Genomic DNA, 144,179 nt, shown 5'->3' on the forward strand with positions numbered 1-144,179 from the left:
CTGACTTCTATGCAATGGGACATATCCCCAACATCATAGATGCAATTGATGGTACACATATTGCCTTTGTTCCCCCCTCCCCCCCGGAGAAATGAACAGGTGCCCAGAAATCGAAAGAGCTTTCACTCCATGAATGTGCAGATAGTGTGCCTTTGCGAACCAGTACATCTCCCATGTGAATGCAAAGTATCCTGGGTCTGTGCATGATGCCTTTATCCTGAGGAATAGCAGCATCCCATATGTGATGCTCAACTCCAGAGGCACAGGATGTGGCTAATAGGTGAGCCCTGGTCCCCACCCAGTAGGTGTTGGTAAATGGGTGTGGGGTTGGCCCTAAGGGTGAGTGTGTGGCTAACAGGTATCCCTCGATATTTGCAGGTGACTCTGGTTGCCCCAACCTATATGGCTACTGACCCCAGTGTGGAATGCTAGGACAGAGGAATGTTACAATGAGGCACATGGGCGTACAAAAATAATTATTGAGTGCACCATTGGCCTCCTGAAGGCCAGGTTCAGGTGCCTCCATCTGACAGGTGGATCCCTGTGCTACTCACCAAAGAAGGTGTGCCAGATCATCGTGGCACGTTGCATGTTGCAGAACCTTGCCTATAGACGCCAGGTGCCTTTTCTGCAGGAGGATGGGGCTGGAGATGGGCGTGTGGCAGCTGTGCAGCCTGTGGACAGTGACAAAGAGGAGGCAGAGGATGAGGATGTGGACAACAGAACAACTATCATACAACAGTACTTCGAGTGACACACAGGTAAGACACTGTAACTTCACCTTCCATTGCAGGTTTGTGTATTGATTTTTCTCTGGCAGGCTGCTGTTCCCACTACTATGGCCACTTACTTGTCTATTCACAGATCTTTTTGCCCTACTCTGGCTCCAGGTGTATTGACTGCAGCACATTACAGGTCATACCTATGTACAGTCCAATTGCAATGTCTACAGATTGTTAAACAAATACATCCTTAAATCATTTGACAAACTCCATACTTTTATTTTTTAAGAGGGTATTTATTACAGTGCTGAGAAGTAAATGGGGATGTGCAATGGGCTGGGGTGATAATGGAAGAAAGTCCAGGATAGAGTTCAATCTATTTGTATCACAGGTGCATTGTCCAATGGGGCAGAGGAAGGGGAGCAATGGCAGTTCAAGGTGGACAGGGTAACAGAGTGGGACACAAGGGTGACAATCAGTAGAGTCTTATTTCCTAGCGGGGGTCTTGGCAATGTTCTCTGGCTTCTGCCGGGATTGCAGGGACTGTTTGTGGGGTGGTTCACCTTCTGCAGGGGGTGGGATGCTGGTGGCCTGTTGTTCCTGTGGTGGGGCCTCATGTCCACTAGCGTTGGCAGAGGTGGAGGGCTGTTCATCGGTGTGGCTAGTGTCAGGGGCCCGTTCGTGTGCCACTGCCTCCCTCATGGTGTTGGCCATGTCTGCCAGAACCCCTGCAATGGTGACCAGGGTGGTGTGGATGTCCCTCAGATCCTCACTGATCCCAAGCTATTGTCCCTCCGGCAACCGCTGGGTCTCCTGCAACTTGGCCAGTATCTGGCCCAACGTCTTCTGGGAATGGTGGTATGCTCCGAAGATGTTGGTGAGTGCCTCATGGAGAGTTGGTCCTCTGAGCCTGTCCTTCTCCTGTTGCACAGCAGTCCTCCCAGCTTCCCGGTTGTCCTGTGCCTCCGTCCCCTGAAGCGTGTGCCCACTGCCACTGACCCCAGGTTCCTGATTGTACTGTGTTTGTGGGGTGTCCTGGGGTCCCTGTAGTGGTGGACAAACTATTGATTGACGTGTCCTGGGGACAGAGGTATGGGCCCACTGGGTGGGTGCTGTGCTGGTGTTTCCTGAGGGGGGAGACTCTGTGGTGGTATGGGACTGTGGCTCGGTAACTGGCTGTCTGGAGATCCCTGATGGGCCAGGTTGGTCATCCTGGTTGTTATTGCCATGGCAGATTCACCTTAGTGAGAGTTGTTATTTGGTGGGCTAGGCGATTGTCTCTAGTGTGCATGCAGTGGTGATGGTTGTCCATGCAGGTCTGTGATGGGTGTCCATGCATTGGTAGGGCATGCAGGGTTTGGCATTGGGATGAGTGGGTTGTGATGGTGGGGTGTATGTGAGGTGGTGGAGTTATGGTGGTGAGGGTGGGGGTGGCATGCAGGTGGGGGGTGAAAGCAGTAAAGATTTGACTTACCAGAGTCCAGTCCTCCTGCTACTCCTGCCAGGCCCTCAGGATGCAGTATTATCAAGTCTTGCTCCTCCCATGTTGTTAGTTGTAGGGGGAAGAGGTAGGGGTCCACTGCCAGTCCTCTGTACAGCTATCTGGTGTCTTGCAACCACGGAACACACCTTCCCCCATAGGTCGTTCCACCTCTTCCTGATGTCATCCCTTGTTTTTGGGTGCTGTCCCACGGCGTTGACCCTGTCCACGATCTCCACCATAGCTCCATCCTCCTAGCAATGGATGTCTGCTGCACCTGTGATCCGAATAGCTGTGGCTCCACCTGGATGATTTCCTCCACCATGACCCTTAGCTCCTCCTCAGAGAACCTGGGGTGTCGTTGTGATGCCATTGGTGTAGTGTGAGTTGTGTGTGTGTGGGGTGATGTTTTGGGGTGCATGCTGTGAGGTGCGTGGATGGTGTATGGATGATGGTGTTCTGTGGCTCTGGTTCTGTGGGTGCTCTTGGTGTCCCTCTCTCTCAGTTGTAGATTTTTTCAGAGTCGTTAAGGGTTGTGGGTAGTGTGTGTGTGCGTTTTGTATTGGTGTGGGTGTGTGGGTATGTAGTGTGTATGTTTGTCAGGTGTGTGTAGTTTGAATTGTCCAATGTGGTGTTGTTTGTATATGTGTGTATATTTTGAGCGCAGCGGTATGCACTGCCAATGGTTTACCGGCATTGAATGTCCACCGCGGTGATTCATGGGTCATTATGCTGTGGGCGTAGTTCTGTGGGAGTGACGGTGTGTGTTTTGGTACCGCCATTTTATCACTGACCTTTGGGCTCGCAGACTGGTGTGTGTGTCTGTATAGTGACGTATTTCTATGTGTGGGTCATAATATGGGTAGCGGTATACTGCTGCAGTCACGGTATGTTGGCGGCAGTCAGCATGGCGGTAAGCGGGACTTACCGCCAATGCCATGATGAGGGCCTCAGTCTCCTCTCAGGCCATTCTATGGGATGCCTTCAAGGCCTATGATCAGAGGAATCTGTATCACCAAGCATTCTGGGGCCCTTAGGGACATTCTTTGGAGCACTACATGGGTTGAGGCTCCATTGACCAGGCTCAATCAAGAGGCTGGATCATAAAAAAATGGGCCACGCCTTTGAGAGCCCATCACCCTTATGGAAGAATTTTGAGAACTAGCAGAGCGCAAAGTGCACTTCCTCTGTAAATATGCCAGGACACCCTGGTATGGCAATGGCGATCGACCAGGTGGCACACTGGCTCGGTTGCTCTGTCCATCTTGCGCCGCCTCATACAGATCTGAACTGCAAAAGTCAGATGGGACTAATGCTTGTACTAGTGGGGCGGTACGGTCTGAGCTCCTTCAGTACAATGAGCAGCTATACTCCTCGCAAGGGAGCAACTGCCCCTCCACAATGGCGCATTACCTCTAGGAGGTTGCCATGGTTTGGCTCAGTGACGGACAACAACAGTGCCTCAATGAGCCCTTTACTAGTGACAAGATCATGCTAGCAATTAACTCATTAGATGGGTCCAAAGCACCTGGGTCTGACGGTTTCACCGGGTCTTATATACTGGCCCCCCATCTTTTAGACATGTACATGGAGGCCTTTGACTGCGGTGAGCTACCCGCCACATTATGAGAAGAAATAATTACATTGCTACCAAAACCAGACCAGGCCTCCCTTTTATGTGGGTCATACCAACTGCTGTCATTACTCAGCTTTCTTAATAAAATTCTGGCCAAACCATTGGTAACCATTTATCCTCACTAATGGATCAAATTATCTCGCCTGCACAGCCAGGTTTTGTTCCACATCACTGAACCTCCATAAGGATATGCACAATTTTTGCGACCCTGCATAAAATAGCTCTCACTGTTCCCGTTGTGGTGGCCCTACTGGATGCAGAGAAGGCCTTCGACTTGCTACGGTGGCCTTTTCTAGAAGCAGCACTCCTCAAACTTGGTATACCATGTGGCTTCACCTCCCTTATCATACTTCTATATTCCCATCCCACCGCGTGAATAAGAGTCAATGGCTCCCTCACAGCCGACATCCTCATCTCTAGAGACCCCCAACAGGGATGCTGTAGGAGGCTGGCCTGATTTGTAGTGGGTACATTGGGTACTTACACCTTACACCAGGTCCAGTTATCCCTTATTAGTGAAATGATTAGTGTTCTAGCAGCTTAGGCTGATAGAGGTAGCTATAGCAGAGCAGCTTAGGCTGGACTAGGAGACATGCAAAACTCCTGCAATACCACTTATAGTTAGTTACACAGTACTTATACACAAGTAAAGACAATACTCAGTGTTACCAAAAATAAAGGTAATTTATTTGGGTGACACAAGGCCAAAAATATCTGAGAGGCAATACTCCTTCTGGAGGTAAGTATTATACACAATATATACACTAGACACCAAAATAAGGTAAGTAATTTGACATAGATAGTGCAAACCATGGGAAATGCTATAGATTGCAATGGGAGAAAATAGGTCCAGGGGCAACACAAACCATATACTAAGAAAGTGGAATGTGAATCACGAATTCCCCCCTAGACAAGTGTAGTGTGTAGAGAATCACTGGGAGAGTAAGAATACGGCAAAAGTTAAGTAAAATACCCAACCCCAGAGCCCAGGAAAGTAGGAGTAAAGTACTGCAAGTTTCCTTAGGAGACACTAAAAGTCATGATTAGAGTTATTGCAAGAACCAAGCAAGACTGCAAACAATGAATAGTGGATTCCTGCACCTGAAGAACTGCAAAGGAAGGAGACCAAGTCTAGAAGTCGGAAGACGTTCCAAGAAGGACAGGAGCCCCTGCCAACCCAGAAGAGGGTGCAAAAGAAGATACCCCGGTTGGACAAAGACTGCATAAATGCACCCAAGGAAGATGTCAGTGGGTTCTTGCATGATGCAATGGATGTCCCACGAAGAGATGTTGGATGCAGGTGAGTATTGGCACTGGATTCGTCCAAAAAGCCTTGGTTCCTGCAAAGTCGCGTTTTGCATCAAAGTGGCACTGTCTGGACCCAGGAGGAACCTGGGGGCCTCAACTCTGTATGAGGAGGAAGAGGGGGCTCTCAGCACTTCAGAGAGCCCTTAGTTGATCAGACAGCACCCACAGGAGTCCCAGGACATGGGGACAAAGGAGGTGCAAAATGAGGTTGGTGCAGCACTACAAAGGAAGGTCCCACATTGCCGGAGGGCAACTCAGTGAGATGAGCATCGCGGGATAAAGTGCTGGGGACCTGGGCCAGGCTATGCAAGAAGGAATTATGCAAATAGTGCACAGAGACCTCAGGAGGTGAGAAAGACGTGATGCACAGGGGTACTGTCGTACTCGGGGAAGGCAAGCTCTTACCTCTTCCAAATTGGGACAGCAGGACCTTAGGATAGTCTGTGTCGAAGGGGTCCACCACCAGTGTTCCAAGGATCATGCTCGTCGCCAGGAGAGGAGTCCGAGAGAACCAGTTGTCGACTTAGAAGGTGCCTGCAAGAGCAGGAAAGTGACTCCATCACTCCACTGGAGATTTCTTCGGTCCTTCTGGTGGAGTGTGAAGACAGGGAGTCCCCAGAACGTGCACACTGTGGAAACTGTTGCAGTTGCTGGCTGGAGCTGAAGTTGCAGAGGAAACGTAGCCCTAGATACTTTGTTGCTGTTACAGTGGTTCCTGGAGCAGTCTGCGGTCGATCTGAGGTCAGAGGATGAAGTAGTAGTTGCAGAGGATTCTTGCTGGAAGCTTGCAAGTAGAATCTGAAGAGAAACCCACAGGAGAGACGCTAGATAGCCCTGAGAGGGGGATTGGCTACATTAGCAGGTATGGACCTATCAGGAGGGGTCTCTGATGTCACCTACTGGTACTGGCCACTCAGAGGCCTCCAGAGTGTCCCCACACCTTGGAAAACAAGATGGCTGAAGTCTGGGACACACTGGAGGAGCTCTGGGCACCACCCTGGGGTGGTGATAGACAGGGGAGTGGTCAATCCCCTTTCCTTTGTCCAGTTTCACGGCAGAGCAGGGCCTGGGGGTCCCTGAACCGGGGTAGACTGGCTTATGCAAGGAGGACACCATCTGTGCCCTTCAAAGCATTTCCAGAGGCTGGGGCAGGCTACCCCTCCCCAGCCTGTAACACCTACTTCCAAAAGGAATGGTGTAACACCCTCCTCTCAAAGGAAATGCTTTGTTCTGCCTTCCTGGGACTGAGCTGCTCAGACTCCAGGAGGACAGAACCCTGTCTGTGAGGTGGCAGCAGCTGTAGCTGCAGTGCAAACCACAGAGAGCTGGTTTGGCTGTACTGGGGGTCCATGGTGGAGCCCCCAGCATGCATGGAATTGGCTCCCCAAATACCAGATTTGGAATGAGGGGACAATTCCATGATTTTAGACACCTTACATGGCCGTATTCAGGGTTACCATTGTGAAGCTACATACAGGTATTGACCTATATGTAGTGCACACGTGTAATGGCGTCCCCGCACTCACAAAGTCTGGGGAATTGGCCCAGGACTGTGTGGGGGCACCTTTGCTAGTGCAAGGGTGCCCTCACACTTAGTACCTTTGCACCTAGCCTTCAGTAAATGAATGTTAGACATATAGCTGACTTATAAGTGAAAATGGCTGTGAAATAGTGTGTGCACAATTTCATGCAGGCTGCAGTGGCAGTCCTGTGAAAGGGTTTGTCTGAGCTCCTTATGGGTGGCAAAATAAATTCTGCAGCTCATAAGGATCTCCTGGAACCCCAATGCCCTGGTTACCTAGGCACCATATACTAGGGACTTATAAGGGGGGTCCAGTGTGCCAATTGAAATTGGTAAATTAAGTCACTAGCCTATTGAGGCAAATTTAAAAGCAGAGCGAGCATAAGCACTGAGGTTCTGGTTAGCAGAGCCTCAGTGACACAGTTAAGCACTACTGGCAACACACACATTAGGCCACAAACTATGAGCACTGGGGTCCTGGCTAGCAGGATCCTAGGGAGACAGGCAAACACACTGACACACACTAACAAACAGGCCAAAAGTGGGGCTAACCATGCTAGAAAGAGGCTACTTTCTCACAGATGCCCCCTGTCACTGTTACTCTTTATTATCACAATGGACCCCCTCATCTGACACATGCAGAAGAAGCACATACATAGGTACTTGCACTTCCGTACTGGCCCGCTGTTAATCTCCCTCTATGCAGATGATATTCTGCTGCTTCCACTGCACCCAGCTGAAAATTTGGCACCCATCCTGCGAGAGATGATCCGTTTTGGCACCTTTTCTGGGCTGCAAATAAACTGGTATAAATCAGAACTGTTCCCGCCCGTCCATTGTAAGTTCCCCCTGTCCTGGCAGGAAGACAACGTTAAATACCTCAACATTTTTGTTCACCACGACAGGGAGCAGGTCATTAGACTCAACTACAGGCCTGCCATTGATAAACTGAATACCCAGATTGACCACTGGATGTAGCTTACCCTCTCCATGGCTGGCCGCATCGCCGTCATCAAAATAGTTGTCCTGCCCTGATTCCTGTGTCTATTTGTAAACATCCCAATCCCTCTTACGAGTTCCCTTTTCATAACTCTCAGGGTCTCACTGCTTCACAGTGTCAATATGCACACCACGGTACCACCCAGACGCCCGATTCCCATATGCCATTCCTGACAAGGAATTAGCTAATCCCACTCTTCTGCGCACACTGCTCCCATTGGGACACCCGATGGACCAGATGGACTTACAAACATTATCCACAACTAGTTGGACCTTGCACAAATAGGCGTATTACCTGACCTGTAATCTGCTATACTCCCCAACGATGCCATTGGCCCACAACCCATGGCTACGATCACTCAAGCGGTACTAGTCAAGCTCACGCTTTCTACATTTGCTGTGCACACATTTAGGAGTCTCTTCCCCAATGGCCATGTGTTTTCCCGTACGAATTATGAGATTTTCACATCTGCCACATACATAGATAATTTCACATTACCTTGCATACAAAACATGCTGTGCTCACCTATGCCCTCGTATCCATTGGCTCTGAATGAATTCCTCCCACCTACATTAACCATCACAGATGCCACAAAGAGCAGGCTAGTATCCAAATTATATTGTACAAGTCTGGACCTGCTCCTGGTCTCAGACCAGAGAATATGGGAGGGCCTGAGATAGAGACTTGGGACATGTAATATCAGACAAGGTATGGTACACTTGTTGCTGTCAAATGCGGTCAGTCTCCCTTAACCATCGGCACAAACAAATACTTTATACATTTTTATGTAGAGCCTACCGGCCGCACTGGCTAGGTAGACCCAACATGCCCCTCTATTTACCCCAAGTGTGGGGCAATCACTGCAGATTTTGCACACGACTTGGACCTGTGCCACCTTTATCGCATACTGGGGAGACATATTTGAGAGGCTGGCCCTGATGCTGGACAATCCCCTCACATCCGATCCCCTGATGGCATTGATGGGATACATCGAGGCCATACCTAAACCCACAAAAGGCGATTTGCAGCTATTGTGCTACTGTTAGCCAAACAAGAGTTGGCGGTGAGATGGGGCTCAAAATCATAACCCACAACTACGACCTGGCTGAAAAGCCTCATATATTGTGACACCACAATGGCAACCCCTGAGAGACTACATCTTGATGCTGAATGAATCAAAACTTGCTTAATCTCCTTAATGTTTGCTGGACTCTGGGCAATGTACTTAACAAATTGATCTCAGTATAATCGTTATATTCATTTCCACCTCATGGGCCTCGTACGATGTATACAATGTGAAATTGCATGAATGTTATTTTCAGACTCTTGCTGCCCCTGTACCAAGGGAAAATATTGATGTCTGTGTGTGGGCACAAAGTTTAATAAACCAATAAAAAGAAAATAAATAAAATTCATTCATAATGTGTTAACCTGCTATTTGTCAAATGTTGGGTCAGTAACAGCTCAACTGAGAGGGACACAAACACCGTAAGGGGATGACCCATCATAATATTCTCACACTTCTTGGTGGTGACACCTATGGTCACCACTGTTTTAAAGGCAGCCTGGCAGCGCTGCTGCTACAGGGTCAAAGATGGCAGAAACATAGGTCACAGGCCTCTGAACTGCCATGCATTTGAGTAAGCCCTGAGAATGCACAGCCCTCCTTCTCACTGCAAAAGAGAGCAAATGACTCGTTATAATCAGGCATCCCATTGCTCGGATCTGACAGAGACTTTATCTCAGCTCTAAGAATGCAACCAAGCAATCATTACCCCAGGGTACCACATCCTTGTGTGTCAGCATTTGTAAACGCTTGGCCTTTAGGGAAAAGTTAGGTATCCAAAGGTGACAGTAGCCCACCATTCCCAAACACATTCTACCTTCTCTCTGGGTAGTTGGCAGATTCATTTTCAGGGTAGTTGAAATGCTTTCTTGTAACACCTTTCGAAATGTGGTGTCCAAGGTACTGGACCCTTTTTTGTCAGCACTTCAATTTAATCAGGGACATTTTATGCCATTCTCAGCTAAGTGGTTCAAGAGGGCAATGGTGTCTTGATTACAAGCTTCCTCTGTATTCGATGCCACCAGTAGATGTTAATGTACTGGACTAGAACTGAGTTGCAGGTCATGACTAGGGACACAAGATTCTTTTTGAGGATTTTTAAAGATTGAGTGACTCTCGGTGTACCCCGGTGGGACTTGGCACCGTGCCAAAACAAAGTTCTGGATCCGGAAGGCAAAGAGGAAGTGACTGTCCTCATGCAAAGGTATGGAAAAGAATGCCTGGCACAAATCAGTAACAGTGAACCACTCAACCGCACATAGAATTTGGAATAATATCACAGCTGGATTCGGTACCAAAGGAAACATGGAATGACAATGATGTTTATTTTTCTCAAATCTTCGACAACGCAGTACTTTCCACTAGACTTCTGCAATCCCATAATGGGTGAGTTACATGGACGTCCCATTATTGCCTTCAAAATGCCTTGCAGACTCATGGATTCAATCACTGGAGTGATCACTGCAGTTGTTTCAGAAGTCAAATTGTAGTGTGCGGTTCATGGATACTTAACATTAGATTTCACTTTAATGCAGATTAGCTCAACCCCTATGATGAGACCTATTACTTTTAATCAAAAGACCCAGACTTCAGGTTTCACTGTATCGTGGTAACTTATCAATTGTTATCATGGTGAACAGTGCAACAGAAGGACAATCTCTTGTCATTTAAAAGGCGATGTCCTCATCATGAGTCTGCGGCCTAATACCTCTTGGGGTACAATAGATGGTACACTTCAGTTTGCACTAGAGGTCTCTTCCCAAAAGACTCACTGGACTAGAATCACATAGCACAAATTGGTGATTCTCTTCAAAGGGCTCTATCTTAACAGGTACTTCTTCTGTCACTGAGTTGTCATTTGTTTATTTGAAACTCCTACAACTTGGATTATTTTTCCCAAAAGGGTTAGGTTTGGAACCTCTACTGTTCCAACAGTAGAGCAGATAGTACCAGTATCACCCAGGAAAGATATGGGGTGGCCATTTGATTCACCATCCACGAATAGACCACTCTGGTCTACCTCTAAGACTGCGCCAAGCACACAGTCGTCCTCCCCTTTCAAGCAGAGTCATAAGGAAGGGTCAGAGCCACAGTTCTCAAATGCTTCAAACATAGGCAATTGTTGAAACACACTATGATTTTGTGAAAAATCATGGTTCAGATTTGGGACCCAATTCAAATTAATTCTGGGACCATGTCTACTTTGCTGTGGCAACGGAGATTGTGGAACCTGCATCACCGGAACTCAGGGCACATACAAATATTGTGTTCTCTATCTCTGTCTATTGTGTGACTGTATGGCTTTATTATTCTGGGGTTCCGTAAGCCCTGAATTTTGATGATTAAGACGACATTCCCACTTCCAAGGCCCCAACTTATTGCAATAATGACAATGATTTGCCTTTTTCAAAGTTGCTACATCAATTCCAGTACTCTGATCATTTGGAACAGCACATCCTCTGCCTTGCTGTGGGAACCAATTTCTACCTTGCATTAGAGGCACTCCCTGTTTTTGCACCCCTTGCACAGAACCAACATTACCTACAAACAGTTGACTTTGACTTACTCTCTCTGTTGCTTTCATCTTTGCCACTATCAACGTCTGCTTCATTTCCATTTCATCCCTGCAATATTTTGCATACCTAAAAATCTCATAGACTGACATATTCTGCCGAAAAATCAAGTGCTGCTAAATCATAAAGCTAATCTCAGGCCTGAACCACAACACAAATCTGAAGAAAAAAAATCCCATGTCTTTAGTTTCGAGAGTCTCCAACCCCTTGCTGTTTAAACAACTGCAACAATCTCTCATAAAAAGCATGCACTGAATCTTTGGGCTCTTGTGTTGTCCTTTCAATTTTGAGTCAATCCATATCCTTTGCTGTTTTCTCACTTGTTGATACTTTTTCATCACCAAAGGTGAAGGGGCAGTTTTTATTGGACTTCTGTCAGGTTCTCTCTCTGGCCACTCTACAGCCACTTTACACTCTGGCCACAAATCGCTCAGTACCACAGTGTCAAAGAACATGTTCAGATCTACCCCCAAACCTTGTGAGGACTTCACAAACCGTTCAACTTCTGCTACACCTTTCAGCCTTAGAGTGGTCTTCCCCCAAACCTTTTGTCTGCTGGCCTCGTCTTTTTGCTGAATCTTTTTGTTGACCTTAGGACTCTGAGAACATTCCCACTACTGACCAGTGCTAAAGTGCATGTGTCTCTACCCTCAACATTACAACACTGGTGTATCCACAGATGGCATATTTAATTTACTTGTATGTCCCTTGTAACGTGGTATAACATATACCCAGGGCCTGTACACGAAATGCCATTAGTGGGTCTGCAGCATTGCTTGTGCAACCCACACAAGTAGCCCTTTAAAACATGTCTTAGGCCTGCCACTGCAGAGCCTATGTGTGCAGTCATACTGCCACTTTGACTTGCCATTTAAACCAATTCCCAAGCATTAAACTCCCCTTTTATTACCCGTAAGTCACCCCTAATGTATTCCCTAGGTAGCCCATAGGTCAGGGTGCTGTTCTGGTAAAAGGTAGGGCATGTTCTGTTAATTCCTGCCTGTCCTAGTAATGAAAAACACCTAAATTATTTCTTTCACTAGTGTGAGGCCTACTCCTCTCATAGGTTAACATTGGGAATTCCTTATTATACTTTTAAGCTGTGATTCCTGGTTGATGAGGAGTAGCTATGTCATGTTTCATATCATTAGAATTGTAATCATAAATCCTCTTCACTGGTAAAGTCAGATTTAACATTATAATTTTAGAAATGCTAAAGTGGACAGTTCTCTGCTATTACTCATCTGTGTGCCTGCAGCATGTCTCCAATATATGTCTAGGATGGGTGACAACTACACTTTGTACATTCCCTACAGACAGCCACAAACACAGTAAGATTAGGTGTGTCTGAGCACTCATCTGCATTCTGACAGCTCTTCCTGAGCATGAAAGTTAGGAGGGCTGACAACTCTATAGGCATGGCCTGTCCCCACACAAAGGGCTGATTACCTCCTACTGGTAGTCTGGAGCCAGGGCTAGGAAGAAAGGATGTCTGTGCACTTCAAAGACCCTTCTTTGAAGTCAACCCCACCTCAAAAGCACAACTGGGTATAAGTACTGGGTCTCTGACCCCACCAAAACAGACACTTCTGGATCTACAACTGGACTCTGTCAGTAGTACTGTTGTGCTGCATCAGGACTGTTACTCTGTTGGACTGCTGACCTGGAAGGAATGATTTTCTGCAATGCTGCCCTGCTGCTCTCTGACCCTGCTGAGGAGAGCTGGACTCTACCTTGCAACTGAAATGATCTCCAAGGGGCTGTAGACTTGCCTCCTGTTGCTTGAGCCTCAGTGATATCAAAGTCTCAACCCCTGCTCCTGAACCTGGTTCACTGGAAGTGGACTCAGATACTTAACCAGAGAAATCAACCATCTTCTGTCTGCTTGGAGCATAACTGGCGCATCGACCCTGTTGCAGGTGTAGAACAGGTGCATTGTCCTCGGCACCATGGCATTGCCTTGAGAGCCCCGAAGCTCAGAACCATGCATTGCTGTTGCAGCAGCACAGAGGGATCAGCGCATACCCTGGACTGCAGAGAAACATGGAGCGTCGGACTTCGGAACCAATACATTGCAGCTTGGCGCTTTGTCCTGTGAGCTGATGCATCACGACCACTGCATGTAGAAAAATGATACATCACCTGGATTTAGGGCCCAGCATCGACGCATCGTTCATTGGCTCCCCACTTCTCACATTTGCGACCAGGATCAAGGTACTTTGTTCACTGGGCCTGCATGGCTTTTATTTCCGGCCTGCGCTCCTTTGTTGTTGGCGTGAACTGTTAGCATTGACGCAGTCCAGCACAACTAGATAAGCCCGCATTAGCGCTTACTGCTTTTAAGAGTTAGAACTCTTTTTATTCTTTAACAGTTCAAAGCTCGACTTCTGCTTTTTGGATTTGGTCTTTTTAGCCTTGATTTATTTATACAATTTTGCCTATTTTTCTAACCCGGTGTGGAGTCTTTTGTGGTGTTTTCATTGAGTTGCTGCGTGTTATGTTGCACAAATACTTTACACATTGCCTCTTTAAATAAGCCTGACTGCTCTATGCCAAGCAAACAGAGGGTGAGCACAGATTATCTTTTAGTGTGTATTGGACTTACTCGACTATGATTGTTGTTCCTGGTTGTACAGGGTGCATTCGCTGACAGCCAGAAACCCCAATTTCTTGTTTATACCATTCCACAAGTTTTTTCCCTCAATCTGGAGAAGTTGTTAGTGAACGACGCAAGATCACTCCTAGGTACATAAAAATAACATTCACCTGGCACTTCCCTCAGTAGAAAAGCAGAGGTGCCCTCTCCATCCTTTGAGGCCAGAGGTGGCTCCCCCTTCGGTTTCTTATGTTCTTTCTTTTACTTCCATCTACTTTCCCATTTGTCCAACTCACTCAATTTTGTAATACTCCTAATCAACTCTTTAATTTGCATTATCATTCCTGCTCTTCTCAACTGCAAATATCATTCAAAACAAGACATACCCTATACCTACTCTGCAATGACTTTGCTTGACATAGATCTGACTCATAAGTTTGAGCCAATTTATCATGAGCTTGTCCTGCACGTTTACTGACATCTTTACACATGAATGTAAGTTTGGTCTCTTTGTAGGTGTCTAGTCAGGAAAGATCAAGATTCCCTAATATCATCTTAACTACTTCTAACTTTAATTTGACCACATCCACTGATTCTTTCCTCATTGGGGTCTGAATTATTTCTCTGCTTGATCCCAAATCTTATCCTTCTCTCGGGGACCCATTATAAACTCTAATCAAATCATCTAGTGCTTGAGGATCAATTTCAATTTGTTCATTAGGGATACTGGGCATGACTCTTTCCCCAGGTTGACTGGTTTTAGCACCTGGAGGCGGGAGCAAGCTAGACATATTATTGTTCTGCAGTTTTGGAGTGGGTTCTCCTACAGGAACTAATCCTGTGTGATTTAGAGTTGATCTTGGGGAGGCAACATCTGTGTTGATACTGCAGGAGTTCCTCCTGTAGGTACTGTCAAAGTATGTGTAGCAACTCCTGATGACTCAGGTCTGTATACTGGAACTCCAGGACCAATAGTGACAGGAATAGTAATCGCACCTGTGGCATTCTGAACTGTAGGGTTAGCAGAAGTATTAATCCCTGAACTACATCCCATCAATGTCGGACTCACATTCACTCCTGTATTTAGCAGTGCAGAAGGCACAGAGAAATTTTCTTTGGAAACCACACAACTCATTCCTCCAAGTTGGATTTCATTGCATGGGGGTGGAAGCGCTGATAGCAAAGCATCCAATATGTCATCATTAGAATCACTGTCGCTATCTTTGTCTATGTTCTCTGAATCCTTTGCCTTCTCCTCTTTCAAATTCTTTGACTTTCCTTTCTCCTTTTCCGTCACCTCGCTAGTCAGTGCTGGGTACATCTAGCTTCCTGTATCATGTCAGTCTTCCACCTTTTCTTTTCTGCATCTCATCTAGCATCTGCACAAGTACACATTGCCTTTTGGACCATTCCCTGAAATTTCTGTCTCTGCCTGGCCTGGGCTGCACGCTCCCAAGTGTTAAGTGCTTCATACTGTGCAGATTTAGGTTGTGGTTTCAACTTCTACAATACTCTTCTCAAATTTTCAATAATGCTCAAATTAAATGCTCCATAGTGTGGAAACCTCAATGCACCTTCCTTCTCTGTCATATAATGCCATTGGTTTAGCCAAATACATGTGTGAAGACCCAGATTTATTGCCAAATAATGACCTGGCATATCTTTGGCTGGTGGCTCACCCCCTACCACAACAGGTATTTCCACTTCTCCCCTCTGTAAATCTCATAAAGGTTTAAAACATTTGATTTTTCAGCAATATTTTTCAGCAATTACGATTTGCAATCCATTTAAAATTAAATGAGCTCTTCACCCTGCGGTTCTCGTCCAACATCAACAGCCAATAGCTGCACAACACTCTATAATGTACACAGTCAACACCAGCGCTGCATACTGCGATGCCAACCCTACTTCTCGCAGTGGCTCCCATACCTCACAATTTCCAGGAATGCACTTGTCTCAATACTAAACACTCACAACAAAGCGCAAAGCAAACTTAGCAAATAACTTTGTCTGCCCCACTAAAGAAATTAAAGTAATCAGTCACACAAGAAATGATTCACTTTGACTCATACTTGTATGATAACCTCGACCTGTGGAGAATCACCCAGATTGGCATAGTTTCTCCCTGTGCACTAGGAATTCACAATGCCAACCACACTTTACTCTCACGCAAAGATAATGTCCCTATTTCAATTGTGGCATCAATGTCATCTCAGGACAATCGCTGCCAGTCTTAGCAGACAATTACAATATCGTGTCTTCTAACGTTTTTAAATTATCCTGGGATCTTAGGCCACGTCAGACCCGATAACAGCTTCCACTTCGCTGCATCAAGTGTCACACTCACACATCACACTCATTAAACTTGACCACATCCTATCACATAATCTCCGCAAACACTGCAAGCTAGGCATGACTACTTACAACACACAAACCTAGTAAAGCCCACTTCTCACTGTTACAACTCTCCCCTGGACTGCTTGAACTCTGTTAATCCTCCGATTCAAACCAAGGGCTTTGAGGCTAGGACTGAGTTATGGCAAATCTAGAATGGAGAACTCTATCTCCCTTCTTCAGTAACTAACCATCATACAACACTGCCATCCAAAGTGGCCCATACAGAAGTGGTTGGTAGTCTCCATCCGATGAATCTTTGAGTGTCCTGGGACGCAAGGAAGTTAATAACGAATCTACAATTTTCAGTCATGAAGCCAATTTGACCACAAAAAAAGGACCAGTAATCGAATTGAAATTTAGTAAATGTATTACAAATTAGTAATCACTCCAATATGTGAGCATATCGAAGTCAAATTATAAAGGTACAGAAGCAGAACCAGCAAGCTGAAATACTGGATTAGGTTCAGTCTCCTAAGCATAAGGCATATAGAAACTACAGTCATAGTAATACAGAAACTCAGAAGTAGGAATTGAAAAGACATTTTGGTTTCTCCTCCTCAGCAAGAACAGAATTAAAGACATCTAGGTAGTCTGTTGGCACGCCGGTCCTTGGGTCTGTCCTGGTGCACATAGGACTTGCCAAATCTCAGTCGAAATTTTTCTCTCACTCACTTAACATATACACCGACTTGTTGACCACACCCGATCAACCTACTAAACCTGACAGATTTCAACATATAACCAAGTGTCTCATACACTTTTCAATATACTCTGGAGTCTTAGCCCACGCAGGGTCCGTACATCAACAACCATGTGAAAACTTTTTGAGCACAAAGCGCCACACACATATGAAGTTCGATGACTTCCCTAATCCCATACTGCGGAGTACGCACACTCCTACTAAAACCTCATCTGGAGTACGCAGGCTCCCTAAATTCTCCCATACATCACAATTCACCTACGATTTGCAGAAGCTGAGCAAGCGCAACCTATCTCTCTCACTCTATTACTGGAACACCGAGAACATACCCAACACTACTAGCAGGATCCAGGATCTGGGAAAGTCATTTCTGGGCTTAAGGGAACATCATTCTCTCTACAAATGCCATTTTGAAAAACAAAAACCAAATTTCAATAACACTGAATTCTCAATGGAGCAATCTTTAAACTATTACCATAACTAGGAACACCTGTCCATCAGTCCCCTAGCACAACTATCAATACCTGTCACTCTGTATCGAACACCTATAGCAAGCCCCTATAGAAACTAACCATCCTCTGCTACCATAACTGTTGGTGCGCCGGTCCTTGGCAAGTAAACTTGCAAGGGGGTGCGTATAGGTTGATGAACCTTTTGATTCGTATAGAGTGTTCTTACCATAATTTCGATGCAGAATCAGAACTCAATACACAATAGTCAATAACCATTAGTCAATTCAACAATCAATGGAGTCAATAATTTTCACACGCCATGACTTTTCAGCCATGAATAACCACACCTTTAGTTATAAGTTTAGTAAGTTTATTCCCTATTCATTAACAATACTAAGTCATGAACTTTTAATCATCAAATCTTAATCAAAGTAATTCTAAAAATACTTTTAAATCAGCAAGTCTCAGAAAACATGACCTAATCAAAGCTTAAATCAAAAGACATTCTAAGGCATCAACACAAGACCTTAATAAAGCCCAATTCAAGAAAACAATGACATCCATAAAGTTCAGCAATGTAGTCTGTCAACCCTTTGTCACTGTAATTTTGTCATGTAAGTAACCTCAACTGACTCCAATTAGCATCAGCATGTGGGGCTTCGTGCAAAACAATTTAGAACACAAATTTGGAAAACATCTCCCTAAGGAAAGTACTATTTCAGCGCAGTTGGTACCTAGAACGAAAAAGCATGAAAATGCAATTCAGTCATTGTCATATCTACCTATCCTTGGTATGGGTCAGCAAGCAGAATCAGTCTTCGTCTTCAGGTCATCAGTCGATCAGCAACGCATCAGGCTCTCAGTCAGAGAGTATGAGCCCAATGACAGACTTTCAAATCGCTTCTTCTCAATATCACAGTTCATAACGGGGTATAATCTGAAATCCTTTCCCTCTGTCACGTTGCTATATCAAAGTTCCCCAAACCATACCCCAATTTCCAATTGGTCAATTAATCTTACGTTATTACTCTACCCAATAAAGTCCCTTTACCAAATCTACGAATTCTAATATTTCACAGTTCACATGTCATTGATCGGTCAGCTTTACGATGTTCTCACCATCTGGCTCGTCAGTTATCGAAATTGTTGCATCTTCGTCTCCAGTCAGTGTCTTCATTGTTCGCGTCCTGGGAAAGTACATCTCATGCACGTCACACATTATTAGTTACATTGCTAGAGACATTATCTCCTGTCCGTCGGTTCTCACAGAAAAACTTCTTATGAGCATTTTATTAAAACAATGAGCATTTCACAGCGAATTCACTCTGTCAGCATTTTTCATTAGATGATAGGAAATACAGCTTCTGCATGAGGCCTGGCAAACTAGGCCAAGACACTCGCTAAGGTAAGGCCGACAATTAATAAGCATGAGCATAATTCAGAACCCTTAATATGACATATTACTATAATAATCTAATATATTTTCAAGATTTCATATAGATTAATCATTAATTAGTATATTTTGTGAACACTGATGGCCAATCTCCGAGGTCACAATTTCAAACGTGCACATTATTTTTCTACGTTATTCAATTTTCTACATGTCATTATTCAAAATACATTAACATTCATTAAAACTGTCTAATTAAGGCATCTGCGTTAGCACGTCTAAGTTAATAGGATAGGATCTAAAGGGTTTGGGGGTAGAACTAGGTAGGTGTCAGCATCACAAAAACTCCAGTAGAAGTCTTTAGAAATAAAGAATCCAAAGATACCATGAAGCTATACGCTGCAAGGGCAAAGGGGCCTGAGAGATATGTACCTCTCCAAATGTAACGGAAGCTACCACACATCTAACAAAGTGAACGCTAAAACAAAGTGAAAAGTTCCAGGCGCACCTGTATCTTCTGAACATGTCATCAGAAACCCAATTATTTCCCTTTCTCAGGGAGCGCACTAGCAACATGGAGTGATTCTCCCATACCACTGAATGCTAACGACCAGGTTAGCCTTGAGTTTCAAACAGACACTGAATAGGAGACTTTTTCTGTTGTTAAATCATCCAGTTGGGTGCCAAGATCTCCTTTCTCATGCCTTTCTATCTCTAGTACACAATACTCCTTTCATTGGCAAGAAATCAAGAATGTGCACCTGCAAAGGCACACATTAAAATTAAGGCCTACTTGTGCAAATTTAATAGATCACTTTCAATGTGTACTTTTAAACACTTGATTAAAACTGCAACCGTAATATCAGAATAAATGCAAAACATGGACAATGAATTCATGATTATATATGCAATGCACATTTCAATAAATGCAGCATTTCAAATTACAAGCGTAAATGTAAATGAGAACTACAGATTTGCATGTTATAGCTAAACATTAGCACTCACACGTATAAATATAGTTTCTACAGTGAATGATCATTTAAAAATACGGTTTGATTCTTCATTTTATATTAATAAGGTTAAGGCACACACAATATATGATTTTGATTACACTGTTGTGTTACTTCTGTAACGTGTAGGGCTACAGTCAAAATTAAACTACTACATAAGCAATTCTGAAAACGACAGGCCAATTAGTCTGAAAGACAACTTCAGAACATGTTTTGCCACTAAGTGTTGGGCAAATTGCAAGGTTGGACTACTAAAGCCAATATAATATATCTGTTACAAGTAGGTTTCCAACCTAGAACTAGCACTGTAGATCAGATATTCAGGTTTTCGCTAATCTGCTGGAAAAGCCTCCAGCTATCAAAAGACCACCTGTGCGTGGCATTTGTAGATCTTAAAACAGCTTTCGATTTCGTCCCGAGAATCCAGTTGTGGTATACTCTAGGACAGGTGGGAATGAGCCCTGACCTGTTAAAATTATTGTAAAACTACATAAGGCAGATTATGCACAAGTGAGGTGGGAATCAGGAGGAGAGGTAACTGACCGCATAAAAATTGAAAGTGGAGTTGATCAGGGTTACATATTGTATATTCTTTTCATTAATGATGAGATATTTTTCTTCAGTGATAGTATCCACGATTCTCCTACACTCAATGGAAATTTGGTACCAGCCCTTTTTGCTGAAGACTTCCTTCTAATTTCCCGAACCCCTTTGGGATACAAAAGACAATTCATGGAATACTGTGATAAAAAGGGTTTAGACGTGAATACTCTGAAACAAAATATATGACCTTCAACCCTCATAAATCGTTCAGAGGCACTTTTAGCATGAAGGCATCTACATGAAGGCAGAAGGTGGATAGCTTTGGATAGCTTGATACGTCTCTGTCCTGGTTCTGGCATTTATGCAAAAATAGTATAATATTGCTACATGGCACCACCGCCGTTTTAAAAAGGTAAAAAAAAATTACCCCTAGATGGGTCTCGCTGGCCATTGAGATACATCAAGACGAAGTCCAGAGAGCAACCCTGTCTGAAGCTGAAATCTGGGGACTCATAAAAAGGAGGGAGTTAGCCGCTAAAGAAAATAAATTCTTCAGGTCACTGTTTAGTTTACCCCAAAATACACCCTTAGTCCAATTATTTTATGACATAGGGCTTAAATGTATAAGCAACGTAATAGCCCTAAGAACACTCCTATTTTGGATCAGATTGTGGACAACTCTTGAACTTGAATCATACAAAAGAGCTTTAATTGAAATTTCAAGCATGAAAAATGTCTACTTCATCACATGATTTTTGCATCTCTTCTGACAATTAGGCATGCCCTCAAGATGGAGCGGCCACTCAACTATAACTTGTGGATTAAGGACAGCTGTAAAGGTGGCATTTTGGATCTATAGAAATGATCAATAGTATAGAAATAGTGACCTGATAGTCTCACTGCACCATTTCTATCGAGAATGGGGCCATTTTGGATTTTCAGGCAGGGTTCAGACCTGTGGTCAGTACAATAGATCAGTGTAGACGGGTCTCCGCGACCGCGTCCTCTCTCCCTCGCAGCCGGCACCATTCCACCAGCTCCCTCGATACATTTCCACGTTTCCATAGCAACAGGGGAACGCTGCGCCACGTCACAAGCAACAACTTCCTGGTCCAAGAAGTACAAGAGACGAAGGACTACACCCAAGAGACGTTGAACGCCACAGAGAAGGAGAAACCCTGTGGCACTGTAGAGACGGAGATGGCGGTACGGAACGTGGACAAATCCTCCAGCGGAGCTGACAAGACTGCAGCTATTCCCGATTGCAGAAAGGAGACGAAGACGCGAGACGCCCGCCACGACCCCGGAGGGTCGTGGCTCTCGAAGGTACGGTCCCTCTTAGGGACGAGGGGATCACAGGGAGACACGGGCACCGGGGAAGGGAACAGGGGAGGCGGGAGAGGGGAAGGAGAGGTGCACTGAACCACTAGGGAGGAAAGAAACGGAACGGGCACCAGTGACAGACCCCAACACAGTGGGATATCCTCACAGACCAACCCTGCTTGCTCCCTTCCCACCTTGAAATAGAAAGAGTAACACCCAGATCATCCAGAAAGACTTACCTCCATTTTTTCTGTTGTTTTATGGTTTCCCGGAACGCCCGAGTGGTCCAACAACCAGACACCCTCTCAGAAAAACCTAAAGAAGGAGACAAGAAAAGAAAAGGAAGAGAATATTAACAAAGACAAGACCTGAATCAAATAAATCCACAAAGAACGTACTGAAGATTGGACATTCTCTACGAAATTTAAAAGATAATAAAAGTATACGTTAATTCCCACGAATTATACTTACCAGACTCAGTCTTTCTGTTCTCGTGTACCGCCACAGCCTACCACATTGGTGTCAGAAGTGGGATCTAAGATCTTGGAGGCTAGCTGGCGGTATACATCATGAGTGAAACCCCGACCCTTGAGGACATGATTAAACAGCTAGCGGAAGGCCAACGCCATTTACAATTAGTGTGGGAGGCACATCAAAGAGAGGCCAAGGAAGTCAGGGAAGCCCTTCAATCCGCCTTAAAAAGTCAAGCTACAATCTTGGCCAATAACCAGCTTGTACATGAAACTTCGCTGCAAAAATTAACGGACACCATAGCAGCCAGTAAAGTCCATCCCAACGTCCCTAGCTCAGTCTTACAAAAATTCCAGGAAGGCGAGGACCCGGACTCCTTTTTTACAAACTTTGAACGGGTAGCCTCCTCCGCTCAGTGGCCGGAGGACCGGTGGGGACAGTACATTGCGCCCTTACTCACCGGGTTTCTGCAAACGGCCTACCAAGCTGCCAATCCTGACGGCACCACCCCCTATAAGGACATAAAAAGGAGTACCCTGGAACGAGTGGGTCATGATACGGAATATTACCGAATGAAGTTCCGGAAGGTAAAGTGGGGTCCGAACTGGGATCCTCGCACTTTCTACTTCCGGGTGAAGGACTTAGCCTTGAAGTGGTTGGGACCTATAGGGAGAACCAGAGAAGACGTGATAAAAAACATTATTCTGGAACAATACTTGGACTCCTTACCTCCTAGCACCAAGAATTGGATAAGACAACACCCAAAGGTAGACACTGAGGTCGCTGTAGATCTGGCCTGTGCTTACCATCGATCTACAGATGTCAAACTACTACAACCGAGAACTGTCCTAAAGACCACAACACCTCTGCCAAAACCAATCCCAAGATACACTCCGGAAGAATCTCGGTCCCCTAAACTGGCGGAAAATCACCCTATGCAATTACCACAATGTTTTAGTTGTGGAGAGTGGGGCCAAATTGCAAGGGTATGTCCCAGGAAATCAGATGGGGTTGAACCCATGGAAATCGGGGTTACTCGTCGTCGAGTCCTATGTACAGGAAAAGGAAATTCGAAGTTTAAACATGTTATCAAGATAAACGGGCATCCCATCTCTGCTTTAATCGACTCGGGTTGTAGTCAGTCCGTAATCCGGAAAGATTTAATAGACCTTAGTGACCTGGCCACCAACCAATGGGTCTCTATTTGTTGTTTACATGGTGATAAGGGAAAATACCCACTAGCATTGGTTAAGGTGGAATGGGGACAATATCAAGATATTGTCCCGGTAGGGGTTATGGATCGATTGATAGAGGACTGTATTATAGGAACTGACTATGTCTGGTTCTATAATCTCTTAGACCAAACCCAAATCCAAAAAGCGATTCCAGAATGGTGGACAGAAGCACCATTTTCCAATTGTATTATAGAATGCCCTCCCAGTCGCAGAAAACTCACCCGAAATGAGAAAAGACAGGAGAAATTACGATTTCAGGAAACCAGAGAAGAGACAGGAGACAATAAGGTAGTGGCGGAAATTAGTAACGCACCCGTGACCTTCCGAACCAGCCAGAGAGAAGACCCTACCCTAGCTCACGCCTGGAACACGGCCAAAACAGAGGCCACGAATGAGGTGGGTCCTTATTTTCTAATTCAGAAAAATCTCCTCTATAGAATAACCACGACTACAACAGGAGAAACTAAACAACAGCTAGTTGTTCCCGAACCATATCGAACCCAAGTACTGTTCTTAGCCCATAATCAACCAGGAGGGGGCCACTACGGCAGAGAAAAAACAGAAGAATATCTCATGCGGAGATTCTATTGGCCAGGGGTCTATGCCCATATCAGGAGATATTGCTCGCAATGTCCTAGATGCCAACTTACTGAGCCAGGAGTACCCAGGAAAGCCCCCTTATTCCCTTTGCCCATTATTAAGGTTCCGTTTAGCCAGGTGGTTATGGATTTGGTCGGCCCTCTGCTTCCCTCATCCAAAGGACACACCTATATTCTGGTCATAGTGGACTACGCTACAAGATACCCGAAGCGATCCCTTTATCCAGTATGACTACGAAAACGGTGGCCCAAGCTATGATAACTTTTTTTCTCGGACAGGTTTTCCACAAGAGATCCTTACTGACCAAGGTACCCCTTTCATGTCAAACCTTATGAAGCAGATCTGTCGATTATTAGGGATTGCACAAATAAAGACCTTGTTATACCACCCCCAAACGGACGGTTTGGTGGAACGCTATAACCGCACCATAAAGACATTATTAAGAAAATCAGTAGACGACACAGGTCGGGATTGGGATCAGAAGTTGCCCTTGGTCCTTTATGCCATACGGACGCACGAACAGTCCTCTACCGGTCACAGTCCGTTTGAATTAGTATTTGGGAGACAACCCCGTTGTCTCCTGGATATGGCAGCAGAAACATGGGAGGAGGAAGAGGAAGAGGGGAAACCCTTGCTCGATTATGTTCATCAATTAAAAACCCAGTTACAAAACTTATGGGAAGATGTTCATAAACATCTGGAGACAGCACAAACTAATCAAAAAACCTATCATGATAAAGGAAGTAAATTACGCTCTTTTTTCCCGAACAAACAAGTCCTCATAATGAGGCCAACATCTGAGCATAAGTTATTAGCCAAATGGCAGGGACCATATAGAGTCATTAAAGCAGTAACTCCTGTCACCTACCTCATAGAATTAAATGCACACCCGAAAAGAACCCAGATCTACCATATAAATTTACTAAAACAATGGAAACCAGTAGAAGAGGCAGACAATCAATCAGCCAGTGGGTAATTTATCTCGCCATCCAAAGAGCTAGACGTAGAACTGTGTCCCTTAGTGGAACCAAACCCAGAAGGAAACCCCTGTATAAACATGTCTCTAACTGAAACTGAGAAAAAACACCCGAAGGCCGGATTATCCGCCTTCGACCTTATCGTATACCCGAAGCCCGGAAACATGTGATTGAGGAAGAAATAAAGAAAATGCTAACCCTGGGGGTAATTGAACCCTCTAGTAGTCCATGGAATTCCCCCGTAGTGCTTGTCCCGAAACCCGACGGGTCTATTCGATTTTGCATCGATTTTCGCAAACTTAATGATATATCACTGTTCGATACGTATCCCATTCCCCGAGTCGATGATATCTTAGAGAGATTAGGGAAAGCAAAATACTTGTCAACCCTTGATCTGACGAAGGGGTATTGGCAAATTCCCCTCGCTCCAGAAGCAAAGGAAAAAACAGCGTTTTCAATGCCGTCCAGCCTCTATCAGTTCACGGTTTTACCCTTCGGTCTTCACGGAGCCCCTGCTACCTTTCAGCGCCTGATGGACCGATTGCTAAAACCATTTCAAGACTTTACAGCAGCCTATCTAGACGACATTGTCATTTATAGCGACACTTGGCACAATCACTTACTACATCTTAACAAGGTCTTTACTGCTCTGGCGGAAGTGGGGCTAACGGCCAATCCCAAGAAATGCGTATTAGGAAATACAGAAATTTCTTACCTAGGCTATGTGATAGGTAATGGCATCCTTCAACCGCAAAAAAACTAAATTGAGGCCATAATGCAAGCTACTAAACCAAAAACCAAAAGGGACTTATGATCTTTCTTAGGGTTGGTGGGGTATTATCGGAGGTTTATCCCCAGATATTCAACCATCGCTTCCCCTCATACGGATCTGCTGGCCAAACACCGTCCCACGACATTAGCACCATTTTCAGAGACTCAGAATAGTAGCTTTGAACAATTAAAAAAATCCCTGACCACTGATCCGATATTAAAATGTCCTGATTTTTCCAGACCTTTCCACCTTTATACTGAGCTTCTAGCATCGGTCTTGGCGCCATCCTCACCCAACCCGATGATGAAGATTTTGACCACCCAGTTGTCTATATAAGTAGGAAACTCCTTCCAAGGGAATGCCACTACCCTACTATTGAAAAAGAGTGTTTAGCCATTAAATGGGCAGTTGAATCTCTGCAATACTACCTTTTGGGCAGGTCATTTATTCTGTACACTGATCATGCCCCTCTTACTTGGCTCGCCTCTCACAAGGACTCCAATTCTAGAGTGTTACGCTGGTTCCTAGAACTGCAGCCTTTTACTTTCCAGATCCGCCACATACCTGGTTCGCAGCAGGGTCCCGCCGACTACCTGTCTCGATTCCCTCCTTCTTCCTCCTCGGTCCTCGATCAGTCCCGATCATGGGAAGGGGAGTGTAGACGGGTCTCCGCGACCGCGTCCTCTCTCCCTTGCAGCCGGCACCATTCCACCAGCTCCCTCGATACATTTCCGCGTTTCCATAGCAACAGGGTAACTCTGCGCCACGTCACAAGCAACAACTTCCTGGTCCAAGAAGTACAAGAGACGAAGGACTACACCCGAGAGACGTCGAACGCCACGGAGAAGGAGAAACCCTGTGGATCTGTAGAGACGGAGACGGCGGTACGGAACGTGGACAAATCCTCCAGCGGAGCTGACAAGACTGCAGCTATTCCCGATTGCAGAGAGGAGACGAAGACGCGAGACGCCCACCACGACCCCGGAGAGTCGTGGCTCTCGGAGGTACGGTCCCTCTTAGGGACGAGGGGATCACAGGGAGACATGGGCACCGGGGAAGGGAACAGGGGAGGCGGGAGAGGGGAAGGAGAGGTGCACTGAACCACTAGGGAGGAAAGAAACGGAACGGGCACCAGTGACAGACCCCAACACAGTGGGATATCCTCACAGACCAACCCTGCTTGCTCCCTTCCCACCTTGAAATAGAAAGAGTAACACCCAGATCATCCAGAAAGACTTACCTCCATTTTTTCTGTTGTTTTATGGTTTCCCGGAACGCCCGAGTGGTCCAACAACCAGACACCCTCTCAGAAAAACCTAAAGAAGGAGACAAGAAAAGAAAAGGAAGAGAATATTAACAAAGACAAGACCCGAATCAAATAAATCCACAAAGAACGTACTGAACATTGGACATTCTCTACAAAATTTAAAAGATAATAAAAGTATACGTTAATTCCCACGAATTATACTTACCAGACTCAGTCTTTCTGTTCACGTGTACCGCCACAGCCTACCACAATCAGGTTCTGAGGTTCCTAGCAATCAAATGGAAGACGGTGGATGTTGGAGGTGGGAACCTATATGTGTTTTTTTGTCGATCTGAGAGCGGCTTTTGAGCTGGTACCCAGGAATAAACTCTGGTTGACATTAACGAACATGGGTGTCCCCAAAGGTCTCCTAAATCTTATAGTCCGACTTCACGAAAGTACTTTTGCCCAAATCAGGTGTGGTAAAGATGGTGAATTAACTGATCCAGTTGCTATTGAAAGAGGAGTTAGGCAAGGCTGTGTCCTAGCACCTACCCTCTTTCTTTTATACATAAATAACTGCATCAAATATCTAACTAACTGCAATAACGATTCACCTAAACTGGCAGGTAAGAAAATCCCAGGTCTGCTCTATGCGGACAACACCATCCTACTAGCCAAAACACCTAAGGGATTGCAAAATCTGGCTGACCAATTCTGTTTGTATTGCAGAGACTTTGACCTATAAGTTAACTTTAGGAAAACTAAGTTTATGATATATAGCCCACGGAAAATAAAAACAAAAGTGACTATCTCAATGAACTCCACTCCTTTGGAAAGGGTTGCTGAGTACGATTACTTGGGGATTAGACTAATGGATTCGGGTAGCTGGGATGCAGCTATCAGAAAAGGGGGTCTCACTATATGCCAAAGAGGGGGGCTTAGGATGCAAAGCAAGAACTGGAGTTAGTCCACCTTTGAATCTTATTTTTGAAATATACAAAGTCCAAATCAGAGGTGCTGCATTGTACGGGACAGAGCTATGGGGTTTCGAAAGGCAGCTGGATGCCCCACAAATTAAAGAGAATCATTTCATTAGACATATAACTAGGTTGGGGAAGGGCACACCGATGATCCCCCTCAGACTTGATCTTGGAACAAACAGCATTAAAGATATATAAATATAAAGCAGTTTTTTTTTTTCAAGTGTTTCCCTTTTTCCTTAAAGGAAAACGAGCTGCACTTAAAAAAAACAAACTAAACCTTTAGTTTCGGATTTTTTCAGGGCAGGTAGTGGTCCCTTGGACCACTGCCTACTCTGAAAAAATATTGGTGGGTCCACTCACAAAGGGGAAGGGGTAACTACTTGGGTGGTTATGAATTTTATAAGGCTAAACACATAGATCACTGACAGCAATACAGCAATTCTTCCACATGCATGTACTCTCCTCGAGATTCTTGCTGGGTGACTAATCACATAATAATTCTCTAATTAAAAATTCTTAGTCAAGTCTCTTTCAAGCAACTAATTTCAATCTTAAATTAATCTAAGAACAACTTTTTGAATTGAACCGAAACAAATCTCTAAATTAATGTTGAAAATTTTGTGCAATAAAGGGACCTGAAATTTTTGCTTCCCAGCAGCAATGATGTCCTGAGAAGATCATGGTGCTTTGGAAGGTATAATCGGACCATCCAACCGAGAGCTGAGACTACAAGCTGTCTGACCATGGTGAGGATGAAATATGAGAGGGCCTGCAAATTTCTTTCAGATTCTAAACTTCTTAAAGTATCACTTTTGTACTGCCTCCTTTATTTACAGCCTTTTTGCCTTAATATTTTGATCGTTCCATCTGGACTTCTGGAAGATAGGATAGCATGGAATCACTGCATGAGAATCTTTCACTGTCCACCCTTAGATTAACGATAAAATCTTCTTCACATAATAACTTTCTTAGTGAGAAGGTGCATTCAGAGGCTTCTTCTTAAATCTTCTTCCCTTTGTGCACTGTATTTTAAGAATCTTTTTATCAGAACTAAGCAAGCCACAAAAAGAGATCGACCACATAACATCATACACTGACAAGGAATTATGAAGTGTACTTCTTCAAACATTATTCATGTTCCCATGTTCCCATCTCCCCACCTCTTAACACATTTTGAGAGTTAGAATCTTTTAAAAGTTCTGCCCCGGCATCAGTTAGGGGGAGTGGAGTAGAGAGACCCCCTCTGACTTTGTTTAATTTGCCTCATATTTTAGTCCACTTACGGGGACAACCCCGGCTTCCGTATATAACCCTTCCTGCCAACCTGCACCAGTTAATTTCCCTTTTCCAATCCTCCAAGTGAGGAGCATGAGCCACACTACACAGTTGTGCAATGTTGTGTTTAGCTACGCAAGCCCCACAGTCATCCAGATCCGGTCCATACGGCTTAGGTTGATATCCCTCCAGATATTTAATAAACACCATTTAGCTGAGGCTTCTATTGTACTCCCACACAGGTTCTTCATGCAAGTGAGTACTGACTCCCAAAAGGATTGGTTCACTGGGCAGCTCTAGATAGTGTTAAAAAAGTTCCTCCCTTGGCAACAATGTCTACGGCAGCCTGCATCTTTCTGCCTGATCATTTTCAACCCTCGTGGTGCATGCAAAATAAGACAAGTGAAGAACTTTGAGCTGTACTAAGCAGAAGCTAGCCTTTATTGCAATCTCTCTCAGAGAAGGAAGGGCTTCAGACTATTTGTAGTCTTCCAAACCCCTCCAAATCACGCTCCCATTGGTTCCACAAGTCTTGAAGTGTGTCTGGGGAGTGGTTAGTCAGTTTTTGGTAAGTGAGGGAGATTGTCCCACAGGGCATATGATCATCAAGCAATCTGTCTTACAGGGGAGGGAACTTGAGGTGATCCATCCCCCCAGGAAGCACCGCTCGAAGTGCATGTAGTAACTACAGATACCTAAAGGCCTCAGTGTGAGCCAGTTGAAAATCCCATTGCAAGTCAATGAAAGGGATAACATCTCCTTGATAGATGTGTCCTCCCCTTAGAGAGACCATTGGGGTCCCACTTATCGAACACCAGTTGTGTACCCAGAGTTCCCAGTTTACCTGACTCCCATAAAAAGGTGGCCCGGATTATCTTGTTTTGCCACCCAAGCGCATGAAGCTCAGTGTGCCAAAGTCCTATTTTTTTTAAGAGTGGTGTGTATGGGTTTCGCATATATGGCCCTGAGATATCCTCCTGTTTGCATGATCTGCTACTCCATACAATATGCTGGTTCATGTGTGGGGAGGTGAACCTAAAGATTAATGACCGTGAAATGTGCTGGCCAATAGTATTTTTATAAATTCGGCAGGGCGATTCCCCCATTGTACCACGCTCTTGTCAATTTGTTGAGTGCTAATCCTGCTGGATCCCTATCCCATGGCAGTGTTCTTATTTAATTCTCTATTGCTCTAAAGTAGGTTGCAGGGACTGGGTAAGGTGTGTTATGTAGGGCGTAGGGGAAGCTAGGTAAAGCCATAATTTTAATAATTGCTGCTCTGCCAAGTAAGGACAGCTGTTAAGACTTCCAGTGTTGGACATCACTTATGATGACGCTTCAATGGTGGTAGGAGTTTTCTAACATAGAACAGATCTGGGGTGACACAGATCCTGTGATACCGGAACCCACTGGTGACGATCTGTGCTACACAGCCTCGGGCCATCGAAATGCCTGTCCACTCAGGACCTAGGTTAGTGATTTTACTCAACTGATAGTGTATCGAGAATAGTGTCTGAATTCAATGAGTATCTGCAAAACTCTGTCGAGTGAGAGGACATAGTCTTCCGTATAAAGCAGAATATCATCTGCATAAAGAGATAATGTGTCCTCCCAGTGTTCGGTCTATGCAGATCACAGGTTAATGGGTCTGCCCTGATCCAAGCAGCTACGGGTTCCAATTTGAGGGCAAAGATGAGAGGTGAGAATGGGCATCTTTGCCTGATGCCACACTGGAGTCTGAATACCTGGGAAACTCCCCCCATTAACAGTAACCTGCGCTAGGGGCTCAGTATAAAGGAGTTGTAACCATAATAGGTATTTAAGGCCGAAGCTGAGCCTGGACAATATTTCAAAAAGATACAGCCATTCAGTCATGTTGAATGCCATTTGGATGTCTACGGAGAGGACCAGAGCATTCTCCTGGAATTTGCCAGTACGGCTCAATACCCCCATTGAGATGTCTAAGTTGAGAGCAGTGTTACATCCTGGCATGAAACCGGATTGATCAGGGTGAACAAGCGTGGAAATGAGCCTAATTAGTCGGGAGGCCGAACATAGCTGGGCTTAATATGTCGCAAAGGCATCTGTGACTCCCTTTCTATCTCTTGCGTGTGTACCATCATCAGTCTGGATATCTAGTACCCAACGGTCTTCCTGCTCTCGTTTATCGAGCCATGCTAAGAGTTTCCCAGCTTTGCCACCAACCTCAAAAGGCAGTGTTGTGTTGCTCTGTTCCAGGACCTTGTGGCAATTCTTCTGGAAACTTTAAAGTGCCAGGGGTTAAGTTTGATGTTACAGCTTTCGTGCCTGCTGCCTAAGCTATAGACGGCCCGCAGTGGGAAGTGGTCAGTGATACCCCTTGCTAAATGACGGACCTCTTGAAATCGGGGGAGCTGATGCTCTAGGGTGAGGATATAATCAAAGCATGGGAGACCACCATGGGCTCCTGAATGGAAAGTATATTGCTTTGTGATGGCATTAAGGGCTCGCCATGTATCAAAATGGCCAAGGGCTGAGAGAAAGTCAGCTAGTGGGCAGCAGGGAGATGTCATCTGCCTCGAGGGCCAGTGGTACGTTGCATCAAATAATCCCATATTGAAGTTCCAACCCATCAGAAGCTCTACCACTGGCAGCTCAAGTAGGAGAGCACTCAAAGCCAGGAGCGTGGTGTCGTACAAGCAAAGTAGGACATAGGAGGAAATTATGTTGATGGTTGCACCCTCCCACACCCCTGAAAGGGCTACATATCTACCATATTTATCAGACCAGGTACATAGGGCGGTAAAAGGAAGCATCTATTTCACTAGCACTCCAACTCCTCTCAAGCCAGTAATATAGCCCGTGTGGGCAACCATCTAGTACCCCCTTCTGTCCAGTGCCTGACAGGTACTTCCCATCAAGTGTGCCTCCTGAAGGAGGATCAGTTAAGGGGAGGGACGATTTATGTATTGTAGAATACTCCTCTTTTAAGAAAGATGGATATGGGTGTCACCTAACTTGTCAGCCATACTAATATGTAGGTCATACATGACCTCCCCCCACCGGGTGCCGGGGGCCAAGCCAGAAACCCATTTTGGGCGACGTGGACCCGTGTCAGTGTGCATGTGCTGTAAAGTGCTTGAAAGAGATCAAACAATAGAAAAAAAAACAATGTTGCCCCCAACTAAAACCTCCCTTTCTCCTCCCTGAGTAGCAGATTTGGAACTGCCTGCCTCCCAACAATGCAGAGTGCCTGTCACCTCAAACCAGCATTTAACTTATAGGTGACTGTGGCAACCACCAAAAGGACCTCCCCCCGCAAATTTAAAAGGACATCTGTTACCAAAATCTTTTTTGCAAACATGAGCAGTTCACCAGTACCGCCATGTGTCACCTTCACAGTTATAGAGGAAGGACTATAGCTCACTACCAACGTTCGTAACTGATGAAATGGTTTACTGAATCCTCAGTTTCATTGCTCCCCTTCAAACCAGTCTTTGTAAGACTCTTGCTCAGTCATTTGATGTTCTTCCTCTGGTGCGGGTTGGCTGATCCAAACTGGTGAACTTACGTGTCCTTTTTTCATCGCTGTAGTTGAGGTAGATCCCGGGCTTTCTTCCCACCAACCTGTCTCCAGCCTTCCAGCCATTGTCAAGCTGCGTCAGGAGTCTCAAAGTGCCAAGGGGCATATTTATACTCCGTCTGCGCCGATTGTGCGTCAAATTTTTTGACGCACAATCAGCGCAAACGTTGCCCCGTATTTAAACTTTGACGCCCGAGCCCGCGGACGACAAAATTCTGCTGTGTGCGTCATTTTTTGGATGCGGCAACCCACCTTGCGTTAATTATATGCAAGGTAGGCGTTCCCGTCCAAAAAATGGCTTAAACGGTTGTGCGTCATATTTATGCTTTCGGGAAAAAATTACGCACGGCCGGGAGGCGGAGCCAGAAAATTATGCACAGCCCGATGTGCGTCAAAAATTAACGCCTGGGTCAGGGCAGGTGTTAAAATGGGGGAAACACACCTGTATTTAATCAGAACACACAGAACAAACAGCAGAGCAGCAGAGCAGCAGAGCAGCAACAGGAAGCCATGGAGGTGTTTCTAATCCAGCGTGCACGCAGACGCAGAGCCCAGCAGCAACAACAGCAGCTACAACAACACCAGCAGGGACCCCAAATGCAGCGCAGAAGGCAGGAGAGGATATTCCGCCCAAGAACAACCCTTCAGGGCCTCAGGGAACACGACATCATACAGAGGTACCGGTTGAACTGGCAGGCCATTCAGCTGCTGCGAAACATTGAACAGCAGTTGGCCCCCACTTTGGTGACACCCCGCACCATCCCAACAGAAACAAAGCTGCTTGCCGTACTTCACATGCTGGCAAGTGGCTCTTTCCAAACAACTGGTGCCCTGGTTGGCGGAATATCGCAACCATCATTCTCCGCCTTTTTGCCCAAAGTACTGGATGCCATCATTCGACTGACACCCCGCCACATCTGCTTCCCTAACACACTGCAGAAGCAGCAGGAAACAAAACAGGGGTTCTACGCAATCAGTGGCTTCCCACACGTCCTTGGTGCAATCGACTGCACACATGTACGCCTTGTGCCACCTGCTGCAACTGAACACCTCTACCGTAACAGGAAGAACACACATTCCATCAACGTGCAGGCCACAGTCGATCACCAGGGATTGATCACCAACATCGTGGCTAAATATCCTGGGAGTGTACATGACTCATACATCTTCAGTCACTGCACCATCAATGAACACTTCCAGGGTGGACGGTATGGCAATGGACTACTTGTTGTTAAGTACAAAAACCTACTTATATACACACTGCACAGCAACCCTCTAGGACAAACAACACATACACCACACCAGCAACATGTGAACAGGAACACACTGAGGTCGTGACATCACTAGCCATGTTTCTTAAGTCACCATTGAAGCTGTCACACATTGGAAATTACTGTACAGCCTAATGTGAAGACGTCAATGAGTGTGGTTGCCTAAATGTCACCTTGCAAATTGTAAGTGTCCCAATGACCTTTACATGAATACATTGCATAAGTGTCAAGGTATGGGATGTCCAGGGTACTTTGATATGAACGTGTTAACAACACTTTCAATTTTAACTCTGCATGGAACTATTATCTCACCCCCAGTGAAGACACACGGACACCTGTATCACAAGTCACAATGCTAGGGAGGGCACACTGTACTGCAAATCCCAAAACATACTGCTGACAAACGGTTAGCAGACAAACACTTGTTCAGCCAAAGAAACAACACAATGCAGATGGTACAGCCTACAAGCATAGGATGTCACATTAGTACACAAAAGAGTCACAGACAACACAAGACAACTACTGCCATTAAAGGTCTTTTCAATAGTGCCAGCTACATCAACATGATCCCATTCATTTTCTCTTGCAGCTGATAAGGGGTATGGCATCCAGCCATGGATTATGACACCATTTGGCAACCCAAGTACTGCAGCAGAGCGTGCATTCAACGAGGCCATAGGAGGACACGCAGCATTGTCGAGAGGACCTTCGGCATCCTCAAGTCAAGGTTCCGCTGCCTCGACATCACTGGTGGTAGCCTCCTATATTCTCCCGAGATGGTCTGTAGGATCATCCTCACATGTGCAATATTGCACAACATTTGTATCAGAAGAAACATTCCCCTCCTGGAATCAGAGCCACACATGCCTGAAGAGGAGGAAGAGGAGGATGATGGCCTGCAACAGGAGGGGGAACTACAGAACACAGCTGCTGGTATACGCAGGCGGCAACAGATTGTAAATAATTTCGTCTGAATATGATCACCTTCACCACTGTAGTTAACTAATTTAAATAAACACCTATTCTAATCACCATATCATGGTCTGGCTATTCCTTTTTGCACACCTTCATCTCTACTTATCAGAATAAGGGTGTTGCCTCATGGAGCATTGCTGAGATACTGAGTAGGACACGGAACATCCCAGAGCTAATGTGATGCCTAACATACAATGGTCACATACACACACACTCTTAATGACATATATCATGTACATATCTCCTTTGAAGGCCAATAGCAGAGGACCACAACTATTTCACACATACATGTTGAAAGCAAGGTCCAACGCAGCATATGGCACACAACTAAGACACCATCACTCAATAAGGGGAAAACAAGCCTCATACATGAGGCAGTCTATGGGCTTTGGCATCACTAACAGGAATGTCTGACAAGACCCTTGACAGCAGTTAGTCCAACTGCATCCAATATTTGCAAGGAATATCTGTGACTAGAGTTCCATAGAAGCAGAACATAGACAGCACAAGTGCCACACATATGACATGCATTGCGCACATGACATTCCATGCACATGTCAGCCCATTTCCTAACTCCTGACACACCCATACACCTGCTCACAACCCACCTTGCGGAAGAGGTCCCTGGAATACTAAGATGTGTACCCTGATAATACCTCCTCTACACACACAGACCAACATTAGCAAACCAGTGTGCTACACCCTTTCCTAAGGTATGCCATTGTCATAGAACATCTGACTGCATGGACGTCAGGTCAATTTATACACTGTCTTCTAGTTTCAAAGCCCTGTTAGCACATGTAGATTGCTTCCCCTTGTAAAAATGTCTGTTGGCCCTTAGAATGCAAGTCTCACCTACAGGACTGGTGAGAAACAGATGCAGCTCACACCTGTGATCACCTCCATGCACACCATCCATTTAAAAAAGCACTGCCCCTGATGATGCCTGGAACAGCATAGGAGTTGCCATTATGTCAAATACACCGTCAACCATTGATACTAATGAAGCCGTGTAACACAGCCCTTAGGTTCATTTGTCACCTTCAAAAACACAGGACGTACACAGTTTGACATGTCAACTGTCTAGTTTGTCCTCCAAACAGTCTCAGTCAGACCACTGATTATGTAACTTGTCCAGTAGCTGGCTCCTGAATCACCTTGCATTCTGTCAGCCTGACTGGCAACTGTCTGTGCGTCACACTAAAGTATCCCTGTGTCTACATATGTACCACACGTGCATAAGAAAACCTCCCATTCATCAGGGGGCATTGGGCATGGGCTTCTTCCATGCATACCCAAATACATTGTATAGCATCATCTGCCTTTTAACTGTACCATTTGAGTTACATCCTCTTGGAAATGCAAAATTCATGGCCCATCCCTTTTTCTGGGTTGCATGTATGCATGAATGACAATGTGTGACAGTGTCCGAGGGTCATAGGCAGGGATTGGGTACGGGGCTTTCAGCACAACCAGCAACCTCTGATAATGTACATGAATAATACACAAATGTCAGAACCATGACAGTTCACACACAGAATCACAGTGCGCACAACATAGTGATGGGCTGTGTGTGGTGAATAGCTGCGAGAATAAACAGCACAGAGGCTATGATGTTCCCAGATGCAGTGGGAAGTGCAGAGGCCAACCTGTGTACAAATGTTGTAATGACACCTGCCGGAACGTGACAATTGAGACATTATCTCACTCAGCACACCAAGGTTGCCCTGTTGACTGTCTCATTACACGTCTTTAGTGACAGGGTGGGACCATCCACCTGTTGGTTCACATGTCCACATCTACTTTACTCACATTGATCAACAAAGGATACTCAGTAGTTACAGGAATAGCTGCCACTGACTCATGATGAGTCCTGGTCCAAACTGTGACAAATTACACCCCAAACAATCTACAGGATCCTCAATGGACCACACACATGAACAAGACACCTATGTGCAATTGATCACTGGAAATATGTGGACACGTGCTGTCTTGTATGCTGGTCCACCACAGCCACTTGATAGTTGGGGCTTACTTCTATGGCCTCAACTGTGGTGTCATCATACATATGAGATTGACCCTTGTCTGTCTGTGCAAACAACATGGTACCCACTTCCTTAATGCATGTGTATGACTCACTGTGGGATTCATCAACTAGTGCCTAGGAAGCTCTTACCAATACTCTAGGACATAGGATGTAGAAAATGTGGACCATTTACATGAACAAGCGTCTGCCATCCATCCGGTGCATGCTATGTCACATGTGGTGTCTACGTGACCCTAAAACTTGGAAGTATACTTTACGGGTGTTGTTACATGTATGACTAACACATGCCCTTGCTCATTCCAAATTTGACTTGCATCTTAGGATTGGACACATGGTCGTCACATTCATACAACCATATGTACAATAATGCTTCATGTGATATACACACACACTTGGTCAACCAACACATTAGTTGTCAAAGCACACACTTTGAGCCAAAGCCATTTAGGTATTGTACATATGTGCGTCACATTGCTATCCTCTCCTTATGACAAACATGCACAATTTGTGCCACACATATATGTAGGCCACACTTATGACCATCTATGACGTCAGCCAACTGTAAACATACTGTGAAGGGTGTAGTGGATGATGTTCCGCTGCAGTATGATGTCACACATGTGAACATACACCATCAGCACCATACTGTCTTCAATTAGCCAATCTCTGATGTGTTCCAAATGTAAAATAACCAAAAAACAAGTAAGAATGCCCCAAACCAGTTAATGCACTGTAATTTTGACGTCCCTAGCGGTGTGCGTCATTTTTTGTTTACCAAAACTGTATTTGCGTCATTTTTTTTGACGCACAGGAGTGAAATTTAGCCCGCATCCAGATATTTGTACAGTCCATGTATCATTATGAGGATGCGGGTTAATATTCACGTCTGTGCGTCAAAAAAAATGACGCAAATACAGTTTTGTGCAACAAAAAATGACGCATAACGTGAAAAAGGCGGGACTTTTCATACAGGAAGTGATGTAATAGGATATCCTGTTTACAGATCATGTACAGTGGGTGTACTTTCACTTTCACTTTGCAGTCTATGATCCTTCTAGACTGTGTGGCTCTGTAGAGAGTGTTGTCCAGAGATTTTGTGCTGTATTTGTCCTGTGTGCTATCTGTAAATTCCTTTTGTGAAATAAATATTGTTTGTGTATACTGTAGTACTGTGTTTTGTCTACATTTTTCCATTTATCTTGTGTATTTCTTGTTTGTGGGAGTCTGTTGTGGGTAGTGTTAGTTTGGGGATAGTTGGGCTCTTTTAGTGTTTAGCTTTACTTTTTTTCTGTCTTTTTACCCCTACTTTCACCCATTTCACCTTTCTATTTCTTTTACCCCCATTCCTTATCTTCACCTATAAGTATGTCTGGTAGGCCACGTCTTGGCAGGATGGGGGAAGAGGAGTTGGGGGGCTTCATTTGGCTGGTGACACATTTCTTGCCGCTCATGATCCAGGCAGGGTCATACAGGGGTACCCGACAGAGGCGCGCAGAATCCAGTGGGGAAAGGTGCTGCATCACCTACAGCGTGTATATGCCAGCCAGAGGAGTGACCACCAGCTGAAGCACCGGTGGGCTGACCTCATCACCAGGGAGCAGGATCTCTTGGACCACCTGGGAATCATGATTGGTGGCACTGTTGGTGAGTACAACAATTGTTAATGTGCACGATTAAATGCTCTGTAGTGACATCAGGGGATTAGTGCAATGTCTGCCAGCTAACTTGATGACTGTGTGTAATGCTGGGGAAATATAAGGGGATCATTGATGCACAATGGCAAGGATCACAATTGCTAGCTGTCAGGTAGCATGTGCTCAGCAAACTTACAGGTAACTTTACCATGAAGGAAATTGGTGCGGCCTTTTTGTCAGCACAGCTAACAAAATAGGAGCAAATCATGTCTATATAGGGTATTTTTGACAGAGAAGTGCAGATGTACCAACATTTAGGCCAACTATGTTGACCCAATTGCTAGACTGACTTTATAATCACTACATGATGCTGAAAATGAGTGCTGCCTTCACGTCAATTGATAATAGCAAAGTGGCTCAAACATTGGTCTCATGTTAGTCTGGTGAGTGTGGAAGGAAAGCGTTCACAGAAGTACTATGAATGTGTGGGATTAATTGGTTTCTTGATCTTTTTGGATACATGTCAGTTCATGATTTGAAAACATTGTGAAAAGGTGCAAGGTGCCCTCAGCTAACATCTTAAGATGTTTGTTGGAATTAGTTGAGCCACAATCCAAATATGGATGGCAGTCCAAGTGTATGCACATGGCTTCACATCTCCATGGTTGGTGCAAATCACCATAGCTGGGCCACATCAATTGACTATACTGTAAAAACAGGATGGCTTACAGGAGTCCCTGCTCCTCCCTCTGTACATTGGGCCTATGTGCAATAAATGTGTCATGGCCACAAGGCATGTTTGACTGGTAATGCAGTCCTCAAGTAACCAGGCGTTGGATGTTTCTCTTGGATGCACATGATGAGACAATTACACTCCATATTTTTTAGTGCTCACCAATTATTGGGCAAGTTTGCAAACACATGATAGTTAGGGCCAATGTATGTGTGCAGAAATGTGTGTAACTGCCACAGGGGACCCATGCTATGTACAAGTTGGCCGTGAAATATCAGATGCAGTACCATCATGTCTGAATGGCTGCCATGTCCTTATTCAGCCTACACATTGTAAATGATTATGAAATTGTTGCACTGTGCACAGATTTTGAGCACATTTCTTCCTTCCATACCTTATAGGTGGACCGGCACCCTACACTGTGGGAGAGGTGGCGACATTTGAGGACCCCGACCACTCCAGTAAGTGTTGATATGTCTGTTATGTGTTGTGTTTGCGGGTTATGGACTCGTGTGAGTTGGACGCATAGCAAGGTGTGATGCGTTGGGCAAGTTTTTCACTTGTTCCATGAGTGGCAATGCAGTTCTCACATGTTTTGAGTTTGCCAATGCGTATGCAATGGTATCATGTAGAGATTGTAGGACATCCCTGTAGGCCCCACTGTGAGTACAGGGGATAGTCATGTGTCTGACACTTGTATCCCCAAGAGTCGCAATAGAAGTCAGCCCCTATTTAGTCATCCTGTCAGACCCACATTCTCTAAGATTGGTGGAGCTAATAGTTTCCCAATAGACATCTGCTTCACTATTTACCTACGTAAGTTTGAAACAGTAGGTAGAACCTCCTAGCAGCATGTACTTCCACATGTAGTGCATCAAGTCTGTGGAACCTGAATGTAATGGCCTAGGTGTGCATGCAATTCATGATCATGGGTGTTCTAGCAACTCTGTGTCTGATGTAAGTCAGGCCTCACTGGAAGTATATGTTGTGTACTAAGTTCTGCATTTCCTGACATGTCTGACCCTATGAGTGCTCTAGGGTTTGCTGACTCCAGATTGTAGATAGACCTTACCTGTGGTGTGTCTGTAGAGACAAACATGTGTGGAGTTGCCTATACACTCCTCAGTGTACATGTTGTTGGCAAATTATAGTTGTTCATCCACCGTCCCCCCTCAAACACGGCCATGGGTTTGTGAATGGGGTACCTAGTATTGATGCTACCAGTATGTTACACATACCTGTGAATAAGTGACGGTTTGGTTGCATACTAGTATACACACTCAGGTTTGGCACTTGGTACCATACTGGAAAGTCCAGTTACAACTTGCAGACCATGTGGCTTTAGTTTTGCTTTCTGTAAACTGACATTTGTAGCCCAGCTCTTGGTGGAGGATATGCAGCATGATTCTTAGATGTTAACTGTCAGAACTCAGATTGTAAGTCAAAGCCAGTTGTTACCCATCTTGTGGGTTATGGATGTGCTTTGTGTGATGTTACCTTTGTTGTCTGGCCTGCTATATACTTCCTCAGGGACATTCAATGCTCTGTATCGTGATATGAGCTGTTACAAGTACAGTAGATGTAATGTCTGATTAACTTGCTGTGCCGTTTCACACAATGCAGTTACTAATGTTGCATATCTGCATTTGTCTTCACAGCAGCTAACATGACTCCAGACCAAGTCCGTGAATTTCAGCGTCGGGCCATGCGATACCAGCACATCCTGCTGGTGGAGTCGGGGTTCCGGAGGATGGCCTGGCGATATCACCATGAACGTGCCTCTGGGGCATGGCGAGCCTTCCCACAGGGTGGGCCTACTTTGCCCACCACAGAAACAACCACCAATCAGAACCAGGTGGCCCTACCCACAGCTGCCACTGTTGATCCAACATCTGCTGGACTTCCTGGCCCCAGCATTGCCACCGGTGAAGGACAGCCCACACAGACCTCCTCCACTGGTACCCAGACTGCCACTGCTCCAGCTGTTGACCCTGCAGCCTTCAATAGACTTGAACATAAGATGGACAAAGTGCTGCGCAAGGTGAGCCACCTGAGCCGGGACGTGCAGCACATTAAATGGCGGGTCAAGGATATAAAGAGACCCTCCGGAGGGCCAACCTTTAGACAGTTGATTTGATGGACATGATACCCTCCCTTCCCTCCTCTTTCCTTGTTCTTATAGTTAGTGGGTTGCAAAGTGTCTACCCTTTGTTGCAACCACCAATCACAGTTAATATGGTTCCCAATGTGTTTCTGTTGATAAGTGTGTTTTCAAAGTCACTAACAGTGCTTCCAGACTTGATATTGGGGAAACAGTTTTAGGTCTGACTGCAGTGTGATGATCATGCACACCCTTATAAGATGAGTTCTCATTGGCAATCTTGTATTCTTGTCTTCATGACCCTCATACATCATTTGTGACACAGTTCAACATGATTACCTATTTGTATGTTAACTCAGACACCTTCATTTGTGCAGTTTTTTTTGTATTTACTTAGATTAGTGTGGCATGTTTATTGTGTTATTTTTGCATGTTGACAACATTTAGCGGGCACTATTTGAGGACTTACTTATCCCCTGAGGAAGCATTCTTCTGTCCTACACAGCATGGTGGTGTATGGTTTCTCACTTCATCAGATATGTCCCTCAAGATGGGCAGAGTATGATGCAATCATGGTCACTGTGCAGATTTCTCTAACTACATAATATCTGGACAGTTGTATTGACAAGCTACGTAATTTGACAGTAGGCACATTTCAGTGATCTACTGCACAGTTGATATGTCACATTACCCAGAGACAGATTTGTTGTGTAAGTGCTATTTATTGAAAAGTGATGTAGTGCTATATGTGCATTGTCCATGATTGTGAGTCCATTATAGTGATATCTTCCATTGTGATCCAACACAAGGGTTTACCAAAATGATTTTTTCAAGCTGGAGTTGCTGTTTCAGACAGTGCAGAGGGACAGACTTAGCCAATGAATAGAAGAGAGACAATCACTGGGCTGGGTGACAAGATATACAGTGGTTAGCAGAACAGTGCTTGAGTACAGTTGTAAGACTGTCATGTTTCAAAACGCAGGACTTTGGTAATAATTGGCCATGTGGCAGGGACTAGTGCTTCCGGGTACTTTTCCTTGTGAATGTGATCTGTTCCATGTCTTCTTCTTTTGATGTGTGTTGCCTGCTTTGTCCTTGTTGTTGTTGGTTGTGAAGGGGCAACACACACCTCAGTGTTAGAAGACGTGGAGTCAGACATCCCGGTCGCTGCTCCCTGTGAAGGTCTTAAGGGCAGTACTGCTGCAAGGAGGGCCTGCTGGTTCTTGAGAATAGCAGCCACATCACGATGGTAGGCAGCCAGGTCGGCCCTGAGGGGTTCAATGTTGCATTCGTGCACGCGTTGACAGGATTGCTGTTGTAGGTGTTGGGTCAACTGTATTACAGCTGTGCTGATTTCCTTCTGGGTTTTCTGCAGTTCCTGCAAGATAGATGTTAGGGCTTGCATAGATGCTGCCTGATCTGCAGATGACAACATGCACGAACGCACCCCCTCAAGGCTGGCTGCCATAGTTTGCATCCCCACCTGCACCTCCTTGGCCAGCTCCCGCTGTACTCCAACTACAGTTCTCTCAAAGCTGGTGCCAGTGTCGTCTGAGTCCTCAGCTGTATTGGAGCTGGCAGGTCTTACAATTGGGGTGGTGGGTGGTTCCTCTGCGATGGCTGCTTGTTCTGTGCTCCTCCTTGTGACAGAAGGGGGGATCTGGAGGGTTTCTCCTGGGGAATGTTTATAGGCTCGTGATCCATGTCATCAGGGAAATCTGGGACAGGCATATCGGCAGGAGATCCATCTTCCTCTGCAATGAAACAGGGTACAATTAGTGTGTCTGTATTGTGGCAATTTTGATGTGACATGCCTGCCTTTTGATGAATTCACTTTGTGATCTTGTTTTGTGTTAATATCTGCAGTCCTTCAGATGGGCATTGTTTCAGGCCTATGGGCCACCTGTGTATCACATGTATGTTATTGAGTTATTAGACTTGTCAGCCTCATCGCCTCAGGTGTTAATTTTAGCCAAATAGAGGATTGCCACCTTCTTTTCCTACTCGACCCTCCGTGTACATCCATTCTCATGGTGAGACCTTTCACTGGTTGTGGGTGTTCAGATGGCCCTGGCAGCACACTTAACAATCTGGACCTGCCCCAATCCCTGATCGTTCACATCGACTTAAATGTAACTGACATGTTGCATATCCTATGCATGGCAAGGTTATGATCCGATATGGATGTTGACATTGTTAATGGGTCCTGCTGATGTTGGGTAATGTGTGTTACATTGGATTGCCCTGATAGTTGTATCAGTGTCTTATTTCCTCCTCTGACTGTGCAGGTGTATTTCAGTGACCAGTTACATGTGTCCCCTCCTCTATGCTGTGGTCTGAGCAGTATGACATTTGGGATGTTGCCTTGTTACACAGGCACAGGATGGACCCTGACATATGCAGCATGCGTATGTCCTTAGTGCTGTGTAGCTCCTATTGTTGTTGAAATTGGCTTCTGTATGCAACAACTATGGGCATTGACATTTGAAAGTACTGGAGCCTTTGCCTTTTTTCAGGGGATTGTTGAAGTTGTCATCCTCAGCCGCCTAATTTAGGTGTGTATGATCCATGGGGAGGTTACTGCCATTGGCTACTTGAGCTGCACACAGAGCGGAAGTGGTAGTGGCAACTGCTGTCGCAGTTACATTCCAGTTGTCGGTATGGCTAGAGGTTGTTAAGAGGGCCCTAGTTAATGTGGGGGTTATGTTGGCTGACGTGTGCCAGGATGTCAGTTTGACGTTGTGGCCTTCCCTCCTGGTGTGGATTTCCCTTTGCTCCATCGTTGGCATGACAGCATGCCCCCATGGGACTGTTGTTGGTGTAGTGTAATGGTGTGCCCCAGCTTCTGTCTGTGCAGGCCATGCCCCAATGCCATGCCCCTTTACCCATGCCACTCCATGTATTAGATGACTTCCATGCATTTAGTGGTCGGTATCCCCCCCCGCTTGCAGTTAACATTTGTGCATTTTAATTCCCCATGCGACTTACCCTGCATGCGTGTTGTCTCCTGGTAGTCTGCGCTGTCCTGTCCTTGAATCCCTGTGACGATCTCCTCAGGGATGACGGCTGCGACCATCTCCTCCATGTGGTCCAGGGCATCCTGGTGTGCTGGACTCCCCCCTCCAGTCTGCAGTGCTGCCTTCCTGTTCCTGGCCATCTTTTCCTTGGTCCTGCGTTTGCAGTCATGCCAGCGTTTCTTGCACTCGATGACTGTTCTGCGTACTTCAGCCACACTGTTAATCTTTTTGACAATTTGTTGCCATATAGCCTCTCTCCTACTGATTGGCAACTTTGATGTGACGAACAGTTGGTGCCGTTGTTCCATCACCTCTTTAACCGGAATTTCCTGCTCCTCTGCACCAAAGCGACACTTTCTTTTCTTCTTAAAAGTGTCCTGGTTCTTGTGTGGGTCCTCATGGCTGGTTCCTGGTCTGCTGTCATCTTCCTGGGGTCTGTAGTGGCGTCTGGGATCAATTTTGGCTCTCCTCTGGTGAAATGGCTGTGTTTTTTGACGCTATTGCGTCAAAAAAAACGGCGCATGTCCGGTTTGCGGTGTCGTAAATCGACCCACAGTCATTTCCGCCGCGTTAACGTCGTTTTCCTTTACGACTTGACGCCGCGGTGTGCGTCAAAAATAATGACTCCCACCTGTTGTTTGCGCTGCCGTGCGTCAAAGTATAAATATGTTGCCCGCACGGCACACCAAAATGGCGTTAGCCGGAGGTAATATTTTTGACGCAAAACTGCGCCGGCGCAGTTTTGCATCAAAAAGTATAAATATGGGCCCAAGTCTTCCCATTCACAATCACTCTCAATTGTGCAGGAAACATCATGGAATATTTAATGTCTTGTTCTTTCTGGGCCCTTTTAACTTCATGGAAGCAGTGACACCGTCTTTCAACTCTGAGCGAAAAATCCAGGAAGAAGGTGATAGTGGTATTGTCAAGTTTAACCGGTGAGGCACTTTGTGCGATTTGGAGGATAACATCCAGGAGAATTAAAAATGTGTTCTATGATTGTGCGAGGTGATGCCCCTGGTTTTGGGGAGGCAGTGGTGCCCGGGAATGGTGAGCCCACTCAAAAGAAAAATAGTTTGAGAGGCCCTTAGGTTGCAGGTGGTTAAGTATGGGGTCTTCGACAAAAAGAGCTACAGCAAGCCCTTCCAATCTCTTAGGCACTCCTATTATGCAAATATTATTTCTTCATGAGTGGCCCTCGAAGCCTTCAAACTTCACCCCGAAAATGCTGATTGTGGTGCGCAGCACCTGAACTTGCTTCTTTAGGATCTCTGTTTCAGCCTGGAGAGTGGTGAGTGTGTCTTCCACCTCCTACATGCGAGTCTCCAAATTGCAGAGGTCTGCTTTTACTAATGTGACCTCTGTCAAGACAGAGTCTATTTTAGCATCTAGTGTGCAACAGATGACCTAGAAGGTGGCCTTGATGTCTTTAATGGTGAGAGCCTCGCTGTCAGGAGGTGATGGGTCCACCGGGCTTTGTGGCTCCATCACCACCACTGCCTGCTCTTTGGGCAGGGTGTATTGTGTAGTCTTTATGGGGTACCGGCTCACACTGAAAATAGTATATAATAAGTCCAATAAGTCAAATAGTGGTAGAAACATGCCTCATCAGAATGTTGGTTTATTCTCCAGAGAAGTACGGGTGAGTATGACAACATTCTCAGACGGCAGCAGCCAACACATGTTTCATCCCTTGGACTTTATCAACGGTAAAGCTTGTAATGATGTGTGAAAGGGGAAGGAAACTGGACAACAGTTAGCATAATGGTCAAAACGTTGCTTTAGTGTTAGGAAAGGTCCTTCCCAATTACTGTGTTCCATAGCTAAGTAGTTAGAAATAATGCCAAAACCTCATGGGTAAAAGGTGGTCGTGTAAAGAGACTAACTGTGTATGCATAGAATATGCTAAATAAGGCATTACAGGTCATATGTACAAACACATTTTCCCATGGACACAGAATGGGTAAAAACCTTTGCTACATCTGGCCCTAAATCCACTGTGTCTCAGTCCATTTAGCAGAGGTGCAGATGACCATGTGACAAGTATTCTGGTTTTCTAGGCCAGATATTCTCCTCAACCTTGGTGACTGGGCGATTTGTACCATGCATGCACCTGCATTACTAGGTTCTTGGACATATGGGTCCTTTTGTGGTAATACCCATCCCCATGACAGTTAGCTACTTTTAAGTGTGCAGGCTTATCAGCAGTGTCACCATTCTGTCTTGATGTGTGTTTGTCTGACTTTGTTTAGAGCCCCCCCCTTGCCTCTAGTCATTGCTGCCTCATAGAGCAGCCGCTATGTCTCGCAACAGAAAACAGACAGGAGGAGAAGGGGGATCGCTGCCGTATTCACGACTGCCAGCCAGGGAGGTGTGAGCTAGGTCAGTGGGTCCCCCTGCTGCCTGTCGGTCTTTCCTACGCCGGCCAAACTCCTTGAATGTTGTTACCAGGTTGCTGTAGGTCGAGAGTTGCATGGTGTAAAAATCAGTGTGTTGGCACCAGATACTCACCAGGATATGTTGTGGTGCAAATAAAGTGGTTGCGGTGTAGGCTGCTGCATTCAGGATGGGCAGGAGGGGGGGGCACCCACTCAACCATATTGTTGCTCCCTTCACATTTATGGGATCACGCCTGGGAAGAAGAGCTGGAACTTCCAACCATCATCTCTCTCTGTGGGGTCCCCTTGGTGTTAGCAGATCACTACGGGCGAGGAGGGCCCTGTGAGGTAGCTCTCAAACACCGCACAGTGTTACCTCTATTGGAAGGCAGTTTCTGCTGCCGCCGGCGTGATCAAAGATAGCAGTCTGCTCCCCAGCACCGGATGGGGAACACTGGCTGCACAACCTCCTCAGGCCCCCTCGCTGCAGCTCCACCATCATCGAAGCAGGTTGATTATCCCCCTGGAGCAACCTTCAGTGGCACCACAATGCACAGCTCCCTGCAGGACCCAGGTCGAGGGCCATTTGCTGTGAGCGCTATTCAGCATAAAGCGGGAGGAGGGCACTCCAACGCCACAGCAAGGCTGTTTTAGGTGCCACGTGCGCTCCACCTGCAGCTCCTGGCCCTTCCAGGCAGCAGAGATGGTAGCTGGGGAATTGTACTAGTTGTGCAGGTCTCCTCCGATGGCCTCACAGTCCCTAACCTCGCCAGACGACAGCTCCTCACCTCCCCCACTGTCTGTGTTAGGAGTGAGTACTTCCTCCTTCCAGGGTAGGTCCTCTAATCATGGGCACCTCGGGTTGCAGAGTATTGCGGTGTGCTTGAGAGCTGTGAGCAGCCGATGTCGAAGGTGCAGCTGAGGCTGCAGTTCACTACTAATCACCAGGCCTCACCTCGTGGTGGGGTAAGATACATCATGCAGGGAAAAGAAAGGGTGATTTGGTATCCCTTGACTAGAAGCCCTTCTTTTTTGGGCTTTATTGACATCGTGAGTGGATAATGTGGTGGAAGTCAGAGGAAAAGGCTGGTGGATTCCAGGAGCCGCATTAGGAAGCAACCACCCTGCTCAGTGGTTGGCCACGCCCCTCCTTTAGGAAATTTTTGATCTACCATCAGGTGACCTGCTTGAGCTGCAATATTATGCAGTAGTCTTTTTCCTATGGGGCCCTTAGGTATTTCGGCCAGAGGAACAGGGTCTACTTCCTTCCATGAAGATGAGAACTGCCATGCTCATATGATAGAACCAATTGTTCTGAGCTGTTTTTACACCGCCTACTGGACTACGCAAACTGTTTGTGTAATGTAGTCTAGATTAAGAGTAGATGTTCCAGCAGCGATAATAAAGATGATAGAATCCTTTGTATTGTCTGGAGAGCCCCTGAATAAACATAATCACCTGGTATGTTTTAAGAACTTTCCAGTGGCAAATTTGGAATAACAGAGATTTGGGTAAATTGAAGATTTTTCACTGAGTATGCTTTTGTATAAATGATTATTTCCTTTCTGTAACCTTTTGAGCAAACACAGTCCCTGGGGAAAAACACATTTCAACACATTGGAGGGTGAACTCCAATGGACCAAGCTATCCAGCTCCAGAGTCGGGTTATGAAGGGTATTCCTTGAAAGAGGTTAATATCTCTACACCTCTTATTTCGCCTAGTGTCTCTACCAGATCCTCTTCCTTCACTGTGAGGTGTGACTCATTCATGTGAGCATCACTGGATAGAGAGAGTGGACGCGTGGGTTCCAATGACATCTTTTGCTGTTCAGATTTTGGGAAGAATGTAGAAATGCCAATAGACCTTAGAGACTTCCAATATGGAGCAACCTTATTCTAGATCATTTAACTTTCAATAGGTTTACTGTTCTCTGAATTATCTTCCCAGACCTTAGTTTCCTGAGTAATTTTGGTAAAGACTCTCTCTTTGGGCCCAATTCACAAAGGTGCTCACGGGTGGAAAAGTTACAAGCGCTGCATCTCCACACTATGGGTGGAAACTCTGCGTTGTAGTTCTCAGAGTGGAGATTCTGCCCCGAGTGTGGAAACTCCACACTCGTAACTACTAAACCTAAGTACCTTTGTGAATCGAGCCCTTAGTGTTCAGTTAAATGTGTGTAGTAAGCATCGTCTAGCCAGACTCAGTGAAAATGTCTTCAAACAGTGCTGTGCACTTGAGATATTTGGGATGCAAACTAAGATCTTACTAGTTAATGATAATCAACTGTGGTATTAAGATAAGCCTAACAGTGCTGATAGGACAGTCCATACTTCACAAGTTCCCTGAATATGCTTGGAAAGAGAAGTATAAGAGCAGCCAAATCATTTCTGTCCTTGCAGAAAAACAGTCTACCCCTAGCAGAAATGTAAGCAGATGACAGATTACCTTAGAAGAGTACTCACTTCAAGTCACAGGAATCGTTTGTGGAGATAACCACCTTTAAACATCTTTGTGTGATATCTTTAAGAATGGTGACAGCTCGACTCAACTCCTGGGAGACGTGAGCCACAAGCTGCACCAACTCCGCCTTCCCTCACCGCACCTCTTTCAGCAAACAGCTAGCCCCTACAACCAGCCTCCATGACGCCACCTCTGCAGATCGGATTGCCCAGGAGCCTGGGTTCCCCAAGTGTTCAACAGTTGTTCACCAACACTAATTTGAACAACCGTAGATCGTGTAGAGGCTCACCTGTCTTTGTGATGCGGGAGAATGAGTACTAGGAGCCGCAAGCCTGAAGGCAAAGAAACGGAAGCATGGAGGACAGAATTAGTCGGCAGGAGGGAAGAGAACATGCATGACTCCACCATTACAGCACATAGTGTATTGTGATGCTGCCACAAGGAGACTGAGCCTCCAGTTATTACAGGCACTCATTTCTGGGGACCAGGACTTGTTTTTTCATCCGCAGGCCTTGACCCAGAAAAAATAATGAAAAAGCTGAAAATAGGAAAAGCAAGTAAACAGTATCAAATGGAGAAACTAGGTATCAAATACTTGCAGGAGTGGGATAAAGGGACAACAAGTTTAGGTTGTTGGAAGAAAAAGGCATGAAATGGAATATCAATCAATCAATCAGGAATTGGTAAAGCGCACTACTCACCATGAGGGTCTCAAGGCGCTGAGGGAGGGGGGCAGAAGAGTGGGGGGAAGTGCTGCTACTGCTCAAACAGTCAGGTCTTGAGAAGTTCCTGAAGGTAAAGAGGTCTTTGGTCAGGTGCGAGAGTGATCTACCGCCAGTTGTAGTTCTGCGGACGCGTGAGACGGTTGCAAGGGCGAGGTCGGCGGAGCGGAGATGCCGGGTTTGGATGTAGAAGGAGAGCCGTCTGTTGAGGTATTCTGGTCCGGTGTTGTGCAGTCTTTTGTGAGCGTGGGTGAGGAGTTTGAAGGTGATTCTCTTGTTGACTGGTAACCAGTGCAGGTTTCTCAGGTGGTCTGTGATGTGGCAGTGGCAGGGCTGTCCAGGATGGGGCGCGCGGAGGCGTTCTGGATGCGTTGCAGCCTCTTCTGGACTTTGGCCGTGGTCCCTGCATAGAGGGCATTGCCATAGCCCAGTTTGCTGCGTACGAGGGCTTGGGTGACTGTTGTTCTGGTTTCAGTGGGTATCCATTTGTAGATGTTTCGGAGCATGTGGAGGGTTTTGAAGCAGGAGGAGGAGATGTCGTAGACTTGCTGGGTCATGGATAATGAGGCGTCCACGATGAATCCTAGGTTGCATGCATGGTCGGTGGGAGTCGGACTAGCTCCGAGAGTGGCAGGCCATCAGGAGTCATCCCATGCGGAGGGGGTGGAGCCGAAGATGAGGACTTCCATCTTGTCGGACTTGGCAGTCTGGTATTCTGCTGCTCCAGTATTCCCCAGTAGCAGGCTGTTAAGAAAAACGTTGCACCATGCACTTATTTATACAGTGGTCTGCAGCTTGCACTCATTGAGTCTCTTGTGGGTGTTTTACTCTCACATGCTTTCCTTCACTATGCCTTTCCATTTTGTCAAGGTTGCTGCTGATCATCTTTCACTGGTACTCTAAGTAAGTAACCTTCATTTGTCTGTAGTCAGCCTCTTTTGACCCCTGGCTTGGCCTTTGTGACTGTTGTATCGGCAAGAAAACAGAAAGTCCAGATAAAGGCAGTCATTCTGACCGCGGCAGTCGGCGGTCGCCGCCCACCAAGCGGTTCCCGGCGAAAGACCGCGGTGGCCATTCCGGCTTTCCCGCTGGGCCGGCGGGCGACCGCCAGAAGACCGCCGGCCGGCCCAGCGGGAAAGCCCCTTCAACAATGAAGCCGGCTCGGAATGGAGCCAGCGGAGTTGAAGGGGTGCGATGGGTGCAGTGGCACCCGTCGCGATTTTCACTGTCTGCACAGCAGACAGTGAAAATCTTTGTGGGGCCCTGTTAGGGGGCCCCTGCACTGCCCATGCCAGTGGCATGGGCAGTGCAGGGGCCCCCAGGGGCCCCACGGCACCTGTTCCCGCCATCCTGGTTCTGGCGGTGGACACCGCCAGAAACAGGCTGGCGGGAAGGGGGTCGGAATCCCCATGGCGGTGCTGCAAGCAGCGCCGCCATGGCGGGTTCCCTGGGCCAGCGGGAAACCGTCGGGAAACCGCCGGCTCCCCTTTTCCGACCGCGGCTTTACCGCCACGGTCAGAATCGCCCAGGAAGCACTGGCAGCCTGTTGGCGGTGCTTCCGCCGCACTCCGCCATGGCGGTCATGGACCGCCAAGGTCAGAATGACCCCCTTATTCCGGAAAAGATCCAAGGGGAAAACGAACTTGCGACTGAGGCCTCCGATCAGCTCTACGTCCACAGAATAACTGACACTGTGGAACGAGGAGACAATCGAATGTCTCTAGAGGAATTCTACATTACATCATAGACTTGTTCTATTTGGAACAGCTAGAAATACACTATAATTAACATAAGAATACTACAGTGACCCCTGGCCGCAGAAGAGGCAAAATCAGTGCCAGCAATACAGGGCCTACTCTTCCTAGTCCGCTATTTGGACTCCACTTTCTTTGTTTTGTCAATTTTTTTATTACATTAATAGTGGATACTATTTATTATGATACGAGTCACTATTAGAGTAATAAAAAATGGAGTACAGTTAACTTGAATTTGGCGCTTCCTGGCAGCTGAGGTGAGTAAAAACTGTTTTAAATGTATGTTGTGTGCCTGCTTGCGGATGAGAATGTGTTTATTTGAGAGAGGGAGAGTGTGTATGTTTGAATGCATGTGTAACTGTAAGTGAATGAGTGAAAGTGTACGTCAAATAGTGTGTGATATCACTTCCGCTACCTCTGGCATTTTGGTGAATTGACGTGAACCGCTCTGCTTGCTTTCAAATATAATAACGCTTTCTTACGCTATCCAAGTTTAAGTTGGTGTAGTAAAGGAAGCAGAAATTGTGTTGGTACAGGTTTGTATAATGTGCAAAACAGCATAAAATGACAAGTAGGGTGCTGCGACAAATTATCAAACGAACAAACTAGAAAACCGAGTGCCTTGGAGCGGGAAAGCCACAAGAAAGTGCTTAAGTGAAACCTTGTTAGATCAAACCTGAATTGTCTGGTATCAAAAGCCATTAAGTATGGTTCTGGCCATTGTGTGATTATCGGAGGCTGAAAGGAGTAGACTTATGCTTTTGTAAATCCCTAGATTTACGCTGCTTTTCACAGTAGTTAAGATAAATCGATTTTAACTGCCTTTAAAGATAGTCCATCTAAGTTATCAGGTTTTTTAAAAACATTGAGGAAAACCAAGCCTTGGAAACGTCTGATTCACATGATGAAGACAAGTGATTTTAGCACTGTTTTCCAGGGCCATACAATCTTCTATCATTAATCAAGAAAAAGATCTTCATGAGTTCATCATATCTTAAACCATAGCGATGGCGGTGCCAGTCTAACAATATCCTCGAAAGATATCATTCTAGTTTCTACATAGCTATTGCGGGTCTGACAGCAACCTGAGTATAAAGTTACTTTCATGCGTCTGAAGTGAAGCAGAGTTAATACAGCCCCACATGCTGGTGCCGTAAAGCTCAACTGGCATGCACTTACTGCAATATATATGGATTATTTCTTTCAAGGGTTTATGCCAGAGATGTGAAGAAAACAGGAACATAGCTTTAATAGCCATTTGAGGTTGCATACCCCTCATCTTGATTAAATGGCCCCAGTTAAGCCAGGAGTCAAAGAGAATTCCAAGATAGCTGAAAAAACGACCTTATACACAGGGTTTCCTCCTACTCCGTGCCGTATCGATTATCTGTGTTTTGGACTGCTAATCATAATATAAGATTTAGTTAAGTTCATTTGTAGGCCCAAATCAAGCATAAAGGAGGTAAATGCACCCAAAAGGAGTTGCAGCCCATTTGATATGAGAACTGCATCATCCTCAGACATACAAGTTGCTGTCAGACATTTTCAAGTTTGTGGCAAATCAATCCCTCGGGTAGACAGATGATTTTCCAAAGTATTGATTTACAAAAAAAATAAAAAGGGGCTAAAGTACATCCCACTCGAACCACACCAATAGAATCAATTAAAGGGAAGCATTCACCATTTGATCCGTATCACACTTTCCCAAAGTACAAGTATGGAGACGCCTAAGTAGAACTAAATCAGACTCAACCCCCATATTTTCCAAAGTGGCCCAGAGTTTGGTCCGATTGACAATGTCAAAAGCACAGGAGTGGTCCATACACACCAAATGTGTGGCACCTCTTCTGACATATTTCCCTAGCATAAGAGTTTGGTTTAGACTCTCCTTTACCATTCTGATACCTTGACGGAAGTCATATTGAATTTCAGATAGAAAACTCTTTCCAATGCTCAGGTGTCTAATTTGACTAAGAGTACCCTGCTCAAAACTTTTGAAGTCAAGTCCAATAAAGAAATCGATATATAACTGGCTGCATTTAATCCCTTTTCCTAAAAATCGCCACAATAATAGCTTCCTTCCAGGACTCAATCAAATGGTCAGCCACAGCAGTACATAAACATTGTTAATAATAGGTTCCCAAAAATGTAACTTAAATATGTCTATTGGAACGCCATCTTCCTCCCAGAACATTCCCTGAAGGACTGCCTAACTTCTTTAATATTGATCGGTTGGCGTAATACGAAACCACCTCTTTGAAATTATGTTGCAGTTTTAAATAGCGCAAACTCAACCAGAAGGTATGTAGCACTTTACAGGAGCAACAGTTACATTACACAAAGACGCAGTCATGTTATTTTTTTGAGGGCACAAGGAGATTAAGCAATTTGCCCAGAACCACTGGAAGTTGAGCAGACGCAGAACCTCAAACCTGGTTCCCCAGCTCCACGGTCAACATCTCTGGTCATTATGCCATATCCTGTCCCATATGCAAGTCTATTGCCTCAAGGGACTCAGTAGTGTCAGAGACAGTAGCATCATCAAAGATATTGGAAAAGTGTTGTACTCACATGTCTCCTGAGATAGAAGAACAAATCTGGGGATCAGTATGTAAAGTAGAAAAAGAAGGGTGATATACTGCTTCTCAAAAACCCCTTACCGTCTTTAGACTTACTGGACAACTGCGTTTAATTGCATCTCTTTTTTCATTCCCCTAGGGCATATGCTCTGGCCAGTCTGATGTCCTTCCTGTTCCTCGGGTGAGATTTTAAGGCTGCCATTTATTGCTTATGTGCAACTGTACATGCTGAATTAAATCACCCACAGACCTTGCTTGTATATTTATTATTTACTAAATGCGTTTGGAAATATTGGAGCAATATTCCATAAAACACTTAGGAACTGAGCTTGGGTCTTCGCCCACAGTTAATAAATCACTAAAATGCCTCTATTATTTATAATCAATTCCCTCATAAATGGAATTGGATCAACTCTCTCCTACTTACGTCTAAGACCCTTATTATGGAAATAACTTATTGGCCGAGAATCCTGAGTATCAGATGCAAGACCCAAATATAGGTCACAGGTCAATGAAAGGGGATTACTATCACTGGCACAATAAGCAATGACTTTAACATATTCATGCAGTGGGAGAAATTCCCTTAATCTTAGTATTAAATGAATCGTACTGCATGGGGCATATCAATTTCCCTTAAAGTGAGAAGTTGTGGCAGAGAGACAAGGTCAGTGACTCAAACAAAACCAAGATTATACTTATAAAACAGTTTGTGTAATGCCTTCTTATGTGGAGAGTGTCTAAAGTGCTTTTGGTCTCCCCCCTTAAAATCTCTAAAACCTCATACCGGGTGACCACTGTATTTGCATGCAGGAATGTTAAAATCACAAGCCTAAATAATTAAATTGTGTCAAACAGTATTCAGAAAAAATAAGAAAGAGCCTCTTGCAAGGTGTCCACAAACTCTGTGGACTTAGAATCAAAGATGTTATTGTAAAACTTAATAATCAAAATACCAAAGCTTCTTTCAAATATAAGTAGTAACATTTGAAAACAAAAAGTGCTGAAACAGAGTGTCATCTTGATTCTGGAGAGGGGCAATGAGACAAAAACTGACAAATTCCACTTTGCCCTACCTGATGTTGAAGGGCTGGCTGAAAAACTAAAACAACTATACCTATCAATAATGCATTTTTGTGTCAACCAAATTTCCTTAAAACAAAACAAAATTGGAAACAAAAGACAACCAGTCCACATTTTAAAATTTTGAGTGATGTTCCATCCATCCCAATTTTGGGCAAAGTTCCATGTTAGCAGGTGGAGTCCCACATAAAGAGGCTCTTTCGGACAACTCTGATGGTGCCTGTGTGTGAAGAAAACTTGTAAAGCACGGTCTATAAAAGTAGCTCAAAATACTTCTTTGAAGAGCAGAGCAGCAAGTTAGACTTACCACAATAAGATTTAAAATTGTCTTTCAATTTATAGCCAGACAGTCCCCTCCAGAGTTGTTTGGCGCAGCTTCAATCCAGTCAACCATTCCGACTGCATGTATTGCAATTATAACGTCCCCATTGCATCTGGCAGTCCCCCTCAGCCAAAGTGTGGCCTTATATTTTAAATCCAACCAATCTTCACTTTTATCCAGAGCCAGCATTGGCATATGCTGAAAAATAACATAAGGTGTCCAAGCCAGAGGGAGTTGGAGACAAATTGCTAGCTTCTTTTCACTGGTACTATGTAAATCGGCTACCCCAGGGAATTGATGCTGGAGCATGTAAAGCCACTGATCTTGCTGATGACATGTTTTTTTATAGGGGCAGTGGGGTGAGAGGGGCGGCTACCAGCAAATTCCAGAAATGCATATTTCTTGCAAAGGGCCACTGCATGATGTGGGCTGATACAACTGTGAAGGGCAAAGGTTGCAAAGTCTGATTTGTCTGAGCTCAGGGAGTTAATTTGTACTCCACACTGCCCTCCATGGCAGTACAAAAGCTTAACAATAAGTTCTAGGCAACACAGTCTGTAGGACTTGTATAGTAGCCTGTAATGACAAGGTTGAAGTAGCTCTGAAGGGGTTGAATGAATTAAAGCGGGGCTGGGTGAGTGTAAGACAGTCTGTTCCATTGTCTACATAGATCTTGTTTTCAGCGCTTTCAACGAGGGGGAAGGAGGCGGCAACTCTCTTTCCAGGGCAGGAGCCCTTTAAATCAGCGGCAGCGCTCCCGCCTCGCGGGACGCCCTTTCAACGAGGGGGAAGGAGGCGGCAACTCTCTTTCCAGGGCAGGAGCCCTTTAAATCAACGGCAGCGCCCGGGCAAAGCCCGTCCTGCGCCCGTCCTGCGACCGGAGGAGGCCGGGCTGGGCCACACCATTTTTATCCTGACTTTTGAGGTCGGTGAACAGTGGACGAATATATTTTAGTTACCCGAACACCCTACCAACATAGGTGAGCAGTACTTTAGGCCCTCCTGTTGTCTTAGCCTTTTTAACAAAGCCTCAGTGGAGCGAAATTAGGTTGGGAACAGGGGAGGAAAAGTACCTGCAGATAAAGACTGTCAATCTTTGGGGTTGGACTAAAGCGTTGGATCAAAGCAAGATGGGCAGACGGAAGGGGGGGATGCTTCTGGAAAAGGCCGGCAATAATAAGACTCTAGACGGTTTCCTCTAAAAAGCGGTAGGGGCATTAGAAAAAGAAATTGAATTGGTGGAGCGCCGTCTAACTGCCCCCCCCATTGACAGAGGCTCCACCGAAAACTTTTCCACAACTTCTTCACCCACCCGCTTCTCGGCCTGCCTTGGTAATTCCACCTCCAACCACCCAAATGTCTGCGGAAGAGCCCCTGGAAAATGCTACACAGCCCCCAGAACCTACACAGCCTCTTCCAGATAGACCTGCACCCACCCCAGAGCACAGCTCAAAGGGCAAAAGAAAACGAGGGGAGGCAAACTTAAAGAATAAACAGGCCCGTGTTTTGAACTCCCCCAATCATGCCGTGCCTACTCGGACCAAGAACAGTATCCCTGCCCAAGCTACTAACAAAGGCAGTTCGGATATAGCCTTTATAATAGATTTCATAAAAGACGAGCTCTCTAAAATGCTATACCCTATAACAACTCGCCTATTAGCCATTGAGGAGAAACTTGACGGTCTCATCAAATCCAACCAGATGACCATCTCTTCCGCACTAGATTCACAATATGCCCACCAAAATCTTCCCCCGAGTCCCCCAGTCAACAGTGCCAGTAGCCTTCCCTTATCATCGAGCATGGTCCATAACCCTCGACCAATTTGTCCTGACTCTCTGTATCAACCCGTGAAGACTTCATCAGTTAGACTGGCCAATGCCCCTATAACCAAGTACTCTAAGACTGATCCCCTCTTCCCAAGGGGGATTGACGAAATTGTTTCTTCTAATAATATGGGTACAAAATTGCACAAAGATACCCCAGATCAGACCCACCCTCTAGCAGATCGGGTGCACAGGGACCAAGGAACTAATATGAGAACTTTACACCTACCACCGGAAGCTTGCCCTTATGTGCTTGTTATCACGAATGTTCCTAAGCTCAAGTCCAACATTTCCGAATCATTTACAGAACTGAAAAATAAGGTCATTCACTGGCTACACAGACACGCTAGATTTGCTTTTCATATGATAACCTCAATATTAATGGTGAGGAGGGTGGGTTGGGTGGGTTGGGTGGGTCCACTTAAGAATCCCGGCACAGGGGACTGTATCGTTATCAAGTTTGATGCACCTTCCCTTGTCCAACAGCTTACCTTGAATGTGTACCAACCTAACCCTCTAGGGGGAGAAATGTCTCTATGTAGGCTCCAGGCTTTCTACCCTCACAAAGTTGTACCAGCTACCAAGGGGGTGTTAATACCACTCAGAGGTCCCACTATTTTGCATATGCAGCCTGACCCCCAGTTGAGATGCAGCCACCATTCGCTTTCTGAAATTGATTGACTAAAAGCTAGCACTGTATACAGTTCACTTCAGCCACAAGGTCCTAAAATCTGGGATAAGAAGCACCCTATAGTTGGAAATACTGAAACATATGAAATAGGGCTAGGTAATCCTGAGGCCGACCAGACCCCTATTGCAGACACCAGAGATTCCACGCCAATCTCCGCACCTGCCCAGCCAGATCCTTCTAAGATGGAAACCAGTAATCATGGGTATCCACCACCATTTCAGATACTTGAACTACTTACGCCACGCCCCGATTTAGACAGGGCAAGTAATATCTTGGACGATACTGTAGTGGGAAACCCAAATGAGGCTGGTATAGATATGATTGAAAAGGGTATAAAATCTCCCCACGGCACTCCACTTGCAAGAGAGAACTTTGTGGCTGAAGTTCTCCAAGACAAAATAGATGGTTTAGACACCGTTCTTAGTTGGAACATTGCAGGGCTGGAGAATAAAATGAGTAATCCTGAATGAGGCAAATTCGTAGATGAACATAAAATATGTCTTTTCCAAGAAACGTGGGCACTGGAGCCCAAATACAGAATCGGTTACAAAAGTTATTGGGTCCCAGCAATTAAGGTGAACTCAGGGAGACCGTCAGGTGGGCTGCTTATATGGCTTAGCTGTTCCCTTAAATGTCGGATTGAAATAATTGATTTGGGTTGTCCCGATTTGATGGGTCTATCAATACCATCCCTTAGTGAGAAACTACTTCTAATAATTAATATTTATAACAGGAGCTTGGGTAGCAAATATGAGTCAGACACACTGACTATTTTGGATAGCCTTCTCTCTTGTAAATCACCTTTCCACTTTATTCTTATTGCAGGAGATTTCAATGTCACTTTTGAACCCTACTTGCTGGCTCAGGAACTGTATAAAGATGAGGAAGCCTATTGGGGTATTCCTCAATTGGTGTCAAGCAAAAGACCAAAAATGAATAGACTAACACATCAGGTTGTGGATATTACGCTGGCACATGGCCTGCGGGCCTGCAACGGCCGTTCCCGCTCGGATCCTGATCTTCACCCTACATTTAGGCGTGGAACACAGAAGAGCCAGATAGATTATATTTTGCTTGATATCCGGCTATGGGGCCACATGGTTGACATGAGCATTGTAGAACATGAGGAAAGTGATCATGAGCCATTGATTTTATCTCTTAGGAATTTATTACCCCTACTTGAAGTCTCCTGCCTCAAGACCCATGAGCAGCAGCTCGCACTGACCAATAATAGACGAAACGTTAGATGGGAATCCTTGAGTACTGATACAGTCACCTTGGCATCTGTGTACAGACAGTTGGCTGATCACATGGAACGCATACCTCAGCTTTTAGAAGACAGTGATTGGCTTATAGTAGCCCACACACAACTATTTAATTCTCTAAAACATCTTTTTACTAAAGAGTCTGCAAAAAAAGTTACAAAGAAGTGCAACGCAAGGTGGTTCAATGCTGTATGCAGGGAAGCACAGCACAAACTATTGAGAGCTTTAAGAGGGGGTCAGTCAGACCATATAAGGAAAGCCAGGAAAGACTACAAACAGGAACTAAGTAGAGCCCGTAGGAGATGGGATGAATCTAGATGGGTTTCCCTCCTGCAGTCTGCTAAAATAAATGACACCTCAAAATTTTGGAAATTGGTGGCTGATGCCAATGAAGAACCTAACTGTTCGCCTGGTGCCTCAATACTCCCCGTAGAGTGGACAGATCACTTTTCCCGACTATACTCTGGGATCACTGGTGTCACTACCAGGGAATTGAATCATATTATGATCTCTGAGACCCCTAAAATTGAATTTACCCTGGCAGAAACCAAGGCTGCGATTGTTTCACTGAAATGGGGAAAGGCCCCTGGTCTTGATAAAATCCCAGGCGATTTATACAAGACACGCCCAGATATATGGGCTCCATATTTGAACCTGATTTCCAATACAGTAGCTGCAGGAGCACCTGTCCCGAGCTCCTGGATGGGAGCGGAGATAGTTCCCATCTTTAAGAAAGGCAGCCCCTGTAACCCTGTCAATTACCGTCCAATCTCCCTACTTGACAACTTCCAAAAACTTTTTGCTAAGCAAATTTTGTCCCGATTAGAAGAATGGTTTCCGGAAACTAATGTTATCTCCGACCTGCACGCAGGGTTTAGGCCAGCAGTTAGTACCATAGATCAGGTGCTAAGATTTCTAACAATCAAATGGAAGACTGTGGAAGTAGGAGGGGGCAACCTCTTTGTAGTTTTTATTGATCTTAGAGCCGCGTTTGATTTGGTCCCCAGAAACCAGTTATGGCTGACATTAGCCAACATGGGTATCCCACATGGTCTCTTGAAACTTATCGTCCGATTACACGAGAATACCTACGCACAAATTAGGAGCGGTAAGGATGGTGACTTAACAGATCCAGTGGCTATCGAGAGAGGAGTCAGACAGGGTTGCGTTTTGGCCCCTACCCTTTTTCTTTTATACATAAATAATTGTATTAAGTATATATCAAATTGCATTAATGACTCCCCTAAATTGTCCGGGATTAAAGTTCCATGCTTACTCTATGCAGATGACACTATCCTGCTGGCCAAATCATCCATGGGAATCCAGAATCTGGTCAACCTGTTCTGTGTATTTTGCAGAGATTACGGGTTAGATATTAATGTTAAAAAAACCAAACTCATGATATATAGCACCCCGAACAAGAAGCTTAGAGCAAATATAAAGATGGATTCAGCTCACCTGGAGAGGGTAACGGAATATGATTACCTGGGCATTAGATTATCTAATAAGGGCAGCTGGGATGTAGCTATAAGGAAAGGGGCACTTACCATCAGCCAAAGATGTGGAATGATAGGACGTAAGGCTAGCACTGCAACAAGCCCCTCTCTGACTCTTATTTCTGAAATTTACAAAGCCCAAATCCGTGCCGCTGCCCTATATGGAGCGGAACTTTGGGGATCACATAGACAACTGGATACCCTCCAAACCAAAGAAAATAATTTCCTTAGACACATAGCCAGACTAGGGAAGGGCACGCCGATGCTCCCCCTAAGACTGGACTTGGGTTTAAATAGCATTAAAGATACAGCATACTTAAGGCCACTTCTGTACTGGGTTAGACTATGGAAAACGGAAGAGCTCGAACCCTTTAGGACAGCAGTCAAAGATTTATTGTCACCTTGCTATGGATGAAAAAAGTTTGTTGGTTAAGGGAGATGAAAGCAGCTTGGGTCAAATTAGATTTATCCCATTATTGGGAGAATCCCGTGATGATTCCTGGTAATGCTAGTCTGCTGACCAAAGACTGATACTGGGGAAAAATCTATGAGGAATCTCTCGGCTCAAATGGGTTAGGTCGGCTGACAGCAGAGTTCGTACTGGTCAAGCACGAACCTTTGCCTGAAAGCTTCCTGGACCTCCCTATACCAGCTCGTGCCCGCTCTCTACTACTTCAGTTCAGATACGGAACATTGGCGGTCAACAGCTTCACGGCTTGCTGGTCGTCCAATTGTCCTTTGTCTGACAAATGTATAAATTGTCATCTATGCAAGGAAACGTCTGAGCATGTCCTATTTTTCTGTCCTTTGTACAAAGGCCCTCGAGAAAAGTGGATTATTCCTCCGTGCAAAACACTGCTAACACAAACCCGAACCAGTGTATATAGAATATGTAAATATGACACTTCCATGCTGATAGTGAGCTCTGTTTCCAAATACTTGGCAGCAGCATGGACAATCCGCAGCAGGATCATTACAGATCTTAAACCACTGGTTGAAGAACGGTCTAGAAGTTAGCGGATTAGTGCCATGTTACAATGGTCTGGGACTTTAAATATATTTATTAGTGTGATCTACTGAGGATATCTGACTGTATCCCCGTGCATGTTGTCTAGTGGGTTACCCCATTTAAAGTGATTTACAGTTCCCTAGCATATATTATTTTATAAACGGCAAGATGCAATTTATTTGACTAATTTATCTAAGAGAACTGGCCAATCTAGGGCACCCTTTTCCACTGGTTGACTTCTAATTTTTGTAAATAGGAGCTATTGCATGTAGTTTTTATGATTTATTTTTAAATTTGTTCTAGAATAGTTTTATATGTTTTATCAGTAACAAATTGATTTGTATTATCTTAGCATTTAGCGTCTTGCATAGGGTAAGATTTAGTTACTATTTTAAAATTTTATTTTAACTATTTATGAAACTTTTTATGTAGCACTATGAACCTTTTCGATAAGCAGTGTAATAACTGTCAATGCTTCCTTTCTATGTGATGGTTTATGATTTCTATCTTTTTGTATGTATGATTATTTCTAAAAAAAAAAAAAATGGTCTAAACTTAGACCGAATAAACTATTGATTGATTGATACATAGATCTTGTTTGACGGCCAAGTAGAATACCACAGTCTTTCCTTTTTCTTTCTGAGGGAAGCGTGTTAAGGCACATGTCTCATCATCGACAGTCTCAATGCCTTCAGACAAGGGAGAAGCAACAACACAAGGACTTGCTCCAAGACGCTGAAATGGTTTGCCTCCCTGAGATGTAGTGATCAAAGCATTGAGTGGCAAAGACCAAAAGGTGTAGCCCAGCCTCCTCTGGGTTATGACGGGCACAGATGGGCCCACTCTTGGCCTTGTCTTCATCCGGGCACAGAGGGTGTGGTGTGCACTTTGTAGCACTCTCAGCTCCCTTCTTCTGGTCTGCAGGGCAGCAAGGCTTGTGGGACTCATGGTTGCCAGTCGAGGTGTCTCTGTTCTCCACCCAGCGATATGCAATGTGTGCTTCATAGTGCTATCAGCCTTCTCCACCTGTCTGCTTGTGGACTCATAGTCCCTGGTGAAAGGTATCATTGCTCCCTGCACAATGTGATGTGGGGAGCACTTTGTAGCACTCTCAGCCCCTTCATCCTTGTTAGGGTGACTACCTGGCATGGAGGCAAATTCTGGACAGGACTGTAAAAATTCAGCACTAAGGGTCAAAATTCAGGACAAAAATTCAGGATGAAGGGTCAAAATTAATGACAAAAAATTCAAGAACACACATCAGTTCTACAGACATATCTAAGGAGAGGCAATACCTCACTATGTTATCAGTGAATTTATTTACCATTTTCTACACAGCACTATTTATTCACTGTGGTCTTTTTGCGATTGTCTACCAGTATGCTACATTCAGATGGCACATTACGTCTTTTTTCTGTAGTAAATGGATGCCCTTGAGCACGGTGTCAGGACCATCACCCCTACCCTAAATCTACCCAATTCTTGGAGAGAAAGCAACAGCAACACACTGATTATATTTCTAAACATTTTAAATCCCATGGCAAACTGTTTGGGAAACATTAAGGTAGGTAAGAAACCTTGTGCTAGTTTAAATAAGTTGAACAAAAACATCTGGCTCAACTCAACCTCCAGTGGACTTTAAACCTAAAAAATATCTAGTGAGGCAGAGTAGATGGTATGGGTGACAGTCTCACAACTAATGTCCGGATGTGATGTACACACAACTTGTCTGCAGTCTCACAGCAATAGAGTGTACATCTGGGACTCCACATTTATCTCAGAGCTGAGAGCCTGGAATCGCAGCCAAAGAGAATAAAAAAGGAGGGGGAAATCTAGATCATATGAGAGAGCCTCAGCAACCTATTAAAATGGTTGTTGCTAAGAACTGAATAAATAAGGAAGAGAAGAACAAAGTTGGACAGTTCCTAAAATAAGACAAGATTGGTCCACCAAGAGTATCAAAAAATATTGAGTAGGTGGGGAGTTGTCTCATCAAAGAGGAGAGAAACAGAAGAGGCACTGTCAAGTGGCTGAACAAGAGCAGCACCCACCCACTGTGGCAAACTCTTTTGGAGCAATGGCCCACTGTTTGTGCTTGTGAAGGGTGAGCAGGGACCAGACCCCTTGCAAGGTTGTGCTGGGAATTTTCCCATTCTGTCATGGTGTAAAAAAAAGGTTTTGCAATTGAGCCAAGGCCAAATCAATGATCTAGCTTGTCCCTAAGTGTCAATGTATACCTCGATTCTTCAAAATATTTGTGATGTAAATTGCACAAACAAAATGTAAGAACATGTAAAAGATTTTAAAATGTTATTAGTTTTTCTTTAACATATGGTAGTGTTTTCCCCTTTATATACAATTAGACCTCAGATTAAACTGGGAACCAGTTACCTTTTGATACCTAGGGATTTATATCTACCATTGTCCCACTCATCTGCGCAATAGAAATATGGACAGAGTGACAGGGTCACTCTGAGCCCAGTTTGGTTTTTGGTCTTCTCTTCTGCTTTCTGTAATGGGCCACGTGGCACTAGTAAAGATAGTGTGCTACCCGGATTATTGTATTATTTTGCAAAGCTTTCCCTACTCATCCCTCATTCATTCTTCAGGCACGCCCCACACCAGATTTGGTCACAGGGGTGACATCGGGTAGCTCTTTTCACTCGAAAGCTACCTGTGACTGCAGGTGGATTAGCCCTTCCGGGCATAGAACGCTATTATTTAGCTGCACATCTCCAATATATGGCTTGTTGGCTCTACATCACCACCTGCATGAGATGGGATTTAATCGTAAAGACTTTAAGGAGGGCTTACTGCAATACTCATTGTACCCTACTGACCAGTCTACTGAACGCCATCCGGTGTTATCCTGCACAGCTTTCTCTTGCCTTTCTAGAACCTGTAAACTCACCAACCTGAAGAAACCCTACACTCCTGCAATACCTTTGCTAAGTCTTCCCACTCACAAATGATAGTTGCACTCAGGGCAACTCAGTCAGTGTCATGCTGCAGGCATCTTAAAATTAAGGGTTTTGTTTGTGCACGGCGAGCTACTAGATTTCCAAACCCTTGTGGGAGGCTACAATCTTCTCCTAGGTCAACTCCTTACCTAAAAATACCTTAAACAACCAATACATTCCCTATTCATGTCTGCTATCTAGCACCAACCCACATGTGGTGTGCCAGAATCTCTACACCATAGGGACTAGTGGCATCCTGATGGATGGCGTAGAGACTTTTCCTGCAACATGGAGAACACTCCAGGGCTTCCCTCCATACCACCTGGAAGACTGACATGGCCAAAAGCTCTGCAATATACGGCCTGGGCTAAAATACTGGACTTCCTCCACAAAGTATCCTGCAGCTTCCACGTTAAGTTCAGTCAGAGAGCTTCCCTCGGAATGCATTCGCCCATTGCTTGCAGTTGGCTTTGTGGTTTGTAACTCACATTTCCTTGCTTTCGATTTGCTGGTTTTATTTGTTTTAGGCTGTCCAGCAGGAGTTTGTCCCTACCCTTGTCCAAACCATGTTTACAGTATCCTTCGGAGTGCTCCCTTTCTCTAAACAGACCTGTAAATCTTGTTCTCACATTTTCTGTGCATTTAAAGAACAAGGTCAGATGTCAGGCTCTGTTTTCGGTGGGCGCTTGCTGTTTACTTTTCTTTCTCTAACTTCAAGGTTAGAGGATTTATGTGACAATCTTAATGGATACCGGGGGTAGGAAAGAGATTTTTCTTCTATCACATGACAACATTTCAATGAACTGTGCAAGTATTTCAGAATATATTACAATTAGGAACACAAATAAAACACATTTCTGTTAATCCTGAACTGTGTTAGAAACAAATACTTTAATATGGTTAAAACAAATAATTTCACTAGGTGACACAATTTCCACACTTCATCGTCTGTGCACAGTATAGTTTTATTAGTTAAACTGTATGTCTGCGAAAATGTAGTGATCATTTCAATCAAAAACGTGTGTCGTCTGTAATGGCAGTCAGTGTGCTACCACACCATGCATACTCCACTCTCCTCTCCACCACTCCACAACACTGCACTCTACTCTGTACCACTCCACTTTACACCTCTCCATGCCACTGCACTCTGCTCCACTGTGAACTACTTCACTCTACGCCACTGCACTCTGTGACACGTCACACTAAGCATCTCTACTCCACATCACTGCGCTCTGTGCCTCTCCAGGCTACACCACCCCAGTCTACACCAATCTACTCTGCACAACTCCACTCTGCACTTACTCCACTGTAGTCTATGCCAATACACTCTACGCCAATGCACCTTCCTCTGTAACACTCAACTCTATGACCCTGCGCTCTACACCAATCCTTGGTACATCACTCTAATCTACTCCGCACCCTTGCACTCTACACCACTTTATGCCATTACACTCTCTGCCACTCTATGCAGCTGCACTCTACCCTGCACCACTCCACTCTACACCACTTGACTATACTCTGAAATAATCTATGCTATGTCACAGCACTCTACGCCACAGCACTCTAAGCCACTCTAGTCCACCCTGCCCCACTCCACACCATTGCACTCTAAACCACTGCACTCTATGCAATGCACTCTACACAACTGCACTGCATGCCACTGCACGCTACTCTGCACCACTGTGCTCTATACCACTATTCTCTTTTCCACTCTACTCCACTCCTCTGTCACTCTACTCTGCAATACTGCACTCTGTGCCACTGAACTCTACGCGACTCTGCTCTGTACTACTGCATTCTATGCTAATACAATCTACGCCACTGCACTCTATGCCACTCTACTCTGCATCAATCCACTCTATGCCACAGCACTCTATAGCACTATACTCTATTTTACAGCGCACTACTCTATGCTACTTTACACTACTCTATGTCACTGCACTCTATGCCACTCAGCTCCACTCTCCAATCTGACACTTCACATATATACCACTCTGCTCTATGACACTGCACTCTATGCCACTCTACTCTGCACCATTCTACTCTATACCACTGCATTGTACTATGCACCACTCTAATCTAAGCCTCTGCATTTTGTGACACTGCACTATACCACTATATTCTGCAACACTCTATGCCAGTGCACTCTACACCAGTGCACTGTACTGCATGCTACTCCACTGTATACCACTCTACACAACTTCACACTATGCCACTCCTAAACATGACACTTTCTTCCACTCCACAACACTCTACCCCACTCTTCGGCATTCCACTTTACAACACTCCGTACCACTCTCCTCTATGCCACTAACTTTTAGTCCTGCTGAACAGCAGCCACGTTGGTGTTTAAGATGGCTACAACACATTGGCAAAGCCAATAGCTCTTGCATAGACGAGACCTAGTGGCTTTTCCAATACTTGTTAGTACAATGAGGTCCCAAGGACCTGAAAGCACTGTGAAGTCATTATTTTAAACATGCATTATACACAGCATAATACAGGTTACCACAAAATGTGCATATACATTTAGGTTAAAGATAAAAAGTGCTAGTAGAGTATACATTTCACTAATATACAGATTACACCTGGTGCAAACATTTTTTATAACTGTCCATTAAAAGCACACACTCCACAGCTCAGCTTGAAACACCCTTGCAGTACCTATCTAAAAGAACGTGGCTTTGCCACCAGAAAGCTTCAAATGACTCCATCAATTAAGCCAATACAGGTTTCCAAGACCCTTAACATTTGCAGATTCACCAGTTGCCCAAATTTGCATTTCTAATACAGGTTTCCAAGCCCCTTTACATTTTCAGATTTACACTTTCGCATTGCATTTGGGAAGTAGGCTCTCTGGCAAGAAGGTCTGTTTCTTATTTGTCTGCCCCACCCTCGGGATCAGGAACAGGAGACTCCCTGCCTTTCACTCCAGCTGCTGAAACTTGAATTGTCCTAATTAACTTTTGTCTTTAGCTAAAAGGCTAAAGTTATGGACAAATACAGTCCGTTAACGCAGGCATCATGGACAGAGGGCGGTAAGGCTACATTTTGGACGGTCTATGAAAATTACGGATGGTTGGTCACCCTCCTTCTGGTATGCTGGGAAGCAACGCTGGTGGGACTCATAGCCCCTGGTGAAAGGTGCCACTGTTCACCATGCAGGTGAATGTGGTATGTGCTCTGTAGCGCTGTCAACCCCCTCCACCTTGCAGGCAGGGCCGCAAGGGCGATGAGAGATGTAGTCCCCATGAAAGGTGTTACTGTTCCATGCACAGCGGGATGCTGCAATGCTTTGTTGCACTCTCAGCCTCTCTTCCTGATCGCCAGGCCGGCCCAGCCTACTAGACTCGTGGTCACCTTGAAAGACATCATAGCTTCCCACGACGCAGGATGCAGCCTGTGCTTTGTAACACGCTCAACCCCTTTCTCCTGGTCTCCAGGGCAGCAAGGCTTGTGGAACTGGTAGCTCCCTCTGAAAGGTGTCATCATTCTGGCACTCAATTACTAAACCAATTATGACAACAGAATACAGAGCAGGTATTGCACATTGGGCTATGCACCTCAGACAACATACAATTTGTATTTCTTTTCTCCTTATTGGGAGGGCAAAGATCCCATTTCCTTTTTGGAAACCACTTCCAGGTGATATTCATTACTTTGAAAAAGGGTCTATGGAACTGTCTGATCTTTCACAACTTAGCTTCTTCCAACTTGTGGCATGGTTCAGAAGACTCACTTGTGCTTGTTCTGTTCCCTGGATTTTTGAGTCGTGACTGAGCTTTCTGGATTCGCTTGTTCCTGCCTGGGTCTCTTTGGAATTCTTTTGATGTTTATTTCTGCATTTATTTGTTTCCCTCATACAGATCATATTTGTCCAGTCGACTTCTTGTACTATCTACACTCATTTCTTTCTTTTTGGAGGAGAAGTTAGTCGGAGGAACGCTTTCCTCGGTGTTAAGAAAGTTGATACTGCATAACCTCCAGGACCAGCCATTGACACTGGGGTTGAGGGGCTTGTATTCGCCTCCTTTGCATGCATAACAAAATGTACCATACATGTAACCTAATGGTTGACATATATAATACACAAGTTTGTCTTAATAATGTATTGGTTGTATGCAAAGCACACCAGTCCATGGTACCCATCATATTGCTTTGCATAGGTAACATACTAGTGGAAATATTTAATGTGCTTTTGCATGTTGGCTGACTTTTGTAATATACTGATATATATTCGTAATATATTTATTTAAAGGTTTTATGGCGCTGTGTCACCAGAGTGGTATTATAGTGCTTTATGCAAAATAGCAAGAGCAGTACATGCATAATTGATAAGCAGGAAGCAAAAACTGGAATGGGAGGCGGTAGAGGGCTAAGGGAACATGGAGGGGAGGAGTAGGATGATGTGGCTGGTGAAGGGAAGATATAACACAAACATCCTGTGGCCAAAAGACGAAGTACTCCAAAACGTGTACCCCTGAGATTAGTGGTAAACAGAACAATCTGATCCTTAAATGCCCTCAGAGTTTGGTGATCACTTCCGCTGAGGTACACCCTGAATAAGTAAGTCTTTAACCCTTCACAGAATGGTAGGATGTTTGGTGCTAATTATAGGTCAAGAGGCAGAGAACTCCAATAACTTGAGGCAGTGTCTGAGAAGGATTATTTCAAGGCTTGAGTAGATATGAATTTGTGTGTTTCCATGGTGAGTGCATTCTTACTTCTCAACTGTCTCAATTCACCTGAACATAAATGGGTTTGGGGTCCTGAATCTACTCAATGGCAAACCCATATATTATTTTGGGGTCGCTACATAGACAATTGTTTTCTGATTTTGACCAATGGCGAGCAGAAATTGGTAGAATTTTGTAGCTTTTTAAACTCGAACTCCATGAATGTTAAATTCACTTATCAATTCAGTTCGGTGAGTATTGAATTCCTGGATGTAGAGCTTTCATTGCGGATGGTAAAATTCAAAGTAGACTCTTCTGTAAAGCCACAGCATGCAACTCTATTCTTCATGCTAAGAGTGCACAACCCAGACATCAAGTGGTTTCAATTCCCTTTGGAGAACTTGTGAGGGCACGACGTAACTGTAGTTTGGATGATGAGTTTTTAGACCATTTTGATGATATGGGTAGAAGATTTAGAGCACAAGGTTACTCAAACAAGGTAGTTAAAAGGACACAGTTTAGAGCTAAACAATTGGATAGAAGTGATACCTTGAGAACTAAAGATCGAAACAATGCAGTGGAGAAATCCAATAAGGTTCGATTTATAACAGACTACAATGATGCCTCTCTGATCTTAAAAATATTTATGATTAAACATTGGAATATATTACTCCAAGATGAATCATTAAAAAATCTAATATCAGAAAGAGTACCTACATCATATCGGAAAGGCAGAACTTTGAAGAATGTTCTGAGTCCTAGTTTTACTTCTACTTTTCCCAGAAAAACTTGGCTATCTACACGAGGAACAGGTTTTTTCAAATGTGGCTGCTGTGGAGTATGTTGTTGGGCATGCCATAATACTAAAGAATTTTCTATTGGTGGGAACGTTTTTACAATTTGTTCAACAATTGACTGTAACACTACTCATGTTATATACATAATACGTTGCAAGTGTACTTGAATTTATGTGGGGAGTACCATACGCCCACTTAAGGTTAGAATTGGAGAACATGTTCGAGTGCTTACAAATTGTGATGTAAGATATCCAATAGTGGCACACATTGTAGCTTGTGATTCACAATCAGCTCACAAAAGTTTTGAATTTTTCGGACTTGAACATGTTCCTAGAGATCCGAGAGGTGGCAATAGGGAACTATTTTTACGAAAGAAAGAGGCACTATGGATTATGAGATTGAGGGCCGTGAATCGGGTCTCAACTCTGATAGAGAATTGGAGTTCTTTTTGGGAGATTGAAATTTGGATTATATTTGTGCACAAATTGTATTTTCATACGTTAGACTTATTTCAATTTATATTGATGTGATGTTGTTTACTTGATTTAATATTACTACTCTGCTGACTCGGAGATTTCTGTAATTACTGGAGTTAACAACCAAAATTCTCAAACACAAAATTAATGCAATTTCGATAATGGGGATTTCAAGGGTCCATAATATCTTCGGGTTAAAATTCATAATCTGTTAATTTTGCCATCTGTCTGACTTTTTCGGTTTGGCTCTTCTTAATAATTGGTGATTGAGAATATGTATGTAGGAAAATGGATAACCCCTGTAGGAATATTTGAATTTGTATCTCAAAATCATATGTTGAATATGGATTAGGTTAGAATTTTAGATTGACATACTGGGCTGAGGATTTCAATGGGTTACGGCTATTATTAGATTGTGTGGCTTTTGTTCTGACCAATGGGGGTCGCTATATGGATGTTTTTGATTATAAATTTGACCGGTTGCATTTGTGTGTTTTCTTCACTTTTTACACAAAAAAAGATTACTCGAACCGGACCGATTGTATGTAGGGTTTCCTATACTTTCCTGAACAATGGGGATCGCTATATGGATATTTCTGATCATAAATATGACCAGTTGCATTTATGTGTTTTCTTCACTTTTTACATGAAAAAAGATTACTCGAACCGGACCGATTGCATGTAGGGTTTCCTATACTTTACATGGAACCTTTGGTCCCATTTTCATGCCATTGTCCGTTTTCGCTGTTTACGGCATTAATCCGTATTGTGACCCGAAAGTCTTTTTATAGCTTCCGGGGTCATGAGCGCGAGTAGCGTACTCGCAGTTTAGGCGTTCCAATACGAAGACGCCGTTTTCTCCGATGGATGAGCCTGTAATTTGGTGAGTGGCTGGGGTGACGGGCTTCGCATAGCATTTACTTACGTTCTGGAAAGAAAAAGATATGAATTAGAAATCCTGGTGTTCAGGGAGTTTTTGTATTTAATATTTGTCTCTTTTTTGTAGTTTGCGGACGGAAGTTATATGAACTTTGCATTACTATTTTCACTACTGGGCCATAAATTTAAGGTATTTTACATGATGTCATTTCAGGAGCCACAGTTTGGAGTGTGGACATATTATATTTGTGTTGGATATGTCTTTAGCAATTTATTTATATATTTATTTGGTTTCCTTTTTTGATTAGACTCGGACAACTTTGATTGATTTGTTATATTATTGACAACGGTTATAGACAGACAGGATTACCCGTTTGCAGTGGATTTCGGTTGACAATAAGGTACTGCCATGAGCCATGTGGAGTTTGTTAGACATTATTATGGGATCAGCACCATTAATCCACTGGTTACTGTGCACATATATTCTGTATATAATATTATTTCTCATTTGATATCAATTTGCATCTTAATACTAATTCAATTAGTGTGACACAAGGGTGTGTGTATCCAAATAATGGTGATGTTTTGGCACTACACAACTAGGTGAACTTATGAAAATTAGGGCTGATATTTGGTGACTGGTTAGTTTTTTTATTGTGGTTCATTTTCTTCCGAGTGAAGTTTAGAGTATGTATTCTTATTACAACAGTATTTATTTCCTCTCACTGGTTTTGGGTTCTAGACTTTTGGTTTTAATTTGAGGTATTCTGCACTCAAACAATTTGCTTACAATTTCTAGCCCTGAAGAAGTCGTTTGGGATGAAAGAATTTCCCATGACGAAACACGTGTTGGCTTGAAATGTATTTCCATGGATGAGTTGCTGAGTGATGTGAAGATATGACTCAATAAATCATTGGATTGGACCGGACGTTGCAGAATTTTGTTAAATTTGAATGATTTGTTTTCTTTAACAGTACTCAATTGAGTTAACATATACCTTGATTGTCGAAATTGTAAAATTGTGGGGGTCCTCATATTGTTTTCTCAATTCACTTGATAGTGGCAGGAGATCAGCAAAGTTTGGAAGTGAGGCAGCAAAAAACAAGTTACTTACATTCAGTAACACTCTTTCTGGTGAATACTCTATCTAACCACAGATTCCTCACAACAGAATACACCAGACATGCCAGTCTGGATAAGGAAACTTTTCTTAGCAGAGCTCTAGCACTGCTGTGGATGCGATGGAGCTGAGTGACACAAAGCGTCCCCGTGCCTTGACGTCAGTTGCTTGTTTTTCCCTTCTGCACCGAGAGGTGAGAGGGCAGTAAAGAACCTGCAGTTAGAGTATCAACCAGAAAGAGCATTACCCAAGCAAAGTAACTTTGTCTTCTAATGGATACTTCTAACTGCGTACTTCCCACTTTAGAGTAGATACCAAAGCAATACTTCCCCAGATGGAGAGCCTGCGGAGTGGATTCAGACCAAAAACTCCTTCAGGCTTATGCAGGCAAAATTATCTTCCTGCTGGAGCTGGCTCTGAAGCCAGGAGTACTTTGTGAATGTATGCACTGATGCCTGTGTTTCAGCCTGGCAGATGTCAAGGACATGTACTTTGACGAGGTGGTAGGTAGCCATAGCCCTGGTGGAATTGGCTCTCAGAGCTTTCCAGGGCCTGTTGCTTGGCCATTGCACAGTAGATCTTAATATAGAGGACTACCCACTTCAACAGGGTCTGATTCTGCGCTGCGTTCCTTTTTCAACACAGAGAACTGCAGAAAAATCATATTGTTCACATAGTGTTCATTGGTACAATCAATGTTAAAAAGTGTTATGACTTTTTGAGGTCCACTGGATGGATCTGCTTCCCCTCTTTCAAGAAGTGTTGGGGTGAAGAATGCTACATAGTAATAGATTGCCCAACATAAAATGACGTCATGACTTCTGGAAAGAATGCTGCTCAAGTTCTCAGGACTAATTTGCCTGGGAAAAAAGGATTTATGGTAGATTTAAATCATGCAATGCTCTGGAGTAATTGAAATGAAGAACACAGTCTTCAGAGTCAAAAGAGCCAGCAAGCAACTATGCAACAGCTTAAAGGGTGTACACATGAGAAATGTCAAGATCAGGTTAAGGTCACTTTGGCATCAGCAAATGGCTTGGGAGAGAATATGTATATTAATCCTTCAATAAATCTCATCACCACATGTTAAAAAAGACTGATTGTTCAGAGAAATGTAGTAAGGCCAAAAGGACTTACAAATAACCTTTAATAGTGTTGTCCACAGGGATTTGCTAGACCAAAGATAAAATAAAAGAATGTCAGAAGGCTGTGCTTGTAAAGGTTTATTTTTAAGAGGGCAAAACTCCAGGTCACAAATTTTTCCAAGCACGAATTACCTGTAAGGCGCCTTGTAGCAACGATTATATCCACCACCTCAGACAACAGATAACATGCAGTCAGTTGATGCTTCTCAATCTCCATATGTAGATCTAGATTGCGTAGACTGGGGTGGAGAGCCCTGTCCTGTTGCTGTAACAGAAGATCCTCTTGAAGTGGTAGCCTGACAAATGCTGACATCCAGAAGTTCCTGGTACCAAACTCTCCTGTCCCAGTTCGGAGCCAATAAGATGACTTGAGCTTGATGCTCTTGATCTTATTCAGAACTAGGGGCAAGAGAAGCAGGCATAGAGAAGTGTACAGGTGCCCCATGTTCCATTCCAACAGGAACACATTTCCTAACAAGTTTTCTTTCAGAAACACAAACATGCAAAACATTCTTCATTGAGCTTTCTCGAATGTGGTGGATAGATCTAGTCAGGATTCTCCCCACTGTTGGAAATAGGTGTGTGCCACCTTGGGATGTAGATGCCACTCGTGATCTGCCAGGCACCACCTGCTCAGCTCATCCTCTCTGGCATTCAGGGACCCTGCTAGGTGGTTCCTAATCAGGAAAAAGCCCTGGCACTCCATACAACCACACAGATGCAGAACCTTGTGGCATAGAGAACAGGAGCCGACCTTGCCCTGCCTGTTCCAAAACCAAATGCTGGTGATGCTATTTGTAAGAACTTGCACAAGCCTCCCCTTGATGGGTGGCAGGAAGGCCTTCAGAGCCAAACAAGTGGCCTGCAACTCTAGCAGACTGGTGTGGAGCTTGCCTGCCATAACAGACCTGATGCCTCTGATCTCCACCTCCCTGTGATGACCTCTTCATCCCCAGCAGAGATGCTACCATCACTACAGTGAGCTCTAAGTGGGGAAAGGAGAGGGTCCTTGATGCTAGGCCCATTGGACTTTCAGATTCCATTGCAGAGCCAGCATGTGCCACCTCATTTAGCTGAACAGAACGTTGCAAGAAAAGCGAAGATGCCTCTAAGCTGCTCTCACCAAGATCTAGGAATGAGGCTGAAACATCATGCTCATAGCCCAAATCTCCTGAGCTTGTTGTGATCAAGGGAAGGCTCTGAACTGCGCTTTGTTCAGGATGTCTCCAATAAATGTAAGCCTGTATGAAGGAGTCAGGTGCGACTAAGGTTTGTTGATAGTGAACCCCAACTATGTTGGGAGGTTCGCCATTGTCTGAAGGTAGGATTTGACTGACTGTGGTATTCCCCCTTTGACCAGTTATCGAGGTAGGAAACAGCTGGTATCCATGACCTCCAAAGTTGGACAGAAAAAACCACCATCAATTTCATGAACACCCAAGAGTGTTGGTGAGATCGAAGAGGAGCATAGCAAACTAAAAATGCTCCTGGCCTACCTTCAACCCAAGGTAACGTGGCACTGCAGGACAGCCATATGAAAATATACATCCTGCAGGTCTAAGGGCACCATCCAATCATCCACTTCCAGGGCAGACATGATTTGGGCCAGTGTGAGCATTTTTAATTTGTCTTGTCACAAGAAGGCATTTATAGGCTGAAGATCCAAAATAGGCCTGAGACTGCTGTCCTTCTTTGGCGCAAGGAAACAGGAAGAGTAACAACCTTCTCCTGTTTCTGAGTCCGGTATCTTGGAGAGTAACATTATCACCTCTTGGAGCAGAGTAGACAGGTACTCCTGTGAAATTCACTCTGATGCAGGTGGAATATTTGGTGGGGCAGAAAAAAAGGCAGCAATGCTGATCGATTTCTAAGGCCCATCTATTAGAAATGCTGTATTGCTACCCTGCGTTAAAATTATGGAAACCCCTCACCTGTAGGGCTACGGGCCACTAAAATCAAACTACAGTAATTTTTGAGCTTTTGAAACTGGGATACAGGAAGGGGAGGACTGATGCCTCTGGTGGCCAGTGCTTTGCCTGGCAGATGCATGTCCATGGCCCTGAAAGGGCTGGGGTGCCTCATGTACTGGTTGGGGAGACTGACCCTGCCAATGCACCAGCCCTCTGGAATAGCCTCTGAAGTTTTTTTAAGTGGCCTTGACATGGGTCAGTAGACAGAAGAAGTGCACAATGGCTATACTTTCCTTAAAGTGCTCCAATGCAGAGTCTGCCTTCTCACCAAAAAGGCGTGACCCATAGAGGGCCATTTCCAAGAGGGAGTACATCACTGCAAACTCGGTGGAGCGCAACCACGCTTGTTGACAAAGTACAACACTGGTGGCAACTGTTTTCTCAAAACATTCAGTAGTATCTAGACTAGCGTGGATAACATATTTGATAACATCTTGTCCATCATGAATTGTGCATGCCAAAGATGACCTATGGTCTTCTGGGATTGCCAACAAGATCTTACTGGCCATGTCCCACATAGGATATGTATAATGACTCAGTAAGTAATCAGCACTAACCAACTTAAGTGGCAGGCTGGTGTAGGCAAACATGTGCTTGCCAAAAGCCCCAGCCTCATTTGAGTTCCTGGCCAGAGGAGTTGGGGAGGGGTGAATTGGTATTCACTTTACTGGTTGAGGCCTGAACCCCAAGACTTTCTGGAGAAGGATGTTTAGTAAGAAACTCTGGATCACCAACTGGCAGTCAGTGATGCCTGGTCACCTGTCTATTTACCTGTGGATAGGAGAATGGTTTTGACCAAGTAGCCATCCAGGTATTAGCAAGGACCTACTTAAAAGAGAAGAAGAGCTCAGAAGTAGCTGGCCCAGGCTGCAACAGTTCTGTCTGGATGATTGTTTCAGTCCCAACTTAAGGAAGCAGTACAACCACTGCAAAGGAGGAACCTACCTCTGTTGGTGACCCTAGTGACGAGTCAAGCCTTGCCACAGGAAAGGTGTCGAGTTCAGTAGCCTCTTGCAAGTCCATGTTAAGAGCATCATATGTGTATAGCAAGGGGGGAAAAACGTCCCCATTACCACCATCATCCTCTACATCTTGGAGTGTCTCTTGCTCTGAATTAAAGGCAAACATATAATGGAGCCTCTGTTGGTGTAGAGGCACTGGATCAGACACTGGGTGTATGACCCACAGCTGTGCTTTTGTAATCTCCTGGAGTGACATTGGTCAAGGTCGAGCTTAAGCCGGTTTGATGTCCAACATTGGTACCAGAACCAATCCTCTGGTGGCGCCAGTTGGATCGGTACCAGCACCCATGTGGAGGGGACCAGCGCAGTCCTTAAAGCCTGAGACTGGTGTTAGCACTGGGCATGAAGCAAGTCCCAAGGACTCTAGTAGTGTGGAGGATGGATATGCCGGCAGTAAGTCGACTTGGGGTCCCTTTGGTTTCTTGGGGCCCAAAGACCCACCAGAGGGTAACCAGAAGTTCATGAAAAATATGCAGCTTAGTCTCCTTGAACACTCCAATCTGCTGCAGAATCACTATTAGCCAAGGAAAATTAGGGTGCACTGGGATTAGCTGAGGGATCAGCTCCATGTCTAGATACCTCAAAGGTGAGCGAAACGCATCGTAACATCCTCAAGCCTTCTCTTTAGGCTCATAATGGCGGGATGGGGTTCAGTCCCACTTTGTTTTCTTTATATTTGCATGTGGACTCTGTTTTTGACTTGCTTGAGAATTTAGTGTGCGATGCTGACAGCTCACAGGTAAGGTTTTGGCAGTGGGACTCAGCCCATGCCTGTGACTTGGAGTAGGACAGGCGAAGGTTGTGACGTCTTCTTGTATTCAGCGACGGACAGCTACCCTTCCCAGTCTTAGATCACCTTAGGGTGCAAGAGGGCATTTATCACATGATCTCAAGTCGTGCCCGAACACAGACACCAGAGACACATCACAAGCACATCCGTGACCAATATCTTTTTAGTGCAGTTGCAGCATAGTTTGAAACCTGTATTTTTGGGAGGGGACATCATTTTCTAGCGCACTGGAATTTGCTTTTAGAAGTCTTCAGGAGCAGACAATATTTGCAGTAGAGCTCTGGATCTGTACCAGGAGGTGTGGAAAGAAAGGAGCTGAAGTGAGCACGCATGGGTGGTATTTGTATGTGGCTCCGCTACATCACTTCTGGGTTGAGCCAGAGCTAACGTAGAGACGCATGGTGCCACCTATTTTCCAGATCCAATCTAGCACCTGTGGAGTATTCTAAGGTGAGAAATCTGTGGTTTGGAGTATCCGTCAGAAATATAATCTTGATTAGTGCATCTAGAGACAGTTGTTTAAAGATAGGGAAGACATGATCAAAGTATATTTTCCCAGGAATTAGGCATGCTGTGGAGTGGATAATAGCTTTAATGGGGGGACAGCAAATACAATTCAAAATACAGGTAAGAACATCACTTTAAGGGGAACCACAGTGAGGTATTGCATGCATTTAAAAAACTCAGGGGAGAAGCCGTTCCTACCTGTAGATTTCCTACTCCTCAGCTTGGTTAAAGACTCTGAGATCTCTGTCTTCATTACAACTATTTCCAGTAGTGCTCTAGTGTTGTCTCTGAGGACAGGAGTTGGGATATCTCTAACAAAGCCCTCTAATTCTTGTACATCTGCAGAGACCCTTAATGTATATATATTTTCCAGAAAACCTGCAAAACCCTGCTATGAGGAAAATGTTTTTTTATACAGTATGATTGTGCAACCACATCCTGTACTAAACTCACAAACCCATCTTGGGTTCAGTTAGGCTAATTTTCAAAACCTTAGCTCAATATTGGGTAGCTTTGGCTTTGAGCAGTCAGACTTTGTCAAAAAACATGTGCAAAGCTATTAAAAGTACCAAAACAGCTCAACAAGGAAGGAACACAACACAAAGAAACTGTGACACCAATGTGTAAAAATAGCACTTAGTTTTATGAATTTTTAAACACAAAAATTAACAAAATCCACCATAGGGTTCAAGGGTTATGAATAAATGAACAAATATTAACTCCGCCCTTTCATATAAATTACAAACAAGCCTTTGCAACTACTGCATTTAGCAGTTACTTGGAAAGCTTTTTAAATGTTTTCTAGAGTTGTAAATTACTACTCTGGCCCACTTTGGGCAACCAGCTACACCAGGGAGAGAGTCACAGGGGCCAATGAGGCTTGGCAGGACAATTACCTTGCAGCCAAAGCTGTCTCCAGTCCAGTTTCAGGCTCTATTAACAAACTGCCAAAGGCATCCATTGAGTGGTCCTGATGCAAGGAATACAGGATGCTGAAGATGCTAACGGATGCTGAGGATGCAGCTGGTGATCTTCCTGGGGCTATTTCTCAGTCCATAAACACAGTAGGGTGACTTTTGCCACATGGATTGATGTCCCTCAAAGTCGGGGTGGAGCCCAAACAAAAACTAGTTACCTCTGGTCTATTGGTCTCTGGTCACAACAAAACCAGGGGTTCCCTTTAACTCAGGATAGAGTCCGCCTTGGATGACCAAACCACACTCTTGATGGCTCTCCCGGATGCAGCAGACTCAAGTGCAACTTTTGAGTGGGCCTACCAACTCACCAAAGCAGGCTTCTTCAGTTGTTCAGGCCCTATAGCTGGAACACCAAATTGACTTAAGGAGTCACTTTTGAAGTGGGCTTGGGGACAAATTTTCTTTGACCAGGGCAACACAGTCCTCTTTTTGCTATCCCAAGGATCAACTAGTTTGCTAACAGTTATCCCGCCTCTGTCCCCAACGCCAAACTGTCTACCAGAGCGAAAGAGCAGTCTTCTTGTGTGTGTGTCCAACATTTGCCCTTCAAAGGCAAATTAATCTTTGCAGCTCGCCTTTTGTGCTCACACCCCGCTTGGTCTTCCTGCTAGCAGGAGATAACATCGCTTCCAGTGGCTGGCCCCTTTGATTTCTTTCCCAAGAGTCATTCGCACACCCTGCCCCCAGAAGGGTAGAAGATGGTATTGCAGCCAGCAACCAAAAATTATCACTGAAAAGCTTGGACAAGAGAGTGGCAACTTTCTAAAGTTGAGCTGACCGCTGAGTTGTCAGTATGTAACCCTGTATTCACAAATGAGGCTACTGGCCACTCTACAGCAAAAAGACACTTTGGGATCTTTACTATTAGGACATGTAAAACATGTGTCCTACTTTTTAATATGTAGCACCATGGCTTAGGGATAACGTATATATTAAAAAGGAAAGCTTGGACTTTTTCATTACTTTAAATAGCAAAGTCAAGTTAGCAGTTTGAAAACTGCTCTGCTACCAGCAGTGATAGGATGGGAGTCTTGCTTTGCTATGTCAGACTCGTGGTGGCACACTAAGGGGGTCATTCTGACTTTGGCGGGCGGCCTCCGCCACCCGCCAAAGTACCGACGTCAGAATACCGCTGCGCGGTCAAAAGACCGCCACGGTAATTCTGAGTTTCCCGCTGGGCTGGCGGGCGACCGCCAGAAGGCCGCCCGCCAGCCCAGTGGGAAACCCCCTTCCATGAGGATGCCGGCTCCGAATGGAGCCGGCGGAGTGGAAGGGGTGCGACGGGTGCAGTTGCACCCGTCGCGATTTTCAGTGTCTGCTTGGCAGACACTGAAAATCTTGGTGGGGCCCTGTTAGGGGGCCCCACGACACCCGTTAGCGCCAGCCAGGTTCTGGCGGTCAAAACCGCCAGAACCAGGTTGGCGGTAAGGGGGGCGGAATCCCCATGGCGGCACTGCCTGCAGCGCCGCCATGGAGGATTCCCTAGGGCAGCGGGAAACCAGCGGGACACCGCCGGTTTCCCGTTTCTGACCGAATGCCCATGGATGCACCGCCACCCTGTTGGCGGTGCATCTGCGGTCCCCGGCCCTGGCGGTAGTCAACCGCCAGGGTCGGAATGACCCCCTAAGTGTTGCAGACCACGAGGGACACTTTAACTTACAGGACCTGGGTACCCCTGGTATCATGTACTAGGGACTTATAAGTAAGTTGCCTTGTGTCAATTGTGTGTGAGCCAATCAGGCAAATGCATTTAAGGGACAGGCCACTGGCACTGAGGCCCGCTTGACTGGGCTCAGCATATTCTCAGAATCAAAAAACCAGCAGCATGAGGCCAAAACTTTGGGATTGATCATGCTAAAAGAAGCTTTTCCTTACACTGAGGAAATATATCTCCAGCTGTAATTGCAGTCACATCCCCTTCTGGGTCTAACCACCTCTCCTTTTTCTCTGTGGGTTAACAACGCTAATAGTGTCTCTGCCTTATTTCCCACTGCATATAGTCTGCTTTGCTGATCCCGGTATTGAGCCCTCGGCTCCTGCAGTAAGTGGCATTTATAATCCTACCTTGCCAGCTCTATGCAGACAGCCAACTCCATCATCACAGATAACTCAGACAATACCACGAGTGCATAAGAAAACCTGCTCTATCCAGTCTCCCAACTTTTACAGCCCTTTACATTGCAATGCGGGGGAGTTCCCAAGAAGCTATCACTAGGTTGTCACCATTCCAGCTCCTATTCACCACCCCCTGCAGCCCTCTGAGTCCACCCATGTACTGGTGATCCAAAATGGGAGGGATCTATGGACAAGATTCCAATGCCCCTAGACCAGTTGAGAATCCCAAGTGCACTAGCATTTTGTATCTGCCCTGTCCCCACAAGCCACAGTTATTACCAGTCAAGGGCGGCTCCAGCAGAGAATCAAATCAGGAATAGATATTTCAGTATTACCTCTTGTTTCAATTTATTCCCCAGCCTATTGACGTTCTAGAAAATTATGCTAAGGGTGTGTCCAACCATGTTTGAGCAAATCGTGTTTCCGACCATCAGGTTGCTGCCCAGGGGACATCCTCCCATCCTCCATCTCTGACCATATCAGAGTTTCCCTGTCTTCACACCATTAACTCCGACATCCTAAACCAAAACCCAGCACTACCATCTCATGCTGCAGGCCTAAAACTACCTACGCCCTCAATGGTTGAAGCAGCTGTTGCCCTCTCATGACTACCATTGAAAGTTGCAACTGCCACAAACACAAATGGATTTGACCATTGGAGTACGGCTGCTAAGAGTAAGGCATAATGTACCCCATCATGATACATACTTTTGGCCCCCCTGATGATCACCTCCCCCCAGACACTCGAGTCACATATGCCCATCTGTTCAAACATTAAATAATGGTGTCCAAGGTCATTGGCGTAATCATGGTGGGAGCCTTCCCCGCTTGAGCTAGCCACCTCTTCACGAGACCCTTACTACTCCCTGTTAAGCCTCACCCATCTGTGAAATGTCATCCGAGACTGTAGCTGGTGGATATCCGCCACCTGTCTCGGGCCCTCATAGGGATAGCCATCATGTGTTAACAGCATCTCGGTCCTTTCCTCCAGCCTTGAGAATTTTCAGACCCCATTTGGGAGAGTGTGAGCTCTGGCTTCCAACCAGTCCCACACCTCGGATGCTGAGGTAAAGAAATGAAACACCTCCTGATCAACAATCCTCAATTTCACTGGGAAGAGCAAAGCCTATTTCAGGTTTAACTGCTGTGCAAATGTTTCCTCACTGCGAAAAAAGTTTCACATTGTTGTTGCACAGCATTGATGTAGACTGGATACATTTTTACCAAGCTCCTCTGAAACTGCCATAAGCTGTGAGCCCTAGCCACTTGCAGAATATTGCCTTTCAAATGTTAGATATCCGCTCCACTATCGGTCGCGACCTCACCCCAGGAGGCAGTGGCCTACCAGGGTTCCTATGTGTTTGTTCTACCATCAACAACTTTGAAGTTTTGCCTCCCGACAATGTTTCTGCAGGGCGGTCAGCTCGATGTGATCCTCCGAATCCATGGATTCTGTGTCTGCCACACTATCTGCCAGCCCATTATGGTCCACTCACAGAACACCAATGTCCAGGGCCACTATGTCAACCTTAGTATCCAGTTCTGTCTTGATGTCAAGGATAGGTGCCAGGATGGTGGCCATGTGTGCCTCCAGTTTAGCATCCATGGACTTAAGGACCTTTCCCTATCTGCCTGCCATACTGTGTATGGGCTCTGTATTGAACAGAAATTTGGCTGCCTTGGTGCACACCATGACAGACGTCAGCAACACAAGCCAACACCGGTCACTATAGGGCAATGTCTTTGGGATAGCAGAACAAGTCCCCTCAAAGGGATGTCCACGGAATCCACTCCATCACCAGGCTGTGCACTCCCTATGGATCAAGGGCCACTGGTCAGTAGGAATAGAACAAAGGATGAAGTACACAACAAGCAGTGTCTGCCCCTCGGATTCCAAAGCGGTTGCAGTCTGCCACAATCAAACAAGCATTGGCAAAGCCAATATGTTTCGCCTTTGAGACCTATTCGCTTTGGCAATAGCTTATGGTAATACGGTACAGCCTCAGGGGAAAAATAAAATCCTTTTCCCCCAATCTGTGTCTCAGTTGCGAAATGGATAAGACAATGGGGGCTTGCAAAGAGACCAAAAACAAAAAATTAATCAAAGTAAGATCCTACCTAGTAGGAAAGGCTAGAGAGCGCACGCATACTGAAAAAGAGAAATCAAACCAAAGGATGACATGTCATTCAAACAAAAAAAAAACTAACATGTTAAACAAAAAAAAACACTAATATTTATTAACCGCAATAAACATGTATGCATAACAACACCCGCAGGTTAAGCGCCCTTTGTATGTTCTGGTTTTGAACATAAAACTCTGCTTCAAAATCTTCAATGAGGCATGGACAATTGTTCCGTTTGAGTTTACTTTTTCCGATGCTTCACAGGTCTATCCGCTAGAGGGCAGGCTGCTAGGGCATGAGCACATCAAGGAAGCCCAAAATGTACTGTATCTATCATGATACCGCTACTTGCGTCTCCTTTAATTACGCTAAACTGTACTGGAGACTTATTTTCAAATTGAAACCTGGGATGGCGTAAGCTCCAAATGTAACATTAATGCAATTCGTACTCAATATAACATTATTTTTAAGAGGCTCAATTGACACACAAATGAACAATCTAAAAAAATCTGCTTTGAAGAAATAAAAACCCATATCAGGTACTGGAAATGGGCTTGTATGCCCTTTACAACTCCTAGACACAGGCTAACAAAGCAAGGTGGATTATGTGTTGGAAAGACTCAGAGGGGCGTGTGCCACCTCCAAGTTCAAAACTAAAGCAGATGAACACAGTACTTGGGCCTTGGGACACTGATAAGAGCAAACACATGAGGAAAAAACATTGGTAAATGCAAGAAATTGTGCAACAGCCAATAGAAACGGAGGAACAGTAAGTGGCAGGCACAAGAACTAATGAAAAAGAAGGAAAGCAAGAGGGCAGGATGTAAGCTCCTTTTAATATTTAAATACAATAGATTTCATGAGCACAGGGCAAGCGCTGAGCAAGCTAAACCCAAAAAGTGTGATCCATTTGTCCTCCTGATTGTTTGGGCTTCGTTTTCTGTGGGAAGTAGCAGTTGCACCCACCCAAGAGCCAAGCACTTCCTTACCTGCTGCAAACTCAGAGCTCAGAGACCCAGCTGCCCAATCCCAAGCAGACCTGGTCCAAGGCAGAAGGGCAGGCTGTCCCCACACAGGCCACACACACCCTCCCCGAGGGTAGGAGTACCCATACACTCACCACAGTCCTCAGGTGCATCCTCTTTCTTGAGTCAGAGCGGCCCGAACTGCTCCTGCAAGGTCCTCATGGGGCGTCTGCCTGTGGGCCCACATTGAGGCTGCATTGTTCACCCTGTTGCTTTCCTCACTGAGCTGCAGCTATTTCCGCAGCCATGCCAACTCCACCTTCTCGTGCAGCTGTAGCAGGCATGGCGGGGCCACTATGCAGACACATGCAGCACCGTCAGCCGGGCCTCTTCCACCAGCGCAATAGTCACTCCCGAGCTCCAGTTCACTGGTGCTTGAGATCCATGGGGGGTGATGGTCTGCAGTACCTTCACCGGGGAGGGAGGGGGGATTTGTCATCATGCCCCAGCCCAGATCAGTCCCACAAAGGTCCACCACTGAGTGCTATCTGCTCAGGCTGCAACCATCCATAGGGCGTCTTCCACTGGGACACACGCTGCCCACTCCAGCACCAGTACCCGCTTTAGCACTGGTGGTGCCCGGTGTGACTATTTATTTTTTTGGCGCACCTCCACCCCATGATCTTTTCCTCAGATTTCCTCACTACCACCTGGCAAAAGTGCTCCTCAGCCCTCCATAGCCCATCTCTGACATACACGTAAAGGCTAGTTTTTCTAATCCATTCAGCTATCCACATAAAATACAGATATGTTCTTTGCAGCAGGCATACTAACCCTCTGTGCTACTTTATGGCAAGTCAAAACTGCCACTAGACAAAACACTGATCTCTCTCCGTTGCAGGGACATTAATAACAAGAGTTATATTTATTTACATTTGTATTGCTGTCTGAAAGCTAGAAGAACAAGGAACTCTACAGCAGGTGCTTCTAAATGTTAAATGTCAGCTCCAACTGAGGTCAGTGCCATCCCTCCAGGTCAGCACCAAGTGCGGCTGCACCAGGTTGCACCTCCCTAAAGCCGGCCTTGTCCAGGACACTTCCACCACTTTACAGAATCACAGGAGGCATGGAGTCTGAAGAAAACCTGCAGCCTGCAGGGCCTCAAAAACCAGAGCTTGGATCTATGTGTCTGACACCATTGCTGCTTAGGCCATACCCAAAAAATATTTTAGGAAATTGTCATGCGTTTTACATAATTTGGCTGCCGCATATTATGAAACAAAAGGAAAAGTACATACCCCTACCATCTCCTTCCCACCCCTTCTTGAGAACAATACAAATATTAATTCCTAAGCTCACATGCAACTGCATATCCACATCCTTATATTTTTAGGCTGCAGGATTTAAGAGCGTGCAAATAGGACCATAGGTCTCTATTTTTGTGGGCAAAGTAAACATGAGATGTAGCAAATTAGGAAACAGCATTCAAACAGTACTTGAAATAATGTACTATATGTTGCCACTGTAAACCAGGTAGATGCGTTTTTCTTAAAAAAGCAGCTTTAGATATCTCACACACCAAACATGTTTCTAAGAAATAACTGCATGATCAACATCTCTTCTCTTTGTGGATGTCATTCAGGGTTGTGAACCCTAGCTTCTCTCCCACAACCCTTGGAACCGGCCTTGAGGTTCCTGTAGCAAAGGGTAATACCAGATAATATGAGTGAGAACACTTTTGTGTGAAAATAAATACACCTTTGCAGCTGCTTTAGGCTGCGCTAGTGGGGACAGGCCATAGCTGAAGCTTGCACAAAAGTAAAGTCAGATGTACCTTCGGCAGGAGCAGATCAAGCCCAGGCAAATGTAAAAATCCTAGCCATGAGAAAAATACCAGACGGACGGTATGTTCATGTACCTTAGAGTAGGAGTGATATTCTCTCATTCACCAATTATTACCCGAGATTGAGAGAGAAACCAGTGGAATGGTACAGTCAGACAGAAAGATTTATGAAACTTTAAAAAAACACATGTGGGAAGATTCAAATACATTGTTTGACACTGTGGGTCTGAGTGATTTGTGAGCAGAATGCAAAGTTAATGTTGATTGGCTAAACCGTGAACCCCCACAACCCAGTGACAGGTGCACCATCTTAGGAAGTGATAAAGAGGTATTACAAGGTAATTGAGTGTAGGAGGCTGGACTGGCTTGTAGTGAGTACCAAGGGGTACTTGCACCTTGCACCAGGCCCAGTTATCCCTTATTAGTGTATAGGGTGTCTAGCAGCTTAGGCTGATAGATAATGGTAGCTTAGCAGAGCAGCTTAGGCTGAACTAGGAGACGTGTGAAGCTACTACAGTACCACTTAGTGTCATTTGCACAATATCATAAGAAAACACAATACACAGTTATACTAAAAATAAAGGTACTTTATTTTTATGACAATATGCCAAAGTATCTTAGAGTGTACCCTCAGTGAGAGGATAGGAAATATACACAAGATATATATACACAATAGCAAAAATATGCAGTATAGTCTCAGAAAACAGTGCAAACAATGTATAGTTACAATAGGATGCAATGGGGAAACATAGGGATAGGGGCAACACAAACCATATACTCCAAAAGTGGAATGCGAACCACGAATGGACCCCAAACCTATGTGACCTTGTAGAGGGTCGCTGGGACTATTAGAAAATAGTGAGAGTTAGAAAAATAACCCTCCCCAAGACCCTGAAAAGTGAGTGCAAAGTGCACTAAAGTTCCCCTAAGGACAAAGAAGTCGTGTTAGAGGAATAATGCAGGAAAGACACAAACCAGCAATGCAACAACTGTGGATTTCCAATCTAGGGTACCTGTGGAACAAGGGGACCAAGTCCAAAAGTCACAAGAAAGTCGGAGATGGGCAGATGCCCAGGAAATGCCAGCGGCGGGTGCAAAGAAGCTTCTACTGGACAGAAGAAGCTGAGGTTTCTGCAGGAACAAAAAAGGCTAGAGACTTCCCCTTTGGTGGACGGATCCCTCTCGCCGTGGAGAGTCGTGCAGAAGTGTTTTCCCGCCGAAAGAACGCCAACAAACCTTGCTAGCTGCAAATCGTGCGGTTAGCGTTTTTGGACGCTGCTGAGGCCCAGGAGGGACCAGGAGGTCGCAAATTGGACCAGCAGAGAGAGGGGACGTCGAGCAAGACAAGGAGCCCTCTCTGAAGCAGGTAGCACCCGGAGAAGTGCCAGAAACAGGCACTATGAGGATGCGTGAAACGGTGCTCGCCGAAGTTGCACAAAGGAGTCCCACGTCGCCGGAGACCAACTTAGAAAGTCGTGCAATGCAGGTTAGAGTGCCGTGGACCCAGGCTTGGCTGTGCACAAAGGATTTCCACCGGAAGTGCACAGGGGCCGGAGTAGCTGCAAAAGTCGCGGTTCCCAGCAATGCAGCCCAGCGAGGTGAGGCAAGGACTTACCTCCACCAAACTTGGACTGAAGAGTCACTGGACTGTGGGGGTCACTTGGACAGAGTTGCTGGATTCAAGGGACCTCGCTCATCGTGCTGAGAGGAGACCCAAGGGACCGGTAATGCAGCTTTTTGGTGCCTGCGGTTGCAGGGGGAAGATTCCGTCGACCCACGGGAGATTTCTTGGGAGCTTCTGGTGCAGAGAGGAGGCAGACTACCCCCACAGCATGCACAAGCAGGAAAACAGTCGAGAAGGCGGCAGGATCAGCGTTACAGAGTTGCAGTAGTCGTCTTTGCTACTATGTTGCAGGTTTGCAGGCTTCCAGCGCGGTCAGCAGTCGATTCCTTATCAGAAGGTGAAGAGAGAGATGCAGAGGAACTCGGCTGAGCTCGTGCATTCGTTATCTGAAGTTTCCCCAGAGACAGAGACCCTAAATAGCCAGAAAAGAGGGTTTGGCTACCTAGGAGAGAGGATAGGCTAGCAACACCTGAAGGAGCCTATCACAAGGAGTCTCTGACGTCACCTGGTGGCACTGGCCACTCAGAGCAGTCCAGTGTGCCAGCAGCACCTCTGTTTCCAAGATGGCAGAGGTCTGGAGCACACTGGAGGAGCTCTGGACACCTCCCAGGGGAGGTGCAGGTCAGGGGAGTGGTCACTCCCCTTTCCTTTGTCCAGTTTCGCGCCAAAGCAGGGGCTAAGGGGTCCCTGAACCGGTGTAGACTGGCTTATGCAGAATTGGGCACCTCTGTGCCCAACAAAGCATTTCCAGAGGCTGGGGGAGGCTACTCCTCCCCTGCCTTCACACCATTTTCCAAAGGGAGAGGGTGTCACACCCTCTCTCAGAGGACGTTCTTTGTTCTGCCATCCTGGGCCAGGCCTGGCTGGACCCCAGGAGGGCAGATGCCTGTCTGAGGGGTTGGCAGCAGCAGCAGCTGCAGTGAAACCCCAGGAAGGGCAGTTTGGCAGTACCAGGGTCTGTGCTACAGACCACTGGGATCATGGGATTGTGCTAACTATGCCAGGATGGCATAGAGGGGGCAATTCCATGATCATAGACATGTTACATGGCCATTTTCGGAGTTACCATTGTGAAGCTACATATAGGTAGTGACCTATATGTAGTGCACGCGTGTAATGGTGTCCCCGCACTCCCAAAGTTCAGTGAATTGGCTCTGAACAATGTGGGGGCACCTTGGCTAGTGCCAGGGTGCCCACACACTAAGTAACTTTGCACCTAACCTTTACCAGGTAAAGGTTAGACATATAGGTGACTTATAAGTTACTTAAGTGCCGTGTAAAATGGCTGTGAATTAACGTGGACGTTATTTCACTCAGGCTGCAGTGGCAGGCCTGTGTAAGAATTGTCAGAGCTCCATATGGGTGGCAAAAGAAATGCTGCAGCCCATAGGGATCTCCTGGAACCCCAATACCCTGGGTACCTCAGTACCATATACTAGGGAATTATAAGGGTGTTCCAGTAAGCCAATGTGAATTGGTAAAAATGGTCACTAGCCTGTTAGTGACAATTTAAAAGTAATGAGAGAGCATAACCACTGAGGTTCTGGTTAGCAGAGCCTCAGTGAGACAGTTAGGCACCACACAGGGAACACATACATGCACACCTATGAGCACTGGGGCCCTGTGTGACAGGGTCCCAGTGACACATACATACAGGCCACAACCTTATGAGCACTGGGGTCCTGACCAGCAGGGTCCCAGTGACACATAACAAACATACTGAAAACATAGTGTTTTCACTATGAGCACTGGGGCCTAGCCATCAGGATCCCAGTGAGACAGTGAAAACAGTGACAAACATCCTGACATACACTCACAAACAGGCCAAAAGTGGGGGTAACAAGGCTAGAAAGAGGCTACTTACTCACACAACCCCCCCCCCCAAACGAAGGACAATAAGGCTAACCTTGGCCAGTTGAGACTTTATTGTCTAAGTGGTGATAAGTAGAGAGTAGCTCTGCAATAGACTGGTTACTCCCTTTATCATCCACTATATGGTTACTTCCCTGTGGGGATGTAAACCACCCTGTTTGAAGTTTTTTAGCTAAGCAACAATGTGAAGATGTATTTTCAGAGTTTCTATCAGTAAGTTTTAGTTTAGAGCAGTGGGAATTGTCCACTGAACCTATTTGTAGTGATGGAAATGCCAGACAGGGATGCTGTCTCAGAAAAGCCATAGCTGGGCAAAAACTTTGTCCATATGGCTGGAAGAGAGAACAGGGATGCTGTTTCTCTTGGGTTGGAGCAGGGCAGGGATGCTGTCCTATCAGCTCCACACTAGGGCAGGGATGTTGTCCTAAGTGTTGTGAGGCAGTGCAGAGTTTCTGCACTAAAGTTTCTCTGGGAGGGTTGGAGGGATGCTCCATGTTAACTAAAATGGTGCTCTTTTTCTCACCAATGTTAGTTATCCCACAGAGAGGTACTTCTACCTCAGGGAGTCCAGCTTTGCCAGCTGATGATTCCCTTGGAACAGGTGCCACCCCAGGAGAGGTTTCTCCCACCACAGGAATGCTATCCTGAATGGCAGGGTGGTAAGGGGATACTGTGATACCCTTTTTACCTGTTGATGGAGAGGGATCCTGAGTTTTCAGGCCTTCTCTCCTTTGCTTTTTCATTTCAGTAGAAATGAGAGGGAACAATTCCTCAGGGATGCCCAGCATGGCTGCATGGGCCTAAAACTCTACATCAGCCCAACCTGAGGCCTCTAGGTCATTACCTAAGAGACAGTCTACAGGTAAGCTAGGTGATACCACCACCTGCTTAGGGCCAGTAACTCCACCCCAACTAAACTGAATTATAGCTAAGGGAAGAAACTTAGTGGAGTTATGGACATCAATAATCTTATACTGTTGTCCAATGATGTGTTGTTCAGGAGGCACTAGGTTTTCAGTCACCAAAGTGAAACTGGCACCTGTGTCCCTGTAGGCCAAGGCCTCAACACCATTTATTGAAACTGTCTGCCTGTACTTATCCATTGTAAGGGGACAAGCAGCCAGTGTGGCAAGGCCAGTGCCACTAGGTGTGACAGAAACTGTCTTGGGACTGATTACATCAGTTTCCACTATGGACCCATAAGTGAACCCAACTACACCCTTTGCTTGACTGTTGCCAGCAGTCCCACCACTAGTACCACTACTGCTAGGGGCACTAGAGCTTGATGTATTAGTGGTGGTAGGCTCAGGTGGTTTACCTGGACAGGACTTATCCCCTGGCCTATGGCCTCTATTTTTACACACAAAGCACCAAGGCTTTTTAATGTGTGCAGTTTGGGAAGAAGAGGAAGAATTTGTTTTATCCCCACCCTCTGAAGAGTGTTTAAGATTTGAAGTGGGATCTTTGGTTTTACCCTTATCCCCATGCTTATCTTGAGATTTTTCACCATCTTTCTTCTTATTGCCATCTTTGTCACCCCCTGTATGAACTTTTCTGTTCACCCTTGTTCTGACCCATTTGTCTGCCTTCTTTCCCAATTCTTGGGGAGAGGTCAGATCAGAGTCTACCAGGTACTGGTGCAACAAATCAGACACACAATTATTAAGTATATGCTCTCTCAGGATTGTGTTATACAGGCTTTCATAATCAGTAACTTTACTGCCATGTAACCACCCCTCCAAGGCCTTCACTGAATGGTCAATGAAATCAACCCAGTCTTGTGAAGACTCCTTTTTGGTCTCTCTGAACTTTATCCTGTACTGTTCAGTGGTTAAGCCATAACCATCCAGGAGTGCATTCTTAAGAACTTGGAAATTATTAGCATCATTTTCTTTCACAGTAAGGAGCCTATCCCTACCTTTTCCACTAAATGATAGCCATAGGATAGCAGCCCACTGCCTTTGAGGGACATCCTGTACAACACAGGCCCTCTCAAGTGCAGCAAACCACTTGTTAATGTCATCCCCCTCCTTATAAGGGGGAACTATCTTGTGCAGATTCCTGGAATCATGCTCTTTTGCAGGATGACTATGGGGAATACTGCTGCTGCCACCATGGGTATCTAAACCCAACTTCTGTCTTTCCTTCTCTAATTCAAAAGACTGTCTATCCAAATCCAGCTGTTGCTTTTTAAGCTTCAGTCTGGTTTGTTCCACCCTCAACTTATTGAGTTCCCTCTCTAACATTCTGTCATCAGGGTTGGTGGGAGGGACATTTCTAGAAACAGAGCTATGATGGGAATGAACAGAAGGAGACCTGTCCCTTACAGAAGGCACCCTAACAGCTTGGTTTACAGAAACATTACTACCAGTATGGTGAGAATAAATGCTTTTGCTATGATGTGAGACAACACTATTTATTTGGTGTGGCTCATCATCATTACCATCTATGCTAGATTGTCTAGTAATGGGCAGGCTAGGAAGTTTCTTTCCTGAATCTTTTCCTGGGGGAGTCCCTGAATCAGATTGGGAACTATTAGGTACTTTTTCAACAGATGGGGCACCTATGGCCTTATCCTGTTCTCTAAGCATATTAAGTAACAGTTCCAAGGAAGGATTCTTCCCTACACTCAAACCTCTCTCTATACAGAGACTCCTTGCTCTTTTCCAGCTAAGGTTGTCATATGCAAGTTTGGACAGATCAACACTTTGGCCTGTGCCAGACATTTTTTAGAGAGAGTTAAAGTGATAGAAAGAGAGACAAAAGTTTTCAGAACTTTTTGGAAAGACAGAAAAAAACTTTTTAAACTTTTAAGAACTTTTTGAAAGTTTAGGAGTACTTTTCAGCACTTAGAAAAGAGTGAAAAGAGGAAATGCAAAACTTTTTGGCTATGTGTATATACACTGACCTTGTTTTGTATATTTTTCTCTTATGAAAGGTACAATGACAAGAGTGGTAAGTAGTCTCAAGCACATATCCCACCACTGCACAACCAATGTAGGAGGCTGGACTGGCTTGTAGTGAGTGCCAAGGGGTACTTGCACCTTGCACCAGGCCCAGTTATCCCTTATTAGTGTATAGGGTGTCTAGCAGCTTAGGCTGATAGATAATGGTAGCTTAGCAGAGCAGCTTAGGCTGAACTAGGAGACGTGTGAAGCTACTACAGTACCACTTAGTGTCATTTGCAAAATATCATAAGAAAACACAATACACAGTTATACTAAAAATAAAGGTACTTTATTTTTATGACAATATGCCAAAGTATCTTAGAGTGTACCCTCAGTGAGAGGATAGGAAATATACACAAGATATATATACACAATAGCAAAAATATGCAGTATAGTCTCAGAAAACAGTGCAAACAATGTATAGTTACAATAGGATGCAATGGGGAAACATAGGGATAGGGGCAACACAAACCATATACTCCAAAAGTGGAATGCGAACCACGAATGGACCCCAAACCTATGTGACCTTGTAGAGGGTCGCTGGGACTATTAGAAAATAGTGAGAGTTAGAAAAATAACCCTCCCCAAGACCCTGAAAAGTGAGTGCAAAGTGCACTAAAGTTCCCCTAAGGACAAAGAAGTCGTGTTAGAGGAATAATGCAGGAAAGACACAAACCAGCAATGCAACAACTGTGGATTTCCAATCTAGGGTACCTGTGGAACAAGGGGACCAAGTCCAAAAGTCACAAGAAAGTCGGAGATGGGCAGATGCCCAGGAAATGCCAGCGGCGGGTGCAAAGAAGCTTCTACTGGACAGAAGAAGCTGAGGTTTCTGCAGGAACGAAAAGGGCTAGAGACTTCCCCTTTGGTGGACGGATTCCTCTCGCCGTGGAGAGTCGTGCAAAAGTGTTTTCCCGCCGAAAGAACGCCAACAAGCCTTGCTAGCTGCAAATCGTGCGGTTAGCATTTTTGGACGCTGCTGAGGCCCAGGAGGGACCAGGAGGTCGCAAATTGGACCAGCAGAGAGAGGGGACGTCGAGCAAGACAAGGAGCCCTCTCTGAAGCAGGTAGCACCCGGAGAAGTGCCAGAAACCGGCACTACAAGGATGCGTGAAACGGTGCTCGCCGAAGTTGCACAAAGGAGTCCCACGTCGCCGGAGACCAACTTAGAAAGTCGTGCAATGCAGGTTAGAGTGCCGTGGACCCAGGCTTGGCTGTGCACAAAGGATTTCCGCCGGAAGTGCACAGGGGCCGGAGTAGCTGCAAAAGTCACGGTTCCCAGCAATGCAGCCCAGCGAGGTGAGGCAAGGACTTACCTCCACCAAACTTGGACTGAAGAGTCACTGGACTGTGGGGGTCACTTGGACAGAGTTGCTGGATTCGAGGGACCTCGCTCGTTGTGCTGAGAGGAGACCCAAGGGACCAGTAATGCAGCTTTTTGGTGCCTGCGGTTGCAGGGGGAAGATTCCGTCGACCCACGGGAGATTTCTTCGGAGCTTCTGGTGCAGAGAGGAGGCAGGCTACCCCCAGAGCATGCACCACCAGGAAACAGGCGAGAAAGCCGGCAGCATGAAGCGATACAAGGTTGCAGTAGTCGTCTTTGCTACTTTGTTGCGGTTTTGCAGGCGTCCTGAGCAGTCAGCGGTCGATCCTTTGGCAGAAGGTGAAGAGGGAGATGCAGGGGAACTCTGGTGAGCTCTTGCATTCGGTATCTGAAGAATTCCCCAAAGCAGAGACCTTAATTAGCCAGAAAAGGAGGTTTGGCTACCTAGGAAGGAGGATAGGCTAGTAAGAAAGGTAAGAGCCTATCAGAAGGAGTCTCCGACATCACCTGATGGCACTGGCCACTCAGAGCAGTCCAGTGTGCCAGCAACACCTCTGTTTCCAAAATGGCAGAGGTCTGGGGCACACTGGAGGAGCTCTGGGCACCTCCCCTGGGAGGTGCAGGTCAGGGGAGTGGTCACTCCCCTTTCCTTTGTCCAGTTTCGCACCAGAGCAGGGCTGGGGGATCCCTGAACTGGTGTAGACTGGCTTATGCAGAGATGGGCAGCATCTGTGCCCATCAAAGCATTTCCAGAGGCTGGGGGAGGCTACTCCTCCCCAGCCATCACACCTTTTTCCAAAGGGAGAGGGGGTAACAACCTGTTCTCTGTGGAAGTCCTTTGTTCTGCCCTCCTGGGCCAGGCCTGGCTGGACCCCAGGAGGGCAGAAACCTGTCTGAGGGGTTGGCAGCAGCAGCAGCTGCAGTGAAACCCCGGGAAAGGCAGTTTGGCAGCACCCGGGTTCTGTGCTAGAGACCCAGGGGATCATGGAATTGTCTCCCCAATGCCAGAATGGCATTGTGGTGACAATTCCATGATCTTAGACATGTTACATCGCCATGTTCGGAGTTACCATTGTGACGCTATACATAGGTAGTGACTTATGTATAGTGCACGCGTGAAATGGTGTCCCCGCACTCACAAAGTCCGGGGAATTTTCCCTGAACGATGTGGGGGCACCTTGGCTAGTGCCAGGGTGCCCACACACTAAGTAACTTACCACCCAACCTTCACCAGGTGAAGGTTAGACATATAGGTGACTTATAAGTTACTTAAGTGCAGTGGTAAATGGCTGTGAAATAACGTGGACGTTATTTCACTCAGGCTGCACTGGCAGGCCTGTGCAAGAATAGTCAGATCTCCCTATGGGTGGCAAAAGAAATGCTGCAGCCCATAGGGATCTCCTGGAACCCCAATACCCTGGGTACCTCAGTACCATATACTAGGGAATTATAAGGGTGTTCCAGTATGCCAATGTGAATTGGTGAAATTGGTCACTAGTCTGTTAGTGACAATTTGTAAAGCAGAGAGAGCATAACCACTGAGGTTCTGGTTAGCAGAGCCTCAGTGAGACAGTTAGGCATCACACAGGGAACACATACATATAGGCCACAAACTTATGAGTACTGGGGTCCTGGCTAGCAGGGTCCCAGTGACACATAACAAACATACTGACAACATAGGGTTTTCACTATGAGCACTGGGCCCTGGCTAGCAGGATCCCAGTGAGACAGTGAAAACACCCTGACATATACTCACAAACAGGCCAAAAGTGGGGATAACAAGGCTAGAAAGAGGCTACTTTCTCACACAACCCCCCCCCCCCCCCACAAACGAAGCACAATAAGGCTTACCTTAGCCAGTTGAGACTTTATTGTCTAAGTGGTGATAAGTGGAGAGTAGCTCTGCAATAGACTGGTTACTCCCTTTATCATCCGCTATATGGTTACTTCCCTGTGGGGATGTAAACCACCCTGTTTGAAGCTTTTTAGCTAACCAACAATGTGAAGATATATTTTCAGAGTTTCTATCAGTAAGTTTTAGTTTAGAACAGTGGGAATTGTCCACTGGACCTATTTCTAGTGATGAGAATGCCAGACAGGGATGCTGTCTCAGTAAAGCCATAGCTGGGCACAAACTGTGTCCATATGGCTGTAAGTGAGAACAGGGATGCTGTTTCTCTTGAGTTGGAGCAGGGCAGGGATGCTGTCCTATGAGCTCCACACTAGGACAGGGCTGCTGTCCTAAGTGTTGTGAGGCAGTGCAGGGTTTCTGCACTAAAGTTTCTCTGGGAGGGTTGGAGGGATGCTCCATGTTAACTAAAATGGTGCTCTTTTTCTCACCAATATTAGTTATCCCACAGAGAGGTACTTCCACCTCAGGGAGTACAGCTATGCCAGCTGATGATTCCCTTGGTACAGGTGCCACCCTAGGAGAGGTTTCTCCCACCACAGGAATGGTATCCTGAATGGTAGGGTGGGTAGGGGATACTGTGATACCCTTTTTAACTGTTGTTGGAGAGGGATCCTGAGTTTTCAGGCCTTTTTCTCTCCTTTGCTTTTTCATTACAGTAGAAATGAGAGGGAATAATTCCTCAGGGATACCCAACATGGTTGCATGGGTATAAAACTCTACCTCAGCCCAACCTGAGGTCTCTAGGTCATTACCTAAGAGACAGTCTACAGGTAAGCTAGGTGACACTACCACCTGCTTAGGGCCAGTAACTCCACCCCAACTAAGCTGAACTATAGCTAAGGGAAGAAACTTAGTGGAGTTATGGACATCAATAATCTTGTACTGTTGTCCAATGATGTGTTGTTCAGGAGCCACTAGGTTTTCAGTCACCAAAGTGATACTGGCACCTGTGTCCCTGTAGGCCTGGGCCTCAACACCATTTATTGAAACTGTCTGCCTGTACTTATCCATTGTAAGGAGACAAGCAGCCAGTGTGGCAAGGCCAATGCCACTAGGTGTGACAGAAACTGTCTTCGGACTGACTACCCCAGTTTCTATGATGGACCCATAAGTGAACCCAACTACACCCTTAGTTTGACTGTTGCCAGCAGTCCCACCACTATTACCACTACTGCTAGGGGCACTAGAGTTTGATGTATTAGTGGTGGTAGGCTCAGGGGGTTTACCTGGACAGGACTTATCCCATGGCCTATGGCCTTTATTTTTACACACAAAGCACCAAGGCTTTTTAATGTGTGTATGTTGTGAAGAAGAGGAAGAATTTGATTTATCCCCACCCCCTGAAGAGTGTTTAAGATTTGAAGAAGGATCTTTGGTTTTACCCTTATTCCCATACTTATCCTGAGATTTCTCACCATCTTTCTTCTTGCCATCCTTGTCACCCTCTGTATGAACTTTTCTGTTCACTCTTGTTCTGACCCATTTGTCTGCCTTCTTTCCCAATTCTTGGGGATAGGTCAGATCTGAGTCCACTAGATATTGGTGTAACAAATCAGACACACAGTTATTCAGAATATGCTCTCTCAGGATTAGATTGTACAGGCTTTCATAGTGAGAAACTTTACTGCCATGTAACCACCCCTCCAAGGCCTTCACTGAATAGTCAACAAAGTCTACCCAGTCTTGTGAAGACTCTTTTCTGGTTTCTCTGAACTTAATCCTGTATTGTTCAGTGGCTAAGCCAAATCCATCTAAGAGTGCATCCTTCAAAACTGCAAAATTATTGGCATCACTTTCTCTAACAGTAATGAGCCTATCCCTACCTTTTCATTGAAAGATAGCCATAGGATAGCAGCCCACTGCCTTTGAGGGACCCCCTGTACCATACAGGCCCTCTCAAGTGCAGCAAACCACTTGTTAATGTCATCCCCCTCCTTGTAAGGGGGAACTATCTTGTGCAGATTCCTGGAATCATGCTCTCTCACAGGATTGATATTAGGAATACTGCTGCTGCCACCATGGGGTCCAAACCGCAACCTCTGTCTCTCTTTCTCCAGATCTAGGGATTCCCTGTCTAGAGCCAGCTGTTGCTGTTTAAGCTTCAGCCTGGTCTCTTCCACTCTCAACTTATTGAGTTCCCTTTCTAACAATTTGTCTTGAAAGTCTGTAGGTTGGGAATTCTTGGACACAGAAGAAATATTGGATTCAACAGAGGGAGACCTGCCTCTAACAGCTTGTACTCTAACAACCTGGCCTTCAGGAACAAAAACATCCCTACTATGATGGGAGCTTCTATTACTACCAGCATTGCTAGGTGGTCTGCTAAGGGGCAGATTAGGAAGAGAACCCTGTACCACTCTCTCAAGGAGCTCCCCTGAGTCAGAGTGTGAGCTATCTACTAACTCTTCAGATGAGGTGCCACCCTGGGCCTTATCATTTTCAATAAGCATGTTAGACAGAAATTCTCTAGAAGGGTTCTTTCCTACCACTAAACCTCTATCAATGCAGAGACTCCTTAGGCTCTTAAAGTTAAGATTGTCATATGTTGTATTAACCATTTTAAGAGAAGTTCCTACATCAGACATGATAGAAGAAGGTTTAGAGACAGTGAGAAGAGAGAAAAAGTTTCAGGACTTTTTAAAGAACAGGAAAAAAAAAAACTTCTTAAAACTTTTTAAACTTTTAGAAAGTTTAGGAGTACTTTTCAGCACTTAGCAGAAAGTGTAAGAGAAGAAAAGCAAAACTTTTTGGTTAGGTGTACATACACTGAACTTGTTTTGTATATTTTTCTCTTGTGAAATGTACAAAATGACAAAGTGGTAAGTAGTTGCAAGTACTTATCCCACCGCTGCACAACCAATGTAGGAGGCTGGCCTGGCTTGTAGTGGGTACCAAGGGGTACTTACACTCTGTACCAAGTCCAGTTATCCCTTATTAGTGTAGAAGAGGTGTTTCTAGCAGCTTAGGCTGATAGAAGGTAGCTATAGCAGAGCAGCTTAGGCTGAACTAGGAGACATGCAAAGCTCCTACTATACCACTGGTGTCATATGCACAATATCATAAGAAAACACAATACACAGATATACTAAAAATAAAGGTACTTTATTTTTATGACAATATGCTAAAAGTATCTCCGTGAGTACCCTCAGTATGAGGATGCCAAATATACACAAGATATATGTACACGATACCAAAAATATGCAGTAATAGCAAAAGGAAGTAATGCAAGCAGTGTAAAGTTACAATAGATTGCAATAGGAGCACATAGGTATAGGGCCAACACAAACCATATACTCCAAAAGTGGAATGCGAACCACAAATGGACCCCAAACCTATGTGAGCTTGTAGAGGGTCGCTGGGACTGTAAGAAAACAGTGAGGGTTAGAAAAATAGCCTACCCCAAGACCCTGAAAGGTAGGTGTAAAGTGCACCTACAACCCCCAGAGAGCACAGAAGTCGTGATAGGGGGATTCTGCAAGGAAAACCAACACCAGCAAAGCAACAACAGTGGATTTCCGGACCTGAGTACCTGTGAAACAAGGGGCCCAAGTCCAAGAGTCGCGACAGTGTCGAGAGTGGGCAGATGCCCAGGAAATGCCAGCTGAGGGTGCAAAGGAGCTGCCACCGGATGGAAGAAGCTTGGTGTTTTGCAAGAACAAAGAGGACTAGGAACTTCCCCTTTGGGGGATGGATGTCCCATGTCGTGAAGAAGCTTGCAGAGGTGTTCCCACGCAGAAAGACCGCAAACAAGCCTTGCTTGCTGCAAGGGTCGCGGTTAGGGTTTTTGGATGCTGCTGTGGCCCAGGAGGGACCATGATGTCACCACTTGGATGAGGAGACAGAGGGGGCACCCAGCAAGTCAGGGAGCCCTCACAGAGGCAGGCAGCACCCGCAGAAGTACCGGAACAGGCACTTAGAAGAGGAGTGAACCAGAGTCCACCCGAAGTAAAAAAAAAAAAGGGATTCCCACAACGCCGGAGGACAACTCAGAAGGTTGTGCACTGCAGGTTACAGTGTCCGGGACCCAGGCTTGGCTGTGCACGAAGGAAATCCTGGAAGAGTGCACAGGAGCCGGAGCAGCTGCAAATCACGCAGTACCCAGCAATGCAGTCTAGCGTCGGGAGGCAAGGACTTACCTCCACCAAACTTGGACTGAAGAGTCACTGGACTGTGGGAGCCACTTGGACAGAGTTGCTGAGTTCCAGGGACCACGCTCGTCGTGCTGAGATGGGACCCAGAGGACCGGTGATGCAGTCTTTTGTTGCCTGCGGTTGCGGGGGAAGATTCCGTCGACCCACGGAAGATTTCTTCAGAGCTCCTGGTGCAAGAAGGAGGCAGGCTACCCCCAGAGCATGCACCACCAGGAAACAGGCGAGAAAGCCGGCAGGATGAAGCGATACAAGGTTGCAGTAGTCGTCTTTGCTACTTTGTTGCGGTTTTGCAGGCGTCCTGAGCAGTCAGCGGTCGATCCTTTGGCAGAAGGTGAAGAGGGAGATGCAGAAGAACTCTGAAGAATCCCTAAAGCAGAGACCCTAAATAGCCAGAAAAGGAGGTTTGGCTACCTAGGAAGGAGGATAGGCTAGTAAGAAAGGTAAGGCCTATCAGAAGGAGTCTCTGACGTCACCCGATGGCACTGGCCACTCAGAGCAGTCCAGTGTGCCAGCAACACCTGTGTTTCCAAGATGGCAGATGTCTGGGGCACACTGGAGGAGCTCTGGGCACCTCCCCTGGGAGGTGCAGGTCAGGGGAGTAGTCACTCCCCTTTCCTTTGTCCAGTTTCGCGCCAGAGCAGGGCTGGGGGATCCCTGAACCGGTGTAGACTGGCTTATGCAGAGATGGGCAGCATCTGTGCCCATCAAAGCATTTCCAGAGGCTGGGGGAGGCTACTCCTCCCCAGCCATCACACCTTTTTCCAAAGGGAGAGGGTGTAACACCCTCTCTCTGAGGAAGTCCTTTGTTCTGACCTCCTGGGCCAGGCCTGGCTGGACCCCAGGAGGGCAGAAACCTGTCTGAGGGGTTGGCAGCAGCAGCAGCTGCAGTGAAACCCCAGGAAAGGCAGTTTGGCAGTACCCGGGTTCTGTGCTAGAGACCCGGGGGATCATGGAATTGTCTCCCCAATGCCAGAATGGCATTGGGGTGACAATTCCATGATCTTAGACATGTTACATGGCCATGTTCGGAGTTACCATTGTGACGCTATACATAGGTAGTGACCTATGTATAGTGCACGCGTGAAATGGTGTCCCCGCACTCACGAAGTCCGGGGAATTTTCCCTGAACGATGTGGGGGCACCTTGGCTAGTGCCAGGGTGCCCACACACTAAGTAACTTAGCACCCAACCTTCACCAGGTGAAGGTTAGACATATAGGTGACTTATAAGTTACTTAAGTGCAGTGGTAAATGGCTGTGAAATAACGTGGACGTTATTTCACTCAGGCTGCACTGGCAGGCCTGTGTAAGAATAGTCAGATCTCCCTATGGGTGGCAAAAGAAATGCTGCAGCCCATAGGGATCTCCTGGAACCCCAATACCCTGGGTACCTCAGTACCATATACTAGGGAATTATAAGGGTGTTCCAGTATGCCAATGTGAATTGGTGAAATTGGTCACTAGCCTGTTAGTGACAATTTGGAAAGCAGAGAGAGCATAACCACTGAGGTTCTGGTTAGCAGAGCCTCAGTGAGACAGTTAGGCATCACACAGGGAACACATACATATAGGCCACAAACTTATGAGCACTGGGGTCCTGGCTAGCAGGGACCCAGTGACACATAACAAACATACTGACAACATAGGGTTTTCACTATAAGCACTGGGACCTGGCTAGCAGGATCCCAGTGAGACAGTGAAAACACTCTGACATATACTCACAAACAGGCCAAAAGTGGGGGTAACAAGGCTTGAAAGAGGCTACTTTCTCAAAATACAGTACAGCCACAGCAGGAGCTTTGCCATGACCTATGTCCAGGCGAATGGGTAATAGTGAAGAAACACATAAGGAAGTCCTGCTTGGAACGGTTAGCGCATCTTACCTTATTTGGTTACTTATCTTTAATTTATAAGGGGATGCGTTAGAGGTTCGATGGACCTTTTAACTGCGCTTAGAGTAGTTCCCACCATCGGCCTCAAATTTCAGTACCAATCAATAACAATATCAATCAATGGGATCAATAATTTGGGTGTCAGTAATTTCCACACATCATGACCCCTTGGCCATGAATAGAGTTACCGTACAAATCAATAGCAAGAATAACTGCGCAATAGAAATAGCATACTTTTAGATTCAGTAAAGGAAAGATATCAACTGTTGTTAATATTCAGCAAGCTTCATCAGTGAGTCTCCTAACTAACCTTCTGTGTAGGATGGTATGTTTGGGCTTTATGCAAAACAATTTAGTCTACACAAATTTGAAAAATCATCTAACTATGGCTCTATCAAAATTAGCGGTTGGTACCTAAAGACAAAAGCAAATAGACATAGCGATCAGTAACATAGTCTTACACCTTGCCTCAGTATGGTTCAGCAAGCTGTGAGAGTCTTCTTCAATTGGACATCTGTTTGGTCAGCATGGCATCGGGACTCAGCAGTAAAGTTCAAGATAGAAATGTCTCAGGAAATGACATAACAGAAAAGGTACTCCTCTGTAGAGATTTAGGAAAAAGTATACTCTCTCTTTACAGTTTGGAATGAATATGGGCTGTCTCCTCTCGGTGCAGTCTGGCTAAGTTAGATTCCCTAAAACCTCTTCCCACGTTGATATTGATCAAAGAATAGTACGTTTAGTCCAATGAAAGGAGAACCTCAAATCTAAGATATAACTAAACTGTCTTTCACATGTCAATGATTGGCTCCTCTTCTCCTGTTCCCGTTGTTGGGCTTGCCAGGTAACAACTTTGGATCGGCTTTTAATGCAGTCAAATTGTTAGTTCCTGGGAACATCGCCTTCACATACGCTGAGTTTTACCAGGTATCAATAACTAGTACAACATATTCTAGCAAGCAGTTCTCATGGGAAAGAATTTTAGCTACTAGCATTCGGTCAACACAATGGAAAATTACAAATCTAATTCTCTAAGCAGCCATTTTATGATTTGTCTAAGCAATGCAACTTGACATGAGGCCGTGCAACTAGGGCCAAGACCTAGATAAATTAAGGCCTATGATTAATAAAGCAAATACATAATAAGTGACCATTAGTATGACATACTACTACATTAATTGAAACATGAGCTTGACATTGTACATTAATAAGCAGTTAATAAGGACACTTTGTGAGTATTGGCGGTCACTCACGTAGGCACACTTTCAAAGTTGGGTATTATTTCTCTATATTAAGTCATTTTCTATGCAGATTTAACATTCAGAATACATGAATATTCATTAGTACAATTTCAGCGTTAACAATCCCTCCTCTGATGATTAAATATGTCATCACACTTACATCTTCCCACACAAATTTTCGCGTAATTTTTTTTTTTTTATATTTATTTTTTATGGAAAGGAATCATACAACAAATATACAAATATACTCTTACATCAATTTACATTGGATAAAAGAAACACCGATTTAGGCCAACAAAAATTAAAGTGGGGGGGGAAATAATCTGATTAATTTGAACATTAATCATTATGAGCCAAAATCCAGTCCTGGAATGACCCCCATATTGCCTTCCCTTTCCTCCTGGCATGCTTCCCCTTGCGTTCATACAATGCCTTCTCCAAATAATATACAGACAGCAATCTAGCCAGCCATTGCTGCCAGGACGGAGGTTGTACATTCAACCACGCAGATGATATACATATTCGATACACTGCCATGGCTACAAAAATAAATGCTCTATGTGGGCCACCCACTTCTCCCGCGACCCCTAGGACCATAATCTCAGGGGTAAGAGCCAGATCACATCCCAAAACCTCTTTCAAGACAGATTGAATACCCTCCCTCAGAACCCTTAATTCCCCACATGTAGCCATCATGTGTACAATATCTGTTCCATACATCCCACATCTTGGGCAATTTGTTCCTGATAAACTACACCATTTGACGAGATGGGCTGGAGTATGATACAGGTCAACCATAGTCTTATAGTGTTGCGCTTGCAGGGAAGAAGAGAGTAGGATAGTGTGTCCCAGCTCTAGTGACCTTAAAAAGTTATTGCTCCCATCTACCAGCTTCTCCCTCCACCTTTCCTTATTCTTCTCTAAATCGTCAGGTTGTTCTGCCAGCAATAATGGATAAATTGACCTGATAGATATATTGGGATTAGCCAAGATCTCGTTCAACAGTTGATTTCTTCTAAATCCCTGCCCAAACCCTGTTTTCCTCACAAGGAAATCACGTATCTGTAGGTATTTAAAGAAATCCCTACGCTCTAACCCGTACTGCTCCTGTAGATCACAGAACGCCTTGAGCCCAGACTGATCGAAGAAGTTCCCTAACCTCACCATACCTAAAGAGATCCAACTTGCCATATATCTATCCTTAAATATTTCGGGGAGTGATGGATTCTTCTCAATCATGGTGTAACAGTTATATCTGCCAAATCCTTTCTTTTTATACCATGACCGCCAACACTTATAGGCTGTTTCCAATACCTTATATCGAGTTTTCTTATAATATCCGGGCTCATGAAATGTTACCAAGCACCCATTAGCTGCTGCTCCTATCTGGAGCTCATAAATATTAGGGCAGTCCTCTTCAATTTTCCCTTCTTCCTTAGGACCCAATAATGGACGCATATACTGGAAGGCTGCTGCCATTTGGTATAATTTTATATTTGGTAATATTTATACCCAGATATACTGCCTGATCCACCCTTCGAGTATCCTGGGTGCTTGTATATGAATTAGTCAATAGCTGCGTTTTAGCGCAAATTTGTCAACCCTATCCCTTTTAATCTTTTGTTCCCTCTTTGAATTTTCCCTAAACAATTTTTCCATTTTTATTTCTTCCCTCCTCTGATCAATTTTCATTTTCTTTTATTTAATCACATAGTACAATTTATATATTCCCCATGCTCTAATTATACAAATCACAGTAATGAATATCCCTTGTATTATTTTCAATATTATCCCTTTCACAATGTTGTAGAGCCAATCTCCCACTGAAGCAAATCCTTTGCCAACTTTCTCCCCAACACCTGGTTCTTTCAGCCCTTTCAAATCAGAATTATCATTAGTCAGATTAGTAGGTAAGCTTCTAATTTATTTGCTATTATCAGGAAAATATGATCAAGAATGCTTCGAATTCAGCGTTTTGCAAATTCCGCCATCTTTTGCTAAAAGGATGTCTAACACAAGGTGGTTCTGAAGAGTCATAGATCTTCCTGACGCCATTTCAGTATTTATTACGATCATGGCTCTTGAAAAATTTGTCAACATGTTATCCACAATAGTAGGCAACTTTCAAATCTTCATAGAATTCAGAACAACTCCCACTGAAGGAATTACTGCTCCAAATATATCTCCCACTATACTAGAAGGAGACTCTCTCTTTTGTTTAATTTGATGTAACTCAGTCCTTTTCCGTAAACTTTTCAAGTGCTCAAGTTGGAATATCTTTGGGAAAACTATTTGTAAGTAACATGTGCCATACCATCCTCTTGAAAGACAGTAATAGGCATTCTGCCAACAGATGTAATAAACTTCAGGAATCGCTGGATCCTGTCCATTCAACATGAACTCTGAAACAAAAACACATGTCTACATTCACTTGTTTCCACAAACAACGTATCAGTACTAGATTTAGGCCTACATATACAAAACTTTCCTACGTGTTGCACATCTAAAGCTAACCTTCCTTGGGTTTTTATTTCACTAAATGCATATTCATTTCTAAATGTCCTTTTCTCTAAGCCCTTTTCTAACTTCTCCTTTAATGCCTTTCTTCTGTCATCTGTCAGATCTAAGAAGCTCTTTTCTAGTGGTGTAAGCAAGCATGTCAGGTTGTTTCTATGTGCATATACAGTGCCAAGGGTTACTGTAGGCTCAAAGAATCCTCTCACTAATTCTATAGTGTTCTACTTCGCTACTCTACTCAGGTACCTAATTATAGGGCCAAACAAAAACACAACATTGTAGTTGGAATAGAAATACTGGATGTACTCCTGGCTATATAATCTTGTTAGTAACAGATTACAACTCATCCCATAAGTGAGGGGTAAACTATGATAGGTAACTCCTTCCTCGACTAATGAAGGAATCTACGGACAAACATACTGATTTCTTGCATTCATCGTCTCAACATACTCACAAATAAGCGATAGAAAGCATTAGAAGAAAGCTCTCCTTGGGCATTATCTACATGCAGTTACTTCTCATCTAACCCGAACTTCTCTATTTCTGTGAGTGGAGAAGTTGTTTCCGAAGCTGAAGTATGGTTGGCTTTATTCTTATCAAGAACAGTAATTCCCACAATCAATACCAGGCACAATATCATGTATACTGTACAATTGCCAAACCAATACTCAAGTATTTACAGCAGCTATTCTTCCTACCCTGCTGGCTAATGTTACTCACGATCTGTAAAGAATCAGAAAGTAGAACAGAAAAATAATAACTATGCCGCAAAGTCAAAAACAAAACTCTTCAATCTTCTTCAGCCATTATTTACAGCTTTCAGTCTTATTTCCAGGATCCTTTTGTCAAAATAGGTAAGGTTGTAAAAAATCAGTTTAGCAGCTTGTCAAATCAGGTCATCTTGTCAAATAAGGTTATCAAAAAGCCTTTTCTGGTTACTTTCAAAAGTCTCTTTACAATTCACTTGTTGTTGCATATGCCCATTCAGGAACAGCGTACCTTCGACTGGCAATTCTCTTTCTTTTCAGCTTTCAATTCCCATTCAATTCTCCTTCACTCAGATCTTCTCTCCTTGTTGTATCTACTTCCTCCTCAATAGTTGTCACAGTAATTGTTTCTTTTCTCTTTGCTTGTGACTCTGACCGCTTATCTCCTTTCAGTGGAACTTTCGTTAATACCAGTGTTAATTTCCAGTGTCACACTTGTAACTTCTTCTTGCTCTGAAGGACTTTCTTTTGACGGACCTTCAACTAGTTCAGGAGGAGTCAGACCACAGTGGCTTTGATCCACCTCAACTCCTGCCCCTTCGGGGTCTGTCATTTGCTCTGTTTGTCTTTCAAGACCATATGCTTCTGGGAGCTGGGAGAGCCCTCCTCTGACTAGACTCTCCTGTTGCCTTAATTGAGATTGGTTCACTTCCACTTTCCTGTAGGTCTTTTCCTTCGTCTCTCACAGGAATGGATGAACCGCTTTCGAATTGCTCAGATCCGATCTCAGTTCCTCTTTCTCCCCTTTCCGGCTCTGAGGTTTGTCTGGTCGTTGTTGGTACTCTCAACAACTCCTCTTCATTGTCTAAAGGACATGCCACTTTTCTCATATGGCTTGCGTGGATCCAGTTCGAAACTCCAACAGGGCCTTTCCATTGAGGCTCCAAACATGTCTCCTTCACGTGCTTTCTGATCACAACCCAGCCACCTGCCCTCAGGTTGTGTCCTTGATCTTGAGACGGTTGCAGTGTGGTGGCTTCCACCTGATGAGAGAAAGAGTGAACCACATCAGCCAGACCTTTGCAGTAGTCCAACTCCATATGATCTGTTATGGTCACAAGAGCATTTGCAGGAACCGCTGCAACCTCGTTGCTCTGCCCGTGAGGACCTCATGCGGTGACAGTCCTGTCTTCCTGTCGGATGTGTTTCTCATTGTCATCAGAACTAACGGTAATGCGTCGGGCCATTTCAGATTTGTGGATGCACACATTTTCACCATTCTTGATTTTAAGGTACCACTCATCTGTTCCACAAGTCCTGATGCTTCAGGGCAGTACCTACAACGCAAATTCTGCTCAATGTTTAAGGCTGAACATAGTAATTTAATTACTTCATTGTTGAAGTGACTTCCTTTATCAGAGCCTAAAGAGATCGGAAACCCAAAACATGGTATCAGTTCCCTAAGCAGGAATGTTATTACTGTGAGGCTGTCATTTCTTTGTGTAGGGTAAGCTTCACTCCAATGACTAAAGATGCAGACAATCACCAACACATATCTCAATCCTCCACAGTCAGGCTTCTCAATAAAATCCATTTGCATTCTGCTGAATGGACCTCCTCCTCTTCCAATGTGGCTCAAATTGACCACTGTCCCTTTTCCCGCATTCATTTGTTGACAAATGACGCAACGATGGCAAACTGCTTCTGCAACTTGTCGAAACTTTGGATTGAACCAGTTCTGCTTGAACAATTGAATCATTGCATCCCTCTCAAAATGTGCTTGCCCATGATAATATCTAGCCATTTGTGTTAACAAATTGTTTGTCAATACCAAATAACCCTCTTCTGAAATCCATAGTTCATCCTGACACATTTCATTTTGACCCATGACGTTTTCTCCTCCCAATCAATATTATTCTGTAATGTATTCAGCTCTTCCAAGGTATCTATAACATGTAATGCATAACTTGGACATGTCTCATCTTCCTCAGGTAACAATTCCCATTTATCTTTGAACGATATAAAGTTCAATGCGCAAAACCTTGCAACATGATCTGCATATCCATTTCCCATTGACACAAAATCTCGTGATTTCAGATGTGCTTTGCATTTCACCACGGCAATCTTTTCTGGCATTTTAATAGCTTGTAACAGCTCATGAATTCTTTCACCATTTTTGACAGGTGAACCAGAAGAGATCAGAAAACCTCTTTATGACCACAAATGGCCAAAATCATACACTATTCCAAATCCATGCTGACTGTCGGTATGGATAGTAACTTTAAGCTGTGCAGAAACATGGCACAGTTCCACCACTTGTGCAGAGTATACTCCACAAAGCCAGGGCGCTTCAAGTATACCAGAAATTGTGCACACAGCATATCCTGCTCTCAGTATTCCAGTATATTTCCTTAGACAGGAACCATCACAAAAATAATTTGGTCATTTTCTTCTAATATCAGGTCTCGGTTTTGTGCACAGATTAGTTACCTTAAGACAACCATGCTCAATATCTTCCAATTTTTCAATTTCAACATTTTCATTTGGGAGTAAGATTGCAAGGATAAGCACTGTACACCTTTTCAGTGACACAATTGGGGACCTGTGACAGGGGATACCGAAAGGATGACTCGTAAGCAGCAATACTATGCAAATGTCTCTTTATTGTATGGTATCAATGGAGCATAGGATGTAGTCTTTGTGTGTTTCTTTGGTCAGTTGTCTGGTATTCACAAGATGTTCCTCGTCTCTCATTTTCTTCCTTCCAGGAGGATTCTCAGGAGGCACATGTGGGAAAAGAAGAAAAACACAGCAGTTGGAGGAATGGTAAGATTCTTTCTCTTTCTTTTTTTTTTATTGGTTTGTTTTCTATACTGGTTTCTCTTTTTCTCTGTCTTCTCCTGTTTACAGTCCTTTGGCCCTTGTTCCCCTGCTCTAGATCTTATCGTATCTGATGTTGTTCTTGTTTGTAGCTATCTTCTGCTATCATACGATTTTTCTTCCTTGTTCTTCCTTATCTATTGTCTCTTGTTTTCTTCCTGGCTCTCTTTTTCCTTCTGCTGAGTTTTTCCCTTTTCTCTGTCTCTGTCCCTTCCTTGATTGCTGTTCTTTTCTTCAGATACTTATAGACTTCTCAAAACGGGTAAATAATTGTAAGACAACCACCACATAAAACAGAAAGAAAAGGAAAACAGAACAAGTTTTCTACCAACTTAGTAATTCCTTTGCCCGTTGTCTTTAGACCCAGAAGAAAAACAAATACTCAATGCTGCATTGCACACGCTGTGGTCTGTCGGTTTATTTTCTTCTCCTGTCTATTAATTTATGCCTTTTTCTTTTCTCCCTTGGCTATATGTTTTCCTGCCACCCCTGATTTCTGCTGCTTCGGTGGGGTTCCCAACCGCAACCCGTATTTACACCTCCCGCCTCCCGCCTAATCCCGTTCACAAGGCAGAACTGTCCACTGTGGGACCGTACCTGCTAAGGCCACGCTCTCCCCAGAGCGTGGCCGGATTGTTGATTTCTCCGCCTCCTGGTCCTCCGATCCTGGGTTCGCGAAGAGCCCGCCGACATTGTCTCTCGTGGGCCGCTTCTGGTGCCTGCATCCACTTGAGTCGTCCGCTCTCTCCAAGAGCTCCTGACGGTCATCTTCGTCCTACTGTGCTCTGGGGCTTTCCTCCTCTTCGCTCGGATGCCAGTATGCGTTCCCGCCTGCACTATGGAGCCCAGAGCGCTCCAGAAGTTGTCCCTGACTGGGCAGAGCCGATAATACTTCCGGGTGAAGCCGATTGGAGTCCTCGGTGCCCCTGGGGCAACGCGGACCCAACGCCGTGATCGACCCATCACAGGACCCCAAGATGCTTGTCTCATAGCGAATCAGCCTGGCACCTGTTATGTACTGTGTCTTGGTCTGGGTAAGCAAAACTTCGATGGAGTGAGGGACCATAATAGTCAGGGGATGCCCTATCACAATGCCCTCACACTGTGCAAGGCTCTTTCCAACTGCAGCGACTGAATGCAAACAGCCTGGCAAAGCTGCTGCAACTGGGTCTAAAGTTGCTGAAAAATATGCTACTGGGCAGTTTACACCACCATGGACTTGAGTCAAAACAGACAAAGAACATGCATCACAATCATGACAAAACAACGTAAAGGGTTTTGTGTAGTGAGGTAGTCCCAAAGCCAGGGCTTTGCACAAACTCTCTCTCAACTCAGAAAATGTTTTCAGACAGGCCTGATGTAACACTAAGGGATCAGTAACTTCTTTGTGAGTCAACTTCTGCAATGGCTTCGAGATGACTGACAAGTTGGGAATCCACTGGCGACAATGGCCTACCATCCCCAAAAACATCCTGACATCTCTCTGTGTGGCTGGGGGACTCATCTGCAATATGGCTGTGATCCTTTCTCAGGATATTTTCCTACTTCCCTTCTCAATCTGGTGACCCAAATATTTCACTTCTTTCTGACAGTATTGCAATTTAGTTGGGGACACTTTATGGCCATTCTTTCCTAGATGGTTCAGTAAAGCAATCATATCATATATATGCACCCTTCCTTTGTATTGGATGCAATCAACAAATCATCAATGTACTGTACCAATGTCGATTAGAAAGGCATTTCCAATGACTCCAGGTTCTTTTTCAAGATCTGGTTGAAAATGGAAGGTGATTCTGAAAACCCTTGAGGAATTCTACACCAACAGTAGACTCGATCTAGAAAACTTAAACAGAAGAGAAATTGCCTATCCTCATGAAGAGGCACAGAAAAGAATGCTTGTGACAGGTCTATTATGGTGAACCATTCAGCATTGCATAGAATCTGAAACAAAATCACTGCTGGATTTGGCACTACGGGTCAACATTTAATAACAATATCATTTATTTTCCTCAAATCTTGAACAATTCAAACGTTCCCACAGGGCTTTCTCAATCCCATTATTGGCTAATTACATGGACTGCTCAAAACTTCTTTCAAAAACCCTTGGTTCACAAATTCTGAAATTATGGGAGCAACTTTCTCAATGGTGTCCTGTGTCATGTGCTACTAGGGAATCTGAGGAAAAATTGCATTTGGCTTTACTGGGACCTTAACTGGCTCAACTCCTTTTATCAGGCCAATGTCTTTTCCTGTCGAATCCCACACTTTCTCTTTAACTGTTCCTTGTAAATTGTGAGGAAGATCTTTTACTGTGAAAACTTGAAATAATTTAATCAACGGGTATTCCTCATTTATTAGCTCACACTCTGTCGCTGGAGATTGGTCACCATCACCATCACTATTTGTCTGAAACTCAATTCCATCATTTGAGCAAGGAATCGAGCACCTCGTTGTACACAGCAAATCCCTTCCCAGTAAGGATACCGCAGACTTGAGGCGCAAACTACACATTTGTGTAATCCCTTAAAGTTGCCAATTTTAACCTGAATTGGTTCTGTAATTGGGTTGGTCAAATACTGATTCGCTTCTCCTACAATCTGGACTGTTTTTCCTGAAAGGGGCAAGTTTGGAACGTCTGCAGTTCGCACTGATGAACTTTTGGCTCCTGTGTCAACCAAGAATTAAACTTTGTGACCCATTACTTTTCCCTTCACATATGGACCTTTCTAATCTACGTCTAAGGAAGCTGCAAGCACACATTCTTCTTCATCTGAACTCTCACTCACCCAATCATCATTTATTCCATTCTCAATGTGTAACAGGAATTGTTGTACTCTGTTATTACTCTAGTTAAATCTTTGACCTGTTACCTGTTGAGGAAGCATTACCTGCTGCTGTTCCATTGGGGCTTGGGGTATTTTGATTTGTTGTCTAGGTACCATTTGCACCTGCTGTTGCATTGGATGCGACTGAGCCTTCTGCATATGTGGCATTTGCACCTGTTGCATGGGTTGAAAATTTTGCATCTGATTCACATTACTTAAAAAATTTGGATTATGACCTCTCATTCTCGGTCTTCTCACGTTTTGGAAAGAATTGATGTAACTTGTTTGCTGAACAACACCTTCCTGTCCCACCATCATACACCCCTGCTTCCAATGTCCGATTCTCCCGCAAGCGTGACATGGCAACAATCTCTTCATTCCCTGCACATCATTCTGAACTACTACTGTACCCAAATCAGGACTACAGTTTCCGTTTCCCATTCCTCCACGACCTCTCCCTCTCGCCTGATTTTGAAACACCACATTTCCCTGCTGCTGCTGCTGTTGAAATTTTCCCTGCATCTCTGTTTGTGCAACTTTAATCTGCATCACCATTGCCTTCTCTTTCAACTTTCTCTGCTTCAACTCAATCTTGTTACTGTAGTTCTTGGCATACTGCAATACCTCGTTGATCGGCTTCGCTTGCCAGCAAATCAAATGACTCTTAATCATCTGGCTAATTTCAGGTCTCAATCCTTCCACAAATCTGAACACAAAATATATCATGTCTTTCGGCTCAATTGTTTCTGTACCACTGTAATGTTTAAACGCCTGCAACAATCTCTCATAGTATGCATGTATTGACTCTTTCGCTTCCTGGGCTGTCCTGTCTATTCTCTGCCAATGTTCATGAGTGAAATTCTCATTTTCAAAAATTCAATTTATAGTAATATTTCATTAATATTTCATTACTTCAGGAGCACCTGTAATTGGGTCTCTTTCTGGTTTCTTTGTCCTCCAATCTACGTTCTACTTGCATTCAATCCATACACTTGCAGGAACTACTATCTCTAACAGGGTGTTCAAATCTTCCCACAGGCATTTTGTGAGTTTCACAAACCTGTTGGTCTGCTGGTACCATTCTACTGGCTTCTCCCTCAATCTGGGATAATCATTTGTGAGTGACAGAATGTCACTTCTGCTCCAAGTGACATGGACAAAATTCCCTCCTGGAATTTCTCTCATTGGTAGACTTTTTACTGGGTCCTCAACCTGCTGCACATTTGCAGTGAGATTTGCAGAATCCGTTTCCTTCTTGTCTCTTTTCTTCACCCATCTGCCTTCCCACTTGTCTAATGCTCCCCACGTTTGGACGCTTTAAAGTAACTTCCTAAGGTATGCTTTCATTCATGCGGATCTCATGTGTTCGAAATCTTTTGAGTCAAAATCTAACCTGGAACACCTTAAGTGTTTTTTTTCTCAATTTCTTTGCAGTATTTCTCTGCTAAGTCTGCTAACCTTTGATGCACCTCGCTCGCTTCCCTTGTAATTTTCGGGCACAAGAATTGCAATTTTGCTTCAGTGTAGGAATGAAGTCTGTTCACCCCCATAGTTCCTTCAATAAGTTCACCTGTTTGCATCCCTAGTCTAGTTCAAGTACTCTTCTCCCCTAGGAGCACTCTGCGTGGTATTCAGCTTATCTAACCATTCTCTCAATTGTTGGGCGGTCAAACCTTGCAGTGGAATGTTGTTGGGCTGAGTATTTGGCAATGGTTGTACAGCTAGTTTTGGAGACTGCGGTGTCAGTAACTTCAGGCTATGAATGATGTTTGACAGTGTTCCAGAATTCGGAGGGACTCTGAAGGGAGTAAGTTCTAACAATGATCCTGTACCACAGAAGAGACTGCTCTGGCACTCTCATTGAGCCCTTCTCTCATTGAATTCTGACTCAGGACTCCCGGTCCGTAAGTGCTGTTATTTCCCTGCGTAAAAAATGGTATGACTGGGCCAATGGTGACGGGTACAGACACTGCATCTGGATTTGGTCTAACGTTTGGGTTTTGTGGGTGCATGATTCCCGCATTCTGACTCATCAGTACGGACATATGTGCCTGAGTTCCTGTTATAGAAGTGTACTTTGGCATTGTTTCTATCTGCACTAGAGGCAGTAAGAGTGGAGTTGGCTCTGTCTGAACCAATGATGGTTTCGGGAAGCCCTATCCTGTTGGTATCATTACGTTTGTGGCAGTTTCCACAATGGGTACATCAGGGTAAATTCTCGGAACATTCAGCTGTGGCATTGGATTTTGAGCTGTCGATGTAGTAGGCAGATTAAGACTACTCTGCATTGGGCTCCGTGTCAGGTGAGGATTAATCTGTACGGGACTCATCATCATGTTAACTGATGTCGGTGCTGAAGGGTTTACACTAGTGCTCGGACCACTCTCTTTGCTGCATATGGTGGGGGAAGATTTTTCAGTAAGTGTAAAATGAATTCATCATCATTTGACTCTTCATCAAGTGTTAAAGATCTCCTAGACTCCTTTGATCTCCGTTCCCTATTGTCAGAGGGACTTCTGTTTGACTTTCTGGTCGCTTTCCTTTCTTCTCTCTCGATGTCCTGTGTAATTGCAGGAAACAACTTAATTCCCTGTGAAGTGCCTAATCTCCAAAACTTCTGATCACTAGTGTCTTTTCTGCCTTTTTCAGTTTTCTCTCACATTTCTGTTGCTGTCTGGCTACTAGTTCCCAGATTGCTAATGCCTCGAACTGAGCTGGTCTCGGGAGGAGTTTTAAGTCGTACATCACCCTCCTCAGGTTCTCTAGAATCTTCAAATTAAAGTTACCATGGATAGGAAACGCAAAGCTCCCATCTTTCTCTGTTGCTTTGCACCACTGTTTTTACCAAAGGTGTTGTGCGGCACTCCACTCCTCGAAAACTACATAGGCAGGAGTACCTTCTGGAGGAGTAGCTTCCCCTACCGTGGCTAGAATATACTCTTCTCCTCTTAACGTACTCTTTAGAGCTTGGAAAAATGTAATTTCTCTGACTTATTTCAATCAAATCAGGAAGTGACTTTCAATCCCAGAATCCTTTGTGCCAACCTTCTCAACCAACTGCGCTTCACAGTTGTCCACTAATCTGTGCACAACCCTTTTCACTAACCAACCTATCCCAGCACGGCACTAATGACTTCCACTCATGTATAGTGGCTGACAAAGTCTTGCGGCTTGTCCTCCCAAACTCAGATTCACACTAGACTAATGCAAAATGATTGCGAGCACTAAACTAAATCAAAACCTCAATTTATCTGTTTACTACAGGAAGGGTAACACAATCGCTTCAGAAACCTTACAGATTTTTCACTGACGGCTTTTCACTCTAGCAGCTACTCTTTCTTTCTCAGTTTCTCTGATTCGCAAGCAAAATTTGACCTGCAAATTTCATTCTCAACTGATCAGTGGGTCTGTCCTGGTGCACATAGGACTCACCAGATATCAGTCGACAAATTATTTTGCTCACTTTAATACACACGCTGACTTGTCGACCATGCTCGATCGACCTACTAAACCATACAAATTACAACAAAACCCAAGTGTCTCAAGCACTTTTTAAATATACTCCGGAGTATACCACATGGACAATTTTTTTAGCACAAAGCGCCACACGCATATAAAGTTCAACGACTTCTTTACTCTCATACTTCAGAGTACCCAAACTCCTTCAATAACTTCATTTGGAGTACGCGGACTCCCTAAACCCTCACAAACATCACAATTCTCCTACAATTTGCATAAGCTGTGTATAGAGGGGTTGTAGGATACCCCACTGGTATGGAGACGTTAATAATAGGACTGGAGCCACTATGTATTTCAGAACTGGTGTTTGTTTTATTTTAGTACTCTGAGTTATTTCGGATTATATAGTTCACAAAGGATATTGTCACTTTTCTACAGGAGTTTCGTCATTCCTATTTCTTTCAGTGTCTTCTCTTCTCTAGGTCCTCTTTTCTTGTCTCTCCTCCTCTGGTCTTTTCCTCTCTTCTTTTCTCGTCTTTAATATTTCATATGTGTTTTTCTCGTATGGTCGTTTCTCTCGAATGGCAATGTTATGGCGGAGTCAGGATGAAAGAGGGAGCGTCGTGGCCAGACAAAAAGGAAGGAACCAAAAGGGAAACAGTAAGTACATGGGTTCCTCTCTTACTACGCTTATATTGGGTTAGAATGTGCAGGTGCGGCGTCTAACATGCAAACAGCAATGGCGAGTGCTCCCCAGTCTACAAACCTGGTGGTGTTGTGCTCGCCGTATCTAATTACACGAAGGAGTTTTACTTTCTCTGAATCCTGTTTCCCTCACAGGATTCTAAAGTGAAAAATTGGCGTGAGTAAGTAAAGTAACAAAAAAAAAAATAAGCAACTAACAGCCAATAAAAACCATATAAGAACACAGAGAGTCGGATTGTCTAACTATCTGACCTCTCTTGAAGCGCCCCACACTGCTGTAGTTCCCCTCCCCCGCTCCACAATAGCCCAGGCTTGAGGAGGCAGGCACGTACCTGCGAAAGCCACGTCCCTCCGGGGACGTGGCTGGAGTTGTGGTGTGAAGTCCTCTCTGCCGGTTGGACGTCCTCCTCCCGCCGAGGCGTCTCTGGATCCTCTTCTCTCCCGTTGGTCGTTCCAGTCACACGAGTCCGCTGTTCCGTCTTCAGTTCATCCTGCGTTGCCACTTCAGGGCTTTCCTACGCGAACGGCGCTCCTCTCCTGAGTCCGTCTTTTTTCTCTGTCACAACCCGGACGTCCGGGTTGAGGGTAGGAACTTCCGGGTTGCTATAGTCGCCGGTGCCCCCGGGGTATCGCAATCCAGGTCCTGGGGCACCGTCTTTTTACACTGTGCAAGTGCAAAACCTATTCCATTCACACTGTCACTAGAACACCAAGAACATCCTCAAACAATCATTGACAAGCTCCAAGGCTCTGGGAAAGTCATTATAAGTTTCTAGAGACACATTTTCTCTCCACTTTGTATCATCGAATCTGAAAATTCTAAACTTTCTGCAAATTATTTTCTCCATGGGGGACTAACCATGTATCCTACTACAACCTCGGGTACCTGCTATTTCTCACTTACTTTCTCTGGGGGCAAAATGCTTTATGATGGGCTCTTAAGGAGACAACCCATGTAACGGGCCTTTAGGATGGGCTCTTAAGGAGACTAACCATGCACCGGGACTTTATGATGGGCTCTTAAGGAGACTAACCATCATAATCTGCTACTATCACTGTTAGATCGTCTTATCTTATTTTGTTTCTTATCTTAAATTTAAAAAGGGATGCGTTAGAGGTTTGATGGACCTTTTGACTGAGCTTAGAGTAGTTCCCACCACGTGCCTCAAATTTCAGTACCAATCAATAGCAATATCAATCAATGTGATCAATAATCTTAGGTGTCAGTCACTTCCACACCCCATGACCCCTTGGCCATTAATAACCACACCTTTATGTAAAAGTTAGAATATTTATTTCCCTATATTAACAATGCTAATATCATGTAACCTAGTCTCAGAATCAAATTATAAACATACAGAAACAATACTGGTTGACCAAATCTTCTAAAGAATCTCAATTTAATGAATGTGTGGATCAATATACATTCTAGAGTTACAATGCAAATCAATAGCAAGAATAACTGTGCAATAGAAATAGCATACATTTAGATTCGGCAAAGAAAAGACATCAACTGTCGTTAATATTTAGCAAGCTTCAGCAGTGAGTCTCCTAACTAACCTTTGGATTAGAATGGAATGTTTGGGCTTCATGCAAAACAATTTAGTCAACACAAATTTGGAAAAATGTCTAAGGCTCAATCAAAATTAGCAGTTGGTATCTAAAGCCAAAAGCAAATAGACATAGCGATCAGTAACATAGTCTTATACCTTGCCTCAGTATGGTCCAGCAAGCTGCATTAGTCTTCGTCAATTGGACATCTGTTCAGTCAGCATGGCACCAAGACTCAGCAATAAAGTTCAATATAAAAACGTCTCGGGGAACAGACATAATAGAAAAGTTACTACTTGGTAGAGATTTAGGAAAAAATGTACTCCCTCTGTACAGTTTGGAATGAAAATGGGCTGTCTCCTCTCAGTGCAGTCTGGCTCAGTTAGATTCCCTAAAACCTCTTCCCACATTGATATTGGTCAAAGAATCGTATGTTTACATTTAGTCCAATGAAGGTAGAACCTCAAATCTAAGATATAATTAAATTGTCTTTCACATGTCAACGATTGGCTCATCTTCTTCTGTTCCTATTGTTGGGCTCATCAGGTAACAACTTTGTATCGGCTTATACTCCAGTCAGTGCATCCATTGTTAGTTCCTGAGAACATCGCCTTTTACACACGCTGAGCTTTACAAAGTATCAATAACTAGTACAACATATTCTAGCAAGCAGTTATCATGGGAAAGAATTTTAGCTACTAGCATTCGGTCAATGCAATGGAAAATTACAACTTTAATTCTCTGAGCAGCCATTTTATGATTTGTCTAAGCAATGCAACTTAACATAAGGCCGTGCAACTAGGCCCAATACCTCGCTAAATTAAGGCCTATGATTAATAAAGCAAATAGATAATACATGACCATTAATATGACAAACTACTACATTAATCCAAAGGTGAGCTTGACATTTTACATTAATAAGCAGTTAATAAGGACACTTTGTGATGATGGACGGTCAGTCAAGTAGGCACATATTCAAAGTGTTGTATTAGTTCTCTATATTAAGTCATTTTCTATGCAGATTTAACATTCAGAATACATGAATATTCATTAGTAAAATTTCAGCGTTAACAGAACCATGTTGGAAAGGTCCCTTCCGGGTGGTTTTGATAACTACTACCACAAATGTGAAGTGTGCTGGTCTCCCTGACTGGTTACATGTGAGCCATACTCCCAAAGTTCCTGGTCCCCTCAATGATACAGCACCTGTTCCAGAAGAGCCAGTTACAGTGAGTGAGAGGGATCAGGCTAGTCAAGCTGTTTGGGCCAGACAAGTGGCTGCTACATCATAAGTATGGTCTGAAGGGGGTCTGTGCGAGTCAACGTAAGTGAATGGCACAGAAGGGTTGAGACAGAATCAGTTGACTCATGCGAGCTCGGATGCTGATGAAGGGCCAGTTGCTGTACATAAAAGAGCTGTACCAAGAGACAACTGGCCAAGTGAGCATACAGTACCAGCTGTATAAGTGCCTCTGACAATTGGTGAGGAAACTGAAGAGTCAAGACAAAGTGACAGCTGTGCTGAGGGTCGAGTATATAGAATCTCAAAGAGAAAATGAGTGCCAAACTGAAAATACTCAGCACCTGAATGGACATATTTTGCTGCCAATGACTAGGAAAAGGGGTTTACAACCTTTTGCTTTAACAGTTTGAATCCAGTCCAATATTCTTGACTGTAAAGAGACAGCGATACATTGAAGCCGCTTTGCATTTTTAATTTTTTAATTTGAAATGTTGGTCTGAAATTAGAGAACTCATGGAGTGGAATAGAAATAGAGGTAGTATGTGTAAATACATAAGTATAGGTTTAGTGATGGTGACAGTTTTCATGATCATATTATTTATTGGGCTGAGCCTACCCACAAGTGATTCAGAGAAAGTTACATCTACAAGTGCCCTGAATAAAGCAAATCCCATAGCAGATCAAAATACTTGTATAATGATGAGAAATACTTATGCACTGATGGCTCTAAAGGTGATCTTTGTATATTATAAGCTGTTGTGTGAATGTGTAGATACCATGGATGCTAGAAATTGTTATGTGTGCACACAATTGCCATCATTAGTGATTGAGGGAATCACCTATTATAGTTTACCCCTAATCTATGGAATTTCCTGCAGTCTGTTATTAACACTTTCCTATCAGCAGGAGTATTATCAATATTATTATTTGAATGATGGACTTGTTTTCTCGGTTGTCCTAATAATGAAATATTTGAGCTGCATTGCAAAGACCAAAAACATTGACACAGCAGAGGTTTCTTTGAGCCAGCATTTAACGTTTGGTACATTTATACGTATACAAATAAGCTGACCTGTATTCTTACACCAGTAGAGAAGGAGTTTATTGGACAAGTTGAAGAAATTAGATCTATGCAAGCTAAAATAGAGAAAGGAATAGTTTTACAAAATTGGCGAAAAGAAGAAACACAGATAGTAGCTGGAAATCACTGATTCCTTGCTTTAGATTGGCACAGTGTTGGGAAGTTATGTGAAAATAGACCTATTTTGTAGGACCTTGTGAACGTAGACAAGTATATTTTTGTAAAAGTGTGTTTGGACATTCATGAAGAAGACCCCACCATAGCAGGAGTTTACTTAATTAGTGAAAAAAGCCTGTTACAAGCTGCCAAAAGGCTGGCATGGTACATGTTGCGTAGGAGTCGTTTTTCAAAAGATATATCATGTGGACTATTTTATGTATCAAATCTGTTTATTATTATTTTCACTTATAAACATCACAAATGCATTATATCAAACTGGTACAATTGCCGTAAAATGAGGCATGTCCATGTACAGTGACAATAAACATGAACAAAACTTTAACATTGTTTCCCTGCTACTGGCACATCATACAGCCATCACTCAGTCCTAAACCTAGATTCCACTCAATCTTGGTCCTGCGTATAGTTCTCTAATGCTCACTCCCTCCCTTTCACTCAAGTCAGTTCTAGCACCCTCAGATAGGCCGGGCATGTCAATTCTGTGAATTCCGTGGAGAGTAGTTGTAAGAATGGTTGCCAGAGTTCTTTAAATTCGCCACTGCGTTGCTGTGAAGCTAAAGTGAGTTTTTCCATAGCAAGAATGAACCACAACTTGTGGAGCCATGAGGTTACTGTCGGGATCTTGTCAGTCCCCCACACGGCCAACACCAGCTGCTGTGCCGCGTTCAAGGCCAAGGCCATCTGCTGCCCCCTCAGTGATCTCAGAGGGAAGGTGAGCGGGTTAGGCAAGCCCAGCAAAGTATAAGCCGGGAATCTGGGGATCTGTGTATCAAACGCCGAATCAATAGCATCTATAATATTCTCCCAGTACCGGTGAAGCTTAGGGCAATGGCATAGCAAGTGCACAAGCGTTCCTCCCCCCCGCAACCTCTCCAACAAAGGCTAGACTTCGTGGGATCCCAGGCATGGAACCTTGCTGGGGTGTAGTACCAATAGGAGGCCACCTTATAGGCTGTCTCCGTGCCTGCCGCACCGTATGCCGTATGGTGAGTCCCATTCCGCATCAGACAGCTCTCTCTCCAGTTCCCTTTCCCACCTCAGCTGACCCTTAGTCTTAGACGAACGGGTGTCCCCCCTTAGGAGGCCGTAGAGATCCGAGATCACCCGCTTATCGTCTTTTTTTACTAAGATCCATTTTTCAAACGGTGTTAGCGGCCTGTCTATTAATGCCCTATTAACTGGCAACATGGCCCAGTGCCGTATTTGTTAATACATCATCCTATCCGCCTCCGTTAAGCCATAGACCTCTCTCATCTGCTCGAAGGGGATCACCCCCTGCTTGTCAAAAAGGTAACCCACCCTTTTGCAGCCCCCCTCGTATCAGCGGCGTAGTGCCTCCCATTGCAAGCCTGGGACAAAATCAGGATTCGCAACTAAGGGAGTCATTGGAGATGGAAATGTCGTCAAGCCCAGTCTGCTAGCTACCACATCCCAAACCCTCATCGACACCTCCGTGACCGGGGACACATACAACCCCGGGCACTGTGGCAGCGGCGGAGCCAGGGCTCTTTCCATATATGGGAGCCAGCCACCGCTTGGTCCATGGAACACCAATGTTTCTCGGAAGACGGGCGGCTCCATTCTAATAAAAAACGCAATTGTGCAGCCTGAAAGTATCGCAGAAGGCAGGGGACCGCCAGTCCCCCCTCCTGCTTAGGGCGATACAACACCCATTGCGTCAACCGCGGCGCCACTACCTTCCCAAATAAATTTTAGAATCGCTGTTTGGAGGGCTGCTATCGTCCATGGCGGGGGCGCCACCGGGAGTGCCTGGAAGATGTAGAGAACATGCGGCAAGATGGTCATCTTCACCGCTGCCACTCTGTTTAGCCAAGACAGCCTAAGTCTCCCCCAGGTCTCTAGGTCGCGCTGCACCTCCTGAGTCAGTTTCGTGTGATTCAGCGACGCTGTGCGGGCAACAGTAGACCCTAAGTCAATCCCCAAGTACGGGATTGTTGAGGAAGACCATATAAAGTGGAATCGGGCCTTCAGATCTCTTTCATGTTCGACACTAATAAACCTGCTCATTGCCTGGGACTTTAACATGTTTATTCGGAATCCCGAAACCCGTCCAAATCCCTCCAGTATCTCCATTAATGCAGGCAATGAGTTCGAAGGCTCTGAGAGGGTAAGAATCACATCATCCGCATACAATGAAATGATGTGCTCATCTCCCCCGAACTTAACTCCCTTGATCTGAGGGTTATCCCGAAGCCGCCGCGCCATGGGTTCCATATAAAGCGCAAACAGGAGAGGCGAAAGCAGACACCCTTGCCGGGTCCCTCTTTGAATTGGGAACGGCAGCGAGCGCGTTCCATTGACCCGGACCGCCGCCCGGTGCACCTGGTAGATGTAACGAATCCAAGCCATGAAACCCGGGCCCAGTCCAAAATGCTCAAGGACTCAGAACAGATATGGCCAATGAACCCTATCGAACGCCTTTTCGGCATCGATAGAGAGAAAGAGCGCCTCGCTGCGTGAGCGATCCGTTTTATCCGATAGGTGAAGCAGTCTCTTTGTGCTATCACTACACTGTCTGTGTGGTATAAATCCAGCTTGGTCGGGATCTACAAGGCCCGGCATGTAATAGTTGAGACGGTGTGCGAGAATACCAGTGAACAGTTTGGCATATGTGGACTATTTTAATGAACCAGTGTGGGATGAGAACTCAAACACAAGAGTCAAGAGAGGTGCTAGTGCTTCAAAGATTCTACGAGATATTTTTGGTGCCATGATTCCATCAGTAGGTGTTATCTTGAATGATCTCAAGATAAGGAAGTTGTCAACAATAGTAGATAAGTTACCTACTGTAGGAGCCTAGCCGGTTTGTAGTGGGTACCTAAGGTACTTACACCTTATACCAACTATCCCTTATTAGTGAAATGTAGGCAGTGTTTAGCATCGTAGACTACACAATATATACACTAGTAACCAAAATCAGGTAAGTAAACACTCATAGAATAGTGCAAACAGTATAAATACAATAGATTGGAATAGGCCTAGGGACAACACAAACCAAATACTAAAATAGTGGAATGCTAATGTTGAATCCTCCCCTAGGCAAGTGTAGTGCATAGAGGGGTGCTAGGAGTGTAAGAGAACACCAAAGGTAAGTGAAGCACCCCACCCCAGAGCTCAGGAAAGCAGGAGTAAAGTACAGCAAGTTTCCTCAGAACACACTACAAGTCGTGATGAAGAATTATGCAAGAACCAAGCAAGACTGTAAGCAACCAACAATGGATTCCTGGACCTGAAGACCTGTGAAGGGAGGAGACCAAGTCCAGAAGTCGAAGAAGAGTCCAGGAAGAACTGCCCACCTGGAAGAAGGTGCAAAAGTGGATTCTCCGGTCGGAAGAAAAATACAGAACTGCACCAAATGCATCAAAGAAGATAGTTGCGGGTTCCTGCTTGGTGCAAGAGATGTCCCACGTCGAGTTGTTGGATGCAGGCTGTTTGAGTTGCTGGATTCCAACAACAAGCCTTGGTTCATGCAAGTACACAGTTCGCATCAAAGAGGAGCTGCCTGGACCCATGAGGGATCTGGGGGTCACAACTTGGACTGAGGAGACAGAGGGGGCTCTCAGCACTCCAGAGAGCCCTCAGAAGACCAGGCAGCACCCACGGGAGTCCCAGGCCACAGGGGCAAAGGAGCTGCAAAGTGTGGCTATCGCAGCACTACACAGGAGGATCCCATGCCGCCGGAGAACAACTCAGAGAGTTGTGCATCACAGGATAGAGTGCTGGGGACCTGGGCTACGCTGTGCACAAAGACCTTTTGGAAAAAGTGCACAGAAGCCCAAGGAGCTGCAGAAAATGCAATGCACAGAGGCAATGTTGTAGCACAGGGAGGCAAGCTCTTACCTCCACCAAACTTGGACAGCTGGACCTTTGGACAGTCAGGATCACTTCGCTCCACCACCTGTGTTCCAGGGATCACAGTCTTTGACAGGAGAGGAGTCCCAGAGTAACGGTCGTCATCGCAGAGAGGTGCCTGCTGAAGCAGGGAAGTGACCCGTCACTCTACGGGAGATTCCTTCAGTTCTTCTGGTGCAGGGTGAAGACAGACAGGAAGGGTCTCTGACATCACCTGCTGGCACTGGCCACTCAGATGCTCCCAGACGGTCCCCACACCTTGGAATCCAAGATGGCTAACGCCAGGGACACTCTGAAGGATCTCTTGGCACCACCCCTGGGGTGGTGATGGACAGGGAAGTGGTCACTCCCCTTTCCTTTGTCCAGTTGCATGCCAGAGCAGGGACTGGGGGTCCCTGAACCGGTGTAACCTGGATTATGCAAGGAGGGCACCATTTGTGCCCTTCAAAGCATTTCCAGGGGCTCTGGAGGGATACCCCTCCCATGCCTGTAACACCTATTTCCAATGGGAGAGGGTGTAACACCCCTCTACTAAAGGAAATGCATTGTTCTGCCTTCCTGGGATTGAGCTGCTTAATCCCCAGGAGGGCAGAAACCTGTGGAGGTGGCAGCAGCTAGGGCTGCAGTGGAAACCTCAGAGAGCTGGTTTGGCAGTACTGGGGGTCCATGGTGGAGCCCCCAAGGTGCATGGAAGTGCCCCCCCTATACCAGATTTGGATTGGGTGTTCGATTTCACAATCTTATACACCTCAAATGGCCATATTCGGAGTTACCATTGTGAAGCTACATATATGTATTGACATATATGTTGTGCACGCTTATAATGGTGTCTCCACACACAAAGTCCGGGGAATTGGCCCTAGACAATGTGAGGGCACCTTTGCTAGTGCAAGGGTGCCCTCACACACAGTAACTTTGCACCTAGCCTTCAGTAAATGAAGGTTAGACACATAGGTGACTTATAAGTTACCTGGTGCAGTGAAAAATGGCTGTGAAATGGTGTGTGCACTATTTCACTCAGGCTGCAGGGTTTGTATGAGCTCCTTATGGGTGGCTAAAGAAATGCTGCAGCCCAGAAGGATCTCCTGGAACCCTAATGCCCTGGGTACCTAGGTACCATACACTAGGGACTTATAAGGGGGGTCCAGTGTGCCAATTAGAATTGGAATATGGAGCGGGACAAATTTGTTAAGTAGAGAGAGCATAAGCACTGGAGATCTGGATAGCAAAACCTCAGTGACATAGTCCAGCATACTGACAACACATATAGGCCACAAACTATGAGCACTGGGGTCCTGACTAGTAGAATCCCAGTGAGACAGTAAAAACACACTGGCAAACTGATAGAAATTGGGTAACATGCCAAGAAAGATGGTACTTTCCTACACAACCCACACACCCCAAACGAGGGACAATAAGGCTAACCTTTCCCAGATGAGTCTTCATTGTCTAAGTGGAAATATCTGGAGAGTTCATCTGCATTGGAGTTGTTACTCCCAGGTCTATGTTCCACTGTAAAGTCCATCCCATCTAGGGAAATGAACTACCTCAACACTTTAGGGTTTTCTCTTTTCATCTGTTTTAACCATAAGAGAGGTTTGTGGTCTTTCTGAACTATGAAGTGAGTCCCAAATAAATATGGTCTCAACTTATTCAGGGTCTGGACCACAGCAAAGGCCTCCCTCCCTATGGCCGATCAACACTTTTATCTAGGAGTCAACCTTCTACTGATAAAAGCAACAGGTTAATCCTGGCCCTCTGAGTTCAGTTGTGATAGCACTGCCCCAACCCCCAGTTCAGCGGCATCGGTCTGGACAATGATCCTTTCAGAGTAATTTGGGCTTTTTAGTAAAGATGCAGTACACATAGCCTGCTTAAGCTTTTTGACAGCTGGCGATCCATAATACCTTTTTAGGCATCTTTTTAGAGGTGAGGTCATTAGGAGGGGCAACAACGGAGCCATAGTTTTAATGAACCTCCTGTAATACCTAGTGAGACCAACAAAGGCTCTGACCTGGGTCTGAGTAGTAAGGGAGCCAAGTCTAAAATAGTCTGTATCTTCCCCTGTAGTGGTTCAATCTGTTCTCCACCTACCATTTGGCCCAGATAAACCACTTTTCCCTGCCCTATCTGGCATTTTGAAGCCTTGATGGTGAGGCCTGCCTTTTGCAGGTCCTCCAAAACTTTCCACAGGTGAACCAGGTGGTCATCCCAGTTGGAGCTAAATACAGCAATATAATCTAGATATGCTGCACTGAAAGCTTCCTGACCTTGGAGGACTGTGTTCACCAGCCTCTGGAAAGTAGCAGGTGCATTTTGCAGACCAAAGGGCATAACAGTAAATTGATAATGCCCTCCAATGGTTGAAAATGCAGTTTTGGGTTTAGCACCCTCTGATAAATTGATATGCCAATACCCTGCAGTCAATTCAAAGGTGCTTAGATACTTGACATACGCCAGTGTATCTATGTGATCATCTGCCCTGGGTATAGGGTGAGCATCTGTTTTTGTTACTGCATTGAGCCCTCCGTAATCTACACAAAAACTAATTTTTTCTTTCCATCTTTACTATGAGGTTTGGGGAAAAGCACCACTGGGCTGGCACACGGGCTGTCTCAATAGTGCTCAATAACAACCAGGTCAAACATTTTCTGAACCTCAGATTTAATACAGTCTCTGACATGATCAGGCTGCCTATAAATCTTATTTTTGACAGGCAAACTGTTTCCAGTATCAATGGCATGTTCACACCAGGTAGTGGTACCAGGTGTGAGTGAAAAGAGTTCCTAAAATTGGCCTAGTAAATTCTTACAGTCCTCCCTCTGCTCTGCTGTGAGGCAGTCTGAAAGTACAACTCCTTCCACTAAGCCATCAGCTTCAGTGTTGGAGAAGAGGTCAGGGAGAGGGTCACTGTCTTCCTCCTGCCCCTCATCTGTGGCCATGAGTAGGGTCAAATCTGCCCTATCATAGTAGGGTTTAAGACGGTTGGCATGAAGTACCCTGAGGGGACTTCTGGAAGTGCTAAGGTCTACCAAATAGGTGACATCACCATTTCGTTTTCCACAATAAGATGTGGTCCACTCCATCTGTCTTGGAGTGTTCTTGGTGCCACAGCCTCCAAAACCCACACTTTCTGTCCTGGGTGGTACTCAGTCAGGACTTCCTTCTGTTCATGTCATTGCTTTTGCTGGCCTGAAGGTTCTTAGTGGCCTTTTTATGTACTCAGCCATCCTTGATCTTAGGCCAAGCACATAATCAACAATGTCTTGTTTAGGGGGCTTCAGGGGTTGCTCCAACCCCTCTTTGACAAGTGGAAGGGGGCCCCTAACAGGGCGACCAAATAGGAGTTAAAAGGGGCTATAACCCACTCCGTTTTGGGGTACCTCCCTGTAGGCAAAAAGAAGGCATGGCAGGAGGAAATCCCATCTCCTTCTGAGTTTTTCAGAGTCCCATGATCATACCTTTGAGAGTTTGGTTAAATCTCTCAACCATTCCATTTGTTTGTGGATGATAGGGTGTGGTGAATTTATAGGTTACATCACACTCCTTCCACATAGCTTTTAAGTATGCAGACATGAAGTTACTACCTATAGGAAAGTACCATCTTGCATGGTATGTTACCCCCATTTTTACTTGTGTGTCAGTTTGTTTTTGCCTGTCTCACTGGGATCCTGCTAGCCAGGACCCCAGTGCTCATAGTTTGTGGCCTAAATGTGTTCCCTGTGTGGTGCCTAACTGTGTCACTGAGGCTCTGCTAACCAGAACCTCAGTGCTTATGCTCTCTCTATCTTTAAAATTGTCACTGCAGGTGACCATTTTTACCAATTCTGATTGGCACACTGGAACACTCTTATAATTCCCTAGTATATGGTACCTATGTACCCAGGGTATTGGGGTTCCAGGAGATCCCTACGGGCTGCAGCATTTCTTTTGCCACCCATAGGGAGCTCAGACAATTCTTACACAGGACCGCCACTGCAGCCTGAGCGAAATAACGTCCATGTTATTTCACAGCCATTTTACACTGCACTTAAGTAACTTATAAGTCCCCTATATGTCTAACCCTCAATTAGTGAAGGTTAGGTGCAAAGTTACTAAGTGTAAAGGCACCCTGGCACTAGCCAAGTTGCCCCCATATTGTTCAGGGCAATTACCGCTGCTGCCAACCCACAGACAGGCTTCTACCCTCCTGGGGTCTGGGCAGCCCAGTCCCAGGAAGGCAGAACAAAGGATTTCCTCTGAGAGAGGGTGTTACACCCTCTCCCTTTGGAAATAGGTGTTAAGGGCCTGAGAGGCGTAGCCTCTCCTGGCCTATGGGAATGCTTTGAAGGGCACAGATGTTGCCCTTCTTGCATAAGCCAATCTACACCGGTTCAGGGATACCCCAGTCCCCGCTCTGTCACGAAACTGGACAAAGGACAGGGGAATGACCATCACCATCCCAGGGGTGGTGCCCAGAGCTCCTCCAGTGTGTCCCAGACCTGTGTGTCATCTTGAATGCAGAGGTGTGAGGGCACAATGGAGACCTCTGAGTGGGCAGTGCCAGCAGGTGACGTCAGAGACCCCTCCTGATAGGTGCTTACCTTTCTCTGTGGCCAATCCTCCTCTGAGGGCTATTTAGGGTCTTTCCTGTGGGTTTCTCTTCAGAGAACAAATGCAAGAGCTCACCAGAGTTCCTCTGCATCCCCCTCTCGACTTCTGCCAAGGATTGACCGCTGACTGCTCCAGGACGACTGCAAAACCACAACAAAGTAGCAAGACGACTACCAGCAACATTGTAGCACCTAATCCTGATGGCTTTCTCGACTGTTTCCTGGTGGTGCATGCTCTGAGGGCTGTCTGCCTTCACCCTGCACTGGAAGCCAAGAAGAAATCTCCCATGGGTCAACAGAATCTTCCCCCTGCTAATGCAGACACCAAACTTTTGCATCACCAGTCCTCTGGTTCCCCTCTCATCTTGACGAGCGTGGTCCCTGGAACACAGAAGCTGGATCCAAGTGACCCTGACAGTTCAGAGGTCCTTCTGTCCAAATTTGGTGGAGGTAAGTCCTTGCCTCCCCACGCCAGACAGTAATTCTGTGTGCTGCATGAACTGCAGCTGCTAGGGCTTCTGTGCACTTTTGCAAGGAATCCTTCATGCACAGCATAGCCCAGGTCCCCAGCATTCCATCCTGCATTGCTCAACTCACTGAGTTGACCACCGACTTCGTGGGACTCTCCTTTGTAGTGTTGAGATGACTGCTGTGCTCAGATTTTTTGAACCCCTGTTCAAGTGCTTCTGTGGGTGCTGCCTGCTTCTGTGTGGGCTCTCTGTGCTGCTGAGCGCCTCCTCTGTTTCCTTCTCCAAGGGGCGACCTCCTGGTCCTTCCCGGGCCCGGGCAGCACCCATTTTCTTCAACCACAACCTTTGCAGCTAGCAAGGCTTGTTTGTGGTCTTTCTGCATGAAAACAACTCTGCGTCCTCCAGCACGCCGTGGGACATCTTCTCTGCAAAGGAGAAGTTCTGGCATCTTCCGTTGTTGCAGAATCTTCAGCTTCTTCCACCCAGAGGCAGCCGTTTTTGCACCTTCATCAGGGGTTTAGTGAGCTCCTGCCCCCCCAGACACTTTTGTCACTCTTGGACTTGGTCCCCTTCTTTTACAGGTCCTCAGGTCCAGGAATCTGTCTTCAGTGCTTTGCAGTCGGTTGTTGTCTTTGCAGAATCTCCTATCACGACTTTAGTGTGTTTCTGGGGAAGTAGGGTAACTTTACTCCTACTTTTCAGGGTCTTGGGGTGGGGTATCTTGGACACCCTTGGTGTTTTCTTACACTCCCCTTGACCCTCTACACACTACACTAGGCCTGGGGTCCCTAAGTGGTTCGGATTCCACTTTCTTAGTATATGGTTGTGATGCTATTCATTATGTTTGACCAATGACTTTGTGTTTCACCACTGCGCATATTAGTTGCTCAATGTTCATCAGTAGCACATTGTATGTTTTGTTCAGCCTAGCCGCCTATTGGCTTTGACATAGCATTAGCCATTACTTTCTGTATTCTGCCTAATGGCTTTGACATGCTGTATTCTGCCTATTGGCTTTGACATGCTGTATTCAGTTTAGCTGCCTATTGGCTTTGACATGATATTAGACATTGGATTTTGTATTCAGCTCAGCTGCCTATTGGCTTTGACATGATATTAGACATTACATTTGGTATTCAGCTTAGCTGCCTATTGGCTTTGACATGACACTAGACATTATATTTGATATTTAGGTTAGCTGCCTATTGCCTTTAACGTGGAGTTAGACATTGCAGTTGAAACATCGCAGATGTCTGTATTTTTCCAAGCTGTGTTTTTCCACAAGATGAACCAAGCTGTTTTCTTCGCACAGCAGACTAGACCTGATAAGAGAGAGTACATTTGGTGTTTTCCTTTCTGCTCAGGCTTGGGAAGAGGAGAAGTCTAGGAGATCTGGCCAGTCTCCAAAGGATTGCTTAGTTTTCCCGAGTCTGAGAGGAGGGGGCACGCTTTTGTAAGGATGACTCTGGGCTTCAGAGAGTTAGATTCGAATCTGCTTGACTTCGAGCTGGAACTTGGTGCCAGTTGCCAGTCTCCCGTGTGGGTAGATAATCTCTTTCTCGCAGTTGACCGGAGTCATCAACTTGCAGACCCCAGAAAGATGAAGCTGTAAATAGTTTCTCACACGGTGAAGTATTTGATTTTATACGCTTTGCATTATATATATATATATATATATATATAACCTGCTGTGTACATTGCAACTGAGATATATTTTGTTTTAATGCTGTGACTACTTTTGTGCTTGAAATCTAATAATTCGTCCCTCAAGAACTTGTGGGTGGGGAAGAATTAACAACAATAACGGTCTTCTTTGAACTCAGAAGTGCATTCCAGATATGTTCTGTAAGCTCTGATACGAGATAAGGAGGAAGGCAGAACATTTTGGTACCAGAAGTGGGGTAGGGTCGAATTATAGATTTCTACGTGCACAATTTAAAAGTGTAATTGTTTTTTTGTTGTTTGAAAAATTACAGAAGCACGGCAGACCATGTTTGAAAATGCATGTGTAGTTAAACTACCTAATGGTGCTGTGAGAAACATGTTTTCTTGTTGTGATAAAGCATATTTTGAAAATGTGCCTTTTGGCAGCAATGATGATCCTTTTGTTTTTGACAGAAGGGTTTGGATACGTTTATCTGCTTACAGAGAAATGCAGGAGAAATGTAGGCAGTTAGAACATGAAAATAAGAATTTACGTGAGCAAATTAGCCAGAATACATTAATGCAAGATGATGCTGAAAGTTATAAAAATGCTGTTTTAGAAGAATCTGTCTTTTCCCATTCCAGTAATGAGGGGGTTAAGACAGCTGTGAGACAGTCTGCTTCTTCGTGTGAGCCAGGTTTTTTGGCAGTCAAAGTGCATTCCTTAACTGATAACACGGAGAAGGACGACGGAGCTCAGAATGTGATTTACGAGTTACCGTTGCAAAATGAAGTAAAACGAAAGATTTTAAAGTTTCTTACTGTTTGCACTAAGCAAGAGACACCGAGTTTCATTAGCTTGTTTGATTTTTGGAAACAGAATAGCCCTCATCTGAGTGAAATCTTAACACTTTGGTATATGGTCACTAGGAAAAATTATATGCAGCTGCGCGCTTGTGATTTGGCAAATGAAATAATTCAGACTTTAGGTTTCTGCGCAGTGCATGAGGGAAACACTGATGTACATGTAAATCAGGAACAGGGAAAGAAAAGAGTGCCCCTAGCTAGGATCATACACTGGATCTGGTACTTGCAAGACAGGGCTAGAGTACCACAGGTAAAAGAGTCACCAGTGAAATTGAGTGCACCATTTGAATTTGTGTCCACTGAGGATAAAAAGCATGTTTGTTTGACTAATGATTCATTGACTGAAATGTTGTTTTCTGGCACAGGAGAAGGAACAGCGTTGTACGATGTGTGTCAGATTTTAAAGCAAGAGCTGCTTGAGATGTGTCATTTTTACACTGATTCTTGGTTCATTGCTAATGGCTTAGCCGTTTGGTTTTCCACATGGCTTGCATCTAACTGGTTCAATTCCCTTGCTGACTTAGTGGGGATGGCTAAGTGAGTGCACCAGAAATGTGAACAGCTGGGAGAAAAAGCCACTTACAGGTGGGCAGAGAGGAGTGAGATGCACATTCCCCTAGATTTGATAAAAACTGTGCAGCACGCACAAGAGCAATCTGTCCCACAAGCAGCCACAGAGAGAGGAAAGTTACCAGGACAGACATGGCAAATTGATCTGGTTTTAGGGGGAATGATTGCTGCAAATTACCAAGAAGAAATCCATATTATGCTGATAACTAGAAAATAATCTGATTTATGCATACAAATTGGAGACAGAATGGCCCAAATTGTCAAAAGTGCAGTGAATGGAGGTTTGGTAAAGAAGGAGTCTGCCCCAGCCCTTCTGACAGTGCAAGAAAAGGGAAGCTGTGGTGCAGCAGATAAAAACCTCAGTGCTGAGGTGTGGGTTGAAGCCCCAGATGACCCTCCAGAACCTGCAGAAATCATAACAAAGGGCCCTAAAAACGTCCTGCTGATTATAAAACAGGGAAAGGAAGAGAAAGGGTACATTTCAAATGACAAATGTTATTTGCAAGAAAAGTCATACTTTTTTCTTTTGCAGATCCTACCACGTTTCGCCACTGTCCCTGAGTGTGCTGTGTGGTCCCCCTTCGGGTGTGTGCGTGTGGGGTCGGGGAAGGGACCGAACCCCCAACCTGAACCTGACTGAGTACAGTACAAGCACCATGGATCCATTTTGCGCAAATGGTGCCTTCAGTTCAAGTTCAACTTGTTTGATTGCATTCTTCCACTGGAATTAAGCAACCTTAACAGCTAACTTTCTGGGTTTTTTGTGTGGAACTCTGACTTTCACTTACCTTCCAGCAAATCTTTCAGGTGGACCGTGCACCTTAACATGAGTAGAACTCATGCTACATCAAATTGCTATTTTAGAGACACTATAATCTCATTCAGATTATAAAAGTTTCAGTCTTTTCTGTGTAGATGTCTCTGAGGTGAAAGGTTATGAGATCTATATGTTAATCCACTTCCATTGCTTTACAGTGATTGCTTTGATCATTCAAATCTGACTTGCTGATAATGTTTTTTTTGTTTTTGTGCTGATGTTTTTTTTGTTTTTTTTTTGAAACAAGAGATATGTGAAACAAAAATTCATTGGTCATAGGGTGGAATGTGATGCTATTCATTATGTTTGACCAATGACTTTGTGTTTCACCACTGCGCATATTAGTTGCTCAATGTTCATCAGTAGCACATTGTATGTTTTGTTCAGCCTAGCCGCCTATTGGCTTTGACATGGCATTAGCCATTACTTTCTGTATTCAGTTTAGCCGTCTATTGGCTTTGACATTGCATTAGCCATTACATTCTGTATTCTGCCTATTGGCTTTGACATGCTGTATTCAGTTTAGCTGCCTTTTGGCTTTGACATGATATTAGACAAAGCATTTTGTATTCAGCTCAGCTGCCTATTGGCTTTGACATGATATTAGACATTACATTTGATATTCAGCTTAGCTGCCTATTAGCTTTGACATGACACTAGACATTATATTTGATATTTAGGTTAGCTGCCTATTGCCTTTAACGTGGAGTTAGACATTGCAGTTGAAACATCGCAGATGTCTGTATTTTTCCAAGCTGTGTTTTTCCACAAGATGAACCAAGCTGTTTTCTTCGCACAGCAGACTAGACCTGATAAGAGAGAGTACATTTGGTGTTTTCCTTTCTGCTCAGGCTTGGGAAGAGGAGAAGTCTAGGAGATCTGGCCAGTCTCCAAAGGCTTGCGTAGCTTTCCCGAGTCTGAGAGGAGGGGGCCCGCTTTTGTAAGGATGACTCTGGGCTTCAGAGATTTAGATTCAAATCTGCTTGACTTCGGGCTGGAACTTGGTGCCAGTTGCCAGTCTCCCATGTGGGTAGATAATCTCTTTCTCGCAGTTGACCGGAGTCATCAACTTGCAGACCCCAGAAAGATGAAGCTGTAAATAGTTTCTCACACAGTGAAGTATTTGATTTTATACGCTTTGCATTATATATATATATAACCTGCTGTGTACATTGCAACTGAGATATATTTTGTTTTAATGCTGTGATTACTTTTGTGCTTGAAATCTAATAATTCGTCCCTCAAGAACTTGTGGGTGGGGAAGAATTAACAACAATAAAGGTCTTCTTTGAACTCAGAAGTGCATTCCAGATATGTTCTGTAAGCTCTGATACGAGATAAGGAGGAAGGCAGAACAATGGTTTGTGTTGCCCCTAGGCCTATTGCATCCTATTGTATTCTACAGTGTTTGCACTACTTTTCTAACTGTTTACTTACCTGATTTTGGTTTGTGTGTATATTTTGTGTATTTTACTTACCTCCTAAGGGAGTATATCCTCTGAGATATTTTGGCACATTGTCACTAAAATAAAGTACCTTTATTTTTAGTAGCTCTGAGTATTGTGATTCTTATGATATAGTGCTATATGATATTCGTGGTATAGTAGGAGCTTTGCATGTCTCCTAGTTCAGCCTAAGCTGCTCTGCTATAACTACCTCTATCAGCCTAAGCTGCTAGAATACTACTAATCTACTAATAGGAGACAACTGGACCTGGCACAGGGTGTAAGTACCATCAGATACCCACTATAAGCCAGGCCAGCCTCCTACACTACCCCTGTCTGATACTACCTCTTTAGGAAAGCCCACCCTGAAAAACATTCCCAGGAGGGCCGTTGCCACTGCAAGAGCTGTAGTGGTCCTTAAGGAGATGCCTTCTGGCTATCTTGTGGCATGGCCCACTACCACTAAGATGAGCCTGTTACCAGAAGCAGTTATAGGATCAAGGGGGCCAACAATGTCAACTTCTACCCTTTTAAAGGGTACCCCAACCACTGGCAGTGGGATTAAGGGGGCCTTTGGGGTGCCACCAGTTTTGCCACTGGCCTGGCAAGTCACAGAAGAGCGACAAAACTCTTTTGTGTCCTCTGACATATGAGGCCAGTGAAAGTGAGGGACAAGTCTGTCCCAGGTCTTACTTTGCCCCAGATGTCCATCCAGGGGAATATCATGTGCCAGAGTTAGGAGGAATTCCCTATACTGCAAGGGAATGACCGGTCTGCTGGTAGCACCAGGTTTTGGGTCCCTTGCCTCGGTATAAATGACATTGTTCTCCCAATAAACTCTATGTGAGTACTGATATTCCCATTTTGCTGTTTGCCAGCTTTCTGTCTTAGACCCCCTAGTGTGGGACAGGTCTGCTGTGCCACACTTAGTCACTCCCTGGCAGGCCCCCCCTGCAGCCAAGAGCTCAGCTGTGTCAGCCTGAAGCTCCTCTGGTGTAGGTTCTGCACAAGGACTTCACTCCTCCTCATCAAAAGGGGAATCTTCTGGAGAGGGAAGGATAGTGGACAAGGGTCTGCCCTTTCTACCCCTGGTTTTTGGAAGCACTTGGTCCATTTTTCTAGGATCCAAGTTTCCCTGTCCTCTTTGCTTCTTGGCCTGAGCCCTAGTAAGAGCAAATATATGCCCTGGAATGCCCAGCATGGCTGCATGGGCCTCCAACTGCACTTCAGCCCAGGCTGAGGTTTCCAAATCATTGCCCAATAGACACTCTACAGGTACGTCAGTGGATACCCCAACCTTTTAAGGACCAGTAACCCCCCCTCCAGTTGAGATTCAGAACAGCCATGGGGTGGCTAACAGTGTTGTTAGGGGCGGCAGTAACCTGGTACTGTGACCAAGTAGGTGTTGCTCAGGGGCAACCAGCTTCTCCATCAACATAGTGACACTGGCACCTGTGTCCCTGTAGGCCTCAACCTGAACACCATTTATTAGTGGTACTTTCTTGTACTTATCCATATTAAGGGGACACACAACTAAGGTAGCAAGGTCAATGCAACCATCAGAGACTAAAACAGCTTCAGTGGTCTCCCTAACTAGGCCAACCCCCACTACATTACCAAAAGTGAGCCCAGCTAACCCCTTGTTTGGCTATTTGTAAAGTTTTTTTCACCACAATTTGCCCAGACCCAGGAGGGACCTGGGAGTCTCAACTCGGACTGAGGAGACAGAGGGGCCTCTCAAAACTTCAGAGAGTCCTCAGAAGCCCAGGTAGCACCCACGGGAGGCCCACGACACGGGGACAAAGGAGTTGCAAAGTACGGTTGTCGTAGCACTACACAGGAGGATCCCACGCCGCCGGAGAACAACTCAGAGAGCTGTGCGTTGTAGGATGGAGTGCTGGGGACCTGGGCTATGCTGTGCACGAATAACTTTTGGAAGAAATGCACAGAAGCTTAATGAGCTGCAGAAGAAGTGATGCATAGGGACACTGTCGTGGCACAGGGAGGAAAGCTCTTACCTCCACCAAACTTGTATCGTTGGACCTTTGGACAGTCAGGATCACTTCGGTCTACCAACTGTGTTCCAGGGATCATGCTTGTCAACAGGAGAGGAGTCCCAGAGTACCGGTCGTCATCACTGAGAGGTGCCTGCTGAAGCAGGGAAGTGACTCCTTCACTCCACTGGAGATTCCTTCGGTTCTTCTTGTGCAGGATTATGACATGTAGTCCTCAGAGAGTGCACACCTTGGAAACTGTTGCAATTGGTGACTGGAGCTGAAGTTGCAGGTCACAGGAGTCTTCCTGGATACTTTGTTGCAGTTACAGCAGTTCATCGAGCAGTCTGCGGTTGATCCGACGGTCAGAAGCTGAAGCAGAGGATGCAGAGGACTCCTGGAGGATTCTTGAAAACCGAATCTGAGGAAACACCCAGAGGAGAGACCCTAAATAGCCCTGAGAGGGGCATTTGCTACCTACCCAGGTATGCACCTCTCAGGAGGGGTCTCTGACGTCACCTGCTGGCACTGGCCACTCAGATGCTCCCAGAGGGTCCCCACACCTTGGAATCCAAGATGGCTAGTGTCGGGGACACTCTGGAGGAGCTCTGGGCACCACCCTGGATTGATGACGGACAGAGGAGTGGTCACTCCCCTTTCCTTTGTCTAGTTTTGCGCCAGAGCAGGGACTGTAGGTCCCTGAACCGATGTAGACAGGATTATGCAAGGAGGGCACCGTTTGTGTCCTTCAAAGCATTTCCAGAGGCTCTGGGAGGATACCCCTCCAATGCTTGTAACGCCTATTTCCAATGGGAGAGGGTGTAACACCCTTCTCCTAAAGGAAATGCATTGTTCTGCCTTTCTGGGATTGAGCTGCTCAACCCAAGGAGGGCAGAAACCTGTCTGTGAGGTGGCAGCAGCTGGGCCTGCAGTGGAAACCTCAGAGAGCTGGTTTGGCAGTACTGGGGGTCCATGGTGAAGCCCCAAGGGTGCATGGAATTGTCCCCCCAATACCAGATTTAGATTGGGGCTTCAATTTCACAGTGTTAGATACATCACATGGCCATATTCGTAGTTACCATTGTGAAGCTACATATATGTATTGACATATATGTAGTGCACGCTTATAATGGTGTCCCCGCACACACGAAGTCCGGGGAATTGGTCCTGGACAACATAGGGGTACCTTTGCTAGTACAAGGGTGCCCTCGCACACAGTAACTTCTCATCTAGCCTTTAGTAAATGAAGGTTAGACATATAGTTGGCTTGTAAGTTACCTGGTGCAGTGAAAAATGGCTGTGAAATAGTGTGTGCGCTGTTTCACTCAGGCTGCAGTGGCAGTCCTGAAGAAAGGTTTGTATGAGCTCCTTATGGATGGCAAAATAAATGCTGCAGCCCATAAGAATCTCCTGGAACCCCAATGCCCTGGGTACCTAGGTGCCCTATACTAGGGACTCATAAGGGGGGGTCCAGTGTGTCAATTAGAATTGGAATATGGAGTCTCTAAACTATAGTGACAAATTTGTTAAGTAGAGAGAGCATAAGCACCGGAGATCTGGTTAGCAGAACTTCAGTAACACAGTCAAGCATACTGACAACACATATAGGCCACAAACTGTGAGAACAGGGGTCCTGGCTAGCAGGATCCCAGTGAGACAGTAAAAACACACTCACAAACAGATAGAAATTGGGGGTAACAGGCCAAGAAAGATGGTGTTTCCTACACCTACTGAAACAGCAGGTGCCATTTTATTGATGAACACAGAAATAGTCTTCCATTAGATAATCTTCTTGAAAAGAAGGGCAGAGTTTGCAACATGTTACAGCCCAACAGTACTGCACTTATAGTCCTGATAATAATAAGGAGATAAGGAAGGACCTAAAGGAGTTACCAGTGACTAGTGCCAAGGAAGCAATAGGTAATGGGTGTTCAGTGACTGGAAAGTGGTTTGGAAATCCAGGGAGAGGAATTGTTGGAACTATTTTGAGACATCTATTGATTAAGGCTTTGTGTGGCCTAGTTGCAGTTGGTCTTTACAAACTGTTCAAAAAGCTGACAGACAAAAGAGCCAAGAATAGAAGGAGGAAGGAGGAGATTAGAATGGAGACTAGGAGAAGCATATAGTATATTAATATCAAGCAATTAGAGTAGTACAGAAGACCTCTGAAAATTTGAACTGTCTCATTTGAAATGAGAGCTAGAGTATTTTGAAATGGCTTGATTCGCCATCAGTGGGCTGACTGATGTAGCAGAAATTTTAGTACCGTCAATCATGTCATAGCTATCATGTATATATGACAGTTTATGCATTATGTTAATTAGAGTACTAATAGTTTGATTGTAATATATGAGAAGCTATATCAGTGTGCATTCATCTTAGACTAGTCACTGAAACCTATGTGGTATTGAGATTCAATTACATTTGAAGAATTAATCCGTCATTATGTTATTTTTTAAAGTCTAAAGTAATAATCTGCATTAAAACAATATTACATTTCTAATAGAAAGTGTTTAAATGTGCATGCAAATAGAGAGAAATATAGTTCTGCGTCACATTAATGGAAATACATTAATATAGTTATGTAATTTCAAATTATTGTAACATGAATGCTAATGATGGTTTATTAATGCTGAATTTATAGTTTAAGTACTTATTTGAATGATTAATGTGCTGTTGTAATTCACTGGCATTAGCCTAAGTGAGGCCTGCTAAGCCCTGTATTTGTGACTGTGCAGAAAATGTAAAGTCATCTTGCTAACCTGCATCTTTCTTTCAGATTTCATTCCCATGAGAATGCTAGTTTGGTAATAGATGCTTATTGTTTTACACCAGGTACTTTAGGAATCCAACCTTGAGGGTGGAACATTTAGGATTGTGGACTGGTAACATATAAATTGTTGCACTCTTGCATGGAAGAGAACAGCTGGACACTGTTCTCATGACAAACCTGGGAAACCACAATGACGTTTCAAGTTGGAGTCTCATGATAGATTTCTATTGAATGTTACCCCTTTAACGTCAGGTGGATTACTGAGATGACAAATTGTTTTGACCTATGAACTTTAATATACTGATGCCCTGCTGGACTTTGGTCAGAACTGAGAGTAGAACCCTACCTGGCATTCTGTGCTACATGCTGAACCCCTTGGCTCCTGAGAGATATTACCCTCTCTTGCCCCTTTGAAATGCCTTGCTAAGACGTAGAGATTTTTCCCTAACCAAAAGAAGAAGACACTTGACCATGATTCTGAAGTGCTGACACTTTCCCTTTTTACTTACCTTTTACAGATCTTAGTTAGTGACCTGTTGCCCAAGATTACCTTTTTTCAAATTCTTTTTGCCCTTTTTGTTTTATGCCCACATTTGTCCCGCCCAGCACATGTTATTCTTTGATTGGTTAAGCTGTAGGCTTTTTCCCTTGTCCAAACTAGTTGAACCTTGATGACTTCTATTGCGTTTATGCTTACTACAAATGCACAATGTAGGAGGCTGGCCTGGCTTATAGTGGCTACCTTGTGGTACTTACACCCTGTGCCAAGTCCAGTTATCCCTTATTAGTAGAATAGAGGTGTTTCTAGCAGCTTAGGCTGATAGAAGGTAGCTATGGCAGAGCAGCTTAGGCTGAACTAGGAGACATGCAAAGCTCCTACTATACCACTTATATCATAAAAAAACACAATACTCAGAGTTACTAAAAATAAAGGTACTTTATTTTTATGACAATATGCCAAAAGTATCTCAGAGAATACCCTCACTTAGGAGGTAAGTAATATACAAAAGTTATATGTACACAAACCCAAAACAGGTAAGTAACAGTAAGAAAAGTAGTGCATACAATGTAGAATCACAATAGGATGCAATGGGTGAACATAGGTCTAGGGGCAACACAAACCATATACTCCAAAAGTGGAATGCAAATCAGGAATGGACCCCAGACCTATGGGAGCTTGTAGAGGGTCGCTGGGACTGTAAGAAAACAGTCAGGGTGTCCAAGATACCCTACCCCAAGACCCTGAAAAGTAGGAGTAAAGTTACCCTACTACCCCAGAAGGACACAATAGTCGTGATAGGGGGATTCAACAAGCACCAGCAAAACACTGAAGACGGATTCCTGGATGTGAGGACCTGCAAGGCAAGGGGACCAAGTCCAAGAGTCGCGATAGTGTCCAGGGGGAGCAGGAGCCCAGGAAACCCTGGATGAAGGTGCAAAAGGGCTGCCTCCGGGTGAAAGAAGCCAAAGATTCTGCAACAACGAAAAGGGCTAGGAACTTCTCCTTTGGATGGAAGATATCCCACGGCGTGCTGGATGTTGCAGAAGTGTTTCCACGCAGAAATACTGCAAATAAGCCTTGCTAGGTTTTTGGGTGCTGCTGGGGACCAGGAAGGACCCGGATGTCGCCCCTTGGAGGAGGAGACAGAGGAGGCGCTCACCAACTCAGAGAGCCCCCGCAAAAGCAGGCAGCACCCGCAGAAGTACCAGAGCAGGCACTTAGAAGATTTGTGAAACCAGAGTCACAAAAGGAGGGTCCCACGACGTCGGAGTCCAACTCAGAGGGTTGAGCACTGCAGGACGGAGTGCTTGGGACCCAGGCTAGGCTGTGCACAAAGAAATCCTTGGAGAAGTGCACAGAAGCCGGAGCAGCTGCAAATCACACAGTACACAGGTTTGCTGTCTGGTGTGGGGAGGCAAGGACTTACCTCTACCAAACTTGGACTGAAGGATCACTGGACTGTGAGGGTCACTTGGATCTAGCCCCTGTGTTCCAGGGACCACGCTCGTCAGGATGAGAGGGGACCCAGAGGACCGGTAATATGGTCTTTTGGTGCCTGCGTTAGCAGGGGGAAGATTCTGTTGACCCACAGGAGATTTCTTCTTGGCTTCCAGTGCAGGGTGAAGGCAGACAGCCCTCAGAGCATGCACCGCCAGGAAGCAGTCAAGAAAGCCGGCAGGATGAGGCACTACAAAGTTGCTGGTAGTCGTCTTGCTACTTTGTTGCGGTTTTGCAGGCGTCCTGGAGCAGTCAGCGGTCGATCCTTGGCAGAAGTCAAAGAGGGAAGTGCAGAGGAACTCTGGTGAGCTTTTGCATTCGTTATCTGAGGAATAGCCCAGCGGAGAGACCCTAAATAGCGAAAAAAGGAGGTTTGGCTACTGAGAAAGGAGGCTTGGCTATTGAAAGAGGTAAGCGCCTATCAGGAGGGGTCTCTGACGTCACCTGCTAGCACTGGACACTCAGAGCTGTTCATTGTGCCCCGACACCTCTGAATCCAAGATGGCAGAGGTCTGGGACACACTGGAGGAGTTCTGGGCACCTCCCCTTGTAGGTACTGGTCAGGGGAGTGGTCACTCCCCTTACCTTTGTCCATTTTCATGCTGGAGCAGGGCTGGGGGATCCCTGAACCGGTGTAGACTGGCTTATGCAGAGATGGGCACCATCTGTGCCCATCAAAGCATTTCCAGAGGCTGGGGGAGGCTACTCCTCCCCAGCCCTTCACACCTATTTCAAAACGGAGAGGGTGTAACACCCTCTCTCAGAGGAAATGCTTTGTTCTGCCTTCCTGGGACTGGGCTGCCCAGGCCCCAGGTGGGAAGAAAACTGTCTGAGCGGTTGGCAGCAGCAGCAGCTGCAGTAGAAACCCCGGAAAGGCAGCACGTCAGTACCCGGGTTCTGCTAGAGACCTGGCGATGCATGGAATTGTCCCCCCAATACCAGAATGGTATTGGGGTGACAATTCCATGATCCTAGACATGTTACATGGCCATGTTCGGAGTTACCATTGTGATGCTACATATAGGTAGTGACCTATATGTAGTGCACGTGTGTAAAGGTGTCCCCGCACTCACAAAGTCCAGGGAATTTGAACAATGTGGGGGCACCTTGTCTAGTGCCAGGGTGCCCACACACTAAGTAACTTTGCACCAAACCTTCACCAAGTGACGGTTAGACATACAGTTGACTTATAAGTTACTTAAGTGCAGTGAAAAATGGCTGTGAAATAATGTGGACGTTATTTCACTCAGGCTGCAGTGGCACTCCAAGAAGTCCCCCAATGAGGATTCATCTGACTATGACTGACTCCAGTGTGCAAAGCCTCCTTTTCCACCAGTGTCCACATTGTCAGGTGTCCTTACAGTGATGACCTTGGGCCATAGTTTGGATGGGGCAGGGTCGGCATGATCCCACTTGGTGGGCTGTGGAGACAGAACACCATCTGGAGTACCTGCACCACCACTCAGTCAGCACAACATAAGGTACAGTGTAAAGATGGAATATTACAGAGATGACAATAGATGTACTATGCTCCACTCAATCACTATTCTTTACCATCTATTACTTTCTCTTGTGTCAGCAACTTTTTTTAAATTTACTCTGAATACGGTAATACCTGTCTCACAGGAGCAGAGCAAGCAAAAGCACTCCCCCACTTACTGCAAAAAGATATCTTACTATTTGTATGTGGTCAGACGTGATTTAAGGGTCCTGGGACACATAGGGGTCACTGGGCCTTATCCCTGGGGGTTTGGGTTGAGTTCATTTACCTCTGATATATCAGGTCCTGGCCTAAGGACACTGGTGATTGAGCCCCAAGTACACTCCTTTAGAACTTGTATCTTGGGGTACTTAAGTTTATTTAGTGAGGTGGTATGGGGTTAGAGACTATGAGCAACTCAACAATCAACATATTGAATCAATAAAGGAATGTCTAGTCAGTGTTCTTGACTTTAAGAAAGAGAAAAGTACTTGGCAGGGGCACTGGTATGCCAGAATGCAAGATGGCTGCCTGGTAGAGCGGCTGCCCAGAACAGGCCTAAAATCATTCATCATCCGCTGCCTCAAAGCACCAGCTTACTTTATTGAACAGTGCTGGGTATTTGTGCATCGAAAAGTATAGTAGCAGGATGACTCTTGGCGGACTGATTACATGCTCACCCCTGGGGAACAGGCTTTGAAGGGTGTACTGGGGAGTCGGCAATTAGATAGCCTTCTGTGTCTGGTCAGTCTAAGGGTATCTGCAAAGGAAAAAAAGTATTTCAGAAGAAAGCACTCTCTACACAAACCTCAATGGGCAACTCGGTATAGGGAGACATACATGCCAACATTTTAGACAAGGAAACTGGGAGGTTTTGCGAAAAAATATTCAGGGGAATGTATTTTCTCTACTGACTTCTATTGAACCCACGGCAAATTCAAGCAGGGGACATTTAAAATAAAGTAATTGTTGGTAA

The sequence above is a fragment of the Pleurodeles waltl genome, chromosome 2_2 (genome assembly GCF_031143425.1).
Source record: "Pleurodeles waltl isolate 20211129_DDA chromosome 2_2, aPleWal1.hap1.20221129, whole genome shotgun sequence".
NCBI classification, from domain to species: Eukaryota; Metazoa; Chordata; class Amphibia; order Caudata; family Salamandridae; genus Pleurodeles; species Pleurodeles waltl.